Source organism: Notamacropus eugenii, chromosome 6, assembly GCF_028372415.1.
Source record: "Notamacropus eugenii isolate mMacEug1 chromosome 6, mMacEug1.pri_v2, whole genome shotgun sequence".
Lineage (NCBI taxonomy): Eukaryota > Metazoa > Chordata > Mammalia > Diprotodontia > Macropodidae > Notamacropus > Notamacropus eugenii.
In genome coordinates, this window is record NC_092877.1 from 36102194 (window position 1) to 36236494 (window position 134301).

At 44.4% G+C, this 134301-nt stretch overlaps 1 protein-coding gene across 3 annotated transcripts; it reads left to right on the plus strand.

The window, feature by feature from the left end:
• Nucleotides 1-6548: 6548 nt before the first annotated feature.
• Nucleotides 6549-103273, plus strand: DENND5A (DENN domain containing 5A). 3 transcript variants are annotated; one of them, XM_072619475.1, is made up of 24 exons: nt 6549-6704; nt 39856-39927; nt 40722-40831; nt 46108-46780; nt 57538-57725; nt 66622-66939; nt 69149-69364; nt 71147-71381; nt 72744-72894; nt 73673-73766; nt 84171-84302; nt 86609-86761; nt 88443-88527; nt 90140-90224; nt 90652-90780; nt 92825-92946; nt 95135-95280; nt 96084-96202; nt 96638-96819; nt 97195-97248; nt 97549-97631; nt 98329-98452; nt 100031-100199; nt 102051-103273. In XM_072619475.1, the coding sequence occupies exons 1-24, from the start codon at nt 6593-6595 to the stop codon at nt 102232-102234; spliced, it is 3936 nt and encodes a 1311-aa protein (XP_072475576.1). In that variant the 5' UTR covers nt 6549-6592; the 3' UTR covers nt 102235-103273. The 3 variants fall into 3 exon arrangements, with proteins under 3 accessions (XP_072475576.1, XP_072475578.1, XP_072475577.1); XM_072619476.1 differs by lacking the exon at nt 97195-97248 and having other exon boundaries at nt 6550-6704; XM_072619477.1 differs by lacking the exons at nt 95135-95280; nt 96084-96202; nt 96638-96819; ... (3 more) ...; nt 100031-100199; nt 102051-103273 and adding an exon at nt 93593-93759.
• Nucleotides 103274-134301: the final 31028 nt, after the last annotated feature.

Consider the following 134301-nt stretch of genomic DNA (forward strand, 5'->3'; position numbering starts at 1 on the left):
TTACAAAGTGCTTTATGACCATCATCTCATTATACACGGGACATAGGTGCTATTATTATCCCTATTTTACAGACAAGGAAATTGAGGAAGGCAGAGGTTGGCCACATAGGTGGTAAGTGTCTGAGAGTATATTTGAATTTAGGTCTTCCTGATCCAGGCCCATCACTGTATCCAATGTGCCTTTCAGTCATAGGTCATAGTGTTTCCTTAAAAGGATGCACATTTACAAGAACTAATATCCAAGTATCTCTTCTCTGCCCTCAGGTTTCTCTCCATAGGCAATTGTCTATGTAGCCTACTCTTAGTCCCAGATCAAATGCTGGGGAACAATAAGTAATCTTTCTGGTTAAAAATAGAGGATTCATGCAGGGAAGCGATGTGAAATAAGGCCAGAAAGGTAGGTTTGGAGTCGGATTGTCGGGGGCGGGGGGCCCTTAGATGCCAGGAGTGTATAGGTAATAAAGAATCACGGAAGATTTAAAAATAAGTTTATCTATATATATTCCTATGCATAGGCATGTCAAACTACCATTACCACCACCGTGACTACCAACTCCCCATAGACCCTGAGGGAGACAGCCCAGGACTCTGAACCCAAGAGCCTTGAGAATAGCAGCGCTCCCAGTCCAGTACCCTCTGCCATCATCCTGGGCAGCAGCCCCTGTGAGAAGCAGCCTGGCATATTCCCACTGCCTCTGTGGGTGCTATAGCCACAGTTACTGAAGACCCTAAAGTCCTTTCCACAAAAGCACTGTCAGATGGTTCAACACCAGAAACTGATATGATTTTTTCAGTTGTTGTTTATCTTTCGTTTCAAAGAGAACCAATGACATTGTGAGGTGATGTCTTGACTTGTGTGTAAATTGGATACAAGTGAGGCAGAGTTGCACGAAGTTGTCAGCTTTCTTTTCCAGTGTCAGGATGAAAGTCAGGAGTATTGGTGATGGCTCAGGATGTGGTGGATGACCCTGGTGTCTTCCATGTCTGACCAAGCTCTACAGTGCCTGCTTTAGCCACTTTCATGGCCATTGGAAGAAATTGTTCTTTTCTGCCCATTCTACTGGGGGAAGTCTTCACATGGTTGGGCTAGACACCCCCTTTAACTACTGGTTACCTTCAACCTAGTATAGCCTGTTTGCTGATATGGTTTACTGGGGAGTGGCTGGTCCTTGGAGCTATGAGAGTTGGGTGAAGGTGGACACCAAGTCCTTCCTGAACACCCTATACACCCCATTTTACCAGTGGAAATGCTATGAAAGAAGATGATGTGTTACCATACTCTTTGCTACTACACCTAAGGACCATGGGACCTTCCCATCTGATTTACAGCTGAAATCTTCCATATGTGTGGTCTTACAGATTAGAATCTAAATTTCTTGAGGGCAGAATCTGTATCACTTTTCTATTTGCATTTCTAGTGCTTATCACAGGGCTTTGTATATAAGTAAGCACTTAATTAATTGACACATATATGTGGCAGGTGCAAAGAGGTGTTTTAGGAAAATTATTTCAGAGGGGCTAACATAAGGCTGCCATTGCAAAATAGACTGGAGAGGAAAGAGACAGAGAGCCTATTGAAATAGACTTAGTGTAGGGTGAAGAGAGCCTGGGGTTGGAGGATCCTGGGGTTGGAGGATATCTGTGGGAGTGGAGAAGGGGGTGGGGGGTTGGATCATGTTATTTCTACCTTGATAACATCTCCCCCTCCCATCCTCCCACAGCTACCATCCTACTTCAACTTCTCATCTCCTCTCACCTAGATATTATTTCAATGCTCTTCCAATTGGTCTCCCTGCCTCAAGTCTCTTCTCCAATCCATCCTTCCCACAGCTGTCAAAACAATTTTCATAAAGTCTAGATCTGACCATGTCCTCCCTTTACTCAGTATCACGAGCTCTAGGACCAAACTTCTCTGGCATTTAAAGTTCTGGACTCATTTTATGTTTTCAGCCACATTACACATCATTTGCCTTCATATCCTCTATGGTACAACCATGTAATCCTATCTGATGTCCCTATAATACTATTTCCTGTCTTCATCACTTTACACAGATTGTCTCCCACGTCTGGAATGAGCTCTCAGTTCAACTCTGCCTCTCAGTATCCTTGGTTTCTTTCAAGATTCAGCTCAAGTGTCCACCTTCTGCAGGAGCTAGGAGGAGGGAGGTGGGGGTTCTCCCTTCCCTCCTCCCAAGTGTTTGTGCTCTCCTTTTCAAAATTATTTTGGATCTGCATTGTATGTTATATATACAGGGTATTTCAAAAGTCTTACTTCAATATTAAATTATTAAACAATAATTTAATTATTAGATAAATTAAATAACTGAATTGGTAACAGAAATATTAAATATCATCATTATTAATATTAAATAACTTATTAGATAATAATTAAGTCTTTAAAGTTATTAAATAAAATTATTAACATTAAACTAATTATTGCCATTACTAGTAAACACAATTTAATTTTAATATTAATATTAGATAATAATTTAAAACTTAACTAAGACTTTTGGAACACCGTATATATAAAATATACAAAGCAGATATACAAAGTAACCTTGAAGAGAAGGCACTAACAGTTGGGAGGAGTTAAAGTTATATGTAGCCTTTTGGAGGGGGGCAGCTAGGTGGTGAAATAGAGCACCAGGCTTAGAGTCAGGAAGATCTGAGTTCAAATCTGGCCCCAGATACTTCCTAGCTGTGTGACTCTGGGTAAGTCACATCACCCTGTTTGCCTCAGTTTCCTCATCTTTAAAATGAGCTGGAGATGGAAATGGCAAACCACTCCAGCTTCTTTGCTAAGAAAACCCCACATGGGGTCATGAAGAGTTGGACACAAGTTAATAATAAAATATGCTTATTTATATTTTATATTTATATGTACTAATGCAAATATAGAGGTGCATATAGGTATATGTTTAGATATATGTGTATATTTGCATATATGTATATATACATATGTGTGCATAGACATACACACATATATACACATACACAAAGACACACACATCATATACACATACCTATATGTATGTCTCCCCTGTTGGAATGTAAGTTCCCTGAGGTCAGGGACTGATTTTGTCTTTGTATTACCAGCACCTAGTCTGGCTAGCATGCCTCCATATCTGCTGATTGATTGATGCAGGACACGTTCTAAAGAAAGAATACTTTCTATTCAGAAAAATGGAAATCAATGTTGCCCTCTAAATCTGTTTTTGGTCCAACTTACCAATCGTAAGAGGTAACGGAAAAACCCTAAGTATTGTGAGAAATGAATATATATCTCTTATGTCTGATAACTAATTATTGTATTAGGGCCAGTTTCCCCCTTTTCTACTTCCTCATCCAGAAACCCACTAATGTGGGAAACCTCTCTTAAAGTTTTACCCAGGTCAAGATCTAATCTGACAGTAAAAGAAAGTCTGGGCTAATGGGTGTATTCCTGCTAACTGTGTTTGCTTAGACAGGTCTGGGAAGATGTTGATTCTCCCTATTATCAAATCAGGGGATATGGAAATTGATGCCTCTTTGACCAAGATTTGAGTAACTCATGTGCCCCAAAATTGCCCCCCTAGGAATACCTATTCTTCAAAGGGTTGTGAGCCCATGAGGGGTCTTTGGTCTGAGAGAGACAGCCAAATGACTGTCCTTTTATTAATAACATACTGGCCTTTCAATAAAAGGGTCAAGTTACCTGGAAACTGTATCTCTCAAACCTTTCTCATTGTTACAGTACCACAATCTTTCTTCCACCATCCGCTCTGCACAGGATCCTCTTGCCTGGCTAGAGCTGAAGAGTCTTCCCTGATACCTGATCAGATGTCGTGAGTCACAAATCATATATTCTTGCTCTCATGAGAGGTGCAGAGGATCTGTGTTGCTCCCCATTCCCGCCCTGCCCTGCAGCAGACAAGATCAGAGGAGAGATTACTCCTGCTTTCATGCCCCCACTTCTAAGAACATGGATCATAAAAGGTATCTATCTCCCATGGCAGGGAGAGGTTCCTTAGCAGAGTTTCTGCTAACCTTGGGGACCCCAGATGTGTTTCCAGGGAACCTGTTGAATAATCTGGTTCACCCTGGGAGTTTTAAAACCAGGGTTTTAGCTCTGCACTAACTAGCTACGTGACAATAGAAAATCCCGCCTCTGCCCAGCACCTAAACTTCTTCACCCATAATCTGATGGGACTTCATGGGACATCTCTAAGGGTCCTTGCAGTTCTGACATTCTAAAAAGTGTTTCTAAAAGTGACATATGGAAGAAGCCAAGTTTCTTCCTGACAAGAACTGTTTATTTAACCCTACTCTGCTTAGGGGCCTGAGAAAATCTGTTGGCCTCAGGAAAGGTTAGGGGGCTAGTGAGGGGAAATCTTTCCTTAGAACACATTAGAGAGCTGGGGAATTAGTCAACAAGCCTTTACTAAGAACCTATGGTGTGCCAAGTGCTGTGCTTAGATAGGAAGGCAAAAAACCATCCCTCTTCCCAGGGTGTTCATAGTCTAATGCATTTACGGTTCCTCTTTTTAATGCTATCTTAACCCGGCCCAGGAAATTGTCCACCAACCCCTATTTCTAGCATTTCCTCTACTGCAGGGGCTCTTAACTATTGAAAAAATATTTATTTATATTTGTGCCATGGACCCCTTGAGCAGTCTGGTGAAGCCTGTGGACCTCTTGTTAGAATTATTTTTTAAATGCATAGATTAAAGTTTAAGATTGTAAAGGAAACCACATATATTGAACTAAATACACAACTCCCCCCACTCTTTCCAGCGCTGCCCCCTTCCCTTTCTATCCAACAAACTTCAGGTATAAGAGCCTCGGTCTAACTCCTGTTTGGGAAGTGGGTAAGGGCAGGGAGGCCCCCGAAGTGAGGCCAGCGGGCCCCCGGGGGCCTTTCCGACACGCACACAGTGGTTGTCAAAGCAGTGACTCGGAGCTGCTAAGGCCGGGTCCCTGGGGCTCCCGGTTCAGAACTTCCCAGGGGGACGACCCAAGTGCCAGCCGCAGGAAAGCTGAGAGTCGCGTCCCACGGGGGAACAGCGCACCAAGCCGTGGGCACCCCCTGGGGAGGGGGGAAGGCTGCCCCCCACGGAGGCGCCACCCTGGAGAGGGGGTCAGTGCCGGGGGGAGCGGCTCCCCAGATGCCTGAGCTCGGCGGGGCAGGAAAAGAGCAGGGCCCCATCCTTTAATGATCTGATTCGATCCAAGAACCACGCGACAGGAGCCCCGACTGTCTTCATCGCACAGGTGAGGGAGCAGTCCGGCTGACCGCCCGGCCCGTCTGGGCCCCGCACCGCCCCGTCTGGGCTCCGCACCGCACCGCCCCGTCTGGGCCCCGCACCGCCCCGTCTGGGCCCCGCACCGCCCCGTCTGGGCTCCGCACCGCCCCGCCCCGTCTGGGCCCCGCCCCGCCCCGGGCCCCGCACCGCCCGGTCTGGGCTCCGCACCGCCCCGCCCCGTCTGGGCCCCGCACCGCACCGCCCCGTCTGGGCTCCGCCCCGCCCCGCCCCGTCTGGGCTCCGCACCGCCCCGCCCCGTCTGGGCCCCGCACCGCACCGCCCCGTCTGGGCCCCGCACCGCCCCGTCTGGGCCCCGCACCGCACCGCCCCGTCTGGGCCCCGCACCGCCCCGGGCCCCGCACCGCCCCGGGCCAGGCACACCCGGACCCAAGACAGGACTCTCTATTGGCCAGTGCACGTCCGAGGCGGCCTCCAGGGGCCGCTCCAGGACCTCGAGCACACCGGGGGGGCTCTGGGAGGGACCCTCGGGCTCGGACCCCACTCGGACCCCTTCTGGCTACGGCCCCGGAGGCACGCCTGGTCCACCCCAGTCACACCCTGGTTAGCCAGCGGCGCCTGGAAAAGAAAATGGGGCTCCTCCCCGGTCCTAAGGATGGCTGGAGGCTGTCCCAACTGCCAGGGGTGGGGGTGGGGACGGGGAGGGAGGAGGAGAAAGGGAGGGAGGGAGAGAAGGGGGAGGGAGAGAAGGGGGGAGAGGAGAAAGAGGAGGGGGGAAAAGGAGGACGAGGAGGGGGGAGGAGAGGGAAGGAGGAGGGGGAAGGAGGAGGAGGAGCGCCGGCCGCTCGGGGCGGGAAAGGAGGAAGGAGCAGGAGAACAACATCACGTCATCCCCGGCTCCCTCCCCCGCCCGCCGGGTGGTGCCGGCGCAGGCGCAGAGCGCGCGGGGGGGCGGGGCGGGGACCTCGCTCGCCTCTCGCCCGCTCCCCTCGCCTCGCGCTCGCTCAGACGCCTGGCCGACAGCCGGAGGGCGGCGGGCGGGCTGACGGGCGGCGGGCGGCGCGGGCCGGGCCGGGCCGGGCGGGCGGGGCGGGAGCGCGGGGACTGGCGGCCGGAGCCCAGGATGCCGCGCGGGGCGGCGCGCTCTCCCCCCGCGCGGTCCTGGCCGCGGCGGCCGCGGGGGCCGGGGCTGGGGCCGGGGCAGCTGCCGGAGCCGGGGCCGCGGTAGCGGCGGAGGCGGCGGCGGCAGCGGTAGCGGCGGCACAGGCAGCGGCGCGCGCCGGGCCCGGGGCGGCCTGAGCTGGGTGGGGGGCCGCGGGGGCGGCGGCGAGGGCAGCCCCCGGCCCAGCGCCATGAGCGGCGGCGGAGGGGGCGGCGGGGGCTCGCTGCCCAGCCGCTTCGCCGACTACTTTGTCATCTGCGGGCTGGACACGGAGACGGGGCTGGAGCCGGACGAGCTGTCGGGTGAGTGAGGGAAGCGGGGGGGCCGGCCCTGCCCCCTCCCCCGCCTCGGGACGGATGGGCCGGCAGGGGCTGCGGCGGGAGCGACTCTGCCTCCCCCTCCCCCAGGAGCCCCCGAGGACGGTGCACCCCGGCGAGCCTGCGTTGTTCGCCCCCCTTGTCTGGAATGCGCTCCCCTCTCCCCCGGAGAGTGGGGGACCCTGGCCCGGGCTGCATTGTTCGCCCCCCAGGTCGGGAATGTGCACCCCCTTTCCCCCAGAGAGTGGGGGTCCCTGGCCCGGGCTGCATTGTTCGCCCCCCAGGTCGGGAATGTGCACCCCCTTTCCCCCAGAGAGTGGGGGACCCTAGTCCAGGCTGTATTGTTCGCTCCCCCAGGTCGGCAACGCGTACCCCTTTTCCCAGGAGAATGGGGGATCCTGGTCCTGGCTGTATTTTTTGAAGCTCCTCTCTTTACCGAGATCTCCCCACGAATGAGAAATGAACCCCAGAAGAGCAGCATTGTTCGGGTGCCTCTCGGGGATCCCCAGTCCCTCATATAGGCAAAGGGGGACTCTGAGGTCAAGGCTACGTTCCCATTGTTTGCCCCAAGGTGGCAGAGATTGCTAGCCTCCTTTCCCGCCCCCCCATTCCCCTTCAGAAGGAGGGGGATTGAGGTGGACCCTGTGAGCATCTCTGCCCCCCACCCTTGCCCAGTGCTGTTTCCTGGGGCCCCTGGTGCAGGGTCGAGGAAGGAGCCCATGGAGAGAGTGGCCTGATGAAGCGAGAGCTGACCAGGCCCCGAGTGTCTTGGGACTGCTCGGTGGGCATTGATAGATGTCTGGGGGAAGGGGTTGCCCCGGGGCTCCGTGCTGTTTTTTTTTTTTTTGAAGGGGGCTTACTCTTTTAGCTACTGGGAGGGGTTAAGATGAGGGCTGGGCAAAAGTTTAATTTATATATATAATTCAAGTTTCTTTAAAACTTTCGAGTTATGTTTTGGAGGACTCCTCCCCAGAAAGGTCTGCACTGGGGTTCTGGGCCTTCCCCAGGCTCTCCTGGGTTTGGGGCTATTTGTTTTAACTTAGATCCCCAGCTAATGAACCTCTGTGGGTGAAGGCCTGCCCTGGCCAGCCTGTAGATCCCTGCCAGGTTTACTGTGGTTACTTCATGTGGCTGCAGAGATAGCTGATCTGTTTTCTGGGCCATGGCCCCAGATTTCAGTCCTTACCCCTCAAAGTGTGAAAGGGCAAGATGTCTTTTGGACTAAGCCGGTGGGGATTTGGGGGAACAACTACCTGCGGGCCTTCCTGCCATGGGCTTCCTCCTTCTGAGAAGGGGATAAGGAAGTGATATGAGTTACCTTGAAGATGAGGAAAGCAGAATTCTGTCTGACCTATTTATCTTTCTCTCAGTGGGACGGGTTTGGAGAATAGCTTGACTGGCTTGCGGTTCAGATACTGTACCTGAGTTCTCCTTACCTAGAAGCCTGAGCTGTGTCATTTTGGTTTCTCCCCCAGTTGATGGTTTGTTTTGTTAAGTTTTGTGGGGTTTTTGTGGGTTTTTGACATTACAGCTGATATTGACAGGAAACTTCTGCCCCTTTTCTGCTTCAGATTCCCTCTTGGTAAAGTGCAATTAGATCACAGCATTCAAGGTTCATTCATCCTGGGGACTAAATTGGCATCTTTGGTGATGACAGGACAGTTTTCTTCTTGGTCTTGAGAAAAATTCCAGTGACTGCATGTCTTCCGAAAAGATAGAGATGAATATTCCAAGAAGCAAAACATTGAAAGCCTTTTTTAAAATCCACAACAAACTAAAACTTAGATTTCAACTTTGAAAAAATTAGAAAGAGAATGTTATCACTTTAATTTGAAGTTGAGGTGGGAGAAGGTCCTTAATTGGATGCTTCCTTTCTGGGCCCAGTGATACTTATTGTTTGGGGCCTTGGGCTAAGTACTTTTTAACTCCCCCCCTTCCCCTCCCTAGGCTGTTAGATATTGATGATTCAGATGTTAATGTTTCGCTTTCAGATTCAGGCATTTAATATGTATGAAGGTGTAGGGCTTCCACAAAACTTACGGCTTGGGAAGGACCTTTTCGAGGAACTTAAGGTGGTCTAACCTGTTTCTTTCCTTTAAAAAGGAGAAAACCCCGAGGCACTGAGAGGAACTGGTACCTTGTGGCCCCCAAGCTCAGTTAGTGGCAGAACCTGGGCGAGAATCATGAATGACTAGTTGCTGGGATTTAGAGGTGACTGGAGCATCTACTCCAGGGGCTCTTAACCTCTAAAAACTAGTATTAGCTGGTGTTCATATAGCGCTTAGAAGTTTGCAAAGTGCTTTACAAATATCTTATTTGATCCTTATCAAATCCTCCTGTCCTCATTTTACTGATGGGGAACCTGAGGCTGACAGCAGTTAAGTAACTTGCTTAGGGTCCCAGAGCTAGTTAGTGTCTGTGAGGCTAGATTTGAATTTAGTTCTTCTTTGTCTTCAGGTTCAGTGTTTATCCACTGTGCCACCTACCTCTGATTCTTTTTCTAACCCCGATCTGCTCCAAATCCCTCATAAGATCATAGATCTAGAACTAGGAGGGACTTTACAAATGAGGAAACCGAGGGTCAGAGGTGTTCAGTGACTTGGCAAACGTCATACAGACAGTAAGTTGCAGTAAGGTTAGAACCAGTTACTCTCATTCTCTCACTATCTCCCTCTTTCCAGTACACCAACTTACTCCCATTGGGCCTGATCTGACTTTAGAATATACATTTAGTGGTCTGGCAGATTGCAGACATGCTCCCATAACATCCTGCTATGAGGTATTAGGCAAACCCTCTTACTCCCTCGCAGAGAATGGCTTTCAGGGTGTTCTTGGAGAGGACCAAGGAATCATTTTTGGATTTCTGATAGTATCTGAACAGTCAGACAATAAAGTTGCTGTTGGTTTGTGAATTGTCTGCTGCTTGCACAAGAAGTGTCTTTTCAGTGAGCTTAAAAAGGCTTCCCTTATAATTAAGCTTCAGGGATGATTGAAGAAGGCAAGGAGTTGCAGAAATTGTGTATAGAAGGGTTGTTTCCCTGTGTTGCTGGAGGATTTTTGAATGTGATAGCCTCAATAGAGAGCCAAAACCGTTTGTCCAGCCTGTGGTCTTTGTATACACGCAGGCATTGATTAAAGGCTCTTCTCTCTTGTTCCTTCGTAGGGGACCCTGGTATCCCCAAGGGGAGTGGGGGAGAGCTGGGGGAATCCTAGCAGAAAACAAAGCAAAACCCAGACAGCCTTTTGCCTGTTAGCCCGACTTTTCAGTTCCGGGACATCCATGGGCTTCTCGAAGGTCTGCTTCTCTCCGAAAAGGATGATGTCATAGTAACGGAAACTACAGGAAATTGTGAATTATTCCCGTACTTCTGTAGAGGTGCCTAGGAGACTGTGTTCTCACTGAGTAAATGAAGTTCTGGGCCCCAGGTAGCGTCCCTGCCACTGTATTGCCCCTCACCAGCATTATGTAGATGATTTGTTTGGCAGTGCCATGACCTAAACCAAGAATGAAGGATTGAGGAGGCGGAGGGAGGCACTGTGATCAGCCTGCAGTATTGCTGCCCCCTTTGCAACACTGGGCTTCCGAGTTTGAAGCAGCCTAGCTTTTAATTGGAAGTTGTAATAATAACAGCTCCTGTTTCTGTAGGTTAGGGGATCTTAAGCCTTTTTTGGGGCCTGGTCCCCTTTGGCAGTCTAGGGAAATCTTTGACCCTTAATCAGAATTATGATTTAAAATGCATCCAACAAAGTACATAAGATTGCAAAGGAGACCAATTTTATTGAAATGCAGTTAGCATAATATTAAAAATAATTCATGAACCTCAAATTTAAAACCTCTGCTCTTGCAGGGTATTTGTAAAGCATTTCCTCATAAATAGCCCTGTGTGGTTCATAGTGTACATATTATTAAATGCCTCATTATACAGTTGAGGAAACTGAGACCTAGTGGAAGTCAGATGACATGACTGAGGTCACGCAGCTAGAAAGTGACAGAGCCAGGATTTCATTGCAGATCTGACTCCAGGTCTGGTGTTTTTTCCACATTCCCTGCTTTTCCAGCTAATCCCTTCCCTTCCCTTCCCCTTTCTTTTACATAGAAAGAAACTCTGGCCCAGAGAAGTAGGAAGTAATATTTTCCATCCTCTCCCTTCTCTATGTCTGCTGAATTTCCTCCTTAACATCCCTTGTCTCTGCTTCCCCCCACCCCATCCACACCCCCAGCACTGATTGCAGCTTTGCAGTGATCTGATGAGCATGGGCGATGAGGGAATTGCTGGTTTGGTTCATGCTGTGACAATAGCAGGCTCTAAGGCAACATATTTTTCTGAGCTCAGGTTTCTAGTTCAGGTTGGGAAAACATGCCAAGTGTAAGTATCTTCAAAGAAGTTTTATTTCGCTTCAAATCAAAGCCTTCCCACATCTTACTGGATGGGAGTGATGTCAGGGGACCACAGAAGCCTGTTGTCACTGAGACAATGAGATATCGGTAGCATTTCAGGGTTTACAAAAGTACTTTGCCCGAAGCAGTTCTGGTCATGTAAGCAACATCATCCCCATTTTGTGTGTGAGGAAGCCCAAAGTAATCCAGGCAATAAGTGTCACAGTTGGAATCCTCCAAGCCCGGAGCCATTCCTCTTACCACTGGGAAGCACTGCCTCCAGTTATCATAGGCTACTCTGGTCTAAGGGAGCAAATGAAGGGCAGCTCAAGTAAGATGTCAACCAGATCAGCATATGAGAAGGGGAGCCAGGCTGAATGAAGTGACTCGGGAGGGCAGAAGTGAGATTTCCTAGGTCAGGCTGTTTGTGTTCATATTGACTGTAGAACATGGGCATGGTGGGACTTTGTAGATTTATTTCTATAACTCATTTCTTGGGTCCTTCAAAAGAAAAGTATAACGGTTATCTCTTCAGTGCTTTGGAGTTGTCTCTTGAATATACCATTTATTTCCCTGCAATGTGCCCATTCCTTGAATTTGGCTGTAACAATAACTTTAAATGTTGCTTTCAGGTTCACAGAGCCCTTTAATCCTAACCGCCTTTGAGGTAGACAGAGAAGGGTAAGCTAGTACCAGGCAAAGTGCAGTGACTCGTCCAAAGTAATGTAATTGTTGTGTTAAGCATGAGTCCTCCCATGGATTTGAACTCTGGTCTCCAGAGTCTACATTCTTTCTGATCTACCATGCTGCCTATATAGGGCACAGTAATTTAAGTCATACACCTTCGTGCCAAGATGGAGGTTGCAGTCAGCCAGGAGGAAGGTGCCCTCCCCCCACTTTTATTTTTCCTAAAGTGACATTTTCAGTTTAGTTTAATAGACAATAGGAAGCATTTATTAAATGTCTCATGTTCCAGGTGTTGAGCTGCGTGCTCAGCAAAGGGACACCAAGACAAAAGAGAAGCATTCCTTGCCCTCAGAGGGCTTACATTCTGCTGGGAAGTGAGGTCACTGAAATGGGCAAGTATAGACATCATGATGATTTTTCTTGTTCTCATCTTAGAGTTGCCAGAGTTTAAGTAGAAAATGATCCCAGGGCAAGCCACAATCATATTGTTCTCTTAGGTTTAATGTTTTTGCCTCGGTGGATCAAAAGATTGCCCTTTTGTTTTTTAAAGAGGAAGCTAGGTGGCACGGTGGCTAGGGCGCTGGGCCTAACATCTGGAAGACCTGAGTTCAAATGCAGCAACAGACACTTACCAGTTGGGTGACCCAAGGCATGTCAGTTAAGCTCTGTTTGGCTCAGTGTCTTCATCTGTAAGATGGGGATGATGTTAGCACCTACATGGCAGGGTTGTTGTGAGGGTCAAATGATGTGATGAGATAATACTAGTAAAGCACTTTGCAGACTTTAGAGCAAGACAGACATGCGAGCTGTGATCATCTTTTCACAACTGAAGAGAAGTGTTGTCATTGAAGCTCGTCATTTGGAGGCTCCGACAGTAGCCTTGGGACGACCCCAGGAGCAGATGGGATGACAGGAATAGTTAGCAGTTCATCCTGTTCTCTCATGATTTTGGTTTCTTTCCATGGGGCTCTATATTTTGAGTGCTCTTCTTTCCATGTGGTTTGGAGGTTATGAGTATTTGGTATGCCAAAATCTATTAAGAATGTTCTGTAAATTTAATGGATCTGTGATGATGATAAGGATTTTGTACATGGTCATCTACAGAGGGAGAGAGCAGTTAACTAGGGAGAGGGCCTAACAAAGAGGGGACTGAATTCTAGATATGGTGGGAGGGAGTATGTGTTTAAGGCAAATTCAGAGATCAACAAATAGGGGAGTTCCAACAGAAAGAGGGAGGGAAGGGGAGTAGTGTCTGGAAAGGGAGGCTGGCTCGAGCCAGACTGGGATGAACTTTAAATGCTAAACAGGAGAGTTGGTGGTTTTTCCTAGAGGCCGTGGGAAGCCCCCAAATCTTGCTAAGCAGAAGGGTGACATGGTTAGATCTGTCCTTTAATAAGATTCTTTTGGTAGCTTTGTAAAAGATGGCTCAGAAATGGGAGAGACTGGAGACAGGGACATCCCTTAGGCTGTTGCAATGGTGGGAGATGTGGAGGACTTGGATCAGAGTGGAGGCCACCTGAATGGAGAGACAGGGATAGAAACCAGAGATGAGCTAGAACGTATAAGACTTGGTAATTGGGGTGAGAGACAGGGAGGATTTGAAGGTGCCCTTGATGGTGTTACCTCAGAAGAAACAGGTCATTTTGGGGAGGAAAGATAGGGAGAAATGCTTTGTGCTGGATGTATTGAGTTTAAGATTCCTGAAGGACAGTCATTCCTCAGGGGTTGGTGCTAGAATTCTTTAATGGCCCTTTTCCTTCAGCAGCAAGTAATTGGTTGATTACGTTATAAATATATTTTTCCTCTGTGACAACAAGCTTGTGCATGTTTGAAGCATTATAGGTTTGTTTCTGTGATGATTTGGAACTTTTGAATAAATTGATTTGACCTTCATACCATCTCTCTCATATACCTCTTTCCTTCTTTCCTCTGACACAGTCATCACCCTGTTGAAGGCCCTCATCTCCACATGCTTGGACTATTGCAATAGGGGGCTGGTGGGTCTGCCTATCTCAAGACTCTCCCCATACCAGTTGATCCTCACTTAGCTGTTAGTGGACCTCATAAAGAGCAAGTCTGACCATATCACCCTCCATTCAATAAATGCAATGGCTACCTTTCACTCCCCAGGGTCAGATATAAAATTTTCTATCTGGCTTTTAAAGCCCTTTACAACTTGCCTCCTTTCTACCTACTTATCTGTAAAATGGGGATAATAATAGCACACACTTCCTAGGGTTGTATGAGGATCAAATGAGATAAGATATGTAAAACATTTTAGCGCAATGCCTGGCATATAGTAGGTGCTTAATAAATGCTATTATCATGATTGCTATTATTATTACCTTATCTACCACTCCCCTGCAACTTTGTGATCTAGAAATCCTGGCCTGACACTCTTATGTCCTGACTCTGGGTGCTTTGACTGGCAGTATCTATGCCTCAAAGGCTCATCCTCCTCATCTCTGCCTTCTGGCTTCTCTGTAAAGAAAGACATGAAGGATAAACTAGCAGAGCAGACTTAGAAGGAACAGTCAGACAGAGGAAGGACCAGAGGAATCTGTGTCCATGAGCGTGCTGGTGGAGGGCCTGGGCAACAAGGCAGAAGTATCAGAGAGGGATGGATGAAGGATGAAGGATGAAGACTGTGAAAAGGCCATCAGATTTAGAGTTAGTAATTAAAGAGATCAGATTTAGGGATTTATTAAGCACAGCCAGGGGTAATTGCCTTGTAAAAAATTGTACTTTGCTTTTGAAATGGAAATATTCCTTTATCTTATTGGTTGGAAATGATGTAAAGTAACCCCTGAAGATTTTACGAGCTTCTTAGTCATGGGATAATGGTGTGAGTAGAGAGTTCTGTGCTGGGAGCTGGGGGAGGTGTCAAGTGTAGATAAGATAAGGTTCCAGCTCTCTTGGAGTTTATAATCCAGTCTGGAGAAGTGGAATTGGGAGCTACGATGGACTGGAATTTAACAGGTTAAGGATTCAGTCTTTGGAAATGTAGCCTGAGGAAAGGTCAGAAGGCATTGAATTTTAGGGCTGATTGATCTCCTGATATACATATTCTTACTACTGGAGATGTCAGTTTCACTTCAATTTTGATAGAGAGAGGCTGCAAGTCATAATGGATGGAGAGCTGACCTTGGCTTCCGGGAAGACCTGGGTTCTTGGTGACCCTGGGCAAGTCATTTAACCAGCAGTGATCCAGGCAGTGAAGACTTTAAATTGCTAAGCGTTTGTCAGTCTTCATTGGTGGAATAAGTGTCCCCCTGGGAGTTCTGTACTACCAGTGAAATCATAGGTCTAGACCAGATGTAGAAATCCTTATCAATATTATCTGATGTATTTTCAGCTATATCAGAAAATCGAATGATGACTTCATTAGGCTGAGTGTAATCAATGCCTACATTTGTACAGGGCTTTATAGTCATAAAATATAGGCTGGATAAGACATATCACATCCCTGGATCTCAGTTTCTTCCTTTGCATCATGGGTTCATTAGGCTAGAGGATTGTTGAGGTCCTTTCCAACCCCACTAAGGCAGGGGTTCTTAACCTTTCTAGTTTCATTCTTTCTTTGGGCAATCTGAAAAAGCCTAGGGATCCTTTCTCAGATATACAATAGAGTTTTTAAGTGCATAAGATAAAAAACATAGAGTCACAAAGGAATCCTATATTGAAATACTGTTATCTAAACTGGTAAACAGGTTCACAGGCCCCAGGTTAAAGAGCCCTGCTCTAAGATAGTAATACTTCGAGTCTTCATTTTTATAGTGCCCAAAGGTTTACAAAGGGCTTTCCTTAAAACAACTATGCAAGTTGTGATTGGGATGTTTTTGGGCTTATTGTATCTTAAACTGAAGCCACATTTAGGGTTTGGGTTTTTTTTTTTTTGGTTATTGAAATCTCTTAACCAAAAATATTTGAATTTAAATGTTGGACTTAAAATGAAAAAAAATTATTCTACTACGTACCAAACATTGCCAAGCATTGCATTTGTCGATGGAGTAAAGTGAGCGTTAGGCATGCCCAGCCTCCTCTTCGAAGGCACTTTCCTAGAGTGCTGTAGTTAGGCTTAGGTTTTCATTACCCTATGGATAGCAGGTATCACGGGACTCTTGGACTGACAATAGCTGACATTTACCAAGCCCTTTGGGGTTTATGGAGTACTTTCCCTTAATGTTCACTTATCTGCTCTTCATAACAAACCCTTTCCTTTGAGGTAAGGTGGGGGTGGTAATAATACCAATGATAGGCATTTACATGGTACCTTAGAGGCAGCCTGGTATTTTTACAGATTAGGAAAATAGAGGTTCAGAGAGGGGTGGCGTAACTTGCCCAGGGTCATCAGGAGCCATCTGAACCCCACTAATGAACCTAAGACTTCTTAACTCCATAGTCCAGAACCCTATCGACTTTGCTGTGATGCAGGATTATTATCCTCATTATACAAGTGAAGACATCGAGAACAGGGAGAAGTGATTTTCTCCTGGCCATCCAGTAAGAAGTCACAGAGCAAGGACTTGGCCTGAGGTCTTCTGAGTCTCAGACTGGTGGGCTTTTCCATTATTCTAGGTTGTTTCATGCAAGTGGATTGCTTTAGTGTGAGCATATATATTATTTGAAAGAAATACATGTTCTTTCCTAATCCTTCCTAATCCTAGTGCCTTCCCTTGATTATTTCCTGTTTATCCTGTATATAGCTTGTTTGTAAAGAATTATTTTCATGTTATTTTCCCCTAAATGGAGCTTCTCAAGGACAGAGACTGTCTTTTTGGTGTTTTTTTTATCCCCACTGCTTAGCACAGCGTGTGGCCTATAGTAGGCTCTTAATAAATGTTAACTGACTGACTGGCTGAAATAGAATTAATTTTTCTATAACATTAATGTTTCCAGGGACAGCACAGCATAGTGTATATAGGGGATGGGAACTGGAGTCAGAAATTGGGAATGTACTTATTAAGTACCTACTATGTGCCAGGCATTGGGATAAGTGTTGGGGATAAAAATACACAAATGAGATGTTCCCTGCCCTCCAGCAGCTCAGGGTATCTACAAAAGAAATACACAGTGATGGGGAGAGGCTGCACTAACAAGGAAGGGAATCCTGAATGGCCTTGAAGGAGGTAGCACTTGAGTCAATGGTTCTCCTCAATCAGTCAGTCATCAGGATGCATATATAAGAACCTACTGTGTGCCAGGCCCTCTCCTAGATGCTGGGGGTAAAGACAAAAATGAAACTGTTTCTGTTGTGGAAGCATGTTAAAAACCTTTTTAGTTTAATTTAAAGTATTGAGAAATATATATTATTCTAGTCTGAAGTATGTAAAAGGTTAAGTACCAAAGCTAGGGGAAAATAGATTAAGGATGATGACTAGCCCTGGTTTAGTTAAGATCATTGCTTTTCCCTTCCTCAGAATGAGTGAGGGCTGTCCAGACCCTCTCTCCCATTCTGAAGGGATTAGGGTATTGATCCCAGAGAGTGGGTCCTTATGGTTATTCCTGGAGTACACTTGAGGAAGGTGGTCTAAGGAGGAACTGAGTAGTTTTAGGAAAAGATTAAGTGACTTTTGTTCTGTTAGATGAAATAGATCTTTTTCTTTATGTGTTAGAGAGATGCCTAAAGGCCTGAGAAGACACTGTTCATTTGGATGTTTCTCTGAGCTAGAAATTCTTGGACTTAAAATGTTAAATCAATAAAGATGGTTTCTGGCAGTCCACCTAAAATGTAGATGTAATAATTTTTAAGAATTATTTTTATTTTAGTTCTGAAGTTTCCCTTCTTCCCTACTCCTCCCTTACTCTTTGAGAAGGCAAGAAACAGTACCCACTATGCATACGAAGTCATGAAAAACAGGTTTCCACATTAGCTGTGCTCCAGAAAAAAATGCAAGAAGAATAAAAACCAGAGAAAAAATGTGCTTTAGTCTGCGCTCAGAGTCCGTCAGTTTTCTGTCTGTAGGTGGATAGCAGTTTTCATCATGTGTCTTTTGGGATTGTGTTGGGTTACTGTCTTGATCAGAGTAGCTGAGTCTTTCACAGTTGATGAGGTAGTGCCAGTATTGCTGTTACTGTGTATATTGTTCTGGTTTTGCTGCTTTCACTCTGCAGCAGTTCATATAAGTCATCTCAATTTTTCTGAAACCATTCCCGTCTTTATTTCTCATATCACAATAATATTCCATCACATTCATATACCACAATTTGTTCAGCCATTCCTCAATTGATGGACGTCCCCTTAACTTCCAGTTCTTTGCCACCACAAAAAGAGGTGTCCTTTTCCTTTTCTTTTTTTAGTAATATTTTATTTTTTACCCCAATTACATGTTAAATCAATTTCCTTTTCTTTTTTCTTTGATTTCTTTGGGGTATAGACCTAGTGATAGTATTACTGGGTCACAGGTAAATAGTTTTATAGCCCTTTGGGTGGTGTTCTAAATTGTTCCCTAGTACAGTGTTATAATTTTTTTCTTTGACCTTACCGTCAAAAAGCTTATATTTTCTTGGGGAATCACCTGTAAGTGTATTTAAAATACATACAATGTAATTTAGTGGAGGAGAGAACTAACGGCAAGGGGGCTCAGGAAAGCTTTGCGTAGAAGGTGGTTGTTGAGCTGAGTTTTGAAGGACGTAAAGCATCCTCAGAGAAGGTGAGGGTGGTGCATTCCAGGCCTGGGGAACATCCAGGGCAAAGGCAGGGGAGTGGGATATGGTACGTCATGTGAGGAACAGCAAGGTGACCAGTCTGGCTGGACAGTAGCAGGGGAGTCATGTAGAATGAAGTTGTACCTACAAAAGTAGGATGAGGCCAGGTTGTGAAGGGCTTCGAAAGTCAGCCAAGAGGATCATCAAGGAGACTGAGGGATTGGGAAGTTCAGGGGTTTACAGGGATATTAGTATGACCATGGTGGAGTTGAGCCAGGGAAACTCCATGAGAAAGGAAGGAGAATGAGCTGGGGCCCCAGGATCCAGATTGGATGATACAGTGAGACTGAACCAACCTAGAGGTAGAAGGTGAGGGAGAGCCCTCTAGGCCATGGGGCCAGTCTGTCTTGAGACAGAAATGGGATGGAATGTGTTGATGAGGGATGATGAGAAGTCCAGCTAGTTTGGAATATTCTGCGATGATGGGGAGTAATAAGTAATCTTGAAAAAGACCTGACCTCTAGGCTTGCCTCTAGCACATGTGAATCCTGACTCAGAATCTGGGCAATGCCCCAGGCATTTTTAAAGAAATGAGACTTTATTGGGCAACGCTGCTTTTGAGCAGAGTTTAAATTTCCAAGTATAGGGAATTGGTATGGAGACTTCACTTTCTTTAAAAAAGTTTTATTGAGTAAAAACAAACCCCAAACCATTGCTGTCACTTTCCAGTGGCTCCTCCTCAGTACTCTGTAGAGTTCTCTGTTAAAACAAAGAAGTACAGTTAAGCAAACGTGTTTGCCTCGTTTGGCACCTATAATTCACCACCTTTATGTTGAAAGGAGGGAGCTTTTTGGACACTTATCCCATAGGTGGCACTTTATTTTTTATAAGTTTCATAAGTTGAAACTTTTATAAGTTTTGTTAAGTTTTATAACTTGATGGTTTTTTGTACCTAACACTTTTATATGTATATATCACAATTTTTGGTATATGTTTTATATACATAAAAAACACTTTTTTAATATAACATTTTTAATATAACATCCCTTCTCAGAATAATGGTTTTAAATGAATAAAATACATAAGGAAATCAACTCTTTTGAAATAAAGATGTAATTTTTTTCCCCCATCCAAATTCACAGACCTATTGAAATCTATCTATACCTTCTAGGTTAAGATCCTCTGCCATAGAAGGATTCCTGCATTGGGGGGAAGGAGATTGGACCATCTGATAGACAAGATCCTTTCTAATTCTGGGATTTTTTGTGCAGTCAATCAGCCAAGCAGCTGGCAGGTAGTAATGGAGGGCTTGTTGAGAGCCAATCCTGTGCTGGGCGCTATGGGGATTATAAGATAAACCTAAAACTTTGACCTTGCCTTTGCGGAGCGAGACCTGTCCCCATGAAGCAGGGTGGATTGTGTATTCCTGCAGTAGTCACCCCTGGGTTGTGTGGAGGACTTTGCCATGCCAACAACTTGAAGGTCACTGAGGTTTGTTTTGGAGCTGGAAGGCTGCAACTGTTTGGGCTTGATTTTTGTGCTTACATCAAATTCAGTCCCGCTCTGCTTAGTGTCATTTCTTTCTTACACCACCCACCCCAAAATAAAAAAAACACATTCTCTTTGCCTGGAACCTAGACATCAGAATATTAAGTTACCATCAGTGCCAGACTTATCTGGTGGCCTTCCCCTTCGCTTGTGTGACCTCCTTTTCTGTGCTCTGACTGTGATGGAAAGGACTCTGGTTTTAGAGTTGAAGGCTTGGCTCTTTGTCCTGGCTCTGATTCTTACTGTCTGTATGGAGGGGAGAGGGAAGGAAACAAACATTTATTAAGCACCTGTTACGTGCCAAGCATTTTACGAATAGTTCATTTGATTTTCATAATGACCCTGGGAGGTTGATGCTATTATTATTTCCACTTTTACAGTTCAGGAAACTGAGAGAGAGGTTAAGTGACTTGCCCAGGGTCACTCAGTGAGGTCCTGAGGCTGGATTGGAACTGAGGTCTTCCTGACTCCAGGCCCAGTACTACAAATTCGGCACGACTTAGTGCCCGTAGCCATTTCTTTTAGAGCTTCAGCTTCATCATTTATAAACTTGAGATATCAACACTTGCAAAGCATTGTTTTAAGATAAGGGCTTTTGCAAACTTTCCTGGGATACAGAAATGTAAGTTTTTTCCCAGAAGATGTGACCCTGTATAAAATTCTTCCCTTCTCTGGTCCTCAGTTTCTTTCTATGTAAAATAGGTGTAGGTTTGTTGACCTCTTAAGTTTCTTTCAGCCCTAAAATATGATTCTATGGTCCTGGTCACAGTTCCTAGTCCCAAAATGGATGGGTTGGGCTTAATGAGCCAGAGGTCAGAGGTCAGATTGTGATCCTTGTTACTGGTCTCTGGCAATGGCGAGCAACATTGGCTAGTGTTCTCAGTTTACTGGACATCCCTTGAGTGCTTTGAACATAGGTGTGTAAAATGCTTTTCTAATCTCTAATATATCAAGCAATGTATTAGAGAGGAGGGTTTCACCCTCTAGAGTAGCTGTAGCTACAGCTGAGTGGTGTTGGAGCACCTGTATTTTCTGGATACAAGTTGAAAATCTGGCAGTGGTTATTTTAATTCAACAGTGTGAAGTTCTTAAAAGTCATCAAAGGGAGCAAATTTGAGGCCAGTTGTGGGAACTACAGCTGTTTTGGATTTTAGTTTGGACAGGGTTCTGACTGAGCCGGGGGAAGGGAAGGGGGAATTTTGTGCCAGTGGTTGTCAAATTGGCAAATTCCGGTGGCCATGATTTGTCCTAATGTGGTGTAAAATGGGACAAAGCACCTAGATCTGGGACAGTCCTTTCTCTCTTGGTCAGGTGGCATGGCGGCCCAAAGCTATTGGCAGTGAGTCCTCCAGCTCTCATCATTGCTCCTCAAATGAGATTGGGACACATGGGGTCCCTGGTGTAACCTTAATTCCTTAGCACTGGGAGGGTAACAGGAATGTATGGCTCTACCTTAATCTTTGGGCTAACAAGTTAAGTAAGCCTAGTCAAGATGTTTTTGCACATTGTTTGGATTCATTGGGTTGGGTGGGGGAAGGGTTGAATGGTTTAAAAACTAGACCCAGCTATTCATCTCTTGAAAAGGTGACCCTTCCCAGCTCCATCACCTGCTGTGGCATCTAGGACTATGATTTTCAAGCCTTCCTCTGGCCCTTGCAAAATCTGTTAGACTAAGTGTGCATTGATCCTATTATTCCTGTTACAGATCTGCAATGATGAGTGGGATTAATTTTAGTTCTTTTAATGGAGAAACTGACTCAGAGGTCAAGGGGGTTTTGGCTCAAGATCCCAAGAGTTTGAGTGGCAGCTCCCTGAGGGTACTGCTGTTCAACCTTTCATCTGCGTGTTAGTTTATCTCATTTGATCCTCACAGTGACTTTGTAAATTAGGTGCTGTTGTTATCCCTGTTTTTTACAGATGAGGAAATTGTGGCCTAAGAGTATCTTGTCCATGGGCTCATAGTTGAGTGAGTGTCTAAGGCAAAATTTGAACTCAGGTTTTCTGGACTTCAGGTCCAGGACCCTCTCCTCTGTGTCACCTTCATGTAGGTAGGGAGTGAAGTCTGATCTTTACCACTTCCTTTCTAGGTGTGATTTCCCCCCCCCCCCCCCTTATCTTTCTGGGGATAAATATTTGACTTGATTCAGGGATTTGCTGCTCACTCATGTCCCTGATCTTCCACAGGCTTGTTACTGATGGGTTTTTCCTTTGCTGTGGTTCTTTTTGGGGTGACTTGTGGTTTTTCTTTGAAAATGGAAAGAAAACTTACACTGTGGTTCGCTTCTACCAGACTAAGAGAGTCTTTTTTTTTCTTCCTTCCGCCCCTTCCTTCCTTCATTTAGTGCAAAGGGTTGCAGCCTAGAGGCAGTCTAGAGTGCCTGCCTGAATAAAAGGAAACTGTGCCTATAAACATGGATCAGGGAAGTGACAAGGCCCTATCTATGGAGCCTTTCAGAGTTTTTAAAGACAGGAAGCAAGAAGAGGAAATGATTCAGAGACCAGCATTAATTCCAGGATGTGTGAGACAAAAAAAAAGAAAAGAGAAAAAAAGAAAAAAACAACCCCCCAAATAGCCACATGTATGCTCAGCCTAGGCGAAATGACAGACCCTTTTTGTCAACTGCTTTGCTTTCTAGTAATACCTGGAAGTATCAATAATCCCAGAGTCTCTCAGGGTAGGAAGGGACTTGAGGGACATCTAAGCCAATCCTCCCCTGGAGCAGATATCTCCTTCCATCTCTTAGCCAAGTACAAGGAGCTCACTGCCTCAGGTCCCGGTGAGTCCTCTGCTTGGGTGTCAGTTATTCTTTCTTTCTCCTTTTGTATTTTGTATGTAGCTTGGACTCATGTCCAAGATGATACAGAAGTTCCTCAGCATAGGGTACAAAAACTTTCTAGTTCATAGAATCATATTTTGGAGGCAAAGTGGACTGATCCTGCTCTTTGTTTTTACTGCTGGGGATCCTGCAGTTTGAAGAGGAAAAGTTACCCACCTAGGGCTACACAGCAAATTAGTGTCAGATTTGGGGACATTGCCTGGGTTTCCTGAACCTTAGCCTTTCCACTGTGTTAGGAAGTTAGGTCATCATTTTATGATAGTGGGAAAGAGCGATTGGACTTGGAGTCAGGAGGCCTGGGGGGTCCTGGTGCCAGCACTTTTATCAGGTCTGTAACCTCTGACAGATCCTTTTATATCTGTTTGCTTGTCATAACACTTGCCCTCCTACTTCATAGGATCAAGTAAGATAAATTGTGTGAAAACTTTTCATAAGCATAAAGTGCTACAGCCACCAGAATACTGGTATTAGTTGTCTTTTTTTTTAAATGAAATTTAATTTTGTTGACATCTTTTGTTTTTAGATTGGGTTAGTTTCTGAATATGTTTATTCCCCTTTTTCTCCCTATTGTCCCCTTGTGATAAAAAATTAAGAGAAGAAAAATAAAAGCTTCAGTACATCAGTTCAATTCAAGAAACATTATTAAGTGCCCACTTATGTATCAGGCACTGTGTTAAGCTGGGGATACAGTTAATTTGTACTGTTGTAAACTTCTGCCCTTAAGAAGTTTATAATCTAACTCAGAGACTACACACAAAAAGAGACAGCAAAAGTGGACTGGAGGCAGGGTGGGGGCCGGGAAATCCACTGAACGTCAGTGAGATTCCGTACTCATGGTCTCTCACCTTCCCAGTGACAGAAAGGAGGTCAGCCTTTTAATTTCATTCGGATGAATTTCCCCTCCACTGACACACATTGCAGGCAGTCTGTGCCTGGTAGACAGTCTTTCAGAGTTGCTGTGGTGATGAGCAATTTCAGTGCTTGATGGGCTATTTGAACTTTAGCCAGGTTGGTCTTCGTAGGACAGATGGGGTCCATCGTCACTGAATTCTCTCCAGCTTGGGCTTGGCTCCTGTCTGGCCAGGAGGCCTGCGTGGATGCTTGGTGTCCTTACTTACTCCTGTCATTATTTTTGTTCTGTAGTCTCATGCCCCAAACCCGAGAGTAAGGAGGCTGTTTTAAAGCCAGAGCTGAGAATGCTCATGTCTGAGGATGCTCTGATTGTTTTTCTTGCTCAGCTATATCTGATCTTGATCATAACACCTGTATGGACCATACTGTCCATGGGGTTTTCTTGGCAAAGATACCAGAGTGTGTTGCCATTTCCTTCTCCAATGGATTAAGCCAAACAGAAGTTAAGTCACTTGTCCAGGTCATAAAGCTAGTTTGTGCCTGAGGTCAGATTTGAAGTCAGATCTTTCTGACTCTTGAGCCCTATCTATGGAGCTATCTAGCTGCCCCAAGACATTCCTCAGTCATCTGCTGTTGGGAGGATAAGTTTTCTAGAGTAGATGGCAGGTGCACCAGAAGCAGCCTCTCATGAGGTGATACACTGCTTTGATAGAGCCTCCATGTTGTCACCTAGATGTTAGTCAGTCAACTATATTTACTAAATACCTGCTGTGTACCAGGCACTATCCTGGATGCTGAGGATGCAGACAAAGAATTAAGCCAGCCATACTTTCAAAGATCTATTAGGATCCAATGGACATTTGTAGGCCATTATTCTCTTTCCCCATTCTCCTCGTCTCGCTTGTCTGTTCCACATCTATCTTGTCTTCGTGAGTTTTTGTCACGTTTCTGGAGTAGAGCCATCAATAGGCTTCACTCTATCCTGATTGTGATCAGATTCAAGGATGGCCGGGCTTGGTGCCAGGAGGCTGGTGGTCTCTGTGACAGTTTAGAATGCAGACATGAGAAGCACCTTAGAGGTGATCTCTCCCAAAAGCCTCATTTTCCAGGTGGGGAAATCGAGAGGACCAGAGAATAATTTAGTCTTAGGAATTGGGAAGGGATCCTACAGCCCAAGTAATCCAATTCCTAACTAAAGCCACTTCACAGTCTCCTTTAGAAGTCATCCATCCTTCACTTTAAGACCTCTGGTGATGGGGAACTTACTACGTCCTGAAGGAGTCTGCTCCATTATTGTTAGACAGCTCTGGTTTTTAGGAATCACTCATTGCACAAGCATTTTTGAAGCACTTATATGCCAGGGACTGTACTAGGGTCTGGATATTCAAAGACAAAAACATGAAATAGTCCCTTCCCTCAAGGACCTTCAGTTCCAACATCAGCTTACATTCTTACATTCTAATAAATTCTTTCTTATATCAAAACCTGCCTCCTTGTAGTTGCCACCAATCAGTGCTGGTTCTTTTCTTTTATGTCTGTTCCAATGCCTGATAAGTAGCAGGCTCTTCATAAATAGTTGTTGATGATGGTTTGGAACCAAAAAGAATCTGGGGTGGTTCTTCAGAATTTATTGGTAAATAATGCTATTTTGAGAATATGTACACCAGTATCTAAGTGGATCTGTGAGCACTCCCTATACTGATGAGTAGATTACTACCTGTCTGGACTTTCTTATCCTATATGATATTTGCCTGTAAGTCTTCCATAGTCAATCTCTTCAGTATAGTAGGTGCCTTTTTCTATTTCTTTTAATATTTCTTGGCTATCATCACAGCTATTGGGCTTTCTGTCTGTTCACTCTTGTTTCATGACCCCTCTTTTTCCAGTTATTCGTATTCTAGGCAATTTTTTCCTGATACTTCTTATGCATCAGTTATCATTGATAAAATGCTGATGCCCTTATAGGCCACTGTCTGTCTTTCCATTGCCCTTTAGGTCAGTTGTGTTTTTGATTCTTCTGAGATCATGATGTTGCATGATAGGGGGCATTAATCACATAATTGGGAGAATATTGGCATTAGAGTTGGGCTTTTGTAGCTATGAACATAAATTGAAGAAGTAATCATCTGGGAGACCTCCACCCTGGAGCTCATTGGTTACTCTTTCCCAAAGGCCCAACATTTGGGGAAGGATCTGAGCCACACTTCACCTCACCTCTCCTTTCTGGGCTTCACTGCCTTCTGTCTGCTGCATTTTTCCTTCTAACTCCTGTAGTGTTGGGGTTGTCTTTCTCCCTTAGATTGTAGGCTCTCTGAGGTCAGGGACTATCTTATTTACTTGTATTTGTGCCTCCAGCATTTAACACAGTACCTGGCACCTAGATAAAGCATTTATTCCTCTCTCTCTCTCTCTCTCTCTCTCTCTCTCTCTCTCTCTCTCTGTCTCTCTCTCTCACACACACACACACACACACACTCACACATACACACTTACACATACACGTACATACATACCTAGTCTATGCATCTAGAAAATGTGGGGAAAATGGGAATTCTCAGCTGTGTTACAACTATGGAGGTGAAACTTTTGAGAGCCGATGATAGTAGAGAACTCAGTAGTAAGGTTTTCTTAGACATCCCCTGAAACGGTGTAAAGCTAAATCCTTCGATGTTTAAAGTAAGCATCTACTGCATATATATGAAATTATTTTACTAGTTTCTGAATGTCACAGGTGCTAATCAAAAAAATTTTCCTTAGTTGTGAAGAAGGCTGTAGTTTGCCCAATGTGCCGTGATTGGTAAGAGGTTTTTGATTCCAAATCTTAAAAAGTCCTTGTCTTAAGATCACTGTGTGTGACTTTGCCCCATCTGACAGTCTTTACAGCTTGTTAGTACCATCTCCTCAGGTGGCAGGACGAGAGTTGTTTGAATGGGAATGTCAAGTTCATGAAGGCTGGAGAGAGGAGAGAGTAGGGGTGGGAAAAGGGAGTTTGGTGCTCATTGTGGGGGCCTTAAGTACCAGTGAAAGTGCCTGTATTTTGTCCTCTTTGCAGTGGAGAGATTCATTTTTGGGAGTGAAGTAAAATGGTCTCCTGTGGATTTGCTGGATTTTTTGGAAGATGGAAGATTGGGTCATCATGGCACAAGCAGCAATTTGTGACTTTCACAGTGATTGGAAGTGGGAGACTTGGGAGCTGGGATGGGACGGGCTTGGCCATTGGACTTCCTTGCTACTTGGGTGCGGTTCTTTTTCCCTATGACTTCTCTACAGCTAATCTTTGGTGTGTAAGCTGGGGAAGGGATGTGATATTCAGGGGCTGCTGATCCCAAACCTCAGAGCAGTAGGAGCAGTTTTGGGAGGGCTTAATGTCCTCCTCTGATAACCATCTTCTCTTCCAAGTCACCCAGGGGCTTTGACATGTGTAAGCAGAGTACAAACTCTCTGAATTCCAATTGGGATTGAGCTGGAAAGGCTTTTGAGTATAGACTCCAGTGACAGTGTATGTGAGGACCAATCTAAGATAGGAGAGGCTCATATCAGGTGACTGTCCATAAAAGGGTGATTTTTTTTTTTTTTTGCTTACAACGTCTCTTGAACAGTGTCCTGACGTGAGGAGGGAGGGGGTATAATCTTGATAGGTGGAGAAATTTTTCTAAAGGATTGAAATGATAGTATTTGGGGACATCTGACCTCTTGGGGCACTCTCTGCTTTCTCATATTCCCAGAGACTGCGGGATGAACTGGGGTGCCTCTTTTGTGGGATGGCCCTCAAGCGCTGACTGGAATGTGAAGCTGTATTTGTCCAGAAAGGGGAGAGGCCAGTTTGACCAAGTCTGTGTGTGAGCTGAGCTCCCCGAGGTCAGGGGCCTTGTGTACTTTTTAATGTCCCTCAGCCGATGGAAGAAAATGAGGTTTCTGTAGATCCCATGGTGGGTGTGTGGTGGAAACATGATCCTGACTGTGTGTATTTTTGGTGGCATGGGAGGAGAAAACAGACAGTTTTATAGTTTGTGGTTTGGTCAGTGAGAGTGTTTCTGTGAATGATGTCTGGGCAAGTGTGTTTTGATTCTGCCTTGCCCTTTTGAACTCAGTTCTGGAATAGTAGGAGGTGCCCCAGACAGGTTCTCGGCCTGGCTCTGTGGGGTAGTCTGTGTGATCTTAGGCTGATCTCTTTCCCTCTCTGGATCTCAGTTTTCTCTTTGGTAAAAGGTGGGCCTTAGGTGACATGAGCCTTGGGGGTTTGTTTCAGCTTGAAATCCTTGGACCTAGTAAAACACCGTGGATGAACAGTGGGGCTCCTTTACCTCAGGCGTCAGGGGTTGGGCTTGGCAACACTCTCTCTAGTGGCAGAACTGTGTATGTACGTGTGTGTGATGTACATATAAATGTACATGTGTGGTATATATGTGTGTGTATGTATATGTGTGGTATATATATGTCTGTGGTATGTGTATGTATGTACTGTGGTTGGTGTGTCTATATGTACATATGCATATATTCGGACAGACTGGCCCCGTTTAGCCCTGTAGGTTCTGTCTCACAACACCTGACCCATTTCTTTCCTTCTTGTCACGTCCCTTGTCCTGGTTCATTCCCTGCTCACTTTTCACCTGGTCTCTTTCCTGGCCTCCCAGTTGATCCCCCTGTTTTTGACTCTCCCCTCTCTCACCCATCATCCGCTGAGCCTCAGATCATCAGGTCACATCCCTGTTCCAGAAGCTTCCTGGTTCCCTTTTGTCTCTGAGATAAAATGCAGACTCCATTTTAGGGCCTGTGTCCTATTACTCTTGCGTCTGCATTCTTCATTCCAGCTCAGCTAGCCTAGTGGATATTTTCTGAGATTCCATCTCCTGCCTGTGTACATTTGCATAGGCTGTGCCCCATGCCTAGGATGCCCTCCCTCTTCATGGCTGTCTCTTGGAATGCCTGACTGCAGGCTCACCTAGCCTTTCCTGATCTCCCCCTCCTCTTGTCAGTGTGTATTGCCTTAGTTGGGGCCAGGTTTTTTTTCTTTTGTAGAATGAAAACTCCCAGAGAGCAGACTGATTTCTGTCTTGTTCTTGTTTCTCACCCCACTCCAGCTTGTAGCGGGCACTTATTAAATGCTAATTAAATGGAGTTGAGTTCAGCCCTGCTTTTTGGGTTGGCACATCCTTTGCTGCTGTGGTGCAACAAACTGTTATGGTGAGCATCTCTGCTTTGTCAAGAGTGCTAGAGATGGCTTGGTTTTTCTCTCTTTTTTTCTAAGGAATTTAAAAACTGGTAGTGGAAAGAATGCTGGATTTGAAATCAGAGGACTTGGATTCCACTGCCCCTGGTGACCTCTGGCCTTAACTCTTTGTGCCTCTGTTTGCCCCTTTGTGAAAGGAAATGGTTGGACCAGAAAACCTCAGTGTTCCTTTTTTGCTTTAAATCTGTGATCCCATGGAAGCTCTTTACTATATTAAGTTTTCTCAGGAAGTGAGTTTGCCCTGGTTAACTGCCATGCCTTAAAAAAGAAAAATCCCAGCTGACACTGGGGTTTTAAGAAGTAGCTGGGAGGTCCATCTCCTGTTTTTAGGCAGGCCACACAGAAATCTTGCCAAGTATAGAAATAGAAAGACTGCTAGAAAGCAGTCTTTAAAAGCCTTCAGAGGTGCGATTCCACTTTGCAACTGCCTTAGATTCTAACACTGGACGCTGGGGCTAAGTTTTTCTTTACATTTAACCCAATTAAGAAGGAATTGAATGTGGCAGGCTGCCCTTCCATCTAGCCTAAGGCTCTCCACCTTGGGCCTAGACCTATCTGAGGGCATCTTGTGATGATGGGAAGGACATAGGAACTGGCAGCTGAGGGCCTAACATGATGAGGAGTGGGGAAAGGAGTAAAGATCATTCAGACACAGGCCCCGAATTTTATAAGTGGAGTCAGCTGAAGGCCAGAGAATTAAAGGGACTTGTCCAAGATCACAAAGGTAGAATCAGAGCCACTGTTTGAACTCCAAGGTTTTTTTTGTCCTCCAAACTTCAATGTTCTTTCTACCACACTGACTCTAGCCCAAATACAGGCTATAAAAGCTTAAATTACTGTCAGTCTTTCATAGACCCAAGACTATAATTAAAAACAAATAATCTATAATGAATTTAAAACTTTAAGCAAAAAAAAATACCCAAACCCTACTGACTTTTTTTGTTTTTAAAGAGAGACTTCCAACATATAGAAACATTATCCTTTGATAATGGCCATAGAGATTTCCCTCTTTTGTGCCTCAAAGAGTGTTCTGGCTGGGAAGGACCTCAGAGCCCTCTTAGGCCACCCCGTGTATCTGACCAAGAAACTACAGGTCCTAGAGTGTCCCCAGCTAATGACCTGTCTGCCTTCACTGACAGACCTCCAACCAGTAAAGTCAGCCCAGGACACTGGGATAGCTCCTACTTATTAGGAAATTTTCCCTAAACATTGAGCCAGAATTTGCCTCTCTGTAACTTCTATGTCTTGTCATTCTGGCTTTTACTCTTGGAGGCCAAGGAGAAGAAGTCTGATCCCTTATGTTATGGGATGGTCCTTTAAATACCTGAAGACATTAATTTTTTTAAAGAATTCTTTTTATTTTGAACTGAACACCAAAGAAGATGAGCATTTTAAAATACCTAGTAGAACAGAAAAAAGAGATTTGTATGGGAAACTGTGGATATTTTATATAGTCTGCTTTTCTTTTCAAACATATAAGCACTTTAACATGTCACTTTCCAAGTTGTCCCCATTGCCCAGGATCCTTGCTGGTCTTCCTTCTGTTCGTTTCAAGACTTTTATTATGTCCCTCTGATCTTTTCTCCAGACTAAAAATCCTCAGAGCCTTGTATGGAATAACTTTGAGATCCTTCCTTACCTGTTTGCCCTCCTTGGGGACCCTCTCTTGTTATTAATAAGGTTTTTCATCTGGTAGGTTTGATGAGCAAGAAGTCTCCTCCATGTGTCCTTCCTTGGATTAATTTTGGCCCTTGGAGATGAGAGGGGTAATGATGTGTAAGGGAGGGATTGAATAGCTAGCATTTATATAATTATAGAATATATAATTAAGGGCTTTGCAAGGTACCTTTATATGTTACCTCATATACCATCCTCACAAAAACCCAGTGAGATAAGGTGTTATTATTATCTCCCATTTTATATATCAGGACACTGAGTCTGAGAGAGGTAAAGTATCTTTTTCAAAATTACATAAAAGATAAAGTGTCTGTCTGAGGCAGGATTTGAATTCAGATCTTCTGGACTCCTAATCCAGCTGTCTGCTCACTAAGCCACAGTATATGGTGGTGTGCCTGTATAGTTCAGCAACCTGCCTGTTGCTTAAGTGAAAGGTGATGGCTGCTCAGCAGAGACAGAGCTACATCCCAGGTGTTCTGGCTCTTAGCCCTGGGCCCTTTCTGTTAGGCTTGGACACATAGTTAGACAGCAACTTCTTGTCCTTGGAGTCCTTTTCTTTGCTCACCGGGAGCTGATCTTTCTTCCTCAACTGTGATTGATAAATAAAGGACGCTGATCTGGCTCCTGACCAGTTGGCCCCAAAGAACGAAATTCTGTTTTCTGAGACCCTGGTGACCTCCTTGTGGGTCCTATGCAGCACATTTTATATTGCAGTAGAATAGGAAGGAAGGAAGTCCTATTCTGGGCCCATAGCAGACAGGAGCCTGGTTAGGACTGTCTCCTTAGCAAGTCATCCCTGCCTGCTTGGACGTTTTCCTGTTCCCCTTGTGAGGATTTTGAAGTTGTTATTGATAGAAATGCTGGTTGTTATTTTTTGTTGTTTGTTTTTCAAGGTATCAGACTGGCTGGGCCAGGAGTTTTTGGTATTAATTGTCTCGGCCTCCTGGCGTTCTGAAGAAAGCCTGCTTTAGGCCTTCACTTGACTCCCTGATGCCCATCAGGTGCCTCTTCATTCTTTCTCCTGGAGCCACTTCAACAGCTCTAGGCCCTCTCCAAGTTAGGCCCTCCTGGGCTGCCCCTCAGAATTAAGACTCCTGCTCCAGACCCTATTGGCTTTCATCTGATTTTGCCTGGAACTAGGCCCCTGCTTTCCTTACCAGCCGTCGCATGGTTCCTCACCTTCCAATCAATCCCAGCTTCCACATAAATCCAGATGGATTATGCACTGGCTGCATGTTTATGTCCTCTGGGCTCCCTTGACTGGGCATTCTGGTGCCTCTAGTGCCCCCTCTACTTTCCTCACATCCTGTCACATTCCTTTGCATGACCTTGCACCAGCTGGACTAAACAATCTCTTGCTCCTTGAACACACCTAGGACTGACTTGTTATTCCCACAGTCCCTCTTCCTGAAGTACCTTCTCTTTTGCTTTTCACCTGTATATTGCTCTGCAGCCTTTAAAGGCCAGCTCCATTATCATCTCCTACAGGCAGCCTTCCTGGATCCCTCCATCCTCACCATCTTTCCCCTTGACCTCATTTTGGACTTAGCTCTGGGCCTTCTCAGTATCCTAGTCTTGGAGTGGTGGGCATTGTAGTTACCCATACTGGGACTTTTCCTTCCACTGAACTGTAAGTTCTGTGGAGTTAGCTACTGAATCTTATCTAAACTGTCCCTCCTTCCTGTCCCAGCATAGTGCTTTGTACACTGTAGATACTTAATAGATGCTCGTGGCTCTTGGGGTCTTTGTTTTCCCAATAGAAGTTGAAGGCTTGCTGGTAGAACTCCAGCCATAGGTGGGGGCTCTTTTTCCCGTGTCTTTGAGCAAGAGAAGGGCATAGGAAGGACTGTGTTGGTTCCTTCTTCTGGGGCAGAGAGGTGATCCAGTGGATGATAGACTGGAACATCTAGAGTCAGCGTGTGGTGGTGATTGTAAAACGTTATGTGTCTGGTACACGGTAAGCACTATATCTGTATATCTGTCTGTCTCTATGTTTACATCTATATAGAGAGACAGACAGATATGTATGTATGTATGTATGTAAGGTGTGTATATGCATATATACTATATTATATTATACTACATATACACTATGTTATAGTGCTCATCATTATTGTCACCACTGTGTTCCCATGATGTAGGTGTTTACTGCTTAGACCGTACTTTGTAGTGGGGCACTGGTTGGGCTTTGATCATGTCCAGGGATTTACCACAGGGCTATATAAAGAATGGAGGCACCTGCAGGGCTCACCCTGCCCTGACCTCTGGGGCTTTCAGAGTGGAGAGGAGGCTGCACTTCACATCCACTGCAGCCATGGCTGCTCCAGCAGTTGCTGTGACTTGTCTGTGAAGAAGACAATGGGATTTTCAGTATCTGAGTCCTCAGCTTTGAGGGCCTGTTGCTTACCAGACATGGGGTCCATGGGGGGGGGGGTCACCTTGCGGGGGGCCTCTCCTTGGACACCAGCTGGAGCCTCTTAACCTCTTATGTAGAATGAGGACGCTTGGCCGTGATGGTCTTCAAGATCCTGATACAAATAGCAAATTCTCTTCAGTAGAGTGGAAGCCCCTTGAGGGAGATACTGTTTCTTTTGTGTGTGTGCACACCCCTCAGCACTTCACATGGTACCTGGCATATACTGGACACTTACTGAGATAAACTGAGTCCCTTCCAGCTCTGACAGTCTCATCTGGCTCGATGAGGCTTCCACATGAACTCAAGCTTTGGTAGATTGGGGTCCTGACATCCTCCCTGGAGCATGCTCTCTGACGCCCATCTTTGGACACGTTGACAGCCTGCGATCTGGGGAAACTGGTGACTGGTTCAATCTTCATAAATGTATGAGGACTCTGGGGAAAACAATGAGCCCTTGTGGCTTGAGGCTGAGAGAGAGCTGGAATCCCAGCCATCCTGGCAGGGCCCTTGTCATCCGGGGGGACCTTTTGTGACCAGAAGCCTGGGAGCTAATATTGTAGAGCTGCTGTTTGTCCATTCTTTCCCACAAGCATTTATTAAGTGCTTATTGTATGTGCTGGCCATGGAGTGAGGGAAAATGAGCTTCCATGATATTGGATGTTACCATTCCCAATTTAATTCCAGGAATGTTTATTTAGGCGTCATTCTGCATGAGGCCCTGAACTGGACCCCAGGGACACAAAGGTGAAGCAGTTGACTGGCTTCTGGTAGCCATCTTTTCTCAGCCTTTGATCTGCTTCACACTCTACAGTGCAGGTTCTTAACCTTTTCTGTGTTGTGGACTGCTTTTGGCCGTGTCTGCTTTTCAAATGCCTAAAAGTAAAATACATAGGATGGAAAAGGGAGCCAATTATATTGAAATACAGGTATTGAAAGATGATGAAATCAAGTTCATGGAATCTAGGTTAAGAACCTTTGTTCCTGATTTGAGCGGGGGTCCCAGAGAGGTTTAGAGATCATTAGACTAGTGGTCCTGAGTCTCAGCTCACCCACTTATTAGCTAGGTAACCTCGCAGATCCTTTCACCTCTCTGAACCTCGGTTTCTTCATCTGTATTATGGGGACAATAATGCAAACCCCAATTTTACTCACAGGGTATTTTTGAGGAAAGAACTTTGTAAACCCTAAAACCCAGAAACTTGAGCTGCTATGATCAGAATTGATAATGGGTATAAAAATGTCTGGGTAACTACACAGCACTGTGTAAATCATAGTAAGAGCTTTATTTCCAGTGGATGGCGTTTCAAATGTTGCCCTCACACCAGCTCTGTAAGAGTTGTGGGTCAGTTATCATTAACCCCATTTTACAGATGAGGAAACTGATGATCACAGTGGTTGAAGTGACTTTCTTCCCTGAGGGGTATCTCAGTCAGGACTTGAACCCTGATCTTTGAGAATTCACATCTAGCCCAGACAGAAGCTCCCAGACCTCTGGTCTCAAAGGGTCCCCTTGGATAAGGGCCCCCTCATAAACAGTGGCAGCACCTTGTCATAATGTATGGTCCATCAAACAAGAAGTTATTATTCTTAATTTTAATGTTTTAAAACTATGACACCACTTTCATATTTTTGCAGTATTGACTAGGTTTTCTGTAGCATTCTAAATAAAGCTCAAGGAGTAGGAAAGAGTATGAAAGGGACTTGTGGATTACTTAAAGGAAGAGAGCTCGTTTCAGTTCAATAGGCATTTGTTGAGTGTTGGGTGTTGAGCCCTGTGCTAGTCACAGGGGCTACAAAGATGGAAATGAGGGAGCCCCTTCCGTTCTAGAGCTTAAGATTCTGCAGGAAAAATGGACTTTTCATTTCTTCAAAGCCTTGACAAATACCCTTGTGGGGGTGGGGTGGGGGAGTGGTACTGATCTGAGTCAGTGCCTGAGTCAGGGGAGACCAGAGACCACCATGGCTATCTTGGAAGTATTTTTATGGGTCCTGTTGCCATGGAGACCTATAGATTAAAGCTTCTTTATTTGAGGGGTCCCTTGCTCTGGTCAGTCACGGTTGGGCTGGTTGGGGTAACAGATCTGACTCAGAGGCCAGATCTAGCTTTGACTCGTCTTGGATTATATTTAGCTGGTGTTTCCTTATGAATGCCCTTTCCACCCCTCTCATGAGAGGGATTCCAGTAACAGAAGTAGAGCGTGATTCCCACAAAGAAGAACACAGTTATGTAAATCCCACTGTAGAGGATGTCAGGACACTCCCACAGCTGGATTTAGAGCAGGCACCTGTGGGTTTGAGGAGAGAACTTTCAGTTAAGCTCTAGGGATCCAGGGGCTTCCCGGAGAGGGGTTTACTGCTTTAGGACTGATGAAGCTAAATGAGGGGCAAAGATGTAGAAGTTCAGTTTTCAGTGCTCACAGTTCTGTTGCTGTACTTTCATGTGTAAACCTGGATTATAGCAACTTTAGAATTAGGAACAGAAGTATCTCTTTCCCTCACAGAATGTTAGAGCAGTCCAGTATATACCGGGCAGGATCTCCTACAGTATGACATGCATCCATTCAGTCTCCATGTGAAGACCTTGAGTGATGGGGAATTCATGGAGTTGTAACTAGGGCAGGGCCACCAGACCTCTTCCTCAGGGTTACTGAATTTAGAGCATGCAATAATAATGACATTCCTTTACCAAGGCAGAAACAGAGCTTAATGTCAGTTTAATAAAACTACCTCCCATAGGAAGCTATCAGGTAATGGCTTTCCTTGTCCAACCCAGGTCTCCTTTCTCACTTCCCTCCTTCCTGAGCCTCCCAGCAGTGTCCTTGTACCAGTCTCTTGGAATCTTTGTTCTTTGTGCCACTTAAGCCAGGTGATAACTTGCTAAAATGCCTACTTATGGCCCAGGGAACCCACTATCTCTTGAAATCACCCATTCTATTTTTGGGCAGCCCGAATTGTTAGAAAATTTTTTAAGGTTCCCCACTCCTGCTCTAGAACCAGAGCAGGGCAAAACTGCTTTCTCTTTAACCTGATAGACCTTCTTAAAAAGCTGCTTAGCCAGGGGTCATATTACCTCCTAAATCTTTTCTTCTCCAGGATAAAAACAGGCAGTTTCTCTCCCAGATCCTTGTATGGCCTGGTCTCCAGTCTCCTTACCGTCCTAGTCATTTTCCTCTGGACACACTCCAGTTTGTCTGTTAGAATAAAAATGCCTCTGTTCTGTATCAGCCTGTGAGATGCACCTGTGTACTTCGTGAAACTTTTACATCATCCCCTAAATGAAAGCGATTGTGTTTCTTCTTGTTGCCTTTGTCTGACGGTTTATAAGAAAGGGTGTTTTAGCATCCATCCCTGTGTAGTGGTGGAGGTGTGTGGGATGTCATTGTGTGTCATGCTGTCTCTGCAGGTCTCTGAGGCCTTCCAAAGTTTGGCTGGTTTAGACTTCTTTCTCTTTGTTTGTTTCTGTTTCCAGATGGCAGCCAGGCAGTGAATGTTAAGAACTGTGGCCAGGTGTCATAATCTGCCTGGATGATGGGAGACCCAGTGCACCTCAGAGATTCTACTTCTGCCAGAACCTGAGGGTCCATCCTCTCAGACCTGTGTGCTTGGGTTCATCCATTCATAGACTGCCAGTATTATAGACTGTCAGAGCTGAGGAGGGCCTTAGGACATGGACTGAACATGTCAGAGCTGTAGGGCCTTAGAAGATGAGGTGTTAGAGTTGGGAGGAACCTTAAGAATACAGGAGTCATCAGAGCCAGAAGGGGTCTTAGAGTCTAGGATTGACAGGGCTTAGAGGGATTTTTGAGACCATGTTTTCCAATCTGTAGATTTTTCCAGAGGGAAAAATTGAGGCCAAGAGAAGGCAATCATTTTGCCGAAGGCCATGGAGAATTGGTGGCAAACATGGGACCCAGAGTTGGTGGGGAGAAGAGCAGTGCCTAAAGGACCCAGCCTGGAGTCAGGAGATGCCGCCATTGTTCTTCTTCCTACCTGCTCAACCTTGTCCAAATCACTTCCCTCTTCTGGGCCTCAGTTTCCTCCTCTGTAGAATGAGAAGTGGTGATGACATGGTCTCTAAAGTATAGTGCCCTTCTTCTACTACAGGCTGCTTTCCATCAGTGGAGAACTGGCCAGCTGGGGATGACTGTGCCCACAGGAACATGTAACATGAAGGAAGGAGCTGTCGCTCCTGTCCCCAGAGGTAGTGTCTGTACATTGAGGCCCAGAAGGGTTGTGATCTTGGTCAGGGAGCACCTCCTTTACTAACATAACAGTAATAGTAATTGTTAAAGTGCTACATAATGAAGAAACTGAAGCTGAGAAAGGTTTAAGTGACTTGTCCAAGGTCACATAGCTAGTACGTGTCTGAGGCCAAATTTTAATTGCTGTCATCCTGATCTAGGTCTGATGCTGTCTCCACCGCACCCCTTAGCTGCCTTGGTTTGTAAGTGACTAGGTGACCACAGGTACACTGACTTCAGCCTTAGGCCCAAACCCGTCCTGCAGTTGCTGGAACCGTAATTTGGTTGGTATTCCTTAGCCTTGGTGCTTGAAATACCCAGCTTTGCTCTCTTTTTAGGCATTGCTCTGACTCTTCCTCTGCCTTGAATTGAACTTCCCACTTGATTCATGGACTCCAGGTTTTCCCCAGTTTCCACAACTCTTCTTCCCTGGCCCTGCCTCTGGTGCTTCTCTATGTCCTGGTGACCTCTACCCTTCCATTCCGGGTCAGCTTACTCAAGTTGAGAAGTCCAGTCCTCTCCCTTTCCCCAGTTCTTTGCCATATGCATGTAGTTGTATTGAGTAGAGGCTGGGAGGTGAGAAGAAAGGGGAGCAGTGGAGATCAGACTGCTCCTCCCTCTGTGTGGCCTTTGGACAGCTGGAGTCATGGGTCAGAGCGGGGAAACTAGGGTCATCTCTTTGGGAGTGTCAGGAGGAATGGCTATGTGAAGTGTTGAACTAAAAGTCATTCTCCTGCGCCTGGGCCAGAAGGCAGGAGCTCCTAGGACCCACACTTAGGAGAAGGGTGTTTGTGTTTTTGAGGGGGACCAGACCTGGGATTTCACTTCTTTCTTCTGGCAGTGTAGATCAGCACTGGCACTGAGAGTTGTGTTTGTTAATGTCTTTAAAAACAATTGAACTAGGTTTTGAGAAAAAATTATTAGTAAGATCCCCCTGCCCCAAATCCTGCTGTTTGGGGATATAAAAGTATTGTTCCCTTCCCTGATTTCTCCCCTCAGTCTCTCTTACACACATACACTGTCACACACACATACACACATACTAGCACATACTAGAATGTACACTGCCCTCTCTCAAAACCAAAGCAATTTAAAATAAATATTTTGAAACCTAACCCATGCTGCTGTCCCCCTGGATCCTCTCCTAAGTACCCGGATGCAGGCCTCCCTCCATCTCCCCCCAGCATTGAGTACCCAGGGCTTCCCAGGCTGGGCCTGCTGCAGGTGCTCCTGAAAACCCAGGGCTATGCTCCCCAGGCCCCACGTGACCCTCCATTGATTCCACTCTTGGTTTGCTGTAATTTGGCACCATTGTTGCCACAGCTGTCAGCAGCTGTGTGCTCATTTTGCCTGTCCTCTGCCGTGCAGATTACCAAGTTTATTTTGAGGCATGAAATTTCTTGAAATGGGAGATTTCAGAAGAACTCAAGCAGAAGGAAAAAGAATAAAAAAGCAGTTGGAGTTATGGAAGTTGGTCTCTGAAAGGAGTCAGAGAGTCATAGTGAGTGATGGAAGCCTTCTGTTTTGTCATGTTAGAAGTTGGAGAAGGATGGAGATGTTTATTTTCCATCTTCATAGAGGGCAGAATGAGGGTAAACAGAGGGAAAGATTTGGGATCAGTAAAAAGCAAGGTCTTTCCCAAACTATGAGTATGGTTGGTATCTGGACTAGGTGTCTGCTGGCTTCTGTGAACTCAGTTTCCCAGGGTGCGGGGTTGGAGTCCTGTCCAGTAGTATCTCTGGGATTGCTCAGGTCTGGATTTCCTTCTGGGTAATGGTCATGTCCTTTTACAAAGGGTGTCTGCCCTTGCCCAGGTTCCTTAGGTGGCGAATTGTCTTGCTTCAGAAACTCAGGGATCCATGATTTCAGCAGTGTAGATAGATGCCCCCTCTGAATCTTAGTGGATGATGTGGGGAGTTGTGAAAAAAATGTGTGGCCAAAAAAAAAAATCTCATTCCCTTCAGGACTCCAAGCCAGTCTGCATTATGCCAACAGGCTGGTTTTCCAACCACTGACGCAGAGCCTGTCTGTCTGTCCTTGGGCCTGTACTCAGCCTTCTTAACTTGGGAAGGACACAATAGAACCTGGATTCTTGTGGTCTTGCCTTTGAGAGCCCAGGGCCACATCCAGGCTAGAGTACAGTATCAGAGGAGGCTGTGAGCCTAGGTTACCTCTGATGTATCCGCTGTCTCATGTCTGTGGATTCTTCCCATCCCTACACCAGGCAAGGGGACAGCTTTGCGTCAGGCCAAGGCTCTGCTCTGAGGCCTGACGCTCTTCCTTTGGCTAGTTCCTGGCTTCCTGTGTATCACTTCCTGGTGTTGGTTCATGTTTCCCTCTCCTTCTCCCTAGGCATCTATTGATTTCCCTGGCCTGCTGTGCTCTTACCTTCCCACTGAGTCTTCCTCCCTTCCCTCCCCTGTGAATGGCATGTGTGTGTGATAGGATCGGGAGGCCAGGCTGCTGTGGGTCTCAGGATGGGGAGGGGGAGCCAGGTCCTGCCTGGAGAGGTGTGAGACCCAGGTACCACGTGGCTGTCCTGGAGTTGGATGTTGGTCTAGCTGTGCACCCCTCCATCCCAATACTCTCTTGTAACGTTCTGTTGTTTCATTTGTCACATAGCTTTATGCCAGTACATACGGGCTTCTAAAGCCAGGGATGGCACCAGCCCTTTCATTGCCAGTACAGCAGAAGGTAAAAACCAACTTAGCCCAGAGTGATTCTTCTAGGTAGCTCTCTGTGATGTCTTGTGCTCTTTGACCTTTTAACTTTCCAGCTCCTCTGGGAATCGTTAGTTTGCCTTTCTCTAGGTGGTGGGTGCTCTAATGCTCTTCCCTCTGTTTCTGTATTTACTTATTAATTTTTAAGCTTGAAAAGCCTCTAACCCAAGTGGGGAGGGGGAGACAAAAGGGAAATTTCATGGGCTTTCATGTTTCTGAATTGCCAAGATACTTCATTTGATTTGCTTATTAAAAAAAAAAAAAGACAGCACACCAAAAACCTGTTTTTCTATAACTCTTGAACCTTTTTTTTTTTGTCTCTTTGTGCTTTTCGGAGGTGTTAGAAATGCAAATTGCATTTAGAATGCAAAACAATTTATTGTTTTGACATGTCACCAAACATGAATCAGCTTCAAGCAACTTGTGTCCCCTGGGAGTAGGGTTTCCCTATTCTCATAACTATCCTCTGTTATCCCCACTCCCTCCACACCAAAAAAAAAAAAAAATTGCTAGGTTTGTATTAATCATCTCACTGTAAAGAAAAGCACAGACAGATAGTGGTGCCCTACATAACCACTGCTAAAACATTTCCATTTCCATGCGGCCTTAATCACCTTGCTGTTCTCCTGTTCTTGGCTCCTTGTTGGCCCACTAACCCTCCTGCTTTCCTTCCTGTGTTTGGCTGGGTAGCACACAGCAGGCTACTGGTGGCCATGACTGAATTCCTCAAAACATTTTCACCACCCTTTTTTTTTTCTTTTCTCCCAGGAGAAAATTTTGAGCAGACACCCCTGAGACGCACATTCAAATCTAAGGTTCTTGCCCGATACCCTGAGAATGTAGAATGGAATCCTTTTGACCAAGATGCGGTGGGAATGGTGAGTACCAAACATGGAGAGCTATGGAGATTCTGCTCAGAGGTGGAGTGCTTGGAAGTAGTGAAAGCTGATCTTGTTTTAGTAATTGGAGGAGGAGGAGGAATGACCCAGGTCATCTAAAGGCCCCTGTGTTGTTTTGACTGCAGACCACATCTGTTGGTAGTTGACACATGTAGACACAGAGACATTCTGCAGGCAATTAAAAGTACTTTGAGAGGTAGCTTGGCCAAATGATTAGAGGGCTGTCCCTGGAGTCAGGAAGACCTGGGTTCAGGTCTTGCCTCAGTGACACCTACTGGCTATATGACCTTGGGCAAGTCTCATTCCCTTTCATGACCACAAGCAACAGAGTACTTGCTGCAGTGCACCATTGGAGGGAGTTCTCCACACTGCTGCAGTCATAGGTCCAGATCCAAACCAGAATACAGCATCAAATGACTTCTGAAATATGCCTGTGGATCGCAGGGATATCCAGCACAGGCCTACTGGTTTAGGCCTGGAGGTGATGCAGAATTTAGCGAGGACCCAGTTCCTGCCCTGGTGGATCTCACAGACTGGTGGAGGGTGGGGGAGGAAACAGAACTGAGATATGAAGTGAAGCATGGCATGGATCGTAGAACTGTAAGAGACTTTACAAGCTGTCTCATACAACTGCCTGCCCAGTGGACAAATCCCTTTACAGTATCCCCTACAAGTGGGGCTCATCTAGCTTCTTCATGAACACTCGTACTGATGGGTAACTCACTACCTTAAGATTGGAACTCATTGCTCATTCTCTTGTGCCACTCTTATAGCACCGTGGTGCGTGGGGGGGCACTGGCTTCGGGGTTAGGACTTAGGGTAGAGTCCTGGGTCTGCTGCTTGGCCAGGCTGTCTCTCTTCTGTGACTTTCTGTGACTCTGTTTGGTATTCCACCAGTGACATAGCAAGGTAATAATCATTTCCCCCTCTGGGCCTCGGCTTCTTCAACCGTGTAAGGTAAGGGAATCGGGCTGGATGACCTCTGAGATGCTTCATAAGTCTGTGAGTCTATAGAGCTCCTCCCTCTGTTGAACTGAGATCAGCCTTTTATTTATACTAGGGTTCTTTTGCTTTGTGTGTCCTGGATCCCTTGGGCAGTCTGGTGAAGTTTGTCAGCTCTCCTCAGAATAATGTTCTTAAATGCATGAAACAAAATACTCAGGATAACAGAAGAAACCAATGATGCTGAAATTCACCTACTAAAAAAAATGTTTAAAGTCGTAGACCCGAGGTCCAGACCCTGCTTTATACTTGTTTCTCTCAGTGCTGTTTTCTGGGCTAGCCAGAAGTCATCCAGTCCTCCAGATATGGGCTCTCCCGCTGTTTGGAGGTGGGATCATGACCTTTCCTAAATCTTTTCCAGACTGGATTAGGTGAACCTAAGGTCACGGGAGGATTTCTCTCCCCTTCTCCTTATCTTGTGTATCACTGAGCAGCTGAAATGGGAATCTTAGCCTTATCAACACTCGGGATGACTTTTCAAGGCTGATGTGTAATACTGCCATCAAATGTTTGAATAAGCTGGAGAGCCAGGGTGACCTAATTGTTCTGAAACATTGTGACCGTGGGCAAGTCTCTCTCTCACCCTCTGAATTCTTTGTCGTTGCTCTCTGAGAATTTAAACTGCAGACCCTCTTCAGCTATGTTATGACTCTGGTTTATAAAACAGCTCTGTGAGGTAGGTAGTTTGAGAAATTATAACCTTTGTTTCACAGTTGAGGAAACCGAGGCTCAGAGATGTATGTTCATCAGTAGCCTGCCCCAAATTGTACAGCTGATAGGCAGTTGATTCAAGGACGCCTGTTCAGGACTCTTTCCTGTATACCAAAGTTGTATCTGTTCAGACCACACAGAGACTTCAGATGGCCAAATTCTAGGCTGTTGGGGACAGAGCCTAATTCAGGGCATTCTGTTTTCCAGAGCAGCCTGTGCTGTGCCTAGAGAAGGCTCATCATTGTCATCTTGCAGGGTTGAAAAGGGGAGGAGCCTGACATCTAGTCTGGATGTTTATTAGTCCCTTTCTTAGAGAAGAGAGAAGCGTTTTCCTCTTCTAAAGTCTGTTTTCTTTTTGCTTTATACAGAATTAACTCAGCAATTGAAAGAAACCCAGGGCACAGACAGCAGAATGGCCCCAGCCCCTCTCTGGTTCGGGTGCCGCTCCTTTCTGTCTCTTGCTCGCCCTTGTTTCTGTGTCTTGTCTGTCTGCTCCCTTGCAAAGGCTGTGTGAGAATGTCATCTTGTCCCCCCATGTGATCTGTTTGCAGCATTTTGTAGCTTGTGAGGGAGACACGTATTCTGCTGGCCTCTGGTGGGAGAGGAGGAGGGAGGGAAAGAGATAGGGTTTTCTGGTTCCCTCCCTTTCGTCTTCAGGAAGGTTTTCACCAAATGTTGCTCCACTGGAGCCATGGCTATTTGGGGGGAAGGGCAGTGGGGCCCCCTCCACAGGAGGGACATGTTCTCATTGCTGCCTGCTTAGGAGGATTTATATGCTGCTTTTGGCAGACAGAGAGATGGGGAAGCCTGAGGTGATATGAAGCAAGCCCCACAGAAGACGGATGTGTTTAATGAAAGGGAGGCTGAGTTTACGAGGATGCCCAGGGTGTGCGGTGTTAGTGTGTGGTTGAGGATCAGACACACTTGGGGGACCACAAGGAATGATGTCAGACTTCAGCCATGTGTATGATACAGGCTGCATGGTATACAAACTGTGGTTTGGGTTCCCAGGTCTTAGAACTTTGGGTTTGAGTTGGGAGGACTTAGGGTAGGGCCAGTTTTTTTGTTTCGTTTTTTTAAAGCAGCATCTCACTTTGCAAGATGACATAATAAAAGATTCTTCAGACTGTGGAGCCTGAGGCTGAATCTGTGGGCCTTGAGAGGGTATTTGCTTGCCAGAGACACTTGAGGGCCTGTGGCATCTCCTACAACAGGCATCTGAGATATGCATGGATGACTGGCAAGCCAGCTCTCTAGTAGGGGTATGTTTCTGGTTCTCCCTGTAGAGACTCTTCCAGGGGATCTGCTCATCTGGACTCTTTGTTCAACATTTACGCACGTCTGCATATACACATACACAAGGACATCCCTGCATTTGTACTTATGTACATGTATACACAAATACATAGAGCTTAAATGCAGTTTCCTCCATGAAGCATTCCTTGATCCCCCCAGTCAAAAGTGAGCTCCTCTCCTCTCCTCATATTTCTTTTTTAAAAAAAAATTGATTTTATTGGTATCTTTTATTTTTACATCACCTAGATTTTCCCTGTATCTCTCCTGTTACCCCCACCCCATAGCCATCTCTTGAAACAAAGAAAGAAATTTTTAAAAAAGAGATATGAGGAAGAAGAGGAAATCATTAAACTTATCAATGCATTGACAACAAGTCTAGTTTTACCTGCGGTGTTCCATAGCTGTGGACCACCCCCTCTGCAAGGGAACCAGGAGAGGAGTCTTCTTCTGTGCCTGTTTTAGGTCAGGCTTGTTCATCATCGTTTGGTGACTGTTCTTTGCATTTATGTTGTTGTCGCTGTGTGTTGTTTCCTGGTTCTGCTTCCTGCCCTCTGTGTCAGTTCTTGTAAGTCTTCCCAGGCTTCTCTGTGTCCCTCCTGTTTGTTGTTTCCTACAGTCCAGTAATACTCCATTCTGTTCATTCACCATGCTTTGTGTAGCCATTCTCCTTTTTTTGTTAAGCGCATAGTGGGTCCTTTCATTGACTTAAGAGCAATCCCAAGATTCATATTATTGTCTAGCCATTTTATATTAGATTTTTACTCTCTGGGTTTGTGTTTAAGTAAACATAGAAATGAAAAGCCCAGTTATAATGGGGGTCTGCATTTGCTTTCCTTCCTCAGTTTATTCTTGTTTTCCAAGGCGGGGGAAGGGAGGTTCAGAGGTGAAAAGATGAGGCCCAGGAGAGAGCACATCCCTCCAAGCATTTGAGGCCAGAAGGTATGATCTGTGAACCTTCCACAGCCAGGACACAGCCCTGTAGAGTGATGCTGAGGACATGAATTGATGCAGGCTATTTTAAAACAATGGCTGTCTTCTTTGGGTGATCCAAGAAGAGTGCCGCTCTGTTTTTCAAAACCTTTTATGAATCAGGCTTAAATGTTCAGATGATGATAAGAATTTAAAAAACATTTTAACTGATTGAAATTGTTGCGCCTCTACATGTCATCTCCTTTCCAGACCTTTTTTTTTGTGAGGCAGTTGAGGTTAAATGACTTGCCCAAGGTGAGACAGCTAGTATGTGTCAGGTGTCTGAGGTCTGATTTGAACTCAGGTCCTCCAGATTTCAGGGCCAGTGCTCTATGCACTGCACCACTTAGCTGCCCCATCATTATCCTGGGCCATCTTCAGTAGTCCTGATGTGTGTCTGGCCACTGGACTCAGATGGCTCTGGAGGAGAGTGAGGCTGCTGACTTTGCACAGCCTTGCTTCACTTAAATCCAGTTCACTTGCATGTCATGGCATCATGTCCCTGATGTCATGGTCCTCTTTGAGAAGGAAGAATAAACAGTAGCAGCCATTCTCCTCTTTCTTAATACACTTTGTCCAGACCTCTTTTTTGCCCTTACTATATTCTTTGTGTGTTATTTGTGAGCATGTCTTATCCCCCCCTCACTTTTCCCTGCCATCTTCCTTTGTCCTTCGGGGCCAGGCATAGTATCTGGCACCCAGCTGATGCTTTAGGGCACCCATGCATATAACCACACGTGTGTGCATGTGTATGCATGTGTGTGTGCGTGTTGATTTTAAAGAGGTTCAGAGTTATGAGACGTAAAGTCCCCAAAGCTTCACACTCAAGTCTGTCAGCCTCACAGGCAATTGTCTTGGAGCATCCTGTCATTTTAACTTCATGATTTACAACCATAATAATCATTGTCATGCTTCCTGTTTGTACACTGTTAAAGCTTACAGAGTATTTTTCTTTATAAGCTGAGACTGAGAGAAATGGTGGGCCAGTGAGAAGCCAGGCCACAAGAGAGGAGCAGTTACAAAGAATGACCAATGGAAAGTCTGCTGTTCAACACAGAGGCCAAGCTGGCATGACCATGTAAAGTGGGGGGCAAAAGTTTTGTGGCTTTAGTTAACCCTTTTGGATTTCCCTTTCTGAATTGAATCACCACAGTGTGCTGGCCCAGTGCAAACATGTGACTGTAGCTGTTTGGATGGCAGCACTGCTGGTGTCCTGAAGCAGCCAGGAGATGGTGTGTAGCCTTTTCTCTGCTCATTTCTTGTTTTCTCTTTTGCAGTTGTGCATGCCCAAGGGGCTGGCGTTCAAGACTCAGGCCGACCCCAGGAGCCCCCAGTTTCATGCTTTTATCATCACACGGGAGGATGGCTCCCGGACATTTGGGTTTGCCCTCACCTTTTATGAAGAGGTGACCAGCAAGCAGATCTGCAGTGCGATGCAGACGCTGTACCACATGCATAATGCGGAATACGACGTGCTACACACCCCATCTGCCAACGGCAGAGAAGGAGGTGGTGGTGGCAATGGGCCTGAAGACTGCTGTGACAGCGCCCCTGGCTCCAAACTCCAGCGTTTTAATTCGTATGACATCAGCCGTGACACGCTCTATGTCTCCAAGTGCATCTGCCTCATCGCTCCCATGTCCTTCATGAAGGCATGCAGGCGGGCCCTGGAGCAGCTTCACCAGGCGGTCACATCACCCCAGCCTCCGCCCCTGCCCCTTGAGAGCTACATCTATAACATTCTCTATGAGGTGCCCCTCCCCCCGCCAGGCAGGTCCCTGAAGTTCTCAGGGGTCTATGGACCCATTATCTGCCAGAGACCGAGCACCAGTGAGCTGCCACTTTTTGACTTCCCTGTTAGGGAGGTCTTTGAACTGCTTGGGGTGGAGAATGTTCTCCAGCTTTTCACTTGTGCCCTGTTGGAGTTTCAAATCCTGCTCTACTCGCAGCGTAAGTTGATACTCCTCTGCATAGGATCCCTTCTATTCTTTCCCACCAGGTAGTTTCTGCAATCCCTAGCAGTAGTGATTGTGTACATTATTGGACAGGGGCTTTTGCTGATGGAAGCATACCCCAGGGCTCTTTCCATGTAAGTGGTGTTGGTGGCTGCCATGTTGTGAAGGTAATGGACTCTGCTTGGCTGGGCCTGTGTCCTAGAGACATTAGTCCAGAAGAAGAGCCCTGTCCCCCAGCCACTGCTCTCAACTAACTACTAAAAGGATGGGTTGGGGATGGCAATAGTCTAGGAGTGTTGACTTGTGCATTTATCCCATCCTGGGTGAAGATATGCTCTGGCTTGAGTTGTTACCATCTTTATGTGGCTTGAAGAGTCACAAAATATGACCTTCCATATGTTTTGAGGGGAGCATGAAGGAGGATAAATTTATCTTTTAGCTTAAAGCAAAAAAGAAAGAAAGAACTGGACTAATAGATTTAGGGCAACTAAGCATATAAGAGATCAGCAGAAGATCAATGGTAGAGTGAGAAGTGCTCTGGACTTTGGACCCAAGCTCCAGTTTTAGCACTGGAGTGACTTTGGATAAGATGATCCCCCTCTCTGGCCTTCACTTTCTCTATGTGTATAAAGAGGGAATTTGATTAGATGGGCTCTGACTGGGTCTTTCCCAGTCCACAAAGGTTTATGATCCTAAACTCCAAATCCCTATGAGGAGTATGAGGACCCTGACCTCAGGGAGGTGATGTTAAGCTAAGGTCTTTTGTAGGTCTTAGAGTACAAAGGACAAAAACTAATCTGTGAGCAGTAGTAGCTGCCCCACTGGGGACCCAACTTGGCCAGTTCCGTTTGGGCAGTCCTTCCTTCCTTCCTTCCTTCCTTCCTTCCTTCCTTCCTTCCTTCCTTCCTCTCCTCGCCTCGCCTCGCCTCGCCTCGCCTCTCCTCTCCTCTCCTCTCCTCTCCTCTCCTCTCCTCTCCTCTCCTCTCCTCTCCTCTCCTCTCCTCTCCTCTCCTCTCCTCTCCTCTCCTCTCCTCTCCTCTCCTCTCCTCTCCTCTCCTCTCCTCTCCTCTCCTCTCCCTTCTCTCCCTTCTCTTCCTCTGTCCACATAGGGAATCATACCCTTACCTGCAGGTGCTCTGGCCAAAGGAATATAAATTTTGATAACTGAAACCTTGCAAGAAATTGTAGGGATTATGGGCTAGATTTTTTTGTTCTCTTCCCTGCATATTTATTCTGTTATTTCAAAAAAAACTATGCCTTTAACCCAAATCACTCTGGCTCTCAGTGATTGGCCAACAGTAGGTCCCAGCCCATGCCTTACTTGGTCATTGTTTGGACTCTGATGGCTCAGAGTGAGTGTAAATAGCAATTGTTTCTGTTTTGGCCAGAAGTGCTTAGGGTCTTCCCCCTCTGGATTGATTTTTTTTTTTTTTGACTAGGTAAAAGAGGCCATTTTCTGCCTCATTTCTTACCTAACCTTAATCACTAACTTGGCATTGCCTCAGTCAAACTAAGACCTGTTAAAGACCAAGGTCTCCCTCTGCATAGAGGACCATCTCCAGTCGTCCTGACCTCTATCTGGCCACTGGACCCAGATGACTCCAGAGGAGAGAGTGAGGCTGGTGACTTTGTGCAGCCCTGCCTCACTTCAATCCAGTTCACTTGTACGTCATGGCATCACCTTCCTGATGTCATTGGAGAAAGAATGACAGGCAGTAATTCCCAGCTCCCTAGACTGGCAACAACCAGTGTTTGTCCAGCACATGTTGTGAGTGAAGCTTGGTGCTAGGAGCATAGAGCCTGCGCTCAGAGAGCTTCCAGTCTAGCAGTGAGATGGTAATGGGTACGCAAGGACATTTGATATTTTTGGTATTTGAAAGTACTGGTGGTGGGATGCAGAGAACCCTGGATTTGGAGTCAAGAGAGAGATGTTAGAAAGGTAAAATTGACAAGCCTTAGCGGCAGTTTGGATATGGGGTGTGAGAGAAAGGGATGAGTTGAGGAGGCTCCCCAGGTTTCTTCTTTGGAAGAAGGAGATCATAATAGTACTTCCACTTCCTGCCCCTTATGTGGATTAAGGACTGTGCTTTGTTTAACCTTAAAGCCCACTGTGTAAATGGAAGCTATTCTCATGAGGATAAGTGTAATGAGGCAGAGGAAACCAATAGACTAAATGCTGCAGGGAATTTGAAGGAGGAGAGATCCCTGTAAGGGTCTATCGGGAAAGGCTTCTTGGAGAAGGTGGCAGTACATGAGTTGGGCAGCTAGGTGGTCTAGAGTGTATAATGCTGGACTTAGAGTTAGAAGTCCTTGCTTCAGAGCCTATGCTAGACTCTTCCCAGCTGTATGACCCTGGGCAAGTCACCATAACCTCCCCCACACTTCAGTTTCCTCATCTGTAAAATGGTGATAGTAATAACTTTACAGGGTTGTTGTGAAAATCAAATGAGACAATAAATAAAAAGCACTTTGGAAGCCTTTACATGTACTGTAAAAGTTAGCTTTTATCATTGGATCTTGAAGGAAAATTCCCACAGGTAGAGAGGAGGGAGCATACTCCAGGCATGAGGAGCTACTTTTGTAAGTGGGGTTGGGGGAGGAGCCTTCATTAGACCCATCTCTTTTCTGGGGCTTGTTTAAGTGGGGCAGGGGGAGTCAGAGATGAGGTGCTGTTTTGTCCCAGTGGTTTCTCTCATGATATTTCTGAGGTTCTTTTCCTCAAGATATAATTGACATTTCAGTAACTCCCCTGGGAGAGAATGAGGGGATAAGAGGTACTGGATGGAATTCCGATCATCTGAGGTGGGCACAATTTTTCCTACTCTACACGAGGTCAGCAGTGAGAGTTCACCTTGCTGAGGACACAGTTGAGGATGTGTGTACTCAGAACCAAATTGACTTCTGAGGCTGAAATCCAGTTGTTTGTGAATGAGGGAGAGTGTTTCCCAGAGTCTCTCTGTTATCAGGGGATTCCGCCTCAGGCTGAACAGAACAGTGACCAAGAGCAAATGCCCCTTTCTAGTGGGAGCCACATTTCCTTCTTGGCAGGAGAAATCCAGCTTTGAGGATTGGGAAGAACTCTGGTGACAGAATCAGAAGGCTGGGGACCTTGTCCCGGGTTTGACACGTTGGGGTTCTGGCATCTAGGACAAGTCACTTTCTCCATTTATAATATGGGGATAATTCTTTCATTCCTTATCCTATAGGAGCGTTGTGAGGAAAAGTGCTTTGTGATCCTAAAAGCTCTGTGGAATTGTGAGTGGCAGTTGTTATTGGTGAATAATAATTTGTGTGGAATGATTCAAGCTGATTTTCTTATGAAACTTAGGAAGACTTTTATGAACCCATGCAGGGGAAGGTGAGCGGAGCAGAACAATTTGTACATTTTTCAATGTACTTTTCTCAAGAGTTTACATTTCCAGGAGTCAAGAAAGTTTATTTTTTCAGCAGATCAGGAATAGTCCCTCTGCTGTGGACTGTTAATAGAACATAGAAGGTGAGGCCAGGAAGAGCCTTTGGGACAGCTTGGTCCCACTCCCTCATTTTATTTTACAAGATGAGAAAACTGAAGGTGGGGAGAGAGGAAAAAGTCCTACAGTGAATTAGGCACAGGGTTGAGACCGATGTCCAGGCCTCTTGAGCTCCTATTCTTTGCTCTTCCTCTTGTAACACGTTGGTTGGGAAGATCAAATCTGGTACAGAAATGTCTGATCCTTTAAAGATGTGGCTGGTTTCGGTAGGAAAAGAGCTGTGATTTCATTGTTATGTGGTAGTCCCAGAAAAGGCAATTCCTTCTATGTATGCAGGTCATTGCCCTCTCTATAACAGAGTTGTGGAGTGCCCTGAGGAGTTCAAGGTCACACAGCTAGTAGGTGTGTGTCAGTGGCAGGATTTGAACTGGGCTCTTCTTGGCTCTCAGGTCTGTTCTCAACTCACTGTGCCTCACTATGTCTCACGACGTGGTTTGTGTGGTTTACTGTGTGTATCACATTTCTGCTGCTGTGATGTCTTCCCCTGTGACTTTTGGTGGGCCTGGGGATGACTCTTGGCTCTTGCACGCTGGGCTGGTAGGATCCTGCCAAGTTGGAGATGTTTTGTGTGTGTGTTTGGGGGTGAGGAGATTCATCGCCATACCACCAGCCTCCGGGAGATGACAGTATTTACCAGGACAGTGCATTCGCACGACATTTGAACATTTGCATGACTCTTCCCACACATTACCTCATTTGGGCATCACAATAACCCTGTGAGATAGAGGCTGTTATTACCCCTTTTTCAAGGATGAAAAAGCTGAGGTTGAGAGAAGTGACTTGCCCAGTTGTGATTTGTATCAGTTATAAAAGTGTCTGAAGCAAGATTTGAACTTGGGTCATCCTGAATCTAAGTCTAGCACTGGATCCACTGAATTTCTTGGTATGTGGTTCCTCATAGAGGTCATGGACAGGAAGGCTGTGATGCACATTAGAGTCCTCAGACTATTGAGATACAGATAGAAAAGATGAGGTCTTGGCTGTTAGGGCATGTGGGAGCCTTTCTTACACATATCCATTCAACAGCGTGACAGCTCTCCAGAGTTAGGTTTTGGGCTGGGGTCCTAGGTCCAGTCTGTATATGGAGACAACTGCCCTGTGTACCTGTGTCTTTCTGCCTGTGGGTAAGTTATTTAAAGAAATAAAAAACTGCTCTTTCTTCCCTTGCCCCCAGACTACGAAGGTGTTGGTTGGGATGCCAACGTTTCTCTGACTCCGTTCGTCAGAAGTAATTGCTCATTATAACATTATGAGAGTCGTGTGGGCAAACCCAACCCGTTGCCAAGAGCTGATGTATCTGCAGTTGAATTTGATTGGTTGAATTGCCCGGGATGCAAATGACCTTTAGCCACATCATCTTTGTTGTTTTCACCTTTTGGCCATGGGGAGCCCATTGCTGGGCAGGTGGCACGCTCTGAGCTTGTCAGAATGGGCTTTTCAGCCCTGCCCTGGAGGATGACGTAGTGCTGATGCTGTTGGCTTGGGGAGGATTACTGTCAGGTGCATGACCTAGCTTGGGCCTCACGGGGGTGGATGAGCTGAAGCATGAAGCAGCCTGTTAGATCACCTTTCTAATAATGGCTTTGTTATTGTCGTTGCTATATTTTGTTTGTTTGTTTGTTTTCTTTGGAGAGGGGACAGATATTAGACTTGTAAGTCTTCAGACAGACTGATGAGTTCTGTAGCAGCAGTTGGCCCAAAGGACAAGTCATTTACCTTAGTCTTATTTGGCTCCTTCTGTGACCTTTCCCTTTAAAGCAAGGCTTTGCACCATCTCTTCTCTGCTCTTGCTGGTGCTGCACTTCCAAAAACTTGATGAAGGAAATGCTTCTAGGCTGTGTTTTTGCCTGAGGTAAACACCTTTCTTGGTCTGAGAAGCTATAGCTTGATCTGCAGAGCCCAGCATTCTTCTTGAGTCTCTGAGCTTTGTAAAAGGCTCTTTTTCCAGAGCAGAGGGAATGCCCCTCCTTGGGGGATATTGGTTTTTCTTGGTGAGGTGGTAGATGCTTTTGGAAATCCACCCTCCCCTCTTCTCCCCCCTTGGTAGGTAGAGTTATCCTCAGTCTCAGATGGCTTCTTTAGCAGCAGACAGGCTTGTTAGTCGTGTCAGGCTTTTCTGGAGTGTCCATTTATGGGCCAAGAAGAATAGCTGGAAAGATTGCTTGGATTCCTTGTGGTCCTGCCCATTTCTACAGGGCTGGAAGGTTTACAAAGCATGTTCTTGTGGAGGAAGATAGTAGTGTTGTCCCCACTTTGCAGATGAGGAAACTGAGACCCGAATGGTGCTCGACCTTGGCTTAGGGTCACACAACTGAGGAGTGTCCCAGCAGAGTGTTTTTGCTTCTGAGTTTGGTGTTCTTCTAGTGTAGGAGAGTGAATGAGGGTCTCTGGTCTTTTGCTCGTGGGGCTTAGCAGCCCACATGGATGGCTGGCATTTTGTACAGTGCATGCCTGCCAGGAGAGGGCGGGGTTTCTCCTAAATACGCGTTTGTGAGCCAGTGCTGGGGTGTAGTATGACTGTGCATCTGGCTGTAAATGTCACTTGAAGGATCTCTTCCTCCCCCATTCACCCTCCCACACTTTTAAAATTCTCTTTGATTCATCTTCATCTTTGAGTCAAAAAAAGAAAATTCCTAAGATGACTAAGATTTTTGAGACAACTATTAATTGTCATGCCTTCTCCTGGAAGGGATAAGAAGAGAGAAGGAATTAGGTTTCACACAGATGGAGACTAGGTTTAGTTTCTGTAAGGAGACAAGTGAGGAATCTGAGCTAAAAGAAACCTCTTGGCTGAATTTGACCCATCTGGATGAAATGAGAGATGATGTAGACTGTGGCACACACACCAGCATGACCTGCAGCAGGCCTTTGATGCTTGGGAAGAGTGTGTGTTTCTCCACCCTCCTGTCCAGTCAGATTTATTTGGGAACTTTATCAGTTTTCTTTTGGTGAATCTTCAGTGGCTCCCTGTCACTAGCTGTGTGCTTTGTTCAGACTTCTTTGCCTAGCATTCAAGGCTTATTATAGTCTGGTATGAGTGGGGAACCTGTGGCCTTGAGGCCACGTATGGCCCTCTGGTTCCTTAAGTGAGGCCTTTTGATGGCAGCCTCAAGGCCAGAGGTTCCCCACCCCCAGTCTGGTACAACCCTGCCTTTCCAGGTTTATCTCCAGTGATCTCCTTCTGTCTACTCTGCACTGTCCTCCTCTCTGCCCCCTGAACATACCCTAGGCTGTCCCTTCACCAAGCCTTTGTTTACATTGTTGGCCCAGCTCTTGACGATCACTCTACCCTGTTTTGTCTGCTGAGCCATCCTTTAAAGCTCAGCTCACATGAAGCCTCCTCCATGAAGCTCCCCATGCCTTGTGGCTGACTGTTCTCTCTCTGGACTTCAGAGTACTCCTTGTTCAGTTCCCTGCTGGTGTGGCTTATCCTCCTTCAAACTATAGGTATGAGCAGTGTCTTACCTATGCTTTGTACCTCCCTCATTTGCTAGCACAGAACTCTGTACACAGTAGGCCCTTAACAGTTGACAGGCCCCAACCAAAGTCTTTGTGCCACAGTGGTCCCTGTCAGCAGCCGTACATTCAGTGATATCTGCCCCTTCCCTCCAAGTTACTTAATATGCACCTTTCTAACTTTGTGATTATGGGCAATAATGTCCCTTAATATCTTGAGCCTCAGTTTCCTCATCTGTTAAATAAGGTTTGCTGTGAGGCTTAAGTGAAGTAATCAGTGTAAAAAGTACTTTGCAAACTTTGAAGTATTTTGTCAGCAATTGTCGTTTGAATGATTGCTGTCTTTGGGCTGGGGCGGAGGACCAAAATTCAGTCATTCTTGATTGATTATTTGGATTACAGGTTCTGAGTAATTTATTTTAGCTAGGTAGGAATAAAAATTGAGAGTCAGAAGGATACTTGTAGAGAAATGAAGCCCAGGCAGAAAGAAGCTGGGCTTTTGAAGGCAGCCCTAGGGTTTTCTCTCCCTGCCTCATGGGATTATTTTGAGGAAAACACACTGTAAAAGGTAAACTTCCTCAGAAAAGTCGACTGCTGATCATTATTTTTCTTGACTTTGTTTCCCAGTCAGGTCCTCCCCCTCTCCTTAAGTGCTCTCACTGCTGGTGGCATCTTGTGTGACTCCAGGCCATCTGGAGTGCTCCTCTCACATGGTGTAAGTGCCGATGCCCTCTTCCTTCACGATGCCCTCTTCCTTCACCGTAGCACACCTGAGAGAGGCGAGAGACGGAGGTTCTTCCAAAAGGACCTCATTAGGATCTAAGGGAAAGCCAGATTAAAAGGAAATGAGCACACAGCACAGCACAGGGTCATCTAAGCTGGCCACAAATGACCTCCAGGATATTGTGGGCTGCGTGGCCAGCTGCCTCGGAGCTTTGGGAGAATGAGGCCCCTGCAGCCTGTGACCCTATCTTTCTTCCCAGGCTTAGTGTTTTTAGGTGCCTTTGGCCTCTTCCACACCCTCCCCTGCCTCGCTGTGTGCCAGACCTTCCTCCCTCAATGTTCAGATCTAGGCTGATCTGTCAGATTTCTTGCCAGAGGTTTCAGCATCTGAACTCCTGTTCATTGCCCAAATGGCAGACTTTCTGGAAACTCTTTTACTCCATGGCTGTGCTCTGCAAGACATTGGTAGTGAATTTCATCAGCTTTTCCTCCACAGAACCGGTTTTTGGTGAAAGCTGTCTGCATAGAAAGGGTTTTGCTGGCTCCTGGCATGCTTCTCAGGTCTAGGAAGGGGACTTGCAGGAGTTGTCTTTAGTACCTGAAATCCCTGTGTGCTTGGTGACGGATCACTTGATAAAACTTCATCTTACTGTGTTTTGTTTTTGCATCACCATCATTTCTGAATGTAACCTTCTCTCCTTACCTTCACCACTCCCCTCGCCCCACAACAGACCGTCTCTTGTAACAAAGAATAAAGAAAAGGGGAAACAACACAAAACACCAATTCAGCAAAACCAACACATCAGCCATGTCCAGTAGTATGGACACTATTTCTCACCCATAGCTTTCCACCTTTGCAAGGAAGGGAGGGAAGTATATCTTGTAATCTCTTCTCCATGACCACACTTGGCCATGATAGACTCCAGGTCAGAGGTTCAAAGCTAGAAGATACCCAAAAGCCATCATGGCCCACTCTTCACAGAGTATTTGGTTTCCTAAAACTTGATTTCTTAGCTAGTCTCTTTCCTGTTGCTGCTTTCTCTGTTATTTTTCAGTGATTCCTCTTGGCATGGCCTTCTTGAAGAAGGCCAGAAAGGTTCAGGACAAGATATCCCTCTGGGGACTGTCATTTCCTGTCTGACACAGGGCTTGGGGCCACCAGGAGAGCTTGCACTGGGAGGAGGAGGTAGATGAACCTTTTCCTCCTTCCAGTCCAGCAGATGCTGGGAAGTGCAGGAAGGCCTTAGCCATCATGGATCGCACTGATTGGAAGTGGTGGGGGTGGGGGTGGAGGGACATTAGCACATTGTGGACACTGGAGCAGAGATATCTTCTGTGCTTGGTGCCTGAGAAGCAGCCAGGCGTGCCTTGTGGGAGCCTAGTCAGCCCCTTGTCTTCCTAGTCATTCCCCGCCCCTTTGTGGAGGACTTTGCTGGGCATTCTGATAGCACTTGAGGACTGTTCCAGGACTATTTATTTATTTAAATTGTGCTTTCATGTTTGCACTCCAGACCCTAGGAGAAAGTTCTATTTGGGTAGAGATTTTAACTTTCATTTCACAGTGCTCCCAGATCTTTATGCTGCTACCAGGGAATCTTCCTGTGGTAATCTACAAGTGACCATGACACTCCCTACTCAGAAACCTTTAGCATTTTACTCAAAATTGCCTACCAGATATCCTGGTGTCTTCTTAGCTTGACATTCAAGGCCCTCCATAAGCTACCATCTGTAGTAACATCTTCTTAGTTTGGCATTCAGGACCCTCTATAATCTGCCAAATATAGTAGCATCTTCTTTGCTAGACATTCAAGGCCCTCTAAAATTTAAAGGCTATGTTTTAAGTTAAAAGAGAAGTTTTTGGTAGCTGTACTTCAGTGTGATCAGTATCCTTTGTAATCCTGTGTTTAACATTTTAAAAAATTATTCTGAGAATGAGTTCCTGAGCTTCACCAGACTGTCAGAGGGGTCTATGATGCAAAAAAAGGTGAAGAACCCTTGTTTTTTTAAAAAGTTTTATTAATGGCTTTTTCTTAAAACTTTTTTTAATTATAAATTTGAAAAACTTCAACAAATATGAATGTTTCCATATATATGGAACAGAAAGTATTTTAATTACATACAACTTTAAAAATATATGTGTACATATATACATATATGTATACACACACATATATAAATGTAAAATTCAATGTTGTCCTACTTTTCTAATCTCCTTGTGAACTGACTTTTATGCTGGGGTTGTGTTAGTCTTTGCAGTATTCCATTTCTAGTCTGGATATTGACTTTTCTCTTCCACACTCTCTTTAATATCGCTTCTGACCGTAGCTCCTTTCTTTGACTTAAAAAACAAACCAAAACTAAGCAGAACCAATTGTGATAGTGATTTGGATAGCACCTGACCTCTTCTCTTCTTCTCTGACCTCTCTCTGGAGTGGAGGGCAGTCTACATCATCTGTCCTCTGAAGCCAACATCACCTTTCATTTGGCTTCACTTGCCTTGTGATACCCAGCCTACCTCTTCATTTAATTCAGCTGAATTTGCCTTTGTTTTCCAGTCTTGTCCCTCTCTTGTCTTCCTTCATGCCTTTGCTGATGCTGTTTCCCTTGTCTGGACTGTCTTCCCACGACTCCACTCCTATCTCCTCCTGTTAATATCCTACCCATCTGTTGAGGGCTGCCGCTTCTGTGAAGCCTACCCTGACTTGACCAGTTGGATATGTTTGCCCTCCTGGGATCTCTCTGAACACTTGGGCTTCTTGTTGTCCATATACATTCCTCATCTCCTGTTCAGCCAGATTATGAGCTGTTTGAGGGTCAGGCCTCTGTGTTATACCCCTTATAGGTTCAGTACATACACAGTAGGGCCATTGAATAATTTTTAATTCAAAGTGAAAATCTACAGGGTGGGGGGCAGAATTTTTGAACTTGATTCTGTTTGCTTTGGATCTTAGGGAGGTGTTAGTAGAAGAGCTCAGGTTGGGACCTTGGACAGGAAGGTTCCCCCTCTTGATGGTGTGGTTTGTGTGTGTATTTTTTGACTCAGATTACCAGAGACTGATGACTGTGGCAGAGACGATCACGGCGCTCATGTTTCCGTTCCAGTGGCAGCATGTCTATGTCCCCATTCTCCCTGCCTCTCTCCTGCACTTCTTAGATGCTCCTGTTCCTTACCTGATGGGTTTGCATTCCAACGGCTTGGATGATCGGTCCAAACTGGAGTTGCCTCAGGAGGTAAGAGGGGAAAGATGGCGGTCACCTTGGGTCAGGGAGGAGGAGAGCAGAACCTTGGGATAGATGCCTGATAGCAACTGGCTACCATGTCACTGAATACCAGTGTCACAATCTGGGGACACCTAGTACTGTTGACATGCCTGATTTGAGATGGCAGCTTTCCTTCCTGTCCTGGGACCCTGCCTTGCCCCTTTGTCTTGGGTTGGAAACTGTTTTATGTCCTTGGAATTACAGGCTCTGCTGCCTTTTAGGGGTTTTCCATTTGTGGCTGGGGTGGGGAGGTCTGTTACTACTCCAAGAAAGGCAACAAGTCATGGGAAGAGGTGCTGATCAGGACTGGCCCTTGTTGGCCAGGTTGCCATGGGCAGGTCACTTGGCCTTCTGGAGCCTCAGTTCTTTTATCTGTAAAATGGGGAAGTAATGTTCATATTTCCCACCTCCTAAGGGGGTTGTTGTGAGGATTAAATGAGACAAGATTCATAAAGCAGTTTATAAATCTTCAAGTGCTAAATAAATGTTGTTGTTGTGATGATGATGATGTGGTTAATAGAATGTGGCACTTGGGGATAGGAGGACCTGAATTGGAAGCCTGTTATGGGGAGTTAGGACTGGTGAGATTGGGCAAGGCACTTTATCAATTTCCTTATCTGTAAAATGGGGGCTAATTATAATACCTGTACCTTTTAACCTTATAGGCCTGTTGAGGAGATCCAAGTTATGTAAAGTGCTTTGCAAACTCTGATGTGCTGTATGCAGGTTAGCTATGACTACGATGACAGTGACGACTATAAGAAGTGTCTGCTGTCATTATGATGGCCAGTTCTCATTTGTGAAACATTTTGAAATGTACCCTGTGTGCCTGGCACTGTGATGTGTGCCAGCAGCCCAGGGCAACTGCCTTTTGTTCCTTGCCCATCCTCCTATGCTGATATGGAGGGAGTGAGGACATGTGATGCCTATGCCAGAGCCAGCTTGTGTTGGAGCAGGGCTTGCCTGAGGGGCAGCCCTTTCCCCTCCCACCAGAAACAATTGGGAATTCTCCGGGAGCTGCTCAGGAACAAGAAGCCTGAAGTGAGGAAAGGAATAGCAAAGAGGGAAAGCATTTGGATTGTGTTGTCAGCCTGAGGCTGAGGATTTGGGTAGTGGCGGATGTCGTCAGCATCCTTGATGAGCATCCCTGATAATTAGCCCACCCTTGTGATGCCTTAATTGCAGAGAAATGCATCTCTTTGTGGGCTCTGCTTTCCTCCCCTTCAATTTTAAGCACGAACATGTCTGCCCATGCAGCTTCTCCTTTCTTTCCTCCCTTTTCTTATCTGCATCTGGAGGGGTTTGTGCTGGGTGAAGTGGGACCAAGCAACAGGAAGAAGGGAAGGAGGAAGGGGGGGAGGGAATGAAGGAGGGAAAGAGAAAAAGGGAGAGAAAGGGAGGGAGAAAGAGGGAGGGAAAAGGAGAGGAAGGTAATGAGAGAGGGGAAAAGAAAAAGGGAGAGAGAAAAAGGGAGGAAATGAGAGAATGGGAATGTGAAAGGGGGGAAGGAAGAGGGAGAGTGGAGGGGGGGGAGAGAGAGAGAGAGAGAGAGAGAGAGAGAGAGAGAGAGAGAGAGAGAAAATGCACACTCATTTACATGGTCTTTCTTTGCTTTGAGGCAGGAAGTGAACTTGGCAAGGACTAGAGAAAGCCTAGCTGTTTGAAAAGACCCCAGTAATGTAAAATAAGTCCTGACAGTTCTCCTGATCAGTCTTATAAACCCTAAACTGAAAGAACAAAGGCCTTGGTAAGCCCGGAATGACAGCTGGAAGGGACTCGGAGAGCATCCAGCCCAATCCTCTTCTTTTAGGGATAAGGAGAAGCCTCTATCTAGGAGTTGAAGTGATCACTAGAGCACACAGCTATAGAAAGAGACACAGCCACACTTGAACCCAGGTTTTCTGACTCCAAATGGGCTTTGCATCTGCTGGGGTTAGCTGTTTTCAACCTGTGGTAGGACCTGATCCAGGGCTTGTTGACTCTCAGGGTCTCAGCTCCCCCTCCCCAGATGCAAAGGCAGTCTAACATATGCCTGAGTTACTGTGATGATGGCCAGTGCAATCTTGGCATGACTGACTGAGCAGCTGGAGGTGACCAAGGAGTGCTGTGATGGACACATGCATTGTGGGCCTAGCAGCTTTCTTGATTACTTCATGTTGTGTCCCTCACTCTTATTTTTGTCTTTCCTTGTACACTATACTCCTGTGTTCCAACCCTCCCAGGTACCATCTTTGTCATTGGCTGGGGCAGAGGGATTCTCTTTCCTAAGGGACAGATCCTTATCTCCCCAAATTGTTTTTCCTCCCCTATGCATATAGACCTATCGAATGTCCCCTGGGAAGGGACCCATTGAGATCATCTAAAGGCAGTACAGAATGATGGAGTCAAGGTGTAGGTTTGACTCCTCCTCTTATTACTAGTGTGACCTTGAGAAAGTCACATACCTTCTTGGGGCCTCTGTTGCTTTGTCCATAAAATGCAGAGGTTGCAGGATATGCCTTCTGACATCCCTCCCAGTTCTAAAGACCTCTATTCTGTCATCATGTCAGTCCCTTTATTTTATAAACAAGGAAACTGAGTCCCGAAGAGGCTAAGTGATTTGTCTAAGATGGCGAAGCTAGTGGAAGTTTGATTGAGCAGCAAGGACTTTTGGGACGGTGGAATCAGGGTAAGGGGGTTGGGTATTGATGCTAAGGGGTGGGCCGAAAGATGGGGAAAGGGAAGATGTGATAGTATACCCAGCCCAAATCAGAATTCGTCAGTGGCTGCTACCCTCTGGGCCACTAAGAGCTTCTCAAAAGGCTTTTGTTCCTTTTGATAGAAACTCATGAGTCCAGTGGGTCCAGAAACCCGGCTGCTTTTGTGAGCTGTCCATTGTTGCATGGGTCTCTATGAAGGGTGCTTATTTGAGTCTAGGAAGCAGGAAACCTCCCCACTATTGGGGGAGGGTGGAGAGGGGTCACTTCTTCCTTTCCCCCTTTTTATAAAACAACCACTTGAATGTCTGTTTGAGGCATGCCTGACTTGCCAAGCCTCTGTCTGGCTCCTGATGAGCTGTGGTTTGGCAGCAGGTCAGCGTACAGGGCCTGGAGCAGGCACTGGGGCCTTCTGCAGGAAGAGAGCCAGACTGTGCGAGATCTGAAGTCCAATGCTCCTTTCCACTGAAAAACTGAGCCTTCCCTCCCCTCCTCTTCCTTCCTCTCCCCTCCCCTGGTCTAGGGAGAATGAGGCAGCCTCACTGACCCAAACTGAAGAGGGGCCCATTTCTCCTCCTGTGCCACCAGTGATGAGCCCTGAGGTGCTAGTGGTATTGGAGGTGGGAGGGAAGCTATTTTTTTTCCTTAGCCAAAGGGATGCATCTAGTCTCTTAGACGAGGTGTTTGCTGGGAGTGAGTGGTTGAGCTACATGGTGCCCCAGACTTGACTTTCTGAGAGGAGTAAAAAGGGGGAGTTTTCACATTTATAAAGTTGGATTTTCATTTTGGTTTGTTTGGTGAGCTCAGTAATCTAAGTAGTGATCCTGCTTTCCCCTCAGTATCCTGCCAAATAGTAGTCCTCTCTATTTTCTCTCTAGCTTTCTCTTTTCTTTTCTTTTCTCTTCTCCCTTCCTCTTCTATCCCTCCTCTGTTTTTCCTCTTCTCTTTCCCCCTTCCCTATTAGTAAACTGCTGAAAACTCTCTCCCTCTTTCTTCCTTCTCTCTGCCCTCCCTCCTTCCTTCCACTCTGCTTTTTGCTTCTGTTACTTCCCCCACCAGTAACCTGTTGATTAGTGATCCTCTTTCTGCACTTTGAACCCCTCTTTCTGTCCTTTCTCCTTCCCTGTTCCCCCTTAGTTCATCTCCTCTTTCTCCTTTTCCTCTCAGTAATGCGTAGAATAGTGATGCTTTGATTCCCCATCTCTCTCTCCCATCTCTGTCTTCCCTTCCCCCTTCTCCTCAGTCCCCTGCTGAATAGTGATCTTTGTCCTCTCCTGTCACTTAGTCCGCCATCTATTCTTGCCTCTTCCCCTACCCTTTCCATTGCACTTCACAAATTGCCCCCCTCCTCAAGATTCCCCTCCCTTGCATCCCCACAGCAGCCTCTGAGTTGCTGGCCTGTGATCCTGCCCAGATAGATCAGGTCTCTGTAGCTGTCTCCCCATTCCATCTGCTCATGTCCAAGGGCATCAGCAATGTGTGTATCCAGTGTTTGTAGTTTATGAAATTCTTCCAAATTGTCCTTCTATATTTGGTTTGAAGCAGCAGGGGAGAAGCCAACCCGCCATTATTGAGTGAACACACTCTATTTTTAGCTGCCGTGTGTGTTTCCTTTTGGAGAAATGGGCTCTTTGAGCCTTCTGTAATTTCCCACTCCCCAAACCCCCCAATCCCAAAGTAGAAAGCTGGTGGCTTTGTGTCCTTCCGGGTGGGTCATTTTCGGCAGGCTTCGATTATTCCTATGTATATCTGAGTAAGCCAAAAGTGAAACTCTCAGCTCAGGCATTTAAATCCACACTTATAGCTTATTTGTGTGTTGGTGTGTCATTTTTGTAATTGAGCAATATTCTAGAAACATTGGGTTAGAATTATGTTCTCAAAGGTGTTGGATACCTTTAAAGGTCCTATGGCAAGGACAGATTCAAGGAGCACCTGCCATTGGCAAAGCTCTGTGCTGAGATGAAATGTTTACAGCTCTGATCATCCCTGTCCCTGAGTGTTAAGGCTGGCTGGCTCTTGAGGGGCTCATGACTGTGAATAGTTTTGCCATTCCTCTTATCAGAAGACTGGCCTGGGAATTGTTGTGTATGTTGACTACTCTGCGTGTACATGAGGGGATTTAAACTTTCTAGGTGAGTTTTCCTGTCTTTTAATGCCAGGAATCCTCTGGTGGGGTTGTAAGCCAGTGCTCTGGAATCTGGCAAATATCAGAGACATTGGTGTGCTAGAAGGCATGTCCATCTGGTGAGTCAAAGGCCTGCCTCTTACATATACTAGCTATGGGGACTTTGGGCAAGTGACTTCCTTGCTTTGTGCCACAGTTTTCCCATCCTTAAAATGAGAGTGACACTTGTACTCTGGAGCTCACAGGATTGTTGTCAGCAAAATGCTTTGTAAACCTTTAAGCACTTACCCTCACAAACTTCAGTTTCTATATCTAAAGAATGAAGGAGTTGTACTCAGTGACCCTTAATCTAACTAGATGGCACAGTTGATAGAATACTGGCCCTGGAGGCTGGAAGACCTTAGTTCAAATGTGACCTTAACCATTTACTAGCTGTGTGACCTCTGAGCAAGTCACAAAACCTCTGTTGGCCTCAATTTCCTAATCATAGTACCTACCTTGCAAGGTTGTTATGAGGACCAAATGAGATAATATTTGTAAAAAGCTCTTTGCACAATGCCTGACATATATAGTAGGAGCTATATAAATGCTTATTTAACCCTTCACCTGCTACTACTCTGAAATTCTGTGTGCATGACTTGGTAAAGGTCAGACAGCTCCTAAGAATAAAACCTGGGCTGTCCCGCTCCTAAGACTAAAACCTGGGTTGTGTGGTGGCCTTCCAAACAGTGCTTCTTCAGATAAGGCTTTTATTAATTTTCCATCATTCACCTCATGGTGAGGTTTCTGTGAGAAGCAAGTCTCGGGGCATGTTGGCCCTGAAATGAGAAGGGGAACCCCTGAAGGAGAGGAGGCGCAAGGTGAAATGGAGGGAAAGGAAAACTGATGGTGACAAGGGGAGGAGGGGAATTAGGGAGGGGACTCAAAGTTCACAAAGGGTGAACTTAAGTGGCAAGCAGTTTGGGATTATGTGGGTCAGAGACCACCAACTCAAATACAAATCAGAGACTTGTCAAGGTAGAAGCAAAGCAGCAAGGTTTTTATTACGATCTTGTGAAAAAGGGTATCTCCTCTCTGACAGGTAGTCAGGAGAGTGAACCAATTACAGAAGGCAAAAATAGAGGTGATACAGCCCTAACGCAGATCCCACCCCTCCCATTGGCTGGGAGGCAGGCTCACAATCTAAACTCGACAACCTACCCTGTGAATAGGGGACAAGGTAGCAATGGAATAACCAAGAGACGTTATGTTGATGTGGATGTTGATGTGGCAACCCAAGGAGGATTGTGTTGTGGCAACCCAAGGTGGGGGTTTAAGTTTTGTACTTCCAAAAGGCACATGATTTCTGGGAAACTGAAACTTAGGCCTAACCATCTACTAAAAGCCTTCTTTTAAGCACTGAGAAGTCTTCACTAACTTCATTCCATTCAGGATAAAGAACACTAACTGTTCACTATCAGCCCCCATGGAGCAAGCCAAAGAAATGAGCAGGCCTTGGATGCCGAGGAAAAATGGTGTGAGTGGTCACACGAGTCATATGGAGACCTTTGTTTCTTTTGGTGTCCCAGAGACTCAGGAGAACAGTGGCCAAAGAGGGCAGACCTGGCTGGTGGCTGAGGGGATGCACAGTTTCTTTCTTTTCGTGGGGAGGGGGCTGGAGAATCCTGTGGGGTTTTCTGAGAAAAGGTTTGCTTGTTCCTCTCTTTGTGACTGTAGTTTGGAGCCATAAATTTTTAGCCGAGTTCAGCCTATAACTTTTCAATTGATTTTCTTTCTTTTTGGTTGTTTCCCTCCAACCAAGCAATCCTGGCTGGAAGATTAAAAACTAAATAGTTAAAAATTTTCCTGCTTGATTCATGATGTAAACTAAAGATGATCTTTTTTCCCCTTCATTAGAAATGGCCATTCAGACTTATGAAGCACAGACTCATAGAATTCCAGAACTGAGGGGTACCCTAGAACATAGAATGTTAGAGGTGAGAGGGAGCCTCGAATGTAGAATGCTAGAGCTGAGGGAGAGCCTAAAACATAGAATGGCAGAGCTAAGAGAGACCTAGAATATAGCATGTCAGAGCTAGAGAGACCTCAATCATAGAATGCCAGAGCTGAGAGGGACCTTACAAAACCTCTAGTCCAAGGATTCTTCACCGTTTTTGTGTCATCCACCCCCTTCCCCACCCATACCTATTCCATTTTGGCAGTTGGGTGAAGCCTATGGACCTCTTGTCAGAGTAACTTTAAAAAAATTCATAATTGAAGGAAATGGTAAATTTCATTTAGAGGTTAGTGAAAATAAAGATGTAACTTATTTCCCTATTCAAGATTCCTGCTCCCTCCCCTCCCTTCCCAAAGTCTATCCCTGGACTGCAGCTTAAGAGCTCTCTAGTGCAAGACTGAGGCTTAAATCTCAATTTGGTCTTAGTCCTAAAGAACATAAGGAAACCATTTAGAAACTACCGAATCCTAAAGGAGGGTGGACCCCACACATCCCCTCTACCATTCACCCCAGCTGTTGAACAGTGGACAGATCTATCTGATTATGTTAGCTCCTGAAGTTCTCTTAGGGTCTTCCCCAAACCCACAAAATTCACATGTGGCTTAGTTCTGCCCAGAGAATTTCTGTATGAAAAGTCTAAAGTCCCCTCTCCTTTAGTAAGCAAACTGAATCTTTTACTTTAAACGTCCTTTTCATCACTAACTTGTACAGAGACTCTTTCTTGAAGACATGATCTGAGGGTAGTTTTGCCAGTGGAGTCTGAGCCAGTAGATGCCCTGTGTAGTGAGTTTGTCCTGCCTTTCTAAGTGTCCTTGGACATGTGAGTCTTTTCCACTATCATGACTCTTATTGACCCTGCAGGAATAAGGGAGAGTTTAAACCAACAGTTGGTTTTATTTTGCCACAAGTTTGTTATGTGCTAGGAGGCAAGAGTTTGTTGCTCAGACAGAGTTGTTTTGGGCCTGCAGCCAACCTGACCACCACCTTCCCCAGTGCCTGAAATGGCCCCCTGCATTTCTGTGGTGCTCGACCTTGGCATAGTTGAAGAAAAAAAGAGGCCAGATGGAATTATCTCAACTGTGTCTGTGGCCATAAGCCCTGCCTGCTGGGCCCTCTGAGAACTGAGAATGATTGGTGGCCCTTGGGTTGCCGATGGGGTGGTTTTCATCACTAGACACTTGGCCTTATACCTTCCCCGGAGCCAAGCTACTCATCTGGCCACTTCCTGGCCTCCCTAACCCATCTTTCCCCACAGCAATCCCAAGACTTCATTGGTAGAATCTGAGAGCCTCCTTTCTTAAGGATGTCCTTTCTTTTGATTGAAGGGTAAGCACTGGATCTTTATTCCATCATTAGTAGTAGCATAGAGGTCTTGGGGCCAGGAAGAACCGGGCTCATTCCTGCTTCAGACCTTAGCCATGTGACTGGACAGGGCTCCTAACTTCGCTCTGCCTCAGTTTGCTTGACTGTAACATGAGGAGGGTGGACGAAATGGCCTCCAAGGTCCCTTCTGGCTCTAAATGTGTGACGTTATTGAGTGTTTGCCAAGTGCCAGGCACAGAGGGTGCAAAGACCCCAAGCAGCTCACACTCTTGGAGTGGCCAGCTAGACAGGGAGGCAGGAGACTTGGGTTCAAATTTTGGCCATGCCAGCAGTAATAGTAATGATAATAATAAATAGAAACGATAGCTTATGTTCATAAAGCACTTTAAGGTTTGCTTACCACTGTAAATACGTAGGTGTGTGACTGGGGCCTCATCATTTACACAAGACATTTCACAGAGTTGGAGCCAGGGAAGTGTTTTCCTGGGCAGCTCATAGCACCATAGATGTATATGTTTGGATAGTTATTTTTACTCATTGCTTTCAGCTCTTCTTCCATGTAAATGCTGCAGTTGATGATGACTTCTCTTTCTCTCCTCTTCTTTCTCCTATCTTTCCATCTCCCTCCCTCCCTCCCTCCCTTTTTCTCTCTCTTCTCTTTTTCTCCTCTTTCTCCTCCCTCTCTCTTTCCTTCTCTTCACCATCACCTCTCCTTCCTGTTTACAGGCCAATCTCTGCTTTGTGGATATTGACAACCATTTTATTGAGCTGCCCGAGGACCTGCCTCAGTTTCCCAACAAGCTAGAGTTTGTTCAGGAGATCTCTGAGATTCTCATGGCATTTGGAATTCCCCCAGAAGGGAACCTGCACTGCAGTGAGAGTGCCTCCAAGTTGAAGAGCCTCAGGGCCTGTGACATTGCCTCAGACAAACGGAATGGGAACATTGCCAGCTCTGCTCTGCACACCTATGAGCTCCTCAAGGAGAATGAGACCATTGCCAGGCTGCAAGCCCTGGTCCAGAGGACTGGGGTGAGCTTGGAAAAGGTGAGCCTGATACCAATATTATGGCCTCTGGAGATAGTTGGGGCAAGGGTGCAGTGCCAAAAGCCTGGATTGTTCCTTTATTACTGCTGTGGTGGGGGTGAAAGGTGTACCTCACCCTGCTTTTTTCCTCCTTTTGTAATCTTTTTAATTATCCAAAATCTCTTGCATCTCCCTCTTTCTTCCCTGAATTGGAAAAAAACAAACCTTTGAAGTAAATATGCATTGTCAAGCAAAACAAGATCTTGCATTGTCCTTGTTCAAAAAAATATTGTCTCATTTGGCACCTGAAGTCCATCCCTTCCTGCTAGGAGGTGGGTAATTATGCTTTATCATTGGGCCTCTGGACATATGGTCGGTCATTTCACTAATCAGAGTTTTCAAGTCTTTGAGAGTTATTTGTCTATAAAATGTTATGGATTATATGAATTGTCACCCTGATTCTACTCCCTCCCCCTGCATCAGTTCCTACAAGTCTTCCATGGTTCCTCTGAAATAGTCCTCCCATCATTTCTCGCAATGTGGTGGCATTCCATGACATCTGTACGCTAGCATCAGTCCAGGCATTTCCTAATGGCTCTCCCTACTTTAGATGTTTGACAGCAACCAGTTGAAGGCAGCCGACAATCTTGCCTCCTCGTAGGGATGTGGTGGACTCTAAGTATACAAGGAGGCATACATTTTCAGTCATAACCAATCCCTTGATTTTTGCTTGACTGCACTTACACAAGGGAGGATTTGGGGGTAGAGGAGAGGGGAGGAGTCATTAGGAAGTGATAGTGACAAATAAAAAAAAGGATCATTTAACCATTTTTTCAAAGGTGACTGGCAGCCAGAATAGCTAAAGCCACAGGGATACTTAGGGATTGTCAGGTGCTCTGGCAGCAGTGTTTGCTCCTGGAAAGTCATCTGTGAGTTTCTGCATCTGTCCTTGGGGACCTCCCCTCTCCACTGAGCCTCTTGGACTTCTGTTTGGAGATGAAGGGGATAGATCTTGACTCCTGCCTGAGGCAAAAATCAATTCTTACCCGGTGACCTTAATTTTTTTGTGCTGTGGAAATGTTGTACCTTGTGAGTTTTTTTATTTTTCTACTTTACAAAAAGTATCTTGGAATGAAAGTGCCATTGGGAAGTTGTCTTGTTTTTGTTTTCAGTGGCAATTGACAGAAATCAGGATGGGCAGATTCTTTCCCTTTGGAGCCTCAGTTTCTCCACCTTTAAAATGGGATATTTGACAAGGTGTGCTAAGGTCCTTTCCAGCTTGAGACAGATGATGTCATTGCTACTGGGGTTTGAATTTGGCCTCTGGCCCTCCCCACATCGGGCTCTACCTTTTTTTTTTTTTTTTTAAATGTGTTTTTAAAATTGTAATTTTAATCACATCATTTTCCAATGCATACCCCTCCTCCCCTATTAGAATCTTCTCATGACAAGGAAGTACAGTTAGCAAACCAACCCAGCACATTAATTATGTCTGGCAGTGTGAGTCTCAGTCTGCTCCTGGCTCAGCCCTGCGGCCCCCCCCGCTTTAGAGTAGGTTGCCTTTCCTCATCATTATCTCTCTGGAGTCAAGACTGGCTCTGTTATCTTTTGGGTTATTTTTCTGTTCATTTTTGTAATCATCGTCTTGGTTATCTCTTAATCAGTTCAGGATTATGGGATCATAGTGCTAGTCCTGGAAAGATACCCCAAATGCTGTCTGATCCTCTCCCTCCCCCTCCATTTTTAATAGGTGAGGAAACTGAGGCCAGAGAAGTTAAGTCACCTGCCCAAGAATATACTGAAAGCAATTAGCAGGGATTTGAAACCAGACTTCAGTTCTAAAATCCAGGGCACTTTCCTCTTCAACGCATAGAGCTTGAATGTAGATTGATTTAACTGTTACTGCCTGCCTTCCAGCAAATTTGAGTAGCAGAGAACTTCGTTTTTTTCTCTCCCCCATTGGGTTTGAGTGAGCCATTAGAGTGAGATTAAGTGGACTGAACAGACTCATTGTCTGCAAGGCTCTGCATTTAGTCATCACATCCATCCCTGCTCTGTTTTCTCTTTCTGCTAATAAATCCTGGTTTCCTGGCTTATGTTGGGGGTGCTCAGTGCATCTACTGTGACCCCCTGATTCCTCTCAGGAATCACAAAGAGAGTGATCTCTTCTCATTTTGGGAAGGAGAGGAAAAGAAGAATTCTTTTTCTAGCTGTTGTTTCTTTTCCACAGCTGGATATGCGTGAAGAGAACAGCAGCAATAAAGATCTCAAAGTTCAGTGTGAAGAAGAGGAGCTCAGGGTTTACCAGCTAAACATTCAGATCCGAGAAGTCTTTGCCAACCGCTTCACCCAGATGTTTGCTGACTACGAAGTGTTTGTCATCCAGCCCAGCCAGGATAAGGAGTCCTGGTTCACCAACAGGGAGCAGATGCAGAACTTTGATAAAGTGAGTGTGAAAAGCAGCCCTAGGTGTCATGGCGGCCTCTTTGAGAATGGTGGTCCATAGGTGTCATGGTGGCCTCTTTGAGAATGGTGGTCCGTAAGTGTCATGGGGGCCTCTTTGAGAATGGTGGTCCGTAGGTGTCATGGCGGTCTCTTTGAGAATGGCAGTTCAGTGGAGCCTGGTAAAGGAGGGGGTTGGCTCTGACTTGAGGGAACTCTAAGATATACCATTTGTCTTAGTAGTTCTTTGAAAACATCTATACTCTGAAAGCCAGCATTCATGCCCTTACTGATGTGTTGGTCAAACCTTAAAGTCTTGTCCATTGAAACATTAGTTGACATAGGCAGTTCCAAACCACCAGTCAGTCCAATCCAACTCAGTAAACATTTATTAAGTGCCTAGCCTACAGCATGGCAGGCACTGTGCTAAGAGCTGCTGAGCTACATTCCAGCCCTCAGTAATCTTATGATCTAAAGATAATGACACACAAAAAGCCAAGAGAGCCAGCTGGGGCACTAAGGGGTGCGTCGAGCGGGAACGTCTTGTTCTGTGGTGTTGAAGCTAGGCAGGGCAGCTGATGCAGAGGGAAGAATCAAGCATTTATTAAACACCAGGCACTTTGTTAGGTGCCAGAGATAAAAGGACAGAGAATGAACTAGTCTGTACTCACAATGAGCATATATCCTAATGAAGGAGAAAACACATACATGTGACCTCTCTCTCTGTATGTTAATAAATACACGTGTCTATATATACACATACATGCACACATAAATATACAAAGTAGTTAAATACAAGATAGTTGGGAAGGAGGGCATACTAACTGGGGAAGAACAGAAGACTTCATGCAGAAGGTGGCATCTCACTTGCCTCTTAAAGGAAGTAAGAACTTTGTGAGGCAGAGGCAGGGGGGTAGTATATTCCATCCACAAAGGATGACCAGTGAGAAAGCAGAGAGATGAAGATGGCCAAGCTTCCTGGAAGAGTTTATATTTGATTCTGGAGGTACTGGGAAGCCCCTGGGGGTTGTTGAGTTTGGGAGTCACATAGTCAGATCTAATGTCAGCAGTGTGTAGGGTAGACTGGAGCAGGAAAGACAAGATTGGGACATCTTCCAGGAGGCTGTCACAATAGTCTAGGTGAGAAGTCACGAGGGGCTGAACTGACATGGTAGCTGTATGACCTCTTCCTGTCTTTTCTGTGGAGGAGTTAATATAGACCAGGAGTAAAGAACCTGTGGCCTTGAGGCCATATGTGACCTTCTAGGTCCTTGAGTGTGGCCTTTTGACTGAGTCCAAGTTTTAGAGAACAAATCTTTTTATTAAGGAGATTTGTTCTGTGAAGTTTAGATTCAGTCAAAGGGCCACACTTGAGGACCTAGACAGCCACAAGTGTCCTAAAGGCCACAAGTTTTCCTATACTTGGTATAGACTATTCAGTTGGGAGATTTGATTTCTTCCTAGATCATCTGGCCAGCCAGGACCAGCATGCCTAAAAACTCTCATAATTCCTGTTTCTCTGGTCACAGATATGTAAGTAGGTAGGAACTTTCAGTTGGTCTAAAGGTCAGGGACTTGTGATGTATAATGGGTTTTTCTTGGATATAGACACCAAAAAGAGTAAATCTGTTCTCTGATGGGCAAGTGGGAAGCCCAGTGAAATCTTAGATCCTCAGTCCTCTTGGGTGAAATGGCCTGGTATATTTTGCTGTTACTGCTCATGGCTAAAGTGCTATCTCCATCTCTCTCTTCTCTGTCTTGTTTCCCTTTTCTGTGGGTCCCAAAGGCCTCTTTTTTATCAGACCAGCCTGAACCCTATCTGCCCTTCCTCTCAAGATTCCTGGAGACCCAGATGTTCGCATCGTTTGTTGACAATAAGATCATGTGTCATGATGATGATGACAAAGACCCTATTCTGAGGGTGTTTGATACTCGAGTGGACAAAATAAGGTTATTGAATGTGAGGACGCCGACCCTGCGAACATCCATGTACCAGAAGTGCACCACTGTGGATGAAGCAGGTGAGAGGTTCCCCTAGGTGATGTAGCTCCACCTGGCTCAGGCTTCCTCTTCCCCATCTCTCTGACCTGTCAGAGACCAGCTCGACTGTCACAGTCTCCCAGTGCCTCAGATGACCTACTTGTCATGTCCCCTTCGTGCATTTCTCTAGTACTCTCTCCTCAACTTTTAGCTACTATTCCAGGCCTTTCATTGAGATGGCAGTTCTCAACAAAATCCTGAGGACATTTAACCTTGGTGAGCTTACTGTTTTTAACACGAGACCCATAATGGCTTGGAAGAATGTCAGGATTCAGATCCCCGATGATGTGCTGAGGCTGACTCATTGGGAGTTTTCATGTCCTGTGTAGGCATCCTTGGTGTTTCTGGTAGATCATCATGTACAGTGATCAAAAACACTGTCTAATATCCCCATGCTTGTGAGTATCTAGGGTCATAGGTGCAAATCCAGAAGGGCCTTTGAGGTCATCTAGTGTGGCAGAAACAGAAGCTAAGGCTGAGAGAGGCTGTGACTGGTTCCAGGTCACACAGTAAGTGACAGAGCTGGACTTTGAATCCACCTCCTTTCACTTGGGCTAAAATGTGGACAAACCACATCATTATCTAAACCATTTGCAGGCCATAGGGACAGGTCTGGTTGTGGCATTTAGGATACAAAGGTGTCTGGAACTGTGTCTGGGCTTCTGGGGATGAACAGTGAGATGGCACTTGGTGCCCACCTTAGATATTTGAGCTCTGAGGTCGTGATCTTTAGAGAGGGTTGACTAGTGGGAGCAGCTGGCCACACTCCACCGCACATACACAGTCGCCTTTGCTGGTTGGAGAAGAGCCCTGCTCCCCTGCAGATGCTTGATACTGTGTGACCCTAGGCAAATCATTAACCTCTCTGGGCCTCAATTTCCTAATCTATAAAATGATAGGGATGGATCCTCCCCTCCATATATATACCCATTCACACCCATATAATCTATATTATGTACATATGACCACCATACACAGTCTATATACAGTAATCCTCTATATGCACCCCCCATACCCTCCAAATATGCCTCTTACATATATCATATGTTCCTCCACACATATACATCCCCCCCCCCCCCCCCACTTACCCACAATATGTATACCCCTACACCTGATCCACATTTATACTTAACAGTAGGAAAAGGTAGCTTAGTTAGAGTTGTAAGGGAATGTTAGACTCTGGTATGGTTTTTGTTTCTGAGAGTCCTTTGCCTAGGATTAAATGAGTTAGTATGTTTAGTATCACATAGGCCTAAAGTTGCCATTCTGCAGCTTTTAAGATAGGCCAGATGTTGAGAAGGGCCTCGCCCATTTGTTTTTGTTCTTGTCTGTGTCCCCTGCAGAGAAAGCGATTGAGCTGAGACTGGCAAAAATTGACCACACTGCTATTCACCCCCACTTACTGGACATGAAGATTGGGCAGGGGAAGTATGAGCCAGGATTCTTCCCCAAACTGCAGGCCGATGTGCTTTCAACTGGGCCAGCCAGCAACAAGTGAGTAATCCTGGAGACTGTCTGTGCCAAGCATGCTGGAAATCAAGGTTGTTTGTGCTGGGGAGGGTTGGGGTAGGTGGTCATATAGCATCATGACTTTGAATTCCCTGAAGGTCTCTAAGTTAGGTAACCTAAAGATAAGGAAGGCCCTGTTCATTCCCCTGGCAGGGCAAAGAAAAGTTAATGCTAGAGCAGGATCAGTGAATTTTTTGATAACCTTATTTCAATATAATTGATTTCCCTTGTAATTCTGTATATTTTATCATATGCATATAAAAACATCATTCCAAGAAGGGACTCATGATTGCCAAAGGTGCTAGTGACCCCAAAAAGGTAAAGATATCTGTGACGCTAGAGTGTTCCCCATTGCTGTTCTAATGTTTTAGTTTAGCCAGGACCTTTAGACCCCGATGAGCTGTAAGACCAGATGACGTGAAACTTAGACTTCTTGGCAGAACTGTTGCATTCTTCTCACAATGCTTATAGCAGTGAGTTGTGTCATTTGTCTCATTGGTTGGAAATGGAAAAGGGCTGGGGAAAGTCTTTGCAGGCCCAGATGATCCAGACCCTCTGTCCAGAGCAGATATCAGCAGAGATGGTATATCTTTCCTAGGAGGCCACCCCCTAGTTCAGTCCTTGGTCCGTGGTCTCTCTTTTCCCAGAGCAATGATGCCCTTTGCACATGTGTGCGGTTCTGCTCTCCCCTCCCTACCACAACCCCCCAGCCCTTCAATCCAGCTTACAGGCTTCTCACTACTTACCACCTTGTTTCCGACAGGTGGACCAAGAGGAATGCGCCTGCCCAGTGGAGGCGGAAGGACAGACAGAAGCAGCACACTGAACACTTACGCCTGGATAATGACCAGAGGGAGGTGAGAGCCACATGGGACAGACTAGCAGAGAGGGGCTCCAGTGGCGCCAATATCTGCAGAGAACTTTGCTTACTGTGACCTTACAAGACAGGCAGGGTAAATACTATTTACCTCCATTTTACATAGAAGGAGAGTAAGAGAGGTTGGGAAGCAAGAAGATTTAATGCAGATGGCACTGTTAATAAGCAGTGGAATTGGGACCAAGGTCTTTGCACTGTTGAGTCCAGTCTCTAGGGTGGGAAGGGAACTATGAGCTGATCAAGTTCCAACTGCCCTTGTGGTTGAAGCGAATAAACTCGAGTGAAACTCTGTGTTCAATTAGTGGTGAGATCTATTAGAAAGTCTTTTTACTAGATATCTAACAGCTGTTTGGAGCATGGTTGTCTTACATAGACATTTCTTTCCATCAACCAAGTGTCCTTAAAGTCTGGGTCTTAATGTATTCTATGAAAAATCCTCTAGAAAGCACCTTATGCTGTAGAGTTTTACATTCAAGTTACAGCGTGGGAGTGACAGTTTATCAAACAGGAAAGGAAAATAATCAAAGTTACACCTTATGGTACTTATTCATGAGTGTTATTATTTGGTATTAGTCAAGCAGTATAAATTTTATTATATCATTAACATCACACTTATCATTATTCAGTATTATTGTTTGTATTTTCATTTTATTAATAGGCTTTAAGGACTTCCAGAATGAAAAGTAACACAAATCACAAAGATTCAAACTAATAGTCTTATGAGAATAAACTAAATTCTGTCTTCTCTCTCTCTCTCTCTCTCTCTCTCACACACACACACACACACACACACACACACACACACGGTAATGTCTTCTGATACCTTATAATGTAGCTACAATTTACACACATTATTTTGTTTTACCAGCTTAAACATTAGAGGACTAGTAAGTTTCTGGTTTTATGTAATTTATTGCTTAATTTCGTCTCTCTGTGATTGGAGACCTTGATATTTTGCTTCCACACTGTACAAAGGTTCATCCACCCACTAGAATACCCTGACAAATAATCATCCAGCATTTGCTTGAAGACCACTGTATTCTGAGATGCCCCATTTCATTTTAGGTAGCACTAATTGTTAGCAAGTTTTTCCAGACTTAAAGAAAGCCATCATACTTCCCTTCCTGCTTCCTCCAAGTGTCTTCTTCCCCAGGCCTTACATATTCATTCCTCTCGACCAGTCTCCTTATGACATGGTCTTGAGGCCCCTCATCATTCTCATCACCCTCTTTTGGATGCTCTTCAGTTTGTTAATCTCCTGCTTGCTATATGATGTCAGAACCTAGTAGAATACTCAAGATGTGGTCTAGGTGGGGCAAAGGACAGAGAGACAGTTACTTCACTCTCATCTCCTAGATGCCACAGATCCCTAAAGGCAGTCTGAAATTGCTTTAGCTTCTTTGGTTGATATTTATCTTGAGAGGCAGCTCAATGTGGTGGATAGCATCAGTCTTGGATGTTTTAATCGAATTCTTTGAGAGCCATAAAGACCTGAGTTTGCATCCCACCTGTGGCCATAACATCCTATTCCCATCTTCCCCCGCCTCTCCAATGAGAGGATCAGTGTATGTTTCTTACCTCTTCTCCATGGCCTAGCTGGGTTGTCATAACTGAAAGATACCCAGTTTCATAGTATTTCATGGATTTCATGATACTCAGTTGTAGTCACTGAGCACATTATTCTCCTGGTTCTGATGACTTCCTTCTACGTCGGTTCATACAGTTCTTCCTATTATATTCTTGCACCTCAATTTCTTTGGTCATCCCATGGCTTTCTGATGTTTTCCTATGAAGCTGATGATGGAACCATTTGTGAAAATTCCTACTGTGTCCGGAAGCTAACTTCTCCTGAGAGGCATGGTGGTATAGTGGGTGGAGAACTAGCCTTAGAGACAGGAAAACCTGGGTTCAAATCCCACTACTGAGTCTTACTGGCTGTGTGACCCTTGGAAAACTTTTTTAATCCCTCCAAGGCTGTAGGCAACTCTCTTCAACTGTCAGTTACACAAAAGATGAAAACTTGAATTGTTGAATTGGTGGAGGGGTTTCTTCATTGAGAGGAAGAGGGATTATGTATCACCTTCATTGGTAGCTTCTTTATCTGAAGATGTAGGGACTATATCAGTGCAGCTGCAGGTTCTGTCTTTTTCCTTTTAACCATTACATGCTTCTTTTTAGTTGCTTTGGAATACTATGGAACCAGTTTAAGTCCTCACCATTTTTTTTTTTTTTTGGTGAAAGGATCTGGGCATCCTGCCTAAATTTCATGACCCAGTTAACATCTAAGTTTTGCAGTTGGGGGTTTATACTTAATTATCTTTTCTTCTATTGGAAAACAGTTATTCCTTAGAATATATCCTTGTCTATGCCTTTCCCCTTCTACCTCATCTTTTTATTTTTCTGGACAGGGTCTTTTGGCTTCTTTGAGGGTCACTTCCAAGAAGTGTGGCAGGATCCTTGTGAGTTTATGTTTCCACACAGATGAAGGAAAGGGGATTTTTTTCATGCTTCTCTGCAAAAACAATTCTCAAAACAAGGGGGAAAACAGGAAACCAATCATCCGAAACCAGTCTCAACCAGGTTTGAGGTTAAGATAGGGTAACTGGGTCAGTGAGGCTTTAAGTATGCACGTTTAGTTGCTTCATAAACGTTAACTTCTCCTCCCTGGGAGGAGCTAAGGTTCATTTTAATGCACATGTGATCTGTGCGGATATATGTGTGTATGTGGGAACACATCAAGGGGGAAACATGAAGTAGGCGGACCTGGAAGTTGTATACCTCACAGTACTCAGCCAGTGAGAAAATGAAGGAGGGACTTTGAGTTTCTGGCAGGGATTTAAGCAGCTAGCTTTCACTTTTGTGTTTTTTTGGGTTGCTGTTCAGGCAGCATGCTCACATCTTGCAAGAGCTGTAGAATGAGCTTGCCTCATCTACCTTGGGAGTCTTTGTCATCCCTTCGGAAAATTTTATTCCTAACAATTAGGGGCTCGCCTGGGACCCTGGAAGCATCAGGAGGAGAACAACCACCACCAAAGGTCAGAGAAGTGCAAACCCCCCCAACCCCCAGTTGGGTGGCTTTGTGGATCGTTGGTGAGTGTCCTCCCTCCTGACTGCCCAGACCTGAGCCTTCACTTTTGGAGCGAGGTAGAATGATGCATCTGGGAAAATAAGAGGGAAACTGAGGCTACGACTCAAGTCTGTGCACAGGGCAAGGTAAGAAAGATTGAACTTCTGAATATTGCCTTGTTAGTAGGGACATTTTGCCCAAAGGACTATAAGTAGGACTGCAACATGTAGACAGGCAGAATGGGAAATAAAGAGACTCAGGAAACTAAGGCATCTGGAAGGGGGACAGAAGGGGGACCCCCCTGGTAGCATTCCTCTGAACAGTCCCTTAGAGAGAATGCTGGGAAACTGGAATGAAAATACATGTACAAAAGGATAAGAATAAGAAACAGGAGGATGAAGTTTTGTTGTGTTATTTGGTCCAAGGAGAGCATCATGCCTCCAGACTCCAGCAGTATTTTGGCCCAAGTATGGATGGGGCCAGTGAGGATTGGATTTGTCAGGTATTAAAGAGAAGAAATCCCTCAGTCAAGAGGGAGAGTGATTATGCCTCTTGTTGGAAAGGGGGGGGGGGGGGGCTGAGATCTAGAAGGGTCTGAGAAGGATCTCCTTTTGAAACTGGGTAGAAGTCAGAATAAAAAACTGAGTTTTGGGGGGTTTTTGTTTGTTCTTTTGGCTGGTCTTAATTCTAATTTGGCTTATCTCTTAAAAACCAAGTGTCTCTGTGTGTGTTTGTGAAATGTTTTATGTTTTATGTTTTGTGATGCGAGTGTCTGTGTTTTAATCTGACACCCTGTAAATTTAAAATGCAGCTGGCTGCACAAACTTCTAGGAGGGTGAGACTCTTCAGAGGTTGGAGGTGGAGCTAACAGATTTTAGAATTGATAAAGAATCTGAACTCAAGCAGGAAGCAAGGGCCGAAGGGAAAAGAAAACTGAGGTGTTTGAATTTAAATTTAATTAGATCCTAAAAGCTAAAGTTTGTGCTTTGTGTTCAAACTTAAATCTAGGGAACTGTCTTTGCAAAAACAAGAGGTGTTTCAATCTTTTAAAAAGTGATCGTTTTAGGATTTCAGTGGTTTATTTAAAATGCATAATTAAAAACTCTTTGCAGGAACTGTGGGGAAGTGCGGCCCTCTTAATTTGTAAAAGGTACAGAAAAGCAGGAAAAACTGGGGTATGATTTTTCTTCATTTGGAATGTAAAGGAAAATGGAGGCAGCATGAGTTTGAGAGATTAGGAGAGAGAAAAGTTTGAGTGAAATAGGGAAGGTAGAAAAGAAAACGAAAGGGTTTGGAGATATGTGCTCTACTGTTTTGAATGGATTAGGAAGCTGTTAAGTCATTCTGTTTGACCATGTGTTTTTGAAAGTACTGTAATTTAAGTTATTGTTTAAATCAAGTATTGTAAAATCTCCTCTTGTAATTTTTGTCAGTTATGTGCAAGAGGCTTTGTGACCAGAGAATTTAGTAATTTTGTGGCAGTTAGGAATTAATCTAGTTAATTGTAGTAATTTGATATCGATAACAAATTATGTCCAAACCTACAGGCAGTTTTCTGAGTGAGATCCTGATAGTTGTGAGAGTTACGCTTGTTACAAAGGTTTCTGCAGTACTTCAAGATAAGGGGAGGAGACTTTAACCCTTCTCCTTTCCCTTAGTATGACTGCAAATAGCCCCTGGGTTTTTCTGTTAACCCCTCTCATCTCAGATCTGAGTGGAAGAGAGATTTTCACCCTTTCCCTGTCCTGGTGAGCTATTCAACAGGGCTTAAAGTGTATGGCCTGGGGAGGTCACATCAGCCTGGCTTCTCACCTTTCACATTGGTATTACTACAATTCCCAGAGCCAGCAGTACCTTTACTGGCAACAGCCACAGTAAAAAACTGCACTGGTAATGACCCTGGGCCCCTGGGGCTGGAAAGCCTGGAAGTATTACTCAAGCGGCATGGGGTTAGAAACCAGCTGGCCTCAAATCTTGGGTAAGCTTGTTCTCTTAAAGTTGTAGGCTTAACATCTTAATTATGAGATGCTGATGCTCTGTGTAGAATAATTTAGAAATGTATTCAGCAAAATTGAAGTCACCTGATTGGCAGTAGGTTTGTTTCAAGTTTCAAAGTGGTAAACTTTCATATATGGAGTTCCTAAACAAGAAACTTGGTTGACTGAAAATTTGCAAGTATATAGAAATGATCTCTAATGATTGGCTTTTAGGATAAATTTAAAATTTGAGATAAGGAGTCCTGGTAAAGTTTTGATTAGTGAAACTTGCCATCTGAGGTAAAAGCTCATGGGGCTATAAGGAATTGTGTTCTTAGCTCTCCAGTGGATCATGAAAATTCATCAGTTCATCAGTCAGTAATCAGTAACCCACCATCTGGAGGAAATACCATTAGCCACTCAGAGAAAATGTGACTGTTGCTGGTGGAGGTCTGCATCTGGGAAAAAGCTAAAGGGACAGTCCTAGCCTCAACCTGTGATGGGATCCTTCTGGCTCAGTTTCCCCATTGTGTTCTTTTGAAAAGAAATGTTTCCCACCTGACTGTTCCTGAGTCTGGCTATGAATTCAATTCCTGAAGTATCTCATTCTTTCAGATTGAGTATGGGTAGAGAAGGATAAATAAGCTTGAGAAACAGGTGCAAATGTATTAGAACAGTATCTTATGAGAAATGCATGCAAAATACTTCAGGCTTACTTTAAAGATGTTCCCTAACCAATATGAGATTAAAGTGATTATTGAAACTTGCTATTCAAGACCTTATGAGGCTGCTAATTGTTATTCGGAGTCTGACTTCAGGTATGGATATCAAGAAATGCTATTGAGCCATTGATCCATGATGCCAGCAACCCTGAGGGATATGAAATGCAGATGGTGATCTCATGGGAAGGTTGGGAGAACAACTATTCTGCATGAGCTGAGGTAGGGTTCTCCTGACTCAATTTCCCCAGCTGGCAGACTTTAAGCCTGGCTCAATGCAGTTGGCAGTCTACGTAACTTGTGCCTAGAAGCACAATAACATCTGTTAAATGGTAGACTGATACTGGAGCAACTGAGGTTACCATAGTAAGATGTAACTATAAGATTGAGCTATTTTGGCCTAGAATTTTAGCCCAAATAACAGCTAGCTACTCGGCTGTGACATCTGTCACTAGTATACAGATTCCCGTATAAGTTAGGGTCTTTTAATTCTTCCTAATGGTTTGGAGATAATTAGGTCAAAGCCTTGTGGAACCAGGATATTCTGTTACTTAGTTGGTATCATACCTGTCTCAGTTTTGTTACCTTTACATTTCTCACATTTAATGTTAAGAGAAGAATGACTTGTGGCCTACCTTGTAAGTGCCTTAAAAGAAGCATAACATGACCAGCAGTTGAAATTGTTTTAGGACTTGTTCTGTACTGTGTTAAAATTGATTACTCAGCGTGTTTATGTATGGATTTTTCCTCAGTGGAATCTTATCCTCCTGATGGGGAATGAATAATTGATTAATGTATTCCAGTGTGAGTTTCTTGAATGTGAAAAATTGACCAGGGTTCCAATTCTGATTTTATAAGAATAGAACAATTTAACATTAACTAAATGTAACAAAACTGAGACAGCTTTAAGTACCCATGCTTAATTGCTTTCTAAATATTAACTTCTCTTTCTTGGGAGGAGTTAAGGTTTATTTTAATGCATGTGTGTGTGTGTGTGTGTGTGTGTGTGTGTGTGTGTGTGTGTGTAAGGAACACGTCAAGGGGGAACATGAAGCAGGCAGATAGGCAGACCCCAGAAATTGTACACCTCAGAGTACTCAGCCAATGAGGAAAGGAGGGAGGGACTTTGAGTTTCAGGACAGGGATTTAAACACCTCGTTTTCACTTTTGTGTTGTGTTGCTGTTCAGGCAGCATACCCACTACTTGGAAGAATTGTAGAATAAATGAGCTTGTCTCATCTACCTTGGGAGGCTTTGTCATTCCTTCCAGAAAATTTTATTCCTAACAATCCTGATTCAGGAAACAGTCCTCTTCATTCAATTCAGTACAGATAGATCTTCACCAGAAACTTGTATGTAGTACAGAAAAATCTGTTTTAGAAGAAAGAACAAAGAAGAAACATTTTGCTTTAGTCACATCATGTTTTGGGGAAGAAAGGAATGGAAACATTTGTAGCTTAGCATTATACTTCATCAAGATTGTTTTTCATTAGTCTGATTAAAAGAAAAATGTCATTTATACTAGTCATTTTCCCAGCCTGGTGGAATAAAGTTATAGGTAGTGATTATAAACTTACACCTCTGATTTCATAGGTATGGGGAACTCCTGATATGAAAATCCCTCCACCAATATAAATCTACAACTTGTTTGTAACTGAGTCATCAGCGAAAACAAGCATTTATTAAGCACCTACTATGTGCTAGGCACTCTGCTAAGTGCTTTACAAATATCTTACTTGTTCAGAGAATTTCCTGGATCACTGACAGATTCTCAGTTACTCTGTGGCAGAATCATTACTTAAACTCGGGTCTTCCTCATTCCAAAGGTGGCCCTCTCTCAACTCCACCATAATGCCAGTCATTGTTGACTTTAAACAAAAAGAAGCCTTGGATCACATATTTCTTGGTGGTTGAATAAGACCAGTTGACTTGTGGTGTGCAGAAAGAGACCTGACCAACCAGTCAGGAGGTCTGGGGTCTGAGTCTCAGCCTTGCTATTTGCTTGCTGTGTAACTGGGGTGGCAGGTGGGGCAGAGTCAAGTCTTTTAAATTCTCTGTGCCTCAGTTTCCTCATCTTTAGAGGGGACAGCTGGACTAGATGACTTAACAACATTTTCTTAATGAAAAATAATCTTCTTAATTTTGTCAATATAGTTGAAGATAAAATTCTGAAAGTTGTAACACTCAGTTGACTGATGTTGGACAATTTAATCTCTGGGTTTTAGTTTCCTTTTCGGTGACATACTGGAGAGACTGCTAGATGTGGAGTCGGGAAAACCTTACATCAAAGCCTGCCCCAGACAGTTACTAGCTATGTGACCCTGGGCAAGTTGGGTAACCGCTTTCAGTCTCTATTTCTTCATCAGTAAAATCACAGGATTGTTGTGAGAGTCATGAGATGATAGATGTAAGCACTTAAAAGTATTAGCTATTACTATCTTAACATAAAGGGTTGGGGTTAGATCATCCTTTTTTATTTGGGGGGTTCAGTGACTGTTATAATTTTTCTAACTGATTCCTTGCCTCCTGCCTGCTCTGGTGGCCTTGAGCAAGTTGCTTCCTCTCTGGGGTTTTGTTGCCTTATCTATAAATGTGGCAGATGTGTGTACTCCCAGAAGGTTTCTTTCTACAGTCTGAGTCAAAGATGGCCCTACGGTGTCTATCCAAGTGCCTGGGAGGATGGCAATACCGTTAATGGTTCAGTCCTTCAGTGCAGACTAAAAAAGTTCTTTTTTTAGCATGTTAAAGCAGTCGCCCTCATGAATTGGGCTCTTGGGCCTCTCTGTCTTTCTGTCTCTCTCTGTCTCTCCCTCTCTCTCTCCCTCTCTCCCTTCCTCTCCTTGTCATCCCTTGATCACTTGGGCCCCTCTGACCTTCCTATTGATGGGATGTCTTTCTATCCTGAAGTTCCCAGTACAAGGACTTCTTTAGAGTAGAGTCAACATGAGGATTCTTTCCTTATCTGAACTTGGCGGCCCTGACATGGTTAGTGGCAAGGGAAAGAGGCTGAGCAGTCTTCCAGAACAGGGACCTAGACTGGTTTTGCTGATGAATCGACAGGGGTCTGTGCAGAAGACTTGAATAAGAGTGGAAGAAGCTGTTGATCACCTTTAGGGGAAGCTGCTGAAACATCTTGACTTCATCCACCTGATGTGGCCAAGGCTGCTGCTTCTAACCTGAAATCCTTCCCCTTGCCTCCCTCATCTCAGTCCTATGAAGGGTCTGGTTTGGGGGTGGCTGTGTGGAATTCACAGAAATGTTCCAAGGGGCATGGAAAGATTCTGACACGTGTGAGCGCTTTGTGAAATGGTAGGGTAGTGTTTTTATATCTTTGAGGGATTTGCTCTGACTTATCTGAAGCGCCTGATTCCTCCTGAACATTATTTGTTTTAAATGAATTATTCATCTCAGCACCCAGCTCCTCCTGGTACAGTAGGAGAGAGATAAAAGGGGGGGCGGTATAGATTAAATTCCACTGTGCACAAAACACTGCTATACCTGAGAGGTGTTTGGGGTTGGGAGAAAAGGAGAGATCAGATTTAGAGAAGACTTAGCTCCTGCCTTTTGGAAGAGTAAAACCTGATAGAGAGATAAGACACAAATATAAACCACTATTAGCATACCACATTGTGGTTCCTAGACCTAGAGCTGGACAGGGTGGCCTCATTTGACAGCTAGAAGACCCCAGGAGGTTGTGACTTGCCCAAGGTCATGCATATAGTAAAAGCATCAGAGATGGCCTTTGAATTCAGGTCCTTTGACTCCTGGGCTAGCATTCTTCTCACTGTGCCATTTATCTCAGAAGTGGGTAAAGAAAGGCCACGCAATGTGAGGCCCAGTTTGGGAAAGGCCCTGAGCAGCAGGGGCCCCAAAGAGTGGCAGGTTCCTGGAGGTGATGGCATTGAAGTTGGGCTTTAAAAGTCTGGGAGGGAAGAGGGGCCGAGGACATTCTGTCCTGAGCCCAGACGGGACAGAGTTGGGCAGCTGAGTAGGTAAGAAAGGAATTAGTAGGAGATAAGGCTGGTGTAGCAGATGGTGGTCAAGAACCTTGAATACCAGGCTAGACAACTGGAACTTGACAGGAGGCCGGAGGGGCATCTGGCCTGATCTGACGTAGGCCAGTGTGACTGGATCGGGGTGGGGAGGCAGGCTGGGTGCCCCTCAGCCAAAGGGGAGGGCCTCACTGGTAACCAGGCTTGGGAGGAACAAGCTTTGGAGCCCCTGGCATCTCTGCAGCCTTGTAGTGAGCTCTGCTGGTTCTCGGACTGGGCAGGCATACTGATGTGTTTTGGGATCCTGGTTGAAATGCAGCTCTCTCCTTAGGAGATTCCATCTCTGCATTTCTCTAGATCAGTGGATGCAGAGGGTTTGAAAACTGGCTCAGCAATCCTTCCCCTCACCCCTCTGTGCCAGGAGGGATGAGAACTCACTTTTGACACAAAAGGAACTTTTTTAACCCTGATCCCAACCCCTCCCGCTTTCCTGCCCTTCCCCCTCCTCTCCCTTCCTTTGCTGGATTGCTGGGGGCGGGGAGCTGCTGCCCCCTGCAGGCTGCAGTTTGAATTGATGTACCTTGTAGCAAGGCTCATCCTGACTTTGCCCCGTGTCCTGTACCTCTGCAGAAGTATATCCAGGAAGCCAGGAACATGGGCAGCACGATCCGGCAGCCCAAGCTGTCCAACCTTTCGCCCTCAGTGATTGCGCAGACCAACTGGAAGTTTGTGGAGGGCTTGCTGAAGGAGTGTCGCAATAAGGTATGGTCCAGGGGAGGGGTGTGCGTGTGTGCGTTGTGTGTGCAAGTGTACGTATGTGTATGTGCACATGCACGCTTGTGTGTGGTTTGGCAGCTGAGTGTTAGCTGCCTGCCATACTTGGTCCTACTCGGTCAGTGTCTTCCCTGGTTGGCTTTGGAGAGAAACATTCGAAACATTCATTTTGGGCAACATGTAATAAGTACCTACTGTATTCCAGGCCTTGTGCAACGTAAATAAGACATGATTAGCCCTGTCCTCATGGACTTTTACAGTGCAGCAGGGAGATGAGACTTTGGTGTCCAGAGCCACATCTTACTTGCTTATGATTACATTTCACTGATGTAGTTCAGTTAGACGAGCATCTGTTAGACAAGTGGGGGTGAGAAATGCCTGCTTCTAGACAAGGCACTGTCCACACACTCTGGATACAAAGATGGAATGTAGAAAGTAGACCCTGCCTCAAGAACGACACCTTTCGGGGAAGGGGGGAGATACAGTATTGGCCAGTGAGCATTTATTTTATGCATAGGTAAATTAATCCAAGATCATTTGAGGTGGAAGAATGTGTTAGGGTGATGAGAAAATGCTCTCTTGGCATCTAAATTGAGCGTTGAAGGAAATACATGATTAGAAGAGGTGAGGGAGGTGTTGCCAGTGTGGGGAAAGACCCATGAAAAGGCCGAGAGGGAGCAGGCTGGATTCTTATTTTGGGGTCACTTTGACTACACTTCGAGGCTTGTGAATGCATCAGTGTGAAATAAGCCTGGCATTCAAATAAGCCGGTGCTAGACTATGAAGACTTTTGAGTGCCAAGGAGAGATCACAGTCCCCATGACTTCTCATCTTGGGCTGTTCTCATCCATGTCTTTCCATACATTTTTCAAAGAAGGCTCCATCCATCATGGAGGAGACTTTTTTCCTAGTTCTTTTCCTAGCTTGAGATGACCAGTGTGTGAACCCAGTATGTCCATCCAATGTCTTTCATTTTTATTATGTGACATCCCTTTATTCATTCATCCATCGAAGATTCATTTAAGTAAATCCTCCTTTTCCAGGAAATAACAAGCTTTTATTAAGTCTTTGTTCTTTTGATTTGCATGTAGCACCTCTCCCTCCTAGTTCTGAAATGGTTTTTTTTTTTTTGGATTCTAGAAATATGATGCCTATTTTTGCTCATTTCATAGTCTTGTCTTTAACAGCTCAGGTCTAACTTTGGTCCTGGCCATTTAGAATTTTGGACAAGAGAAGATACTTAGGCATGATATATTGGGACTTGTTTATAAAACTTACCTAAAATACCATATCACTAGAAGTTCTAATTCCCACTCTGGGATTGTGTCTCTGCCTTTAGGACTTTAAATTAAAACTGTAAAGAAATTATACTTCTTCTTTAACAAAACCATATAAAACTTTTTAAACTTTTGGTTTACATAAACTCATTTTTAAGAATAACTTGGTTCTATTTACCTTAGAAGATAATGATTGTGAAAATGAAAAATGTTCTCAAGGAGGCAGGAGAAGGAATCTTGGCCTTTGAGTTAGGTTATCTTGGCGGCATCCTGGAACTGCTGTTAGTAACTTTGGGTGGCTCACTTCTCTGTTGAAGGAGGTGGTCTAGAGAGGATTATGGCTCTTGAACTCAGAATTGAAGGGTTTAGCCCAGTTTTGACCTGTTACACCAAATACTTTGCCTTTGGAGGGTGTGTCTGATGAAACCTTCGAGAAGGTATCAGGCAGTGGAAAGAGCGCAGAGTTCAAGAAAACACCAAAGGTAGATGACAGCCTCAGAGAAGTTTAGGGGTGTCCCAGGGAATTCTGTCTCTGAGGACAATGGTGAACCAGGTGATCTTCAGTTCCTTTCAGCTTTGGTATCCTGCATCTCTATGATTTGAAACTTTCTTGAGCTCTGAGAGGGAATTTGTAAATTACAGACTGTTAGAGATAGGTTGTGGATGGTGGGACATGAGGCTAATCCAGTCTCTTTATTTCACTGGGACCTGGAGACATGGGGGCAGTCATGTGGCCAAGGTCAGCCAGCCAATTAGTTGAAGCAACACTGGAACCCAGTTCTTTTGATGCCTGGCTCAGAGTCAATTGGAATAAGACATGAAATTAGCTAATGACCTTTCTTCTCACTCAGACTTTTTGGAGCTCATTCCATAGATAATGTGCTTGCCAGGGTACAGATGGTACGTGTTGTCCCAGGTGCTTCCCTTCCCAGATGCTGGGATGCTCTAGGTAAAGGACCATTTCTGTTTACCTTTGGTTGAGTTGGTTTGCTGATTCTGATATCACCTGCCTTATAGACCAAGAGGATGCTGGTGGAAAAGATGGGCCGAGAAGCCGTGGAGCTGGGCCATGGAGAAGTCAACATCACGGGTGTGGAGGAGAACACCTTGATTGCTAGCCTCTGTGACCTCCTAGAGAGGATCTGGAGCCATGGGCTGCAGGTCAAACAGGTAAGGAAGCAGACTGTTCTATATGCTTATGCTTAAAGTGACTTTGAGAGCTACAAAGTGCTTTGAGAGTGGGAAAGTGAGAGTGGCTGGTCAGAGAAGGCTTCCTGGAGGAGGGAGGAGGATGATTTGGACTTTTAAGGAAAAGTAGGCTCTTCCTGAGAGGCAGCATGAGGCAATGGATAAAGGGCTATCCTCAGAGTCAGAAAGACCTGGGTTCTAGTCCCAACTCTGATATATTCCAGCTGCATGGGTAACTTAGCCTTCCACAGATTATGCTCTGCTGATACCATCTCTGAGAGCTTAGAGTCACCTTCATGTCCTTGCTAGGCACTGAAGAAATAGAAGAAAAATGGGAAAGCTGCTGTCATCATTGATTACACACCACTTCTTGGTTTGCCCAGTGATTTCACATTCTCATTTGATCTCACCACATTTCTATGAGGTGACTAATATAAGTATTATCCCCTTTTAAAAATGGGAAAAATGAGGCTTGGTTCTGGAAGCCCCCAAGGAGCCATGTGTCCTCTAGAATTCTGTCAGAGTTATTACTGTGCCTGCCATTGGGCAGTGGAAAGTGTGCTTCTCTGTTGCTGTACAACCCCTTCACCTAACGGGTGCCTATCCAGGGACCACATGTGGGCCTGGGGGAATATCCAGGATTGAACTAACATGGACAGTTTGCTTTGAGTTGAGTTAGGGTTAGGGTGGGACCAGAGATTTAATTTTTTTAAGGGCCTAAATCTTGTAGGAGAATCTCATTTTCTTACCTTTTAACCTCTAGAAAGTCTTTTTAAGGGCCTAAATCTTGTAGGAGAATCTCATTTTCTTACCTTCCGAAGTCTTCCGAAGTCTTCCTGTTGCTATCATGTTGAGTGGGATTAATCTATGACTGGTTTGGAATTTCAGAGCCCATGGGATACCTGGGTTTATCCCCTCAAGTTTTGGTTTGGATTAGATGAGGTGTTTAGATGTAGCCCGTCCCAGCTTAAATTTCTTCTCCTATGAACCTGTGATTAGTAAAAGCATTAGATATGCCTTATAGCTACATCCTGGGAGGTCAGCCCAGTCTCCACTCCCTGCATACTTCAGTAGTCACACTCTGCAGCTGTCAAAAAGAATCTTGGGTCTGTGGCTGATAGCCCAGGGTGGAAACACATTGGGAGTGTGTGGGGAGAGAGAGAGAGAGAGAGAGAGAGAGAGAGAGAGAGAGAGAGAGAGAGAGAGAGAGAGAGAGAGAGAGAGAGTGTGAGTGTGTGTGTGCGTGTGTGCGTGTATGCGTGCGGGTGTAGGGGCTCTCACACTGCACCCTGCTGGTCCCCTGGGTGACAGACTGTGGAATGACTCACTTTGAAATGCAGCTCCTTTACCAGACTCTCTTAACTCTTCCCATTCCAAGGAATAAAAGGCAAGGCCAGCACTGCCTCGTGTCACGTCTGCTGGATTGTTCACAGAGTCATAGGATTTTCAGAGTTAGGAGGGGCCCAGAAGGTGTGCCCACCGTGGCACAGCCAGTCGGCCTCCTGTGCACGATGGTGAGGCCAGAGCACTCTCAGATTCCGTTCCCGTGGCCAGCATTAGGGTGGAAGCCGAGTTCTCTGCATTCGGATTTGGTCCTTTATTGCTCTTTGTAGTTTGGAAACTAACTTGTTGTCTCCATTCTTCTCGTCTGTCTGTCCTTCAGGGGAAGTCCGCCTTGTGGTCACACCTGTTGCATTATCAGGAAAATCGACAAAGAAAGCTAACGTCAGGAAGCTTGAATACCTCAGGTAAGGGGATTTCTTCTCTCTAGGGAAGAATCTGTCCTTTACTAGCTCCTTGACGTTGGGCAAGTCCCCTCACCTCCCTGGGCCTCCGTTTCCTCATCTGTAAAATGAGGTCCATTCCAGTAGTAGGCCTCTGATCCTGTGAATCTAGCTTCTTCTTCTGGGGGGTTGTTTCATTCTGGGCCTAGCACAGTGCTTGTGATAGGAGTAGGTGTTTGATAAATGTTTGTTGATTCCTTGGGTTGAATCGCTTACATAAAACACTCCAAATCAGCAGGGCATTGCTTCCAGCTGAATCATGGGACACACGAATGGAATTCACTGGCATGGGATGGCGTTGTGCTTTCTGTGATTATGGAATAGTCATAACAATATTAATAGTATTATTATATAAGTGTTACTGGTATGATAACAGCATTTTGGTATAATAACTGTTAGATAGTAATAATGGTGGTAATTACTATTGTACATTAATAAGAGGAGGGCTAAGGATAGCGCAGGCTAATGTTTCTGCTTTAAAGGTACAAAATATCTTATCTTTGTTATGTCACAACAGCCCTGTGAGGTAGGCAGTGCAAGTTTTATTAACCATCATCTTACCGAGGGGAAAACTGAGGCTCAGAGGGGTAAAGCACATTGGCAGGCTCACATGGGGCATACTAATGATAAAGCAAGGGGGAAGTATCTAGCCTGGTCCCTGACCTCATGGGGGTGTAGCGGAGAGAGCCCTGGACCTGGAGTCTGGAACACCAGACATGTAGCAGCTGTGTGGCCCTGGGCAAGTCACTTTACCTCGTTTAGTCTGAGTTTCCTCCTCTGTAAAATGGGGGATGATAATAGCATCTGCCTCCCAGGGTTGTTGGGAGGATCAAACGAGATAATATTTATCAAGTGCTTCGCAAACTTTAAAGTATATGAATGCAGCTCTCACTACTGCTGCCGCTGCTGTCATCATCATTGTTAATGGAGGGTAGGGGAGGGGCCCTGTGCACACAAGTGTATGAGAGAGTGCATGGAGACAAATGACTTGTCATCCAAACGAAGTACACTCTCAGAGAATTTGAGGCTGGTGGGGACAGTTGTAACTGGGAGAGAGGGGATGAGGGAAGATTTCTTGGAGAAGGGGCACGTGAGCTGGACCCTGAAGACAGAGATAGTTTTCAGGAAGCAGAACTGGCTGAGGGAGCTCATTCTTGGGATGGAGAATTGCCTGTGTGAGCGCTTCCCAAGTGGGTGCAAGGCAGCATGAGATCAGGGCTGGTGAATGAGGCGAGTTCCATTTGGATGGAACAAAGAATGTGTGAGGAGGAGGGAGACCTTGAAAAGACAATGGAAAGTTTGGTGGAGTCCGACCGTGGAGGACTTCCAATGCCAAAGAAGGATTTAATTACGTTTGGTCGAAGGGAGGGACATGAGGAGATCTGCACATTAGGAAGAGGGGAGAGACCAGAGGTGGAAGCCATTTAGGAGGTAGCCAGGTGGTGTGTAATTATACAAATGCGTCTAGTGAGACGTATCTATGCATGCATGTACTTATCTATACATATCCCCATTTGGATCAGTGAGTGACTGTTCAAAGCTCTTTGGAAATACACAATCAGCTTCTTGTTTTTAGGAATACTATTGGATTCAGAACGGAGGAAGTCTGATGCGAGCTCTGCCATGCCTCCCCTAAGGATCTCTCTCATCCAGGACATGAGGTCTGTTTGCATTCCTAAAGGGTTCTGTGTAAAGTACTTAGCATTCTGTAGACCAGTTTGTGATCCAGACTAATTCTATGACATTTTCTCAATTGCCGTTTTTTTTAATGAGACTTTTGTAGTATTCTTCAGGTAGTTGGGAGTTTTTGCTTTTAAAGTTTCTTCAGGAAACTTTTAGCTGTATTATAAGAAAGTAGGATACTCTAAGACCTGCATTGGCTTTTAGGAGTAACTTTGAGCCTCTGAAATAAGTCCCTTGGGTGCAGAAGAGGCCTTTCAAACTTAATGCCTCTTGTAGCAATATTTCATTGATCTGCAGACATAGAGGAACTTGAAAGAATGGGGAGGGGTCTCATCTTGGTACTGCTGGCATCTTCTGTCTTCCTTCAGTTGGGTGATCACTGAAGCAGATCTGCTTTCCTTCTAGGCACATCCAGAACATTGGGGAGATCAAAACTGATGTTGGCAAGGCCAGGGCTTGGGTTCGACTGAGCATGGAGAAGAAGTTACTTTCCCGGCACCTGAAGCAGCTACTTTCAGATCACGAGCTCACCAAGTAAGAAGAACATGCATGCCCTTTGTGGAGGGAAGGCAGATTATGGGTGTGAGGTAGAGTTGGTGAATGGGAGGGATGTGCATGGAAGGATGTGGGTGAGCTCTTCTGGGGCCATGCAGACTCTGCTTTGCATTCTGTTTTTGGGTATTGGGTTTGTAGTGTCCCCTCCTTTCCTTCCATAGCCCATTCACAACGAATTCTGTGACAGAATTCTGTCTTTTTATTCTGTTTTCCCCACTGTTGCCTTGTTCAGGCAGAGATTCAGAGCTGTATATTGTAGAAGACCCTAACTTTTCACAGAAATACTCTGTAAATCACTTGGTTGAGCTTTAAGAATTAAGAATAGCATGGCTTGGTAGGTCTTTATACCTAGATGAAAATTCAGTTCACCAAGTTCATATTTACCAAGTATTCAGGGTACATGGCATTGAAACTTTCATTCTTGAGAAATAAGCTGTCGGAAATCTGTTTTAAATGCTTGACTTTTGTGGGGTGAAGAAGTTTGAAGGACTATGAAATAGTAAGGTTAGAAACGGTTCTACATAATACTCAGTAGGTGACAATCCAGTCTTTGCTTGATGACCTCCCAATATGGGAAACTCACTGCCATTTCCCTATAACCCATTCTGTTTGGGAGTATTTAGAAGTGTCACCTTAGAACATATCTCAATATCACCATTACTGATCATTTTGCCATCTTGGGCCTGGCAGAACAAACCTAATCCCTCTCCTTCTTCCATGATAAAACCTTCAGAGGACACTATGGAGTAAAATTTGAAGGAGGCTAGGGCTGTTGAGAGAGAGGATGTGATTGAGTCTACTACATGATGATTGGTGGAAGGAACTGGAGATGTTGAAAGATTTTCCCAGGCCAAAAAGTGGGACCAAATCAGGTGAAATTTAATACAGAGAATTGTAAAGTTGAGCTCAAAAAATCACCAGCTTCTTCAAGTTGACAGTGGAGATATTGCTTGACAACAGCCCATCTGAAAAGGAAGGAGAGATTTTAGTGACCCAGTAAGGCAGTACAAGTCAGCAGTGCAATATGGTGGCCAAGATAGCTTAAGATAGATGTAATTTTCAGGACCAGGGAGATGGTAACCCTACTGTACTCCCTACTGTACAGAGGTAGTCAGACTACCTCTGGGATATTGTGTCCCATTCTGGGGACTGATTTTTAAGAAGGACATTAATAAGCTAGAGATGTTCCGAGGAGGGCAGCCAGGATGATGGAGGGCTTTTGAGTTCGTATCATAAGAATGTGTTAAGTGAACTGGAGATAATTAACCTGGAGAAGGGAAACTTAACTTCTCCAAGTATTTAAAAGGCTTTGCCAAGGCTAAGGGAGAAGGGATAGGGTTTCCTCTTCCAGGTTTCAGATGGCAGAGCTAGCAGCGCTGGTGGGATTTGGGAAATGGCAGATTGAGGTTTGTTCTATGGCGATACTTCTGAACACTTAGCACCATCCACCAGTGCAACAAGATAACTTGGGAAGGCAGTGAGCTCTCTGTCACTGGAGGTCCATCCAGCAAAGACAGGGTTATCCCTTGTTGAGTCTGGGGTAGAAGGATTTTGTTCAGGCATGGGAAGGCGGCCTCCAGGGTCTCTTAGAACTCGAGGATTTGGTGAATGTTTCTAGAGGAGAACCTTGGGAAGATATGATTTCCTCCTTTGGTGATCTGAAGGGTTGTCATGTGGCCTGGTGAAAAGGGCACACAGACATATGGAGATAGGATCCTTGGGATCCTGGCCTGGTGCCTGCTGTCTGGGTAACCCTGGACACCTCTCTGAAGCACTCTGAGCATCACCTTCCTCTTCGAAGGAGATTTCCAAGGTCCTGTTCAGCTCTGTGATTCCTGTGAGGCTACAGTGGGAGTGCATTTCCTTGTAGTCCTTAATGAAGACAGGGAATAGCCAAGTCCAGACCTGCCTGTTCTTGCCCTTCAGAAAGCTGACAGTCCTTCCTCCTCTAGCCTGACCAGGTCCCTGGTCCTGCTGAGCTCCCCCATCTCCCTGAGGCTCATGTGTGCCCTTTCCTTGGCAGGAAGCTGTACAAGCGCTATGCTTTCCTGCGCTGCGATGATGAAAAGGAGCAATTCCTCTACCACCTCCTGTCCTTTAACGCTGTGGACTACTTCTGCTTCACCAATGTCTTCACGACAATCCGTGAGTAGCTTTTACTTCCCATCCCTGCTCTCCATTCTTGGGTGAGGTTTTGGAGCTTTCAATCTCATCCTTTTTTTCCCCTTTTTCTAAGAGAAAGGCAACCTATTTCCTGTTCACTCTATGTTACTTTTTGTTGATCTTTTGAATTTATGTGTGTGGGGAGGTATGTATATATGTGTCTTTGTGTGAGTGTGGGCATGTATGTGGGTATATGTGTATGTGTTGGGGTATACATATGTGTATATACATGCATGCATGTAAATACGTATTGTAAGTGTATATGTGTGTATGCATGTGCAAATGTGGCTGCCTATATATGTGCATGTATGTGTATAGTGTGTGTGTGTACATGTGCATATACATGCACACATTTGCTGTTTTTGGGTGGGAGGGAAAGATTGTTCCTGAAGCTCTTTGGATTGACCTGGTTGTGGGTTGATGAGCATAACCCTCTGGGTCAGCATGCTGCCAATATGGCACTAGTTGTTACACATAGTAGGCCAGGTGACTGTCCCCATCAGTTTTTGCCTGAAGACAAAGGCACCATTTAGCCATGGGTCTCTTAGAGACTCAGGAAAGAGAATGTGACAAAGTCTTCCAGCTAGGTCCTTTTAAAATCACGTGGCCCACTCTTCTCATTTTGCAGAAAAGTATTCTGTGGTCTTGGCTTCTCAAAGGAAGGCTTGGATGACTGACTGAAGGGGAAAGAAATGCTCTCCTGTGTGGTGTTGTGAAGGAGGCAAGAGAAACCTGGGTTCAACTCAGCTTCTTTCCTCTGTGAAAGGGATGAAATGTTCTGAGGACAAAATGAGATGATGAGAGAATACTTTGGAATCCAAGTCAAAAAACTGAGTCAAGTGAAGCATAATAACAGCATTATTAATATTATTTGGGGACTAGATCATCCACTGAGTATTTGAATCCTAAAATCTTGACGCTCTGGAGGTAGACTGAAGGGGTTTTTGACCTGGACTCTGCAAACTTAAAAAACCACACACACACACACACACACACATGTATATGTAGTTCTTCGCTGTATCCTCACATGATTGGTCTTCTTTATATTTTATGTTAGGCATTTAAAAGCTGTTATTCTGAGAAAAGGATCTGTAGGCTTCACCAGACGGTCCATATCACAGAAATGGTTAAAAAAAAAACCCAACTTGTGTTTTTCCTTCTGGATCAGCAGAATTCTGAATTTTCATCCTTTTTCCCTGTGAGGAAGCTCATAGTTTGTCCCAGACATTGCACCAACACTGACTAGTTCCATAACCCTATGGAGTGTCCCTGGGGTGACCTTTAAGTTCCTATGTCCTGTTTTGAAACAAAATTAAAATAAAAACCGGTACTTACCATGGCGCTTTGAGGTTTGCAAAACACTTCAGAATTCTAGGATCAAATTTGTATAATTAGAAAGGATCTTTGAAGTCATCTAGTGTAGCTGCCTCATTTTACAGATGGGAAAACTAAGGCCAAGGAAAGTTAAGTTTAACCTAAGACCACAAAAGTAGGAAGCATCAGAGGTGGAATTTGAAACCATATCCTCAGACTCTAGATCTTACCTTATTTGATTCTCACAATAGCCCTAAAAGGTCTTATCATCCCCATTTTACAGTTGAGGAAGCTGAGAGGTCAAATGACTTGCCTAGGTTCACACAGGTAGTAAGTGTCAGAAGCAGGATTTGAACAGAGGTCTTCCTGGCCCCTCGTCAGCCTTCTGTTTGGCAGGGGAAAGTCAGAGGTGCTATGCCCTGTGAGCTGCTTGCTGGGAATCAGGTCTATGTGACTGCGTGATGTGGCCTAGTCTCCTGTGCACTGATGGGAGCAGCTTGTCCCCAAGAGAGAATGAGTCCTTAGCTTCTGAGTTTAGGCTATTTTCGCTAAGAGTGTGCTCCATTGAGCTCCTATGATTCTGAAAACCACTGATGAAGGCTCATTGCTCTTCCTTCCTACTCAGCTCCATGGGTGGGGCAGCTGAGGGGTGCCAAGGTCACCGTTACGGGCAGGCAGCCTGGCTGAAGGGGTCTCCCGCACAGATTGTTGTAGAGGGACCATTAAGTGATATGAAAACAGGCTGTCTCACCATCATCATTGATCATAGTCAGGTAGCAGCCATGTGGAGGGCCTGAGTGTCACTGGGCCTTACTTCAGCCTAGCCTCAGTGCCCTTCTGGCTTCTCCCTGCACAGTGATCCCGTACCACATCCTGATTGTCCCCAGCAAGAAGCTGGGCGGCTCCATGTTCACGGCCAATCCTTGGATTTGCATCTCGGGAGAGCTGGGGGAGACGCAGATCCTGCAGGTGCCCAGGAATGTCTTGGAGATGACCTTTGAGGTATGTTCTCAGTCTAGGGAAATTGTAGCCTTGGAAGAGCTCCAAAGGGACCTTAGAGATCCGTTAGTCCAGCCCGTCCTTTCACAGAGGAAGAAACCAAGGCCCAGGGAGGTCAGGAAAATGGTGGTCTCTGTGCTAAGCCTGATGGGTTTATGAATCTTTTACAGAGTTATCTGTAGAGGTCTGGTGACATATTCTCTCCCTATGCATCCATGGAATCTCTTTATCATCCCCACCCCTCACCTCCCCATCCCCCTTAGGAGAGGGTCTAACGTTGAGAGAAAAGAGTTTCCTCTCAGGTGATGATTCGGAAAGTTCATTTCTGTCTAGTCAGAACTGATAGAACACAACGTAACACAACGTAACATAACAACACAACAAATGTCATTGAGAAATTGAGATGTGATGTATTAATATGTGCTTAGACACATGTTTATACAAACACATATATGTATACAACAATGCACACGTGTGTATTTGTACAGGTGTTGTACACATGTGCACACATGATCTCATACACACACTTTTCACCACATCTGTGATGCAGAAAGCTCAGTAGGTGTTTGGCTTAGAAGGTGGGCTTGGACCCAGGGCTTCCAAAAGCCAGAGCTGGTGTTGGACAGGGGTGGGCTGTGTTGGGGTGTACATCAGCCTGGGAGGGCCCTTCAGACCTTTGTTAAAAGTTGCTCAGGAGCAGTTTGTGGCCTGGTTAGGAAAGTCTCTGTGGCCTGCTTGTCCTGGTTTCTGGTTACATTGCTGCACTCTCCCTCCCCACCCTCCCCTCTGTGTTTTGGACCCAACAGTACCAGAACCTGGGAAAGCTCACCACTGTCCAGATTGGCCACGATAACTCGGGATTGTATGCCAAGTGGCTGGTGGAGCATGTAATGGTCAGAAACGAGATCACAGGACATACATATAAGTAAGTGCATGCTCAGTCCCACTCTTCAAGGTGGGGTCTGAATGATGACCTGATGGGCTGACCCCACTTAAGCTGGAGTGAGAGGGCTCAGAGCAGTCTGATATTCCATATCTGAGGACCGCAGTCTTGCGATACCTCTTCTGCATTTCCTTGTTTATAATAAGGAAATGTTAATATTCATGCTACTTGCTTCACCAGGGTACCATGAGGGAAATACTTTGTAAACCTCAAATCCCTAGTTTGAGGTGAGAGCTACTGTTATCTGGTGGCTGAGGAAGGTTTGCTTACTCCTGGAGGTGGGAGTGTAGGAGGGACCCATGGGGAAGAGCTGGGCCCCAGGATGTGTATGCCCTTGGGTATGTGTGTGCATGCATGCATGTGTGTGCATGTGCGTGAGGCATCTCCTGGGTGACTGTCGCATGGCTGCACCCCTAGGTTCCCCTGTGGCAGGTGGCTGGGGAAGGGGATGGATGATGGGAGTCTGGAGAGGATCCTGGTTGGGGAGCTGCTCACCTCTCACCCTGAAGCAGACGAGAGGCAGTGCCGAACCCCCCCCTTGCAACAGTCACCCAGCATGATCCGGAGGCTTGTCACCATCTCTCCCAGTAACAAGCCAAGTAAGTCGGAAGGGAGGGCTTCAGTCCAGCTGGGCAAGGTGGGTCACCAAAAAGCATTGAGCCTTTCACTGCAAGTACTCTCCAGCTCTCCCACAGAAGGTCTCTAGGCCTCATCCTGTTCTACAAGACCCCCATAGGGATCAGAGCCCCAGAGCTGCTTCCCCTCAGAAACCATCTGTGCTCCCAGACAATTCCTGCTTTTCTCTCTCTCACTCTCCACTGTAAACACTTTTTATCCTTTTGCTGAGGAGGGTGGACAGGGAACTCTTTGGCCTGTCTGACCAAGGCCTTGAAGAGGAGGGCACAGAGCTCTGGGGTGATTGGAGGGGACCCTGCACAGAGGCTAGTTGACCCCTTCCCTCCCCTTCTTTTCAGACTGTCTGTGGTCCTTTGAGCTCACACCTTTAAGGCTGCTGAACAGAACCTCAGGTTGGGCCTGGCTGGCAACTCTTGGCACTCGTGTCTTTAGCCCTGTTCTGGTCCATTGCATCAACTTAGCTGCCTGGGTGGTGGCAGGAGGCTGGACTAGATGACCCTTCTTGCTCTGAATCCTATGACCTCCTGGCCTGTGTTGTAGGACCTCCTCCCCTTTGCTGATGTTATGGCTTCCCTTGGATCAGATGCCCTGGTATCCTCTGTTGGGGGATGGGAGGAGGAGAGGGAATAACACACACAGGGCTGTGGGAGAATGACCAAGGTGACCCTTGGGTTTGGGTGTGTCTTGTGCAGAGTTGAACACGGGGCAGATCCAGGAATCCATCGGGGAGGCTGTCAATGGCATTGTCAAGCATTTCCATAAGCCAGAGAAAGAGGTGAGGCTTCCCTTCAGTGACCTGGAGCTGAGGGGGCAGAACTGTGGGAAGCAGTGGGACACTGCTCAGTGGAAACGAGCCCTGGTTTTCAAAAGGAGGACACCGAGGTTTGAGCCTGGCTTTGACTTGGGCCAGTGTGAATGAACCGACTCCACTTTCCTGAGCCTCTGTTCCCTCGTCTATGAAGTAAGATGTGCTTGGCGCCTTCTGCTCCACCACATAGGTTATGAGAGAAGTGCTTGGAACATAATGTTGTCAGCATTATTGTCATTCTTCTTACTTGGGTTTGAGGAGCTCACCTTGTTGGTGGGGCTTTCAAGACGATATGGATGGCTTTCGTGTTCATGGCCTAGTTGCTTCTCCACTACTGGATTAGAGGGAAGTAGGTTTGGGGGTCAACAGTTGGGGGAACATCTCATTGTACTCCTCCTAGGAGACAAGATCCCAGAGTTCAGGGGAGACCCAGCATCTGCCCATCCACTCTCACCCTTTCTATCTCCCTCTACCCCAACTGGAAATTCATTCATTTCCCAGTCTCGTAGTCTCTGGAGGCCGCTGTAAGTTTAGGGGAGTGCTGGGCCTTGCTGCTCAGGCTCAGTCTTGCTGTGGGTGGCCTACCGCCTGTCCAGTCTTGATTGGGGCTCCCCAAGAAGACAAGGCATCCCTCGGACCCTAGAGCTTTGTGGTTATTTTTCAGCGTGGCAGCCTTACACTCCTGCTCTGTGGTGAGTGTGGCCTGGTGTCTGCCCTGGAGCAGGTCTTTCAGCATGGATTTAAATCCCCCCGGCTCTTCAAAAACGTCTTCATTTGGGATTTTCTGGGTGAGTTGAGATGAGGGTCAGGAGTGGGTGGAAGGGGAAAGTAGAAGGGAGGGTACAGGGGTCACACATTTGGGGTGAGACCACTGCCTCCCCAACAAACCATTCCCACTTAACCAGTGTCAGTTGGACTATCGTGGGCCAGATGCCAGAAATAAGACCAATTTAGGGATGGGTTGGAGAAAGAGGGATGACTGGGAGGCAGATGTTGGCTCAGCGTCAGGCAGTGAAACAGGCTCTTAGGAAGGTAGTGAGCTCCTTGTCACTGGAATGTTTTAAGTGTTGGGCAAACTACTCAAAAGGTTCTTACTGAGGTAGCAGTTAACCTAGATGCCTTTTGAGGTTCCTCCATCTCTGGGATTTTGAGGACTCATAGTACCAGGCCATAGGACAGGGTGTCTTCAGCTCCCTGCAGCAGGAGCCAGCTGGTGGTCTAAGGTAGAATAGGAGGTAGGTTTCTCCATGGAGATGGAAAATCTCATAGATTGAGACTGTCCCAGATTTAGGTTCTTTGTGAGCTGCCTGGGCACCATTTCGTTGGCTATTTATGCCTGAGTGTGTGTGTCAACTTTGGCGGGGGGATGTCAAATCTTTTTTTTCCAGAGAGTTACAGATCCATAGGGGAAAAATATCATTAAAAAGTACGATGTAAGGCCCTTGAAAGCAGGGCCTGTCTCATTGTTGATTCATAACCCCAGCACCTACCTGAGTTCCCTCTGCTGAGATTGCCGAGAGCCGTAGGAATTTGCCACGTCTATCCCCAGAGGGCCACTCAGAGCAGGAGGTCCTCTATTAGACAGACACTTAATCAATGTTGGTGTTTTCATTGAATTGAAAAAGCAGCATTTTTGGTTTTTTTTTCACTCTGTCCCTCTACTGTGTGACCCTGGGGAGCTTCCTTCTCTGCCCTGGGCCTCAGTTTCTTCTGCTGTTAAATGAAGGGATTGGGACTTGATGAGCTCTAGAGACCTAGAGACTTCTAATACTAAACCTTTTATGGTTCTGGGCTTCTTTTAAATAGGAAGTGTTTAACTTCCTTAACTTTTAAAATTAAGGACAGGAAGTCTAAAACTACTTTATATCAGGTAAATGAACAGTTATTACATACTAGCTGTGACCCCAGCAATGTATATCATCTACATATTCAACAGACTGAATTACACCTCAGATATTTATCAGGCTCCTAATATGTGTAAGACCCTGGAGATACACAGGCAAAAACAATCCCTGTCCTGAAGAAGCTTATATCCTGCTGGGCTTGGGGAGGTGGAGGTCCAACGTGTGCACAGGTGGATGCAAAGCATCCACAAGGTAAAATTAAGAAATTTCCAGAGGGAGAGTGTTAATGTTTAAAATACACATCAATCATTTGAAAACATCAGTTCTGTACTGTGCTCTGTTAAGAAAGGTGCTCAGGGCCTGGGGGGAGGACACAGGCAGACTGTGCCTGGAGGTTTCTATCTGAAGGGTGGCCCCAGGCAGCAGGGTGTTTAGATGCTGACCTCTGGCAGGGCAGCCCAGGAATGCTGCGTCACTGAGGAATGTCTTTGCTGAGGTCAGAACTTCTCATCTTTTTTAAAGAAAAAGCACAAACCTACTATGAGACCCTTGACCAGAGCGATCTTGTCCCTGAGGAGAACTGGCAGATGAGGGCCCGGAACTTCTGCCGCTTTGTCACCGCCATCAACAATACCCCCCGCAACATCGGCAAAGATGGCAAGTTCCAGATGTTGGTGTGCCTGGGAGCCAGGTATACCTTTGGCCAACCGTGCATACCCCCTCCTCCTAATCCCCTCTCCAGGTCATAGTCTGACTAGCGTGGCTTGGTGTCTGTGGTCAGAGCACAAGAGAGAGCTATTAAAGAAGTAGCTACAGCTTGGCCGACGGAACATCTGTACTGTAGATGTCAGAAAAAATAACTGTTGTAGGCATACCTTCAGGCAAATGAAGGAGACCTTTTTCAGGTGTTACAGATTTCCTCTGAGTGTAAATGGGTATGTTTCTGTTTTATCCATGTTGGAAAAGACACCCTCATTGGTGAAGCAAGGTGAGGGCAGAATGTTCATCCCTTACTCATACATAATTATCTTACTGGGATTGGTGTGCCAGTCTTGGTCCATTCATGCCTTCTCATTCTGTGCATCCCTTATTTCTTTTGGTCTATAAATTCTTCATAAGAAAACTACCCATAGTACTGGAGGCCTTCCTCTGATTCTACTGACATATCATGGATACCAGTCCAGCACCCAGCTGCTCCGTCTGTTTTGTCTTTCACTCTCCTCTTCCTAGTCCAGTATGCCCCTGATGCTGTCTTCTCCATTATCCATTATGCTTTGGCCTACTGGCTGATGCTTCCACGCACTGCGGTTTTGGTTTTACCGAGATCATGGGGCTCCATGATTTGTAACCATTGAGTGCCACTAGAAAGCCATTTGTATTTACACAGGATGATGCAAAGAGCAGCTCAGGATTCTTGAGAGCCTGTGTGATTTCCCAAATCCCATTCAGCTTCGTTTCTATTTCCTCTTCAGATCTGGGCCCACCTCACCAGTCCATTTACAGTGCCATTTAAGATAGAGATACTATTGGATCAAACCATGGGCTGCCCATAGTCTGGGTAACATCTGTCCTTTAGGACTTCTTTTTTCCAGCATATGAATTTGAGAGAGGGCCTTTATCCTGGGCCTTGGCTCCTTATTTCTCTGTCTTCTGCTAAAGCTTTGCTAGTGGTAGGTGGCACAGGCTTCAGTTCCTCAAAGGATCTGTTGATTTCCTGGGCATAGGTACAGATCACAGCCCCTTTATGTCTGTGAATTATCATTGCCAAAAAAAAATTCATTACTCTGTGGCATTTAATTAGGCTAATTTTCAGTTGACAGACATACTACTGCTGGTCCTTTAATTTAGATCTTTTCAGCCTGGTAGGGTCTGGGTGGGATCTCTCCTAGGCTTTTTTTTTTTTTTAATTTAACTTTTAACATTTATTTTCACAAAATTTTAGGTTACAAATTTTCTCCCCTTTTATCCCCTCCCCCCCCCAAACCCAAGCATTCTAATTGCCCCTGTGACCAATCTGCTCTCTCTTCTATCCTCCCTCTCTGCCCTTGTCTCCGTCTTCTCTTTTGTCCTGTAGGGCCAGATAGCTTTCTTTACCCCTTAACCTGTATTTCTTATTTCCTAGTGGTAAGAACATTACAGTTGATCCTAACACTTTGAGTTCCAACTTCTTTAGCTCCCTCCCTCTCCACCCCTTCCCTTTGGAGGACAAGCAATTCCCTTTGGAGGACAAGCAATTCCTCTCCTAGGCTTTTTGTGCACCATTGACATAGCTATTGAGACTCCAGGGTTCCCCTCCATGGCACAGTAGGACTTAAGGGGAAGGGATGGGTAATACAGCCTTGCAAATAAGCACACAAGAGTTCCTTGCTTCTCTCCCCCCCCTAAAATAAACTGACCAGCCTGCTCACTTCTGGGGTGTTTTATCCTGTCCCTAGGAAATCTCTGACAACATAACAATTTGCACTGTGGGCCTGGCTATGACTCTAATTCATACAATTTTCTCCTTCTCCTTTTGTTTCCGGGCTCATCCTGGTTTGGGCAGAGATCACCTCTTACACCACTGGATCGCCTTGCTCGCAGACTGCCCGATCACAGCACAGATGTACGAAGACGTGGCACTCCTTAAGGACCACACGCTTGTTAATTCCTTGATCCGGGTACTGCAGACTTTGCAGGAGTTCAATATCACTCTGGAGACGTCCTTGGTCAAAGGGATTGACATCTGACCCCATCCACGAGAGTGCCAGCCCCAAGGACCCTGCCTGGGCACAGCCTCCCCCAGAGGCTGAGGGACCTGCCAAGAGCTTGGACTTTGCATCCTGAAAGAGACTGCAGGCATAGTGCAGAAATGGATAGGAGGTGTGAACTCGATGTAAAAAGAAAAAAAGGATTTTGGAATAAATAATCTATTTTAGAGTCTATTTGCAGAATTGCTTTCACACTTTCATGTGAAAGAGAGCGAGGGAAGAGATGAGTCTTGAGCAGCTTATTTTCAAGCTGTGGTATTTCCTTATGTCCGGTGACCTTTTCGGTGTCCTGGGAACTTGACCTTCAATGGGGCCTTTGGGTCAGAAAACTCAGCGGCCACATCTGATTGCTGATATTGGCAAGGACATTCGCCGTCTGGTCCTGGCTCCGCCACGGACTGGTCATGTGACCCTGGCCAAGTCATTTCCTCTGTCTAGGCCTCAGTTTCTTCATCTGTCAAATGAGGGACTGGACTAAATGATCTTTAAGGTCCCTTCCAGCCCTGACATTCTGTGATTCTGTGGTTTTCATGTTTTCTATATTCACACCATCACCAACGTGTGCTTGGCTGGAACCCACCCCCCCACCCCTGGCAAGCGGGCTGTGGAGGTGCCCCGGGCCCCTCTGGGTTTTGTTGTGAGTCACCTCAGCCCCCCTTTTCCTTTCCTTTTAGTTGTCAGTATTATTTGAGGAGGAGGGAAAGCTTGGACCCAGGTCTTGGGAGAGAGCGTGGAGTAGAGTTTCTTCTCCTGGTATGCCCCAGAGCCTGCTCAGGAGAAAACAGAGCATGGGTTTGGACCGCTATGTCATCATCTCTAGTTTTTAATTTTATTTATTTAACCTTCCGTTGAGTGTTTGTAAGTTGTCTTTTTTCTTTTTTTTTTTTTTGAGGCTAGGCTTCTTACAGTCTAACCGCTCTGTTAGTGTTTATTAGTAGCTGTGCCATTTCTCTTGTTTTGGTCAGTTTTAGAAACCAGTGGTCATACAGCCCACATCAATAAAACACCTGGAAACTCAGCCTGTCTGCGTGCCTCAAACTTGTTGTGGAGGGGCTGCCGTGGGAGGCCAGTGTCTGCTCCCCTCCCTTGGCTGTCCAGCCTGAAGGGAGCTTGTAGGCTTGGCCTGGATTTCTGGAGTCACACATGGATGGTTTCCAATCCCTGCTGACGTTTGCTGAGCTGTGCAGCTCTCTGAGACTCAGTTTCTTCATCTGTAAAACATAGATAATAAATTTCACATTGACTGATTCATAGAGTTGCTATAAAGGAAAACAACATCTACTTCGTGAACTTTAAAGCATCCTGGAAATGAACCGTTTTTAGCAGCCACAGAGGGCCAGAGGTAGAAGGATGAGACAAGTTAAAAATGTGATAAATGCCTACAAGTCAGATGTGCATGGGTTTGAGAAAGAGAGGGGTCTTCTCTACCTGGGGAAGGGGCAGTGGAGCTGGAGTTAACCCTGTACATGGAGTAGGCTAGAGAGTATGGGAATGACTGACTCTCTGAGGAGTTGGATTGCTGTAGGTTTCAGTAGTGACAGCAGAGGGCAGCAGAGAGCCTGGCTAGAGACCACTATGGGGCAGGAACCCCGGACCTACTCTAATTCAAAAGCCTAGGATTTTAACTTTAGTTCTGCAACTTAACATTTTTAGACAAGGGTTAGTCATTTAGGTAATAGATCAGAATTTATGAGCTCTGGGGGATCTTAGAACTTGAAGAAAGCATGGTGAAGTACAACAGAGCTGGAATTAGAGTCATAGGACCTGGATTCAAGTTTCAACTCTACTCCTTCCAGTAACTAGGAGGCAAGTCACTTTTGTCCTGTTTTCTTCTCCGTAAAATGAGAAGGATAAATTACCTTCTATGAGGTCCCTTCTGGCTGGATAAGGACATAGGATACCAAGCTTAGAAAGGGGTTTTCACTGGGCATAATGTGCAAAAGAATGCAGGATTTGGAGTCAGAGCTTTTATTCAGTTGTTTTAGTGTGGCCAACTCTGTGATCCTATTTGGGGTTTTCTTGCCAAAGATACAAGAGTAGTTTGCCATTTCTTTCTCCCACTCATTTTTACAGATGAAGGAATTGAGGCAATCGGGGTGAAGTGACTTGCCCAGAGTGACACAGGTAGTAAGTGTCTGTAGCCAAATTTGAACTCTGGAAGATGAAGCTAGTGCTTTATCCACTGTGCCACTTAGCTGCCCTTTGAAATCAGAGGACTTGAATTCAAATCCAGATTTTGTTACTTAGCATTCTGAGCAGGTCACTTCTTTCCTGTGGTCTTCAGTTTCATCTTCTGTAAAATAAAGGAATTGGACATGATGATTTCCAAGGTTGCACTGCGTCCCGTAAGAACACAGGATGTATGTCAGAGCGTGAAAGGTCCATAGCAGGTCAATGAGACTTAATCACCCCGCGGAATGGTACTCAGGAACCTGGCTTCCTCCATCCATTTATTTTATTTTCATTAATGCTCTCTCTTACTTTACATCTGCATAGATTGTCACATGTACATTACTGTTTTAGATTTTTAAAATGGCCCTTGGAGGGAGGCATGGAAAGGATTATTCTTCATTTACATATCACAAAACTGAAGAGCTCAAAGGGACCCTTTCCTAAGGTAACACAGGGAACCAGTGGCAGAGCAAAGATTGTAACCCAAGATTTTTGAGTACAAAGCAAGAAGTTGTGTCCCTTCAATGAACTCCTGATCTCAGGGGACTCAGCTGCTTTGTAGGTATAACCCTGGAATGCCACCTGGGGTTCCATCCAGGAATGTGATGGAGAGGCAAAGAAGAAGCCACTAGTGAAAACATCCCCTTTGGAAGGAAGTTGTTGAGGGCTTACAAGTGATCCTTTATGCTCTCCGCTTCCATGCCACTTCAGATGAGTAGGGTGAAGGATAGAATGAAAGAAAAGATTGCACTGCTCCCCAAATCTCTCCCTCCCAAAAACTGAAATTCTGCTAATTAGAGATTCATTGACACACTCAGGGAGGAGTGAGGACCAAGGGAAGGAGGAGAATGTATGAGAAGTAACCTTGGGAAAGTCCCTCACTTCTCTGGTCCTCAATTGCTTCACCTGTAAAATGGAGAAATTGGAAGGATGGTCCCTGAGGTTTCTTTTTATGATTCTGTATCCTCTGATTCTATATTCTATGATTTCTGTGTTCTGTGATATACTTGTGCCTTGGAAGCCCCATCAGAATTGTGAAGTATGCAAAGTTTGTCTTTGGTGTCCCTTGTTTTGCTTTCCCAACTTAGCTGAGAGGCAGACAGGGGCTAGGACTGGGAGTCTGAATAGGGATGGAAGGAACTTAGGTAGTAGGGGGGAGGCTAGGAGTCTAGCAGGAGAGTCTTGGACTCCAGGGACTGAGGGTGACAAAGACCAAGAAAAAGGAGGAAAGGGTCCCTGATCCTAACCCAAGGTAAGGCCAGAGGAGTCACTAAACCAGCTTCAGGCTATGACCTTAAAAAATTAATTCCTCTTCTTGGGAAAGACCTGTGTCCAATTTCTGGCTCTGCTGCTCATTAGCTGTGTGGCCTTGAGCAGTTTACTCGAACTTCCTCATCTACAAAGTGAGTTTGGACCATATGGTCTCTAAAGCCCCTTTCAACTCCTCCTTCTCTGATTGCTTCCTCCTTTGTATTATTAGTAGTAGTAGTAGGGGTGATGGTGGGGATAGCTACCAGCCTGCATAGAAATGCTTTAAGGTTCACAAAGTACTTTTTCTATATAATCTCATTTGATTCTCACAACAACCCTTTGAGGGAGGTGTTGGTATTACCCCCATTTTACAGATGATGAAAGAACTGAGAGAAGTTAAGCAACACCTTACTGTTCCTAGTGGGCCAGTTTGACTAGAATGAAGTGTGCATTAAAGTGAATAATATTAAATTCATTGGAAAGATAGTGAGTCACAAGGGACAGGCCTCAAGATTTGGAATCGGAGACCTGTATTCAAGTCCAGACTTTGCCACTTTTTCCCGGTGTGTCTTTGGCAAGTCACATCACCTCTGTGGTAAGGAGAGAAAACTAAGGCCCAGAGAAATTAAGTGATTTACCCATGGTTACGCAGCTTATTCATTGATTTGAACCTTGGCGCCTTGACTCCGCTAAACTGGAATGCCTCAGAGAGCTACTTGTTCTGACGGCTGATTTCTAAACTCACCTCCTGTTTAGAATTCCAAGTTCTAGACCCAGAGCTTGGGTCCCTGCAGAGGAGAGAACATGAGACTGACAGATGGTGGTAGCCAGCCTGCCTCCCTGCTATCCTGAGGTTAAAGACTGTTTTCTCCAGCTCCTAACCTGAGTTTACTGGCAGATGCTTTTTCCTCTGTTTGTGGGCAGCTGTCTATGGGGATGAGGTTGACTGCTTCTGAAAGGATCCATTCAGGAATAGCAAGCATCTTCCTCTGTCCAGACAGGCCCAGAAATAAAGTGCTCCTGTCTGAGAACAGCCTGCTCTCTGTAGCTCTCCACTCTATTTTTTGGGGAGAGCTGATGGCTATCACTTGCCAACAATTGACCCCAAAACATTATGCTAGCAGTGAGATTTCTCTGGCCCCTCTATAGTTTTTAGTTAAATGGCAGAGTTTGGGAGGGAGTGGTCATAACATTTTGGGGGCAGGATGACAGGGAGGGCCTCTACTCAACCAAGTCTTTGAAGGGTGGAGCTTTTGGGTGAATGCCACAGTCTTATTTTTTCTTCCTGTTGTATGTTTCTCAGTACTAGACCAGAGATGATGGTATCATGGGAAGGGTCCTGGGCTGGGAGAGCATCCCACCCAACCCCCTCATTTTACAGAGGAGGAAACTGAGAAGGGGAAAGTGACTTGCTCAAGGTCACATGGGTGGTAAGTTGAGCTCAGACTTTCTAATTATAAATCCTACTATTCCCACTCTGCCAACTACTTTCCTTCACCTCGCTGGACCTCAGCTTTCTCCACTGTAGAGTAAGGAAGCTGGGTTCGATGACAATAGTAATAGCTAGCATTTATATAGCACTTTCAGGTTTGCAAAGTACTCTGCAAATGTCCCCTTTTAGGCAGCTAACTGGCTCAGTGGACAGAGCACTTAGCCTGGAGCCAGGAAGACAGCCTTAGACACTGAAAAACAGAATAATCCTGGGAAAGTCACTTAACCTCTGCTGCCTCAATTTTCTCAACTGTAAAATGGGGATCATAATAGCTCCCATCTCCAAGGGTTATTGTCAGGGTCAAATGACATAAAATTTGTAAGATGCTTAGCACAGTGCTTAATACATGCATGTTTTCTTTTCATCCTTACAACAGTGCTAGGAGGCAAATACTATTATTCTCCCCATTTTGCAAATGAGGAAACTGAGGCACAAAGAGCTTAGATGATTTGCCCAGGGTTACACAGCTAAGTAAGTGTCTGGATTTAAACTCAAGTCTTCCTGACCTTAGGTCCAGAGTTCTGTCCACTTTGCTGTCTTGCTGCCAAAATGAGATGTCTGAAAGGCATTTTGCACACCTTAAGGGTTAAATAAATGCTGGCTATTATTTGCTAGCCAATCTGTGAAGAGTATTAAGTGCCAAGCAGAAGACTTTGTATTTTATCCTAGGGACAACGGTGAGCCATTGAAGGTTCTTGAACAAGGCAGTGACAAGAATCAGATCTGTGCTTTAGGAAGACTGATTATTTTGGCAGTTCTGTGGAGGATGGGTTGTAGAGAAGCAAGATTAGAAGCAAGGAGCCGCCTAGAAGCTCAAGAATAAACCTAGCATTTCTCCAAGATCTTCAAAGGCCCTTGTTCCAACCTTGAGCAGTTTGCTAAGAAAAAGCCAGATCTTTTGAATATTTCTTACCTGTATCTCTTACCAGTAGCTTCTAACTGGGACTCCTGGGAGGCAGGATTTTTCCTACTCCCCAGAGAGGCTTGTCCTGTTGGGCTTACTTAAGACCCCTAAGATTTTCATCCAAGATAGATTTGGAAGGATGCGTTTACTCCTGGGGTGGGGGTTGGGGGGAAGTCTCTGCAGGTGTCTGGAGATAACAAAACAGCTGGTGTTTCGATAGTGTTTTAAGCTGTTCCTACTCACCACCCTTTGAGGATGGAGGTAGGACAAAGATTATTCTCACTTTATAGATGAGGAAATAGGTTCTCAGAGAGGGGAAGTAAGATTGCTCAGGTTACAGTAAGTGGTGGAGCTAGGACTCCAGTCTGGGTTGTTTCCTCATTTATAAGATGGAGAGAAAAAAAATTTTTTTTTGAGGCAGTTGAAGGTTAGTAAGTGTCTAGGGTTGGATTTGAACTCAGGTCCTCCTACTCCACTGCGCCACCTAGCCGCCGCAAGATAGAAATAATTGTGGTACAGGATAGCATGTAGGAGGAATAAGCATTTCTTAAATAAGTGCCAGGTACTGTGCTAAGCACAATGTATTTATATTTATAAATATCTCATTTGATTTAAATTTGAATTCACTCTGCAAAGTACATGCTATTATTATCCCTATTTTATAGTTGAGGAAACTGAGGCAGATGAAGGTTAAGTGACTTTCCCAGGGTCACACAGGAAACATTTGAGATTGGGTTTGTACTTAGGTCATCCTGACTCTTAGGTCTGCCTATAGAGTGTTGGACATGGAATCAGGAAGACCTGGGTTTGAATTCAGCCTCAAACACTTCCTAAGACTGTGACCAAGGACAAGTCACACTCTGATCTTCAATTTTTTTCATCTAAAAATTTGGGAATTAGAATATTGCTAGGACCTGCAGTACAAAGTTGTGAGGCTCAAATAAGATAACGTATAAAAAACACTTTGCAATCCTTTGTCAGTCACATTCATGTCTAGGATTTCAGCTGTTGTTTTTTTTTTGTCCAAATAATGTCCAAATCTTATATTTTAGCCCTGACTTCTTTTCGGACCTGTAGACCTGTAAGCTGCTCCTGTTCCCCATGGGATGTCTGTCTCTGGCTGTTGTCCCCACCTGCACTTCAAACTCAACATGTCCCAAACTGTGCTATTCCTTCTTTGGAATTCACTTGTTTTTGCCTGTTGTGCTGCCATTCACCCTTTGTCTTTTCCTTCTCCTTCACCTGCTATACTGCATGTGATAAGTAGGTTTTTAATGCCAAAATATCTCTCAAATTCTTCTCTACCCTAATTTGAACCTTCATACCAAACTATCTTGGCTATTGAAATAGTGTCCTACCAGCTTTTCTTCTCTTCTGCACCTGACCTTTCCAACACAATCCTTTATACCACTCCCAATATAAACCTTTCTAATACATCAATCTTGGATCATGTCACTCCTCTTCTTCAAAAAGCTTTCTTATTGCTTCCTGAATAGAGTTGTGTCTCCTCTACTTGGCATTCATGGCCCCAAATCTTATGGCACCCCTGGACTTTTCCAGCTGTGTTTCATCTAATTCTCTCCAGCCAAAATGGAATCCCCATTTCCAAATATGCTTTATACTGTCATACTTCTGGACTTTCGTTTGGGCTCCTCCCTTTGCTCTGCTTTTCCATTTTCTCTTGTTGAATTCCTACCCATCCTCTGAAGTCACATGTATGCCACCTCCTACTCCAGGAAGCCTTCCCTGATGAGTCCCCCTCAGAGGTCACATAGCACATTATTTACATGTCTCTGATACCCTGTGTGTTATAGCCTGTAGTATATGTAAGGACGATGGGAAGCAGTTGGACACAACACTCCAGATTAAGTGATTCCCTCCCAGGCTAATTGACAAAATTCCAGAAAGTAAGGGGCAGAGAACACAAACAACAAAATGTTAAGTTCTTAATGTATAAAAAAGTGCTTCGTGTTTCATTATCCCTTTATGAAGACAATGAAGAATTCTTAGCGGAAAACTTGATGGAATTGAGAGGGCAGTTTGCCATTGGCAGCCCCAAAATCTGCCCCATCCCTGGTACTCCTTGAAAAGCAAACTTACCAAGCCAAATGCCAAGCCAGGAAAGCACTGAAAAGTGTGACCCCCTGACAAGAGAAGAAAGGAGGCTACTGAGAAAGTCTGGTTCCTGAGAGGAGATCAGTCTTTGCTTTTCTCTTCATATCTCTAATCGTGGGCGTCAGGATGGAATGTGGTGGAGGGGGGTTCTCTCTTCTCCTCCCTCCCATCAGTCTTGTAACACAACTACTTGCCCAGGAGGAGACGCTGTATCCAGCAGGTCTGAAAAGAGTAGACACAGCTTGGAGGAATGTGACTCCTGGCAACAGAGAAGAGAGCCAGTTATAGATACAGGAGAAAATTAATTCTGGCATAGGGCATTGAGCTGAAGAGATGAGACTCCCAGGAGAGAGCTACATGAAGAGAAAGGTCATCTGGGTCATGCACTGTTGGAGCAGGGGGTGCTGTGGCCACATGTATTCCTTACATCTGTGCCTCTCTCTGAGTGAATTTTGTTCTCTGGGTATTTATTGAAGGTCTGCTCACTGTCTGGAACTTGGAAAATGTAATTTTAGGTAGCTGGACCTATAGAGTACTTCTACACAGCAGAGGATCCTGGCTCCTAAAATGATATTTCCTGATCCTTGACCAGTACGTTCAGCACCCCCAGAAGCAACCCAACCAGCAAAAGAAGTGCCAAGTTGGGGAGCTAGTCCAGAAGGAGGGCTATGTAGTAATCTATAGTCCATTCCAATCCGACAAGCATTTGGTATCCAAGTGCTGACCATGTATTGGACACTGCTAGCCATTGGACCTACAGAGACAAAATGAAAAAAAAATCCTTCCCTCTAGGGAAGCTCTAGGAGGTCTATTCACTCTACTGTTCTTTCTCTTGCTGCTAGCCCGTATGTTCTTTGATAGTCAAGGTTACCTAATCTAAAACTTTGTAAAAGCCTCTGCTTCCAACACAGGGCTCTGCACACACTGTAGGTAATTAGGTTTATCAACATTGCTGTTAAGGTAGAGGTTTCATTCTGTCGCTAGGTGGCAGTAACAGGCTGTGCTGATCAAGGCCCTCATGGCCTCAACCTAAGGAAGGATTTAAGATTCTTAGAAGTCATGGAGGCTAAACTCTTACTTTGAATAATAAAGAAAGTGAGGCACCAGAAATGAAGTGATTTGCTCCAAGTCACACAGCTAGCTCATAAAGCCAAGTTGGAGTCAGGAAGACTCATCATCCTGAGTTCAAATCTGGCCTCAGACACTGACTAGCTGTGTGACCCTGGGTAAGTCACCTGTTTATCTCAGTTTTCTAATCTGTAAAATGAACTGGGAAAGGAAATGGCAAACCCCTCCAGTATCTTTGCCAAGAAAACCCAGATGGGGTCATGAAGAGTCAGACACGACTGAGGTGACCGAACGACAACAATTAGTCTCTGGCTTCCAGGCCTGGGTACTGTCTTATTCCACCCCTCCATCACTCTTGTAAGGGGTCTCTGTTCTGGTGATCGACTCCTGTGATTTGATTCCATTTTCCTTTTCCTCCCTGCTGCACACCCCCTGGCCTCTTTCACCTCAAGGGAAGACTTTTTACCCCAAGCTTTAGTCAAGTGGAAGAGAAGGTCTTAAAATCAATTGCATGTGTCTGGAGGTGGGGCCAGGGCCAAGTTTATATGTGCCTTGTTCCTGTTCTACCCTGTTCCTCAAGTGACCATGAAGCACAGTGGAGATCTGGGTTCAAATCCTACCTCTGACCCAATGTCACTTTGAGCAAGTCACTCAACTCTCATGGGTCTCAGCTTCCTCATCTGTAAAATGGTGGTGGATTAGATGATCTCTGAGGTCCCTTCTAGTTCTTAGAGCTTTGATCTTATGACTGGGGTGAGGGAGCAGAAACCATAACTCCCACAAAGACCTCCTGGGATCTAAGACCCACACTGATTGGTGGCTGTGTTTGGTAGGATCATTGGGGAAGAGACGACCTGCCAGGGGCTGAGAATTGCCTAGTGAGAACATGGTAATTTATACCAGATAGAGACTGGGGGTGCCAGGAACCATCTGTACCTATAAAACTTAGGCAAGATGCAGTCCTTTCCTTTATAGAGTTTACAGAGAAGTAAGACACTAGCTGTAAGATACAATATCCATGCCAAATGCATTTAGAAAGGTGAAAAGCTGTGCTATGTGAGGTGTGTGTGGGGGGGGTAGTGGGGAGGGAGGGCTAGAAAGTCTTTGTGAAGGTGAGCAGGCAATCAGGGGAAGTTTGCTAGATTAAATGCCATTTGAGTTCAACAAAGAAGCAAGGGGTAGGGCACAGATTACAGGATCATAGATTTAGAGCTGATTTAGTTCTTCCTCCCCCATTCTGCAGTTGAGGAAGCTGAGGCTTATTGGAGTGCCCTTGCCTACCATCCCCTAGGTAGTCTGAAGTGGAGTGGGTCTTTGAACCATGTCTTCTGACTCCAAATCCTGTATTTTTACCCCTGAACTGTACCATCTCCTTATAGCAGAACCCAAGCATCACTCAAGCTCATGTGAAGAATTGTGGGCCATGATTGAAGGGATCAAAATGGAATTTCTAGGTTGTTAGATACTGATTTAATCTAAGTAAAGAACATCATTTAATGTGGCAATCATTAAAGACAGTCTTGACCTGTAGTTTACCTGCTGTAGTCACACCTGGATGGGCAGGAGGCAGAGGTGGAGAGATGCTCATTCTAGAAGGTACATGTATCATGTCTGAATCCTTGAGCCAGGTCTCCCAGCCTTGCGTTTCCAGAAAGCTGGCTGCCCCCACACCTCAGCTCACCTAAGAGTTAATTGCTTGCACCTGGCTAGTCCATGGGCAGGCCGTGCAGGGCAAAGGATTCTTTAGTTGAAGAATTCCTGGGCTGGGAGCCAGGACACCTGGGTTCTGATGTGGTTTACATGACTTTGCTCTTGGGCAAAATTGTTTCTCTTTAAGCCTCAATTTCCCCCTCTGTAAAAATGAATGGGGTGGACTAGATGGCTCCTGAGGACTTTGGAGTTTCCCTAAACGTACTTTGGAGGATTAGCTTCTCTTTTGTCCCTAATGTCCTGTTACCTCCTTGATCATTTATTTCCCTGGTTCTTTGTATCGTCAACTGTTCTCTTTTTCTAATCACCCTTCTGATAGAAGTGGGAGGTACTACTATCCTTATTCATCCCATTCTTTTCATCTTTCTCATTGGAGTTCAGATAGAAACACTATCCTGTAATTATCATTTTACATTGAAAAGCATAGGTGGATAAAATATCTTCTTTTTGGGGGGAGGGGTAATTGACTAAAAATATCAGGATGTAGGCTCACTGAAACACTCTCTGGAATAATTCCATATCAGACAAGATGATAGGAATGATCCTGTTCCCACATCATTTTTTAAATCTCTCCTGCTGGGTCTCTTTATTTGGAAAGCTTTTTGTTGTACCAAGAGTCCTGATTTGGACTCAGATCTTCCTGACTCCAGGTCCAGCACTCTATCCACTGAGCTACCTAGCTGCCTCATGGAGGACAATAATGGGTGTGAAGTGAGAATCCTCTCAAGGAAATTTTGAAGGATTCGCCAGAGCTCAGGAAGGATAAGTGCTTAGATCTGACAGTTCAGATATCTTTGGTAAGAGAAGAGAGCCCTTTCAGGTCAGTCATGATATTGGAAGCCATATTGCAGAGGGTTTAGGAGAGGAAGTGGGTTCATCAGTTGTAGTAGCTTCTTAAACGTGTTTAGCTCAGAAGGGAGTAGAGATGCCCAGTAGGGATCAGAAGATGAAATGAGAGTTGGGTTTTGTTTTTTTTAAGGATAAAGGAGTTTCAAGCATATTTGTAGGCAGCAGGGAAGGAGCTAGTAGATAGTAACAGATGGAAGATTCCAGAGTAGGAGAGATGATGGTAGAGGTAAGGTGCTAGAGAAAGTAGGAAGGGATGGAACCAAGGATCCATATTGAAGGGTTGACCTTAGCAACAGTTCTGTCTGGGATAATTGTTTGTTTCCACAAAAGTTTATTTGTTGACTTCTCAAGGATGTTTTGAAGGCTGCACAGGAATTTATTAAGCCTGTTAATTTATGAAAGATAACAAACTTCTGATAGCTAATTCAAGCCACCTGGTTTTGTCTTTCTAGCTATTTGATAGGGGCTAAGTCTTTGCTGGCCAGCTAGGTGGCAAAGTGGATAGAGCACTGGGTCTGGAGTCAGAAAGACCCATCTTGGTGAGTTCCAATCTGGCCTCAGTCACTTACTACTGTGTGACCGTGGGCAAGTCATTGGTTTGTCTCAATTTCCTCATCTGTAAAAGAACCTGGAGAAAATGGCAAACCACTCCATTATCTGTGCCAAGAAAATCCCAAATGGGGTCACGAAGAGTCAGCTACAACTAAGCAACAGCAAAACATTTTTGCATATTGCTGTGATGAGCTACACAATTTCTATTTCCTTGCAAAATCAGCATTGAATTGTAAGGGTAACCTGTCTATAATTTCTAGCGTCAATGACCTGGTACTGAATTGCTATTATAAACTCCTCTGTCTCTACGAATAAATGCATGGCTCAACCATTTCTTGGTTATTTTTTTGGTTGACATATTGTTGGTTGAGTTCATGTACATGCTGCCCATGGAGGAGGGCCTTTTGATTTAATTCTGGGATCACAACTTTCAACAGTTTTTTTTCCCCAACAGATCCAATAGCAGATATTTGTTATTAACATTTAATATTGCTTACTGAAGGGATATCTGCTTATTCTAAAAATATTTCCGTGATGGGCTCTATGAGTGTCTATTGATCCTTCTCTTTTCTTGGTGAGGAAGTGTTAATCTTTCTGTAGCTACCCAAGGGCAACGGTCCTGTGTTTCGTTAATATTGTATGGGGTTGTGTTAGGGTACTTTTTGGATCTGTTATGGTCCATTTTATAGTTCTGAAAGTGTACAATAAGAATGGTGTTACATACATTGCTTTATTCTCATTCATCTTTGATTTCAGAATGCCATCCTGTTGTTTTCTTATTGATATATTTTTAAACCCAGTGTCTATAATAATACTAATTATACTATTGTTATTTTTGTTATCCACATCTTTGCAGTTCAACATGGTCCATATCAAGTTAAATCGTGATTAAGCAGCTGAGTGGTTCAGCAGAAAGAGTGCTAGACCTAGAATCGGGAAGACCTGAGTTCAAATCCCACCATAGACACTTATTAGTTATTTTTTTCATCATCTCCAACTCTTTGTGACCCCATTTGGGGTTTTCTTGGCAAAGATATTGGAGTAGTTTGTCCTTTGCTTCAGCAAATCACTTGACTTTTGCCTGCCTTCGTTTCCTCATCTGGAAAATGGGAATATGAAGAGCCCTAACTCCTAGGGTCATTATAAGAGTAAAATGATGTAACCTGTGTGCAATGCTTTGCAAACCTTAACGTGCTATATAAATGTGGGCTATTATTAACATCTAGCAGTCTATTCAATTTGAGGTTATTTTGGGGAGGGCAGTGCTCCTTCAAATTGACGCTAAATAAAACTCTTGTTGAATTTTGTCTTTGTGTAGAAGAATATGAGAAGCTACAAGAAATTGAAAGTTTATGCGAGGTCAGAGGAAGGAAAGATCATTTCTGACCTGAGGGGGTGGATTAAAATAATCTCTAAATGCCAGTGAAGGGCTGGCTGGGTGAGTTTATAGCATCAGCAGCAATTTCTTCAAGTCTGATTTTTGTCCTTAAGTTTTACAGACTGTTGGAGGCGCTGAGTTGATACATTTGCATCATTTTTGTCTTAATGAAATGTGCCTCCAGGACTAGAAGAGAATTAGAGTCATGTCAGTAATGAACACATTATAGTTAGGAAGTGAATATAAAGTAGGTGGCACAGTGGGTGGAGCGCTGGGTATGGAGTCAGGAAGATGCACCTTTGTGAACTCAAATCTAACAACTCAAATCCTCACTTAACTCAGTCTCAGTTTCCCCATCTGTAAAATGAGCTGTAGAAGGAAATGGCAAACCACTCTAGCATCTTTGCCAAGAAAATCCCAAAAGAGTCAGAAAGAATCATACGTGACTGAAATGACTGAACAAAAACAAAGTGTTTGAAATATTTAATGTGTGATCTATAAAGTCATTAAATGGAGGGGACAGCCTATCTGGGGAGGGTCAGTGTCCTCCACTATTCTGCAAGGAGGGTACCTACACTGGTTCCTTTATCTTCTCAAGTGCTAATGTAGAAGCAGTGAAGAACCAAGTCACTGGGAATACAGAGAGGGAAAATAACACATTGTGGTCACTGAGAAGACTGTCCAGCAGAGGCTGGGCATCTGTGGAGGATGCTGTTAATCACTGGGGATGCTGTGGAAGAGATTTTTGGTCACATTGACCAGTTGGCCTAAACGTCCTTGTAATGACTCTTCCAACTCTTAGCTTTTGTGATTTTGTTAAATAATACATGGTTTCTTTATTGGCCAGGTGGCATAGGGGATAGAGCACTGGACTTGGACTCAGGAAGACTCAAATATTGAACTTCTGACACTAGTTGTTTCTGTGAATATATACACATAAAGGGAGCAGTTATTTCCCTCTATCTATAGATGGTTTCAGCCAGAGCAGAGCTCAGACATGCCTGACTTGAAGGAAAGGAATTCCAGAAAGCTGAGGTCCCTCATATATTCATCCTTTTGTTTTGTTTTTAATGATTTCCTTGGATCTTGTTTCCATTTTGACGAAAGAGGCAAAAAGGTTCAGGGACTTACCCAAGCCCACTTAGTGAGTTAATTGTGAAAAGAAAAACAGACCTTTTCTCTTCTCATTTCCTCCCCTTACCCATAAAACTGACCTGTGTATTTTCCTCAGATTTCAGACCTGTTTTCTCAGCTCAGGGTTAAACATGTCTCTATTGAAATGAAGTGTTTTTTATTTTTCCCCCAAGCAACCTTAGTATTCTGTAACATGCTAAGTCATAACTACGGAAATTAGTCATTGAATTTATCCAAGTTTTGATATTTGAGTGTTTTCCTTTACATTATTGTGGTCATCTCATAAATTCTTCCAGTACTGCACACTTTGTTCTGTATCAGTTCATATCAGACTTCCTAAGTTTATCTAAATTCTTCATATTCATCAGGGTGATAGCGCTTCATCACATTCATATACCACAATTTGTCTAACCATTTCTTTTTAAAAAGATATTCTTTTCAGTTCCAGATTTTCTCCCTCCCTTCAGCCCCTCCTACACTCATTGAGAAGACAAGTAGTATGATACTCATTATATATGGGAAGTTATGGAAGACATATTTCTATATTGGTTATATTTCCAAAAAAGGCAAGAAAAATAAAGTGAAAGAAAATATGCTTCAATCTTCACTCAGAGTTCCTCAGTTTTCTTTCTGGAGGTAGAAAGCATTTTTCATCATGAGTTCTTTGGATTTGCAATTATTAATCAGAGTCATAAAATTCACTTTAGAGAACAAAGAAATCCAAGGTTTCCCAGTGCATCCTGGGTCATCTCCAGTTATCCTAATGAATATCTGATCACTGGATTCAGATGGCTCTGGAGGAGAAGCAAGGCTGGTGACCTGCACAGCCCTCCCTCACTCAAAACAAAGTCAAGTGCAAGTCATGTCATCATTTCTCTGATGGCCTGATCTTCTTTGGCAATGAAGGACGAACACAACAATGAATCAGAGTAGCTAAGTCTGTCACAGTTCATCATTGTTACAATACTGCTGTTACTGTGTACAGTGTTCTCCTAGTTCTACTCCACTTTGTATCAGTTCATATAAGTCTTCCCAGGTTTTTTGGAAACTCTCCTACTTGTCATTTCTTATAGAATAATGGTATTCCATCACAATCATATGTTCACCCATTCCCCAATTGATGGGCATCCCCTCAGTTTCCAGTCCTTTGCCACCACATAAAGAGCTACTGTAAATACTTTTGTACATGTAGGTCCTTTTCCTTTTTCTTCCATCTCTTTGGGATACATATCTAGTAGTGGTATTGCTGGGTCAAAGAGTAGACATAGTTTTATAGCCCTTTGGGTATACTTCCAAATTATTCTTCAGACTGATTGGGTCAGTTCACAGTTCTACTAACAGTACATTAGTCTCCCTATTTTTTCACATCTCCTCCAGCATTTGTCATTTTCTTTTTCTTTCATGTTAGACAATGTGATTGATGATTTGCATTTCCCAAATTAGTGTTTTAGACTTAGAGCATTTTTTAATAAGACTGTTGATAACTTTGATTTCTTCTTCTGAAAACTGCTTGCTCATATCCTTTGACCATTTGTCTGTTGAGGAATATTGGCTCTTATTTTTATAAATTTGGCTCTGTTCCCTATATATTTGAGAAATGAGACCTTTATCAAAGAAGTTTGCTCTAAAATTTTCCCCAGTTTCCTGCTTGTCTTCTAATTTGGGTTGCAATTGATTTTATTTGTGAAAAACCTTTCAAATGTATTGTTATCAAAATTATGTATTTTGCCTTCTGTGAGCCTCTCTGTCTCTTGTTTAGTCATAAACTTTTCACTTATCCATCAATCTGATAGGTAATGTTTTTCCTCATGCCTAATTGGGTTATGATATCAACCTTTATGTCTAAATCATGTATCCATTTTGACTTTATCTTGGCATGTTGCATGAGATGTTGTTCTATGCCTAGTTTCTGCCAGACTGCTTTCCAGTCTTTGTCACATAGTGAGTTATTGCTCCAAAAGGTTGAATCTTTGTGTTTATCAAACACTAGGTTACTGTGGTAATTTATTTCTATATGTAACATACCCTAGTCTATTCCACTAATCACTCACTCTGTTTCTTATTCAGTATCAGATTGCTTTAATGATTATAGTTTTGGTATATAATTTGAGGTTACTATAGCTATTAATCAATTTCTCAACCAATTCTTTCTGGCTAAATATTTTCTTCAATCCTAAACTATACATGCTGGTCAAACTGCAACCTACTGATTAGAATTTCTAAGTTAAATACATTTAAATAGCAATGTTTGAAGCAATTAAAACCAACCCTTTCAAGGAAGAAAAAAATTATGAAGTGAAATTGGAGGACTGATGGAACTATTGAGAGAGAATGGTGTAGAGAAAAGAGCAATCCTATGAGTATAGGGGAAAGGAACTGGAGATTCTAAGAATAGGAATGAGCCAAGTCAAGTGAAATGATATTTATTAGGGACAAATAAAAAGTTGGAAATAAAGACCATAGATTTGCCTCGATTGCTTCTGATATTTTGGAGTAAGGATAGGAAGATATGGTTGGACAGTTCTTGTGAAAAAGATCTGGGGGTCTTAGTGTACTGCCAAGTCGCTGTGAATCAACAGTTTGATGAGACAGCCAGAAATCTAGTGCTATTTGTCTTTGGCTGCATTAGGAGCAGTGAGGGAGTTTAGAATAAGAGAGAGAATAGCTCTGCTCTACTTAGAGTGGTCATTCTACATCCTTACTGAGTCCAATTAAAACACATTGGAGAGGCAGTGGACTATAATGGATGAAGATCTGGTCTGCCACTGGTATCCTGGGTAAGTCACTTACTCTCTTAGTTCTCTGAGCAAGTCTCTTAAGACTAGGTTATTTATATTGATAGCAGCTCTTTTTTTTTGCAGTGGCAAAGAATTGGAAATTGAGGGGATGTCCATCAATTGGGGAATGACTGAACAAGTTGTGGTATATGATTGTTATGGAATACTATTGTGCTATAAGAAATGATGAGCAGGCAGATTTCAGAAAAACCTGGAAAGACTTACATGAACTGATGCTGAGTGAAGTAAGCAGATACAGAAGAACATTATGCACAGTAACAGCAATAGGGTACAATGATCAGCAATACATGACTTAGTTATTCTTAGCAATCCAATGGTCCAGACAATTCCAAAGGAGTCATGATGAAAATGCTATCCACTTCCAGAGAAAGATCTGATGGAATTGGAATGCAGAATGAAGCAGACTATTTCTCATTTGCTGTAATTTTTCCCCTTTGAATCTGTGTCTTCTTTCACAACATGACTAATATGGTAATATGTTTTGCATGATTGAACATATATAACATATTAAATTGCTTACTGTTTCAGGGAGGGGGGAGGTAAGGGAGAAAGAGAAAATTTGAAACTCAAAACTTTTTAAAATTTAATGTTAAAATTATCTTTACATGTTACTGGGGACAAATAAATATCTATCTATCTATCTATATCTATATCTATATATATTTTAAAGATTAGGTTGCAGAGAAGGGGGCCAACCTGTACTGACAGAGGGAGAGTCCTCATCTGGGACTACCCAGTACTAACAAAATCATAGATGTAGTCCTTATGTCTATAAACAAGTTGGAACCTGCCAAGATTAGAGTAAGAACAGGACGGTAAGAGGAACAGGCAGCGTGGCACCCAGGGATCAGTTGAAAAAAACACCTGGGTCTGTTTAACTTTGGAGAAAAGATTTGGTGGAGCCATGAAAGGGATTGTTAAGTATCTGAAGCACTGTCAGGAGGAAGAGGGATCGTCTAAGTTCTACCTGACCTCAGAGGCAGATCTAGGAAGCTGCAGAGAAGATGTTAGACTCCATGAAAGATCTTTCAAACAATTAAAGACATCCCAAAGTACAATGGGTTGTTTCAGGAGTCCCAGTGTCCTCTGTTTATTTTTGGTCACATTGATCAGTTGGCCAAAAAGTTCCTTTAGTGTGTCTTCCAACTTTAAGTTCTTGTGATTCTGTTAAATAACGCATGGATTTCTCTCTCTCTCTCTCTCTCTCTCTCTCTCTCTCTCTCTCTCTCTCTCTCTCTCTCTCTCTCTCTCTCTCTCTCTCTCTCCCTCTCTCTCCCTCTCTCTCCTGTCCCTCCTTCCCTCCCCTTCCTTCCTTCCTTCCTTCCTTCCTTCCTTCCTTCCTTCCTTCCTTCCTTCCTTCCTTCCTTCCTTCCTTCCTTCCTTCCTTCCTTCCTTTATTTTGGCTTTGCTGGAGGGTGTTAAGCCACAATATTTACTTTTTCAACCAATTAATTAATTAATTTTTACTTTTCAACATTAATTTCTACAAGATTTTTAGTTCCAAATTTTCTCACACATGGATTTCTTTAGCAGTTAGGTTACACAGCGGGTAGGGCACTGAGCCTGAAATCAGGAAGACTTGAGTTCAAATCTTAGCTTCTGACACTTACTAGCTGTGTAATCCAGGACAAGTCACTTAACTCCTCTGTGCCTTGGTTTCTTCAACTATAAAGTGGGGATAATAAAAGCACCTCACTCCCAGGTTTGTTGTGAGGATCAAATGAATAAAACTTGTAAAGTTCTTTGCAAATTGTAAAGAATGCTATAAATGCTAGTTTTTGTCATTATTATCATTACGTCTAGTAACATTCCCTTCCTTGTGAATCATGCCCCATATTCACGGAAAATTCAGGAATTTGCTTGTGATAATGTTGTTTTGATGAGGATATCAATCGAGTGCATCCCTGCAATTAGCTTAACGTTTTAGACATTGTCTTGGCATTTTCTGGGTTTATCTTCTAATCTGCCGAAGTCTCTGTAATTGGCTGCAGCTACCATCTCTGTTGGACGGTTCCCAGAGAGAGAAAACCTTTATCAGAGATGGATGCTGAGGTTCTACTCTGATAGCCCACTTAGTCTGGCATTAATAAGCTATAGATTTTTATCTCATGTGAATGCGAGTATATACCTTAGATTGTGCAAACTTGTGGTTTTGCCTAACCCTACTTCTTGACTTCAAAGTACCTGATTAACTTGGCATGTGTACTCCCTTGGGATACACAAGGTCTCTGTGCCTTATCAGACGGTCTTCATGAATTGCTGCAACCTTCTCTCTGTGGACCAAACTCTCCACCCTTAGCTAGTCTGGACCTCAGAAAGGAATAACGCAGTCTATTGTGTGGCCCCTCCTCTGAGCTTTTTACAGGTTCTAAATGGACACTTGCTTTTCTATTAGAATATCGCCATTCCATCATTATTCACGTTCCTTCTGAATGCTCACATAAATGTGCCTTTCTAGGCTTCTTTGGACTGTAGTGTTTGTATTTCAACATTCCTACTCAGCTCTGGTCTTTTCATTAGAATTACTTTAAAGTCTTCTATTTTAAAAAAATCCATTTCCCCCTTGTACTTATACTCCCCCTTATACTCAGCTTTGTATAGTAAGTTGCTGTTGGTTATAAGCCTCTCTCTCTGGCCTTTCGGAATATTCCAAAATCTTGGTTTTTGGAAGCTGCCAGGTCTTGTGTGAACCTCACTGAAGTCCCTTGGAACTTGAATTGTGCCTTTCTGGATGCATGTAGTATTTTTTCTTTGATATGGAACCTCTGTATTTTGGCTCTGACATTCCTAGGACTTTTCCTATCAGGAGATGTTCAGGGGTTTTTTTTCCCTATCATTTCTTTGTCCTCTGGTTCTAATAGATCTGAATAGTTTTCATTCAGAAATTCTTGAAATAGGGTGTGCAGGTTTTTAAAAAGCATTGTTTTTAGGGAGGCTGGTAAGTCTTAAATGATCTTTCCTTGATCCTTTTTGTTCTAGATTAGTTTTTGTTTCCAGCTATCTTACATTTTCTTCTGTTTTCTCATTCTTTTCATTTTGTTCAAATATTTTCTTTTCAGTTCTTTCCTCAAGAGACTTCATTTAATTTTTTATCTCTTGTTTTGTTTCTTCTAGGTATTCATATAATCCTTGAAGAAGATCCATTTTTTTTTCCTTTGAGTTTCTACTTATGTTGTTATGGAGCTAGATTTATATAAATCTTTGATACTGGTTAGTGTTTTCTTTGATTTCTTTCTCTGTCCAGCTTTAGGTGAAGAACTAGGACTTGCCCCTGAAGGGCTTTTGAATGCGGTGGTTGGACCTTCTTAGTTTTACTTCTGTCTCCCTTGCAATCTCCCCAGTTCTTGCATTGATCTCCTTCTCTCCTGAGGTTTTTAAGGTTCAAGGCCCTGAACCCCCAGGACCCTCCCTGGTATTTCAGGACTTAAAGACTTCAGAACTTCCCAGGACCTGGGCTTTCCTAGTCTGAGCACTGACAGCCTCTGGTTGACATCAAACTGATCTGTGCTGCTGTTCCCTGAGTATTCTAAGGTCCACTCCCCCCCCCCCTTGGGGCTTTCTTCAGCTCTTTCTGCCTCAAGATACAGAGCCTTGAAGGCTACCCATGTCTCATCTCTGGTCATGCTCGAGGCCATTGGTGCCTGTGGGCTTCTGGCTGAATTTTTGTGCAGTTCTAGGGTGGAAGATGCCAATGACTGTGTTCTCTTATTGGATGTGTTGTCCCTTATTTAGTATGGTGTGAACTTTAGTGGTTTACTGGAGCAGACACATAAACTGTTCAAGTGGCCTTCTTGGCAGAGAGTCCATGGTTAGCTTCAAAGTTCAGTTCAATCTCTCACCTTAGACATTCATATATATAGATGAACAGGGGCAGTGGGGCATTCTTAAGAGAGAGCTGGCCTTGGAGTCAGGAAGTCCTGGATTCAAATTCTGCCTCGGACACATGCTGCCTCTGTGATCCTAGGTCAGTCATACTTTCTCTGTGCTCCAGACAGTTCAGATTCTAAATTGCAGAGAAGATGCTGACCTGAGTTGGTAGAGGAGTTAGGGTTTAAGGAACTCAAAGGGAATTCCTTATACCAATGAAATCACAGTCCCTATCCCTATACATTTCATATAGAATTATTGTCTCCCAACAGAATATAAGTCCATTGAAGGCAGTTACTATAGATAGACTACCTTTGTATTCCTAGTGTCTAGCAAAGAGCTTTGCGTATAGTAGGCATTTAGTAAGTGCTTATTGGTTGTTTTTGAAGGCTAGTCTTCAGGAGACCTGGTCCACCTGCAAAGAGGGTCAGAGGAGTACTGGAACAGAGATGGAACTGAACCCTCTTTGCATCTGTCTATTGTAGTTCAGCCACAGTATGACCATGCCACTCCCCGTCCCTGACGTTTCTCCCAAATGTAGTGCTGCTGTTTGTATACCTTCTATCTCTTCTTGTGCCAGGTGTTTGTGGGCTCCTGGAATATGGACTGACTGTTTTCTTCTCCCTTGGTGACTGAAAATAAAACCAATCCCTTTCCTGCTGGACTGAGATGCCCCCGTACACTGTGTCTCTGATCCTAAAAGGTTGCTGCATTATCCCTCTCAACATCCGAAAAATAGTTTATTATAGCAACTGACCTTTAATCAGGGCAGGACAGTCAGTGTTTCTAAAATTTCAGAACTGAAGTATTAGTTACTCAGAGCTGGTCTTCAGTTTCTTGAACTGGCTGCTCAGGTCTTCCTCCAAGCTGATTTTTCATCCAGAGCACCCTGAGGTTTTCTGGGAGTACCCCTCATCCACCTTGCTTTTTCCAGAAGAAATGTTAGCCTCTCGGCTCATAGGCCATTTCCAGGAGAAGCTAAAACCACCCAAGGGCTTGGGCCCTCACTTTTCTAAGCTCTCCCCTTTTAAGGGACGGTGAAGACCCTTAGTGCAGCAGTTATATTCAGGCCGCCGTAGACTCGTATTCTACCTTTCTGAAGCCACACAGAATGGACTCCCAAGTTGTCCTGGTTCATTGATTCACAGGGAAAGCTGTTAACCCATGCTTAGTCCTCCTGGTTTTTGGATTAATTAAGGAGTCTTCTAGTTGAGTGACTTGTTCACCAAAAGCACCTCTCTAGAATTTGAATAAAGCATTTAAAAAAAAAAAAGCAGCTCAAATTTCCATTTTATTTTGGTTTCTTTATGTGATTTTCTCCTCCCTCCTAATCACTGCTTCAATGTTAAGTTGTTAGTATTATTAATTATTAATGTTAAAATATTAGTATATACACATATATACATCCATAAAATCTTATATGTATTTTTTTTGGACTGGATCTGATTATATCAGTGTGGGGAACTCCTGGTGTGAAAATTCCTTCCACCAATGGCAGAATAGCAAATTGTCTAGAACTGATTGGGTTGGCTAGGTGGCACAGTAGATAGAACACCAGGCCTGGAGGACCTGATTTCAAATCCAGCCTCAGGTATTTACTAGCTGTGTGACCCCGGGCAAGTCACTTAACCCTGTTTGCCTCAGTTGCCTCATTTGTAAAACGAGTTGAAGAAGGAAATGGTAAAACATTCTAGCATCTTTGCCAAGAAAACCTCAGAAGGGGTCACAAAGCATCGGACACAACTGAAAAAATGACTAAACATTAACTAAACAAAAACATTATCTAAACCAAAACTGATAGTCTTAGAAAGTTGTCCAGGACAATGAGAGATTAAGAGATTTGCCGGTGCTTTGTGGCTCCAAAGGTAGAATTTTCCATCTCTCTCTCTCTACTCAGTAGGAGCTGCCTCTCCTCATAGATATGTATTTATGGACCTGGGATTTCCTCAGTGTAGGGACTCCTACCAATGCAGACTGTCATCTCCTCTGTAGTTTAGAGCATTAAAGGGCCTATTCCATTATCTGTAAAATGAGAGATCCTTTGGTTTTATGATTTTTTTAGAGTTTCCTAGGGGCACTGATAGGTTCAGTGATATAGTCACCCTGCTGATATATGCCAGGGGTCTTCCCGGTCTTGAGTCTTCATGACTCCCAGTTTGTTTCTTTACCTACTATGCAATACTACCTCCTGTAATATGTATGTGTATACATATGTATGTATATTTATAGATTCATGATTCAGAACCATGGTTTGCCTTTGTGAAAATATATTAGCATATAAGCTTCTTGTGAGGAGAGATTTGTTTCATTCTTTGTCCTTGTATCCCCAGCACTTAGCACACAGTAGGCTCTTACTAAAGACTTGTTGATTCATTGGTCCAAAGGCTTCTTCCAGGTCTCCCCATACTCTCATCCCTGCCTCTCCCTGGTGCTTATCCTCCCCTGCTCTCTGGAATCCCCTATGGTTAACCCAAATGGATCTCTTCCCTTTAAACTCCTTCCATTTGCTATTTCACTGAAATCTGATTTTTCTTCTAAAGACTCCATCCCATGTCATCTCGTGTATTTTTGGCCACTATTTCTTGAATGCCTCTTGACACACTGGGTCAGGAGTTTGCAGATAGCTATTCCTTCTGCCATCATCACTCACTGATCTCTCCTCCTGGGAAGTTAACACCTTCTAATTCTATTTCCCTCTCCAGATAATTTTTCCTTTTATCTACAGATCTCCAGCTCGCACTTCTTCCTTCTTCAATGAATTCAGTAGTCTTCTTTCTCATAGAAACCCTGCTCTCATTCTTGGTGAGTTTAATTTTCACAAATACCCTCAACTTTCAATTAATCAATCTTCTCAGCTTCCATAACCCCTGTCTCCTGGTTACCTCAGCCATCCCGTCATACCATAGGTCACACCATAGACCTCATCATCACCTAGAACTTCTCTGTCTCCAAGACCCTGAGCTGTTAAACTCTACTCTTTTATTACACTGCGTGGTGTTTCCAGCTCTTCCATTCCGGCTCCTCCTAAACCCATTTTTTTATTTTCACCATGATCGCAAACTTCCTTTGATCTCTCATTACATTACCCTCGAATGGATCTTTCTCTGCTTTCATAGTCTTTATCCTGTAGTCAACCAGTTGAACAAAATATTCACTTACCTCTGTGCACACTTAAAAAAATCCAAGTTGTTTAATGAATGTCGACATCAGTCTCTTTCCTTCTCCATCAGAACTGGTTTTCTTTGGGTTTTCAGAACTTTATTCTTGAGAATCTACCATCCCTCTTGGACTGACTTCCTCTATAAAATTTGCACCTAGGGAATCTTGCTTTTCTTCTCTCTGAACCCTTTGAAATGTGCTTTCCAAAGATGTAAGTGACATATCAGACTGTGCTCAGCTTTTCTCTATTCTCCTTTCACAGATTTCCAAGACAGAATGATCCACTGCCCCCAGAGTTTCCATTATTTCTCCGCTAGCAACTAGTTTTTCCTTGAGGTGAATGCATGAAAGTTCCCTCTTTGCTGGGTCTTCCACCTTTCAAAGGATGAAATTATTATTAAGGAAGGTTAAGCAATTATTAGCTTTTGTACTTTTTGAGAGTAAGAGAGAAAGAAGTGGAGAGAGGGGGAGAGAGAGAGAGAGAAGAAGGAATGAGAGGAGAAGAGAAAGGTGGAGGAAGGGAGCAGGGAGATGGGAGGAAAGGAAACGGGAGAGAGGAAGGAAGGAGGAGGGAGAAAAGAGAGAGGGAAAGAAAGGGAGAGATCCAAACGATGTCTCCACCTTTGAATCCCTGGTTCTTCTGTTCTTCATTTCTTGCTAATGCTCAGCCCTGGGTCACCCTCACCATCTGCCTTCTCTTCACCTACTCCCAAGAAGCTGAATACTGTTAAAAGAAGTAAAGACATTATGCAAATTGGGTCCACTACAACTATGTTAGCCAATCTCAACTAGGCCAAAGCCAGATAAGGATTCTAAGACACAGAGGTGAAGGAGAGCCTATCAGGAATGTAAGATGATGCATGTGAATGGATGAAGCTGGGAGATATTGTAACACATTTTAGGGAAGACCAATTAGTCCATTTTGATTGGAACTAGAGTTTATGAGGGAGATTAGCATTAAATCAAACTGCAAAGGTAAGTGGGAGCCAGATTGTGAAGGACTTTAAATGCCTGGTCAAGGAAATGGCAATGGGCAGACACTGAAAGATTTTTAAGAAAATAAATTTATATCTTTTATTTTTATAACACCTCAATTTGCTCTTGACACAGTTTCTGAGGAGGGGATTGAATTAGTTAGAACTGAATCTGATGGGTGTTCACTATCAAATAGCTCCTCAGGTAAATCAAAGAGAAGACATCTATCTGGCCATTATACAGAAACAGATGCCCAACCTCATGTCTCTGCACAGATGATGTGCTACCCAACCCGCTTTGCTTTCCTCTCCTCGACACTCATCTAAATCAATTTATTCTATTGAGGATTTGGCTCAAAACCTACTTCCTCCAGTGGTCAAAGGATTTACCACAGAATTCTTTCTCTCCATCACTTAGGCATTTTAATGTAACAAATAGGACAAATTCTGCCATAACCAAAACCATTGCAGCCCCAAATCTCAGCATATCCAGAAGCTTTCCCTCCCCTGATGACGGATGATTCACTGGAGGAACTCTAGATGCAATAGAACTCAGAACAATAAAATAGTTCAGAGAGTCTCTTGGTGCTTGTTCCAAGGAAGTTTGACCCTTGTCTCATTCCGGTTGGAGTATTTGCTTTGTAATTTTTATGAAGTTGTTTTGGGATAGGTTTTAGATCCCAACCCCTGCCTTAGCTCTTTTTATTTTTATTGAAGACGAGGAAAGATTTTATTTGGTGAGAGGAAAAGGGAAAGATGTAAAAGATGGATAGATTCAATATACCGCTTACTGGTTCCCCATCTCAAATACATTATTCCTACCTTCCTACCTCTGGCTTTTGGAGATTAAGAAGCATTCTCCTTAGTTCTTTGGCATCTCCTGCTGAGCCCCTAGTGTATGGTGCCCATAAAGTAAAGAGAATGGTTTTCATAAGCCACATAAAATTTACTTCAGCATTATATGGTCATGCCTCAGTGAGTTGCTCAATAAATACCCTAATCCCATTTCTATATATTCTGTTTCCACAATTGGATTTTGAGGTGTGTGTGTGTTTTAATCTGGACCTGTGATTTTAGTTGTATAGGGAATTCCTTCTCTAAAGGCAGATCCCCACCTGTCTCCAACTTTGCTGATCTAGAGAGTGGTCTTGGGCACTGAGAGGTTCATCCATTTTTTTGGTAGGGTGTATAAAATATGCCCCATCGTCACTATTTTAGGGTGATGTTCTAGTCCTGACCCGAGATTTTTCTACCAATATAAATCTGGAACTGATGTGTAACTTTGAGTTTTGGAGATTTGCCTTGAGGCAGAGGGACTGAGTAGCTTGCCCAGCATCACAGAGCCAGGAGGAGTCTTTGACAGAACTCAGAATCTGGGCCTTTCTGATACCAAGGTCGGTCCTCTATCTACTCTGCCATTATTGCAGCACATAAAAAGAAAAAGGGGAAAAAAATCTCCACAGGACACTGCAAAGCTTCAAACCATGTTTGCGTTTGTTTCGATTCTTCCTGCAAGTCTGTGGAATGGGTGGAATGGTGGTACCGTTATTCTACAGATGAGGAAACCCAGACCTAGAAAGAGGTGATTTGACCAGAGTCAAGCATTAGCTCTGGGCAAAGCCTGGACTGGAAACCTGGGTCTTCTAATTCCTGGTTCAGGAGGGTAAGGTTCCCCTTACTTTAGAATGTGAACAGCTTATTATTAGTTAATTTTTGAGGGGGAGAGAGAGAGACAGAGAGAGAGACAGAGAGAGAGACAGAGAGAGACAGAGAGAGAGAGACAGAGACAGAGACAGAGAGAGACAGAGAGAGACAGAGAGACAGAGACAGAGAGAGACAGAGACAGAGAGAGACAGAGAGAGACAGAGAGACAGAGAGAGAGACAGAGAGAGAGAGAGATACACAGAGTGAGTGATGAAGATAAGTTCTCACAATAAGATGGTATCCAATGGTCCAACACACCTTCTCTTCATGCTCTGCAGAACAGAATTGAGGGGAGAGGCTATATTTTGACTAGGTGGTATTGTTGGCCTGCGCCTTACTAGGTCATTTATTCCCAAAGGAAACAAGCTACATCATGTCGTGTCTACAAAACCAGAGAACCATTTTCAGTTCTGAAGTTAGGAGCATATATTTTCCTATGTATCAACCATTAAATGCACTCACATCTAGAAATATACATAAAGAGACACTAACTGTCTGTAAAGGCAATTTGTGATTAAGTGCCAAATGAAGTGTATTGGCTCTAATTACTTTAAGATGTGGGAGAGGTCAATATGGGCTGGGATAGCCAGAGAAAACTTTTTGGAGGAAGAAAAACTTACTCTGATCCTTGGCAGGGAATAGGGAAAAGAAACTGTGCAAAGAAGCAGGGGCCAGTCAAGGTCCTGGGGAAAGCTTTGTCTCTTTTTAGAGAAAGCAAATCCCTATGGTTTAGGGAAGGAGGAAGGACCTGTATCTGCCCCTCCGCATTATAGGTGGGGGATTAAAAAGCTACATCAGGGAAAAGTCTGGCAACTATTAGTCCTCACACTTTTGTTTCCAGTCGTGTCTGACTCTTTGTGACCCCATTTGGGGTTTTCTTGACAAAGATCCTGGAGTGGTTTGCCATTTCCCTCGTGAACTCATTTTACAGATGAGGAAACTGAGTCAACAGGGTTAAATAACTTGCCCAGGGTCACCCAGCTGGTAAGTGTCTGAAGCCAGATCTGGACTCAGGAAGATGAGTCTTCCTCCTTCTAGGCCTGCATTGCATCACCTGGCTATCCCCTCCCTCCTACTTTAGATGAAATGAAAATATATATTTTCCTTTCTCTTCCAAGCAAACTGACCTGCTAGTTGTTCTCTGAACATCTCCCACCTCTGTGCCTTTCTATAGGTAGTATTTCATGCTTGTAATGTATTCCCTTCTTACCTCTTCTTCTGACAAATCTCCAGTTTCCTTCAAAGCACAGCTCAGGTATCTTCTCCTATGTAAGTTTCCCTGATTCTCCTCTATCCAATTATTAGGTTTTTTCCCACTTTGAATTTGCCTTAAATATCTTGAATTTACCTTACCATAAAATATATGCATATATATTTCCTTTACTTATTTTTGTATATGATATATCCTCCCCCCACAAGTAGAATCTAAACTCCTTGAGGAAAAGTAGTGTTTTGTTTTAACCTGTATTTCCCCCAGAACTTAGCACATTAGTACATAGTTGGCACTTAATAATTGCTTATTAAATGAAATGTTGCCCATGACTCTCTAATGATATTATCAAATACTCTTGGAAAGTTGTGTGTTCCTCTGGTTGCTTCAACTGATGACCAACGGCTCTCTTCCCACTGGCCTATTAGGATAATTGTATCTTTCCCTGATGGGACTCTTTAATGCTGGACATTTAAAATTACCACTAACTTTCTTTATAGTCAGTCTGTCTACTGATACACAGACATGTTGGGTAGTATTTGATACTTTCTTACATTACAATAAAGAAACAAAAAAACCCATTTCCACATACTCTTAATTTTTGTTTCTTTAAACTAGTTTAGGTGGAAGTTATCATTTAAATAATATTTGAAGTTATGTTCTAACTTCTGAAACCCCTTTCTCAGTTTTCTCCTTTCCTTAGACTGGTCAACTTCTAGTAACATTCATTCTTTGTTTAGTATGATTCAATTCAACAAACATTTATTGACTGCCTTTGATGTGCAGGCCATTGGGACATGCACAAGGGATAGAAAGATGAAAAATACTATAGTCCCTGCCTTCAAAGATACTATACTCTAGTATAGGAATAAGATGATGAAAGTTAAAATGTGATAAAGGAAAGAGAATAAAACTGACAATTATTATAAGTAAAACTTAGTTATACAACATAGAGAAGCACATGAGCCGAATAGCCAAGTACTCAATAAGCCCAAAGACTATATAGCAACTAGGGTAAGGATTCACTACTCAACAAAAATTATTGGAGAAACAAGAAAGCAGTTTGGCAGAAATTAGTTAGTCTAAACTGACTGACACCTTATACCATACATTAAGGTAAGTGCCAAATGGATTCATGACTTAGATGTAACAGATCATATAATAAACAAATTAGAAGAGAAAAGAAGAAGGTACTTTTGAGGTCTATGAATAGGGGAAGAGTTCATGACCAAATAAGGCATAAAAAGAAACATAAAAGATAAAAAAGGATAAATTTTGATCACATGACTTTAAAAAAGTTTTTGCACAAACCCAATCAATGCAGCTTAAACTAGAAGGGGTATGAATAATGGGTGAAAAACCTTTGCCACAAGTTTCTCTGATAATGGTTTCATTTCCAAGATACATAAGGAACTGATTGGAATTTATAAGAATAAGAGCCATTCGCCAACTGGTAAATGGTCAAAAGATATGAATGGGTAGTTCTCAAAGGAAGAAAACAAAGCTATCAATAGCCATATGAAAAAATTCTCATGAATAATTAGAGAAATAACAATTAAAATAACTTTAAGGCTTTACCTTATACCCATCAAATGGGAAAATTTGACAAAAAGGAAAATGACAAATGTTGAAAAGGCTGCAGGAGAATTGGTACACTGATGAATTGTTGATAGAGCCATAAAATAGTCCAGCCATTTTGAAAGTATTTTGGAACTATGCCTAAAATATTACTAAATTGCCTAGATACCCTTTAACCCAATAATAGCGCTACAAAGGCTATTCCTTTCAAGAGATCAAAGAAATAGGAAAAGGACCTATACATCCAAAAATATATATTTTTTGTGATGACAAAGAACTGTAAACTGAAAGGGAACCCATCAGTTGGGAAATGGTTGAACAAAGTATGGTATGTGATTGTAATAGAAGACTATTGGGCTCTAAGAAATTATGAAGGAGATGGTTTTAGAGAAACCTGTGATGATTTGTATGAATTGATGCAAAAATGAAGTGAGCTGAACCAGGTGAACGATTGAAATACTAACTTCATCGTGAAGACAAACAACTTTGAAAGACTTAGGAGTCTTGATCAACACAATAACTCTATTTCATAGTAATGAAAATTAAGCATATTGTTCATTTCTTAACAGAAATCATGAACTTGAGACACAAAATGAGACTATGGACATGGAACACTCAGGGATTTATTTTGCTTGACTATTTGTTACAAATATTTGATTTTTTTTTTTCTATTTTTGAATGGGGATGAGGAGGTAGGAGGAAGAGATAATAAATGCTTGTTAAATGGAATTAAAATAAAAGTTAAAAAAGGGACAAGTATGGAAAAGCTTAGTTTGGTTGAAACTACATGACTAAAATCAAAATTTTAAAATAGGTTTAGAGATGAAAGGGACCAGATCATTGTCAGTTCAACGCTAGCATTTTAAAATAAAGAAGTAATCTTAGAGTAAGTGAGGAAGATAAGCTCCCAGAACAAGATGGTGGCAGAATCAAAAGCCCAGGTTTTCTGATCCAAGTCTAGCACTCTGCTTCTCTCTCTCTCTCTCTCTCTCTCTCTCTCTCTCTCTCTCTCTCTCTCTCTCTCTCCCTCTCTCCCCCTGCCCTGTCCCTCCATTCTATACTTCTCTGGGATCCCCTTCATTTTCCTTTTCTCTATTTAAATTGTACCATATAAAAGATGTAATGCAATCCTGCTTTACTCAATATATTTTTAGTGCCCAATAAATGATTCTTATTATTAATATGCAAAAACCAAATCATTATAGCCTGGGCTCTGACTTTCCCACTCATTCTTTGTATTCAAGCCAAGTAGTAGAGTCATACAAGGCTCCAGAGACCAGTTTGAACCAAATGTAGCTTGCTGGCACTGTTTAGTGCCCATAACTGATGAACAACCTTGGACATGCTTTGACGTTGAATCTTGAAGCTTTCTTCCCCCTTTGGGGGCAAGGTCAGGCTTCAGTGGTTGTGTCTTCCTTTTAGATTCTGGCATGTAATGTGCCAAAGTTTCCTGTGTTTGGGATTGCTCTCAAAATATTTGAATTCACACCAAAGCTAGTTATTGCTGAGTGGTTTGCTTTCTACTGAAATGCTTCTATTTTTTAAAGAAAGAAAGTAAGAAAGATAAATACTTGTAACCGTATGTCGATCTCATTAATAGTAACAGTTCTTAGAGCTTTCTCAAAATATTCGTACTCTGGAGTTTTGGGCTTTTTTTTTTTTGTCTTCTGCTAGCTCAGCTGCCATCATTCAGATTAGCTCAACAGACAAAATAGGAGCCTTTGAATACAAGACTATTCCTGAAGCAGCAACAAATAGTGTTGTTTGGCTCTTGCTCTGATTATCCTGGGAGTGGGATCCTACTTTTCACTACCATTAATTATTGAAACACCCTCTTGGAGTCTGGACAGATATCCTAGATATCTACATATCCCAGATATCCTAACTGTAATCTTACTATGGCTATGGATTAATGAACATATTTTCATGACAAGCAAGGACAAGTCCATATTCTGTTTGGCAACCCCCCTGAACAATCCAGAGCAACCCATGCCCAGAGGCACTGTGCCACACCTCCTTCGTGACTACCAGGGGAGGGTGGAAAATAGAGTTACAGTCATGCATGCCATATTTCTTTTGGCCCTTCTATTATAGCGGCAATGCATACCCCTATGGGATTTGTAAACTACTT

Excerpts from the sequence above, each read along its gene's own strand:
- DENND5A (XM_072619475.1), top strand. The coding sequence starts at position 6,593 with ATGAGCGGCGGCGGAGGGGGCGGCGGGGGCTCGCTGCCCAGCCGCTTC. Across the intron at positions 84,303-86,608 it reads TGAAGGAGTGTCGCAATAAG|ACCAAGAGGATGCTGGTGGA; the intron begins GTATGGTCCAGG and ends CCTGCCTTATAG. Across the intron at positions 97,249-97,548 it reads GCTGCTGAACAGAACCTCAG|AGTTGAACACGGGGCAGATC; the intron begins GTTGGGCCTGGC and ends TGTCTTGTGCAG.